Source organism: Argentina anserina, chromosome 4 (assembly GCF_933775445.1).
Source record: "Argentina anserina chromosome 4, drPotAnse1.1, whole genome shotgun sequence".
Classification (NCBI taxonomy): Eukaryota; Viridiplantae; Streptophyta; class Magnoliopsida; order Rosales; family Rosaceae; genus Argentina; species Argentina anserina.
Genome location: NC_065875.1, coordinates 17,533,171 through 17,650,537, shown reverse-complemented (window position 1 = coordinate 17,650,537; position 117,367 = coordinate 17,533,171). Strand labels below are relative to the sequence as shown.

The 117,367-nt window shown below is 39.3% G+C and overlaps 16 protein-coding genes, 3 non-coding genes and 1 pseudogene across 29 annotated transcripts; 6 read left to right on the top strand and 14 right to left on the bottom strand.

Annotated features, from left to right (window-relative positions):
- Positions 1-2,624: 2,624 nt before the first annotated feature.
- Positions 2,625-3,855, bottom strand: LOC126790387 (peroxidase 29). Its single transcript, XM_050516600.1, has 3 exons — positions 3,646-3,855; positions 3,165-3,525; positions 2,625-3,028 (listed from the first exon to the last, which is right to left on the bottom strand). Exons 1-3 carry the CDS (start codon positions 3,853-3,855, stop codon positions 2,625-2,627), a joined length of 975 nt encoding a protein of 324 aa, XP_050372557.1.
- A 5,973-nt stretch (positions 3,856-9,828) lies between these two features.
- On the top strand, positions 9,829-11,445 carry LOC126790381 (probable pectinesterase 67). The gene is made up of 4 exons (XM_050516596.1): positions 9,829-10,251; positions 10,609-10,815; positions 10,915-11,165; positions 11,283-11,445. The coding sequence occupies exons 1-4, from the start codon at positions 9,829-9,831 to the stop codon at positions 11,443-11,445; spliced, it is 1,044 nt and encodes a 347-aa protein (XP_050372553.1).
- A 7,799-nt stretch (positions 11,446-19,244) lies between these two features.
- On the bottom strand, positions 19,245-20,481 carry LOC126792300 (glycine-rich cell wall structural protein-like). The gene is made up of 2 exons (XM_050518757.1): positions 20,403-20,481; positions 19,245-20,134 (listed from the first exon to the last, which is right to left on the bottom strand). The coding sequence occupies exons 1-2, from the start codon at positions 20,479-20,481 to the stop codon at positions 19,245-19,247; spliced, it is 969 nt and encodes a 322-aa protein (XP_050374714.1).
- A 1,286-nt stretch (positions 20,482-21,767) lies between these two features.
- LOC126790413 (uncharacterized) lies at positions 21,768-22,578 on the top strand. Its single transcript, XM_050516632.1, has 2 exons — positions 21,768-22,069; positions 22,330-22,578. The coding sequence occupies exons 1-2, from the start codon at positions 21,882-21,884 to the stop codon at positions 22,475-22,477; spliced, it is 336 nt and encodes a 111-aa protein (XP_050372589.1). The 5' UTR covers positions 21,768-21,881; the 3' UTR covers positions 22,478-22,578.
- An 815-nt stretch (positions 22,579-23,393) lies between these two features.
- Positions 23,394-29,255, bottom strand: LOC126790363 (protein kinase C-like 1). Of its 2 annotated transcripts, none has more exons than XM_050516575.1 (13): positions 28,531-29,237; positions 27,810-28,224; positions 27,078-27,726; positions 26,700-26,740; positions 26,341-26,409; positions 25,998-26,098; positions 25,775-25,853; positions 25,421-25,519; positions 25,234-25,302; positions 25,042-25,091; positions 24,871-24,952; positions 24,445-24,539; positions 23,394-23,971 (listed from the first exon to the last, which is right to left on the bottom strand). In XM_050516575.1, exons 1-13 carry the CDS (start codon positions 28,962-28,964, stop codon positions 23,845-23,847), a joined length of 2,310 nt encoding a protein of 769 aa, XP_050372532.1. In that variant the 5' UTR covers positions 28,965-29,237; the 3' UTR covers positions 23,394-23,844. The 2 variants fall into 2 exon arrangements, 1 of the variants encoding a protein (XP_050372532.1); XR_007671715.1 differs by having other exon boundaries at positions 23,929-23,971; positions 24,445-24,550; positions 28,531-29,255.
- Positions 29,256-35,529: 6,274 nt separating this feature from the next.
- LOC126790390 (uncharacterized) lies at positions 35,530-36,863 on the bottom strand. The gene is made up of 3 exons (XM_050516603.1): positions 36,546-36,863; positions 35,913-36,330; positions 35,530-35,836 (listed from the first exon to the last, which is right to left on the bottom strand). The coding sequence occupies exons 1-3, from the start codon at positions 36,815-36,817 to the stop codon at positions 35,633-35,635; spliced, it is 894 nt and encodes a 297-aa protein (XP_050372560.1). The 5' UTR covers positions 36,818-36,863; the 3' UTR covers positions 35,530-35,632.
- Positions 36,864-46,215: 9,352 nt separating this feature from the next.
- On the bottom strand, positions 46,216-48,802 carry LOC126790398 (uncharacterized). Of its 2 annotated transcripts, XM_050516614.1 has the most exons (4): positions 48,501-48,802; positions 47,123-48,278; positions 46,752-46,813; positions 46,216-46,358 (listed from the first exon to the last, which is right to left on the bottom strand). In XM_050516614.1, the coding sequence occupies exons 1-2, from the start codon at positions 48,746-48,748 to the stop codon at positions 47,834-47,836; spliced, it is 693 nt and encodes a 230-aa protein (XP_050372571.1). In that variant the 5' UTR covers positions 48,749-48,802; the 3' UTR covers positions 46,216-46,358; positions 46,752-46,813; positions 47,123-47,833. The 2 variants fall into 2 exon arrangements, with proteins under 2 accessions (XP_050372571.1, XP_050372569.1); XM_050516612.1 differs by having other exon boundaries at positions 46,752-48,278.
- A 5,522-nt stretch (positions 48,803-54,324) lies between these two features.
- Positions 54,325-60,430, bottom strand: LOC126790365 (serine/threonine-protein kinase EDR1-like). 4 transcript variants are annotated; one of them, XM_050516576.1, is made up of 13 exons: positions 60,161-60,430; positions 59,533-59,947; positions 58,757-59,414; positions 58,351-58,391; positions 57,880-57,948; positions 57,540-57,640; positions 57,301-57,379; positions 56,950-57,048; positions 56,784-56,852; positions 56,613-56,662; positions 56,440-56,521; positions 55,831-55,925; positions 54,325-55,487 (listed from the first exon to the last, which is right to left on the bottom strand). In XM_050516576.1, the coding sequence occupies exons 1-13, from the start codon at positions 60,400-60,402 to the stop codon at positions 55,361-55,363; spliced, it is 2,127 nt and encodes a 708-aa protein (XP_050372533.1). In that variant the 5' UTR covers positions 60,403-60,430; the 3' UTR covers positions 54,325-55,360. The 4 variants fall into 4 exon arrangements, 3 of the variants coding, with proteins under 3 accessions (XP_050372533.1, XP_050372534.1, XP_050372535.1); XM_050516577.1 differs by lacking the exon at positions 57,540-57,640 and having other exon boundaries at positions 58,757-58,866; positions 58,937-59,414; XM_050516578.1 differs by lacking the exon at positions 60,161-60,430 and having other exon boundaries at positions 59,533-59,685; positions 59,771-59,928.
- Positions 60,431-62,498: 2,068 nt separating this feature from the next.
- Positions 62,499-63,161, bottom strand: LOC126792299 (uncharacterized). Its single transcript, XM_050518756.1, has one exon. It carries the CDS (start codon positions 63,159-63,161, stop codon positions 62,499-62,501), a length of 663 nt encoding a protein of 220 aa, XP_050374713.1.
- A 7,750-nt stretch (positions 63,162-70,911) lies between these two features.
- LOC126792298 (uncharacterized) lies at positions 70,912-75,700 on the bottom strand (annotated as a pseudogene).
- LOC126790359 (phytochrome B-like) lies at positions 75,402-81,277 on the bottom strand. 3 transcript variants are annotated; one of them, XM_050516570.1, is made up of 5 exons: positions 79,129-81,277; positions 77,831-78,638; positions 77,295-77,588; positions 76,634-76,853; positions 75,402-75,903 (listed from the first exon to the last, which is right to left on the bottom strand). In XM_050516570.1, the coding sequence occupies exons 1-4, from the start codon at positions 81,224-81,226 to the stop codon at positions 76,634-76,636; spliced, it is 3,420 nt and encodes a 1,139-aa protein (XP_050372527.1). In that variant the 5' UTR covers positions 81,227-81,277; the 3' UTR covers positions 75,402-75,903. The 3 variants fall into 3 exon arrangements, with proteins under 3 accessions (XP_050372527.1, XP_050372526.1, XP_050372525.1); XM_050516569.1 differs by lacking the exon at positions 75,402-75,903 and adding an exon at positions 75,934-76,114; XM_050516568.1 differs by lacking the exon at positions 75,402-75,903 and having other exon boundaries at positions 76,375-76,853.
- A 2,258-nt stretch (positions 81,278-83,535) lies between these two features.
- LOC126790367 (ATP-citrate synthase beta chain protein 2) lies at positions 83,536-88,451 on the bottom strand. Its single transcript, XM_050516580.1, has 17 exons — positions 88,429-88,451; positions 87,855-87,984; positions 87,645-87,747; positions 87,453-87,518; positions 87,242-87,365; positions 87,018-87,152; positions 86,558-86,618; positions 86,365-86,441; positions 85,934-86,089; positions 85,716-85,844; positions 85,441-85,573; positions 85,217-85,344; positions 84,997-85,102; positions 84,798-84,874; positions 84,635-84,705; positions 84,251-84,535; positions 83,536-83,829 (listed from the first exon to the last, which is right to left on the bottom strand). Exons 2-17 carry the CDS (start codon positions 87,952-87,954, stop codon positions 83,754-83,756), a joined length of 1,827 nt encoding a protein of 608 aa, XP_050372537.1. The 5' UTR covers positions 87,955-87,984; positions 88,429-88,451; the 3' UTR covers positions 83,536-83,753.
- Positions 88,452-94,766: 6,315 nt separating this feature from the next.
- Positions 94,767-94,888, top strand: LOC126792999 (U5 spliceosomal RNA). Its single transcript, XR_007671988.1, has one exon. It is a non-coding gene; the product is annotated as a U5 spliceosomal RNA (small nuclear RNA).
- An 826-nt stretch (positions 94,889-95,714) lies between these two features.
- Positions 95,715-97,607, bottom strand: LOC126790411 (uncharacterized). 4 transcript variants are annotated; one of them, XM_050516631.1, is made up of 7 exons: positions 97,511-97,607; positions 97,311-97,423; positions 97,137-97,206; positions 96,697-97,006; positions 96,509-96,595; positions 96,361-96,428; positions 95,715-96,272 (listed from the first exon to the last, which is right to left on the bottom strand). In XM_050516631.1, the coding sequence occupies exons 4-7, from the start codon at positions 96,779-96,781 to the stop codon at positions 96,111-96,113; spliced, it is 402 nt and encodes a 133-aa protein (XP_050372588.1). In that variant the 5' UTR covers positions 96,782-97,006; positions 97,137-97,206; positions 97,311-97,423; positions 97,511-97,607; the 3' UTR covers positions 95,715-96,110. The 4 variants fall into 4 exon arrangements, with proteins under 4 accessions (XP_050372588.1, XP_050372586.1, XP_050372587.1 ...); XM_050516629.1 differs by having other exon boundaries at positions 97,333-97,423; XM_050516630.1 differs by having other exon boundaries at positions 97,137-97,202; positions 97,333-97,423.
- Positions 95,730-95,924, top strand: LOC126792994 (U2 spliceosomal RNA). The gene has a single exon (XR_007671986.1). It is a non-coding gene; the product is annotated as a U2 spliceosomal RNA (small nuclear RNA).
- A 498-nt stretch (positions 97,608-98,105) lies between the features above and the next one.
- LOC126792297 (uncharacterized) lies at positions 98,106-98,832 on the bottom strand. The gene is made up of 4 exons (XM_050518755.1): positions 98,749-98,832; positions 98,498-98,643; positions 98,362-98,410; positions 98,106-98,263 (listed from the first exon to the last, which is right to left on the bottom strand). The coding sequence occupies exons 1-4, from the start codon at positions 98,801-98,803 to the stop codon at positions 98,106-98,108; spliced, it is 408 nt and encodes a 135-aa protein (XP_050374712.1). The 5' UTR covers positions 98,804-98,832.
- A 794-nt stretch (positions 98,833-99,626) lies between these two features.
- Positions 99,627-101,099, top strand: LOC126792296 (receptor-like protein kinase ANXUR1). Its single transcript, XM_050518754.1, has one exon. It carries the CDS (start codon positions 99,627-99,629, stop codon positions 101,097-101,099), a length of 1,473 nt encoding a protein of 490 aa, XP_050374711.1.
- A 2,943-nt stretch (positions 101,100-104,042) lies between these two features.
- On the bottom strand, positions 104,043-105,009 carry LOC126790404 (protein LURP-one-related 15-like). Its single transcript, XM_050516620.1, has one exon. It carries the CDS (start codon positions 104,938-104,940, stop codon positions 104,296-104,298), a length of 645 nt encoding a protein of 214 aa, XP_050372577.1. The 5' UTR covers positions 104,941-105,009; the 3' UTR covers positions 104,043-104,295.
- Positions 105,010-105,485: 476 nt separating this feature from the next.
- LOC126790410 (major strawberry allergen Fra a 1.08-like) lies at positions 105,486-106,080 on the top strand. Its single transcript, XM_050516627.1, has one exon. The coding sequence runs from the start codon at positions 105,538-105,540 to the stop codon at positions 106,018-106,020; it is 483 nt and encodes a 160-aa protein (XP_050372584.1). The 5' UTR covers positions 105,486-105,537; the 3' UTR covers positions 106,021-106,080.
- Positions 106,081-106,451: 371 nt separating this feature from the next.
- Positions 106,452-106,610, bottom strand: LOC126793002 (U1 spliceosomal RNA). Its single transcript, XR_007671990.1, has one exon. It is a non-coding gene; the product is annotated as a U1 spliceosomal RNA (small nuclear RNA).
- Between the last annotated feature and the right edge of the window lie 10,757 nt (positions 106,611-117,367).

Sequence of the window (117,367 nt, the reverse complement as noted above, 5' to 3'; positions counted from 1 at the left end):
AAGGAAGTTTTCACAAACGAGCGACGAAGTAAAGTCGACATTCACGTCGCGGAAACGTAACGTTTTTCTAATTAAACTTTACGAGAACGTTTCCGTTCATATTTCGTAATATCGCAAACAACCAATTTCACAACTTTATAGAATTTAAATCAAACCAAATATCGTTCCAAAAAATAGGGTTGTTACAATACTCATTGTAACATGTACTTTAATACCACGCTCTTCAATAAGCAAATTCACTTGATAGAAAATTTCGAAAAATACTATCGAGTATTGACTGTAATAATTACTGAGATCGTAAAATAATCATCAAATAATCTCAATTTAGCTCGTTAATATTTTTCGGGCCTCACAAAATTTTTCTTTATAGAGAAGTTGCTCAAGGAGTTTAATTCTACCATCTTTTCCTTAGTTCCCAAGATTACTAATCCTTCTTCTTTTGCAGATTTCAGGCCTATCTCTTGCTGCAATTTTTTCTATAAGATAACTACTAAGCTTACTGCCAATCGCATTAAGGTGTTTCTTCCTCACATTGTTACCATCAATCAATCAGCCTTTATTGCCGGACGTAAAATTGGTGACAATATTTTGGTTATTCAAGAGTTGTTCAAGAACTATCATCTTGATTCTGGTTCTCTGAGATGTGCTCTTAAAGTGGATTTATTGAAAGCTTATGATTCTTTGAACTGGAAATTTCTTATGAATACCTCGCTTGCTTTCAACTTTCCTCCTAAAGTTGTCATGTGGATATCGGCTTGTATTTCCTCTGCCAAGTTCTCTATCTCTATTAATGGTTAGTTAAGTGGTTTCTCCTCAAGCAGTAGAGGGCTTCGTCAGGGTGACCCCATGTCCTTTCTTTTTGTTATTGCCATGCAGGATCTAACTAGATTGGTCAATCAAAGAGTTCAACAAAGCCCCCTCTTTAGGTTCCACTGGAAATGTGATAAATTATTCTTCTCCAATTTATGCTTTGCTGATGATCTTATTCTTCTGTGTCATGGAGATGCCCACTCTGCTAGCATCCTAAAAAGTTCTATGGATACCTTTCAAGCAATTTTTGGTCTTCAAGCTAATGCTTCTAAGAGTAGCATATTTCTGTCAAGTGTTGATGAGGAGACTAAGGGAGAGCTTATTCAAATCTTCAATTTTCCTTTAGGGGTCACTCTTACCCGGTACTTGGGAATTCCAATTATTACTACGAATCTGAAAGTTGTTGATTGTTTGCCTATTCTTGAAAGAATTGAATCTCGTATTAAGGCTTGGGAGAATAAGTCGCTTTCTTTCGCTGGTAGAGTTCAACTTATTAAAGTAGTTTTACTTAGTACCCAAAACTACTGGGCTTCTCATTTAGAGGTTGATTGTCTACGAAGGATAAAATTCAAGTTTATAGACCTAATATTGTTCTTCAGTGCATTCTTTGTAGGTCTGATTTGGAATCGCATAATTACTTATTCTTTGAAAGCCCTTATAATCGTGGTATATGGACTAGTCTTAATTATGAACAAATGTGGTGAGAGCTGGCTTTTTCCTCCTTGGCTTGATTTTATCTCCTGGGCTTCTAACCATTGGAGTGGTAAATCCTTGTCTACTGTGATCAGTTGTTTATGCTATTTGGAGAGAGAGAGAAATAACAAAATTTTCAAAAATGAATTCAAGCCTCCAATGGTTACTCTTAATGCTATTATCAATAGTGTTACAAGCAGACTTTTATCCCTGAATATCAAGCAGCTTACTTCTAATCAAGCCCTTGTTCTAGAATGGAGAATCATTAGCTCTCCTTAGTTTCTTTGTTGGGTTTTTCTCGTTGGTTGTGTGTTTTCTTTGTTTGGATTGGTTTGTTTGTTGGCCTAGCTTAAGCTGTGTGTGTATGTTTGTTTCCTTTTCCTAATAAATTTGAATTTACAAAAAAAAAAAAACAAGCTGGACTCTAGAAGATACCGTTGTTCTTGATCAAGTGGTGAGAGTGACTAAATTTTCTGCATATTTTTTAATTTCTTTTGGCTTTAGTTAATTAAATAAATTTAGCATTGTGAATTTTTGATGTTGATCGAGTGATTCTCAATGGCAGTAATCTGATCTGTCCGGTTTACCTTACCATCTTCGCCATCCTCGCCAAACTCTCATTAGCAAAAATAAAAAACGATATTAAATGCCGTTAGTGTTCCGTGATATTATACTTATATGTGTCTTAACCTAAGTATATTTTATTATTAGAGTAGATTATGTTTTAATGTAATATATATTAGTCCATGATTTTTCGGATACTTCGTATATAATGTCTATATAAGTCTCACTATCAATCAATAAAGAGATATGTTATGTTTGATCACGTTGTTATCATTATTCTCGATTTCATACTTCCTCGAACAGTTATAAATTTCTACACTTTTCTGTATGATTTTCCAATTTTAGTTGTTTTTCGAGCCACATACTAATAAAACTGGACTTGAACTCTACAATGAACCGTAAAACATTTTTGAAGTTTCAATGCAGTCCCACCGCCTGATATATAGTAGAAGCACGAGTTGAAAGCAAATTAAAATGCGTGCATGCAGAGGTGATTTGGATTGGAACCATTACTGTTCTAACTATATACTAAGTAGAGAAACTATTATATATACATTCTATATGGTATTGCAAGTCTTTCTAACAACACCTTGGTCCCCAATCAGAACGCGAGAGCTAGAGAGCTTGACAAAGGCAGAAGAAAATGCTTCAAAGAAATAATCTTCGTTATCTGCAAATTTCTGGACCGCTGGAGCTGTGCGCGGGTCCATCACCATTTCAGCATCAACTTGAAGAACCCCGTGGCCTCCGAATGCATTCTTGTAGTAGTGATTATCGAATGTAGTTGCAGTGGGATCATTTAGAACAAAGGTTGATTTTGATGCTATGGACCCTTGAGGACAGTTCAGCCTTAAAAATGCTTCAAACCCAGGTGTGATCGCGCCTTTTATTTGCGCTTTTTCTGGTTCTTGTAAACGGCTCAGGACATTCGAACAGTGTGTTATTCCTAATGTGTGCGCGCCTGAAAATAATACAGTCCCGTTAATTTGTGACATATATGCAAATTAGGGGTGACTTATTCTGGTTTGATATTTACAGAAGGAACAGATAATAGCGTCTAAGTTTGTGCATTCAAGTTCATTCAGACAATTGAGTACCCAAAATGGCGACTGATTCTTCGATTGTCATCCCAAATTTTGAGAATAACTGAAGAGTGCCATCAACACCAATATTCGCTGCAGGAAGCGAAGAATCTGCAAGCTTAGAGCTTGGAGCGGTAATGGAGTCTCTTCTTCCCAGAGGAACCTTGATTTCTGGCCCTCCTGACAAAGCCACCGCCTCCCGTGCTGCTAATACAAGAATGTCAGCACAAGAAACCTGCTGAGGACATTCTGCTTCAATCATTGTTTTAAGAATTCCGATGGTTTCCCTCTTTCTCACACCAAAGTTTCTCCCTGAAGACATCTCGGAAGACGCGTATCCCTCACCGGAATCCACAAGGATCGAAGCATCGCAGCCCTGTACGTACATTAAGTAAGGAAGATGTCAGTATCAAGCATTGTGTTCTTAAAATTAAAAACAACAAAACGTGGACTTGGTAATTAAGCTTGTAGCTCAAGTAATCGATAACAATGAGACCTGAACTTGGCAATCATGGAACATGAGCCTCAACAAAGCTGCTGGAGTAGTCGGATCAGAGAGAAAAGTAGGACCGAGGGCAGCTCTAACAATGCCCTCAGCTTGTGGGCATGAGGCCTCATAGAAATTATAAGAAAGCCCTCCTCCTCGTGCCCCAAGGCTGATAAATAGCAGCAGGGATAAAGATGCCAGTACAGCTTTGGGATCCATTCTATTTCTGCTTGGTCTGAGTTGGTGAGAACAACCAAAGCAGATATATATAATTGAACACTCTCCACTCTTTGCCTTTAGTACTGGCTGGTACTACTGGGAGGGGTAGTCGATTTGCGTATATTGATTCAATGCAATATTACGTACGTCCGACGGCTTCAGCTAACTACTAATGCCTCATCGATCACTAAACAAAACCAGCTGTGAGATTTAGGTTAAATGAATTGGAGAAAAGCTGGGCGCTGTATATAGGAACGAGGACGTGCTATACATGAATGGATGATGGATAATATGATTGATCAATTATTATATATTGTGCTTGCCATGAAAAATAAGTATTGTAATTGCCTCATTTTACTAGTCTATTCCTTCAATGTACTTCAAGTCTTCAATAGCTTATTCCTTTTTGTTTCTCATGTAACAACGAACAAAAATTTCAGAGTTCTATATTTACAGTTTGCAAATTGTAACTGATCTTTCTATGTGCATGTTGAGTAAATTGCTCAATAATCACCATACTGTTGCACCATAATTATATGACTATATCTTGGAGAGTTGGAGGACAGCTCTCAGTCTCTGATAATGTCCTCACTAATATCGTTCTTATCTCCAACCTCCTTTCCGTGTAGCCCACTTAACTTATTAGACGTAATAAATATGAGATATAATATTCAAACTGATCAATAAACTCATATTATTCAAACCAAATAATAAAAAAATTCAATTAAGCCCCACTTACAAATATACGGTTGAATCTTAATCATTCATATGTTAGGCTCACCGTCCATCTATATTAAAAATTTTAAATCACAAAAATGTTAACAATCTACATCGTCTACATGGCCTCATGTATTTGCATGCCATGGCCATGTGATCTTGTACCGAAATCTATTTGCCAATTAACATGCTCATTTGCAAATTAGTAGAGTAGAGCTAATATTGGCGGAAGATGTAATGGCAAAACAAGTTAAGTCAAACAAACTTTTAGTCGTGTAATTTAGGATTCCTCCTTGTGTCCTTCATATACTTGACATTTCCTACTCAAAACTACTGATTTTCTTTTCTTATGCCGGTATATATCATCATATCGATGCAGATCTTGTGAGTTTAGGGGTCGGTCTGAAACATGTGTATAGAAATAACTGAACGGTAAAGCTGGCGGTGGACTACCGGACTTACAGATCCAACCACTAATTAAGTACTGGAATTTTCTCTGCATCAGACAATATAAGTATACATGTGATCTTAATTGGGAGAAAAAGAAGTATCAGAACGTAAACATCTTCGGTATGTTTGGTCGTAAATACCAGAAAATACGACTACCACAAACGCTGTGAAGATCACATGCCACATTTATGAACTTGATTCGTCCAAATCGGCAACTGGTCTGATGGCTCCTACATCATTGATCAAATTTTGATTACTATAGCAGCAATGTCAAAAATCAACAGAGGAAGTTAGGAATGTACTGTTAATGGATCCTACCCTCACACCAGTTTTTTTGGTTCTGTAATTATTTATGGGGGGATTGAGGTTTTATTACTCTCTGACTTTGATGATTTATATGTTTAAATATTTTGATGAAACAGAAAATGACATGGTAGCAACAACCTAAAAGGTGAAATCAAATGCTTGCTACATTTATATGATTTGGTTTCGTGGGGTGAATATGACTTGCAACTACCAAAGTAATGAGAGGTGACATGCATCATTCACATGATGGATCTAAAACCATGCCTAGAAGGCTAGAATTAATCCATGGTAGTCTAAGTTTCATCAGCAAGAATGTCATGAACGTACGTACGATATAACATGTCATTAGTAGATCAGGCGCGGATCCAAGGGCCCAATCGAGAATTTTAGGGAGAAAAAACTAGGTGTATACTTTTTTTCTTTGTAATACTTTCAGTCCAGGGGCAGAGAGAAGTGGAAGGCTATATGGGCTTGAGCCCATACGAGATTTTAGGTACAAAACCATCAGATATATATATATATGTGATTATATGGTGTCCACAAAAAAAATCTATGAGTATCGTTTGAAGCCACAAGATGCCAACTATCTATTGCACCTCGCGCACAGCTATTCCTTCATAGTCCTCTCTGCCTCAATTCCACTATTCCCAATTCTTTAATTAAATTTTTGAGTGTTCCATACAGTTTATTGTTAAAAATATGTCAAAGTGTTGCTTGATTTAAGGCTACAGGATTAGTTTAGTACGTGTGGCTTCACTTGCTTGTTTTGGTGAAGCTTATTTCAGGTTTTAATGCTTTGTTTCAAAGATTTTTGGAATGTTTGTCAGTCTTGTTGTTTGGTTTTCTCTCTTGTCGTCAAGATTGTGTTTGTTGTATATGGTTTTAATAGATATTTTTTTTTCATCTTCCTTGTATGTTATGATCAAACTAATAGATCTGGCATAGGTCTCAATAGTTTCAGATAATATGAAGATATGGATTGCTTGATGCTTTCTTTTTATGTGAGTGTATTATGATGATTCAATACAATTACTTGGTTCCATAGTTGCCCACTGAATGGAATTTTTTTCTTGATAATTTAATGATTCTCTATATTGAACAAATTTGCCGATATCATTGATAATGATTCCATAATTGAAGAGTTTGAAAATTGAGGGAGCCTCGTAGGGTACGTTTAGTTAGCTTGTTATTGCATACTTGAAATGTTGTGATGTTTGTAGTTTTCAATTCACGAGGTTTCGTTTTACGTCTTCTCGGTGTGTATTTTGATTGAAAATTACATAAGCGTGAGAATCATCCATCCATTGAGTTCTAAACTTAAAAAAAAAAAAAAAATTGGTGTGGTATATAAATTAGCCTAGACGGCTTTTGAATCCTGGATCCGCCAGTGTTTCAGTCTCTCTATCAAAACCTTCTTGATGTAATACTCTCAGTCTCTCACTCTCTCTATCAACTACTGTGCCTTCTCCATGAAATTCAAAATCACTCTCAGTCTCTCAGCATCATCAATTGATTCAATTCTACTTCTGTGACTCATTCATCTTCTTCTTATTTCTCTAGTAAACAGATTATAAGTATAATTAATAGACTATTTTCAATTTGGGGAGAACTATTAATTGAGTTTTCTTATTTGATCTAATTTTGTTCTAATTTGTTTCTAATCTTGTTGGGTTTTACCAAGAGTCCTTGGACAAAGGTAGGCATGGAGTGAGACAAATCAAAAAATGGTGTATTGGTTTTTGGGTTGTCGGCATTCAAATACTAAATTGGGAATTTGGTTTACGTTTTTTCTGGTATGAACTCTAAGCTTTGTTAGATGATTATTGCTAAATTTTATACTTCTTATTGATTTATAGTAGCCTAATTTTAGCCTTTTAGGTTCAATCACAATTAATTTGGATTTTTGTATTAGAAAATTACTTGGTAGTACCAGACCATATTTGAATTTACAAAAAACTCACTTTCCATATTTCTTATAAGAATTAAGACATAAGTCCAAACCTAAAAATAAGTTGACAAAAACTGATTAAGTAATTAATACAAAGATGTCTAAAATACAATTATTTTCGTGAAAATTACCAATTGCCACTATAAAATCTAACAAATTTATCTCTCCTCATTTTATAGTTTTTTTTTCAGCAAATTTAACTTTTTCGGCCAACCACCGGCAATTTAAAGGTGAGCCAATATATAAAGTTGTTCCTTATGTCATGGGTTTTAATGTAAGTACTATATTGCATATGTTTTGAGAAATTTTGAAATTTCAAATTTTGCTCACTAAAAACCATAGTAGCAGTTAGTTTCTCATTCGACAGTAGCAGTTAGTTTCTCAATCGACAATAGCAGCTAGATTCATAGTCAACAGTAGCAGGTACCTTCTACCTTCTCATCCGATAGTAGTATCTTTCAAGTCGGTAGTAGTAGCTAGTTTCATACTCGACAATAGCTAGTTGCATAATTAGACAGTAACAGTTAGTTTTATAATCGACAATAGCAGCTACTTTCTCAGTCGACAGTAGCAGGTACACATGTAGATGCGATATGTTGTAGTGAGAATGAATTTTAATTCTCTTAAATGTGATGGGTTAAAGAGGGACAAAATGTAAAATATCATATGACATGTGGTAACTTGTCATCATATTGTTCTTATTTATAACTTTTGATCATAATTTGCTCTATCAAATTAGGAAATGAGTTTTCTCTAAATTAATCAAATTGTTGTCTGGTACTTATTAGTAGTTTGTTATTTTAGTATTGGTATAATTATTGCTACTGTGTTTGCCTACATTTTGTCTAATATTAGCTTTGTTACTTAATCTATAGGTAATCTCTAATAAAATGTCTGATTCATTGTCGAAACGAAAGCGATTAAAAAAAATTACTACATGGTTTTCAAAAACTAATGCCCCAAGTGTAATTTATTTCCCAATTAACATAAGTCTCTCACATCGTTGAGATTTTTTTTCGTTTAATAAAAAATTCAAGCCCACCCGAACTTCAATTCTTAGATCTGCCACTATTAGTGCATGCAGACACACTTCATTGATTTGAGTATTTCAATTTGTCAACACACTGATATAGTATTTCTCCTCAATAAAAACAAACGAAAGGACACTGATATAGTGATATAGCACCTAATTCACCAAATGTAATGTAGTGATTGTGGTCTATACGAGTATGACAAGCCTATCTAACTCTGCCTACGTATACTAATGCATGAACGCAGAAGCTAAGGTCGATCTATAAGAAACAAAAACATTTATTAGACCAAAGATATAGAATGGAAAGGGCCTGCCCACAACTCTACATTCGAGATTGGCCAGAGCTTGAGGAACTTGGTGTTTACTAACTAAGGTCGGTAATTGGGTCTAAAAGCAAAGATGATGGCCCAAAGAATTAGTCCAGCTTACTTCACCTGATTCTTTTTATATTACTGGCATGGTAACACGTACTTCTAGCCAATGTAGCTCCTCTCGTGCCTCGTACTCCATCAAGTGGGATCGTCCCCCTCATGGCTATGTGAAGCTCAATTTTGATGGTCTAAGTGATCCAGCAGATGCTAATGCAACCACCATCATCGCCTTGGCAATGAAGGAAAAGTATCAATTCTTTTGTTTGAGGAAAAATGTAGGAAAAATGTGTTAAACAAGATGGGCTGTCTTCAAGCCATATTTGTTTGAATTATATATGTGGATTCTTTTGAAATGATCACACCACTAACTGCCACAAAAGATATATGTCTTTTTGATCTGACACAAAAGATATGTGTCTATTGTCTATTTTTCTTGTAGTGCTCGAGCTTTCGTGATTCACTAAGTACTTATATACTCGAGCTCTAGGCCAAGCCTAAATTGCAATAGGTGGGTTGATCCCTCATTAGGGGCTAAAGAGTGGTTAATGTATGCATGACATTAGCCATGGGACAAACGAGATTAATATCTAGTGCAGTGGTGAAGGGACGCCAAACGGCCGATGGATACAAAATTAGTCTCACCCGAGATTAATTTTGAGATAGTCATATTTTGAGATAGGCATATGGCGATATCCACATATGACTATTTCACCCAAGATTTGAAATATAAAATCAAAGTCACACTAGCAATTCATGCATAGCTAAAATTATAATTTCTAAATCGCTTTCAATAATTAAGCCTTTATTTGACTTAAATGGATAAATCAAGCGGGAATGAAATTTTCTTTAAAGTTTCAATTATTGTATCACACATTTGAAGTTAAGACCTTGTTAATTATAACCATAAAAAAGAAACACTTTATAACCAAACAAACAACAAATCCAATGGATGCCCATTAAAATAGACAAAATCTTGTTATTAACTTCCAAACAACGACAACCCAAGTTTAGACACCCCTCATTTCAATCAAAGAGAAAACCTCATAAATTTGTAGCCTCCCAATAATTTGCTGTCACTTCAAATTTACAAACCCTCTCTTATTTTCCAAACTTTCCTCTTGTTCTCCTTGGTCCTCAGCTCCTCATCAATGATGTTCAAGTTACAAGGTTCAGTTGCCTTCGCAATCATATTCTTCGTCTCCGCCTCTTTGACTCATGGCGGCAACTCCCCCTTATCAGAGACAAGGGTCGACTCTCCCCTCCTGACTGAAAAGCTCCACAGCAACCAGACCATCATGGTCGATATCAATGGCGATGGCCAATTCAAATCCGTCCAGGCTGCCATCGATTCTGTCCCCTCAGGGAACAATAAGTGGGTTATCATCCATGTTAGGAAAGGGTGTTATAGAGAAAAAGTGCACATACCCAAAGACAAATCCCATATTTTCTTGAGAGGCAATGGGAAAGGAAAGACGCACATTGTATGGTCCCAAAGCTCTGAGGACAACATGGAGTCTGCAACTTTCAAAGTAGAATCTCCATTTTTCATTGCCTTTGGGATCAGTTTCAAGGTTTATCATTCCCCCTTAACCCTTTCTTTTTTCCAATTTTATCACATTATGCAGTTTTCATAATCTGTTTTAGGTCTCCATTTTTCTTTTGTAACACCAAGTTCCATTTCCGATTTAAAAGATTTATTTGGCATAACAGAATGCTGTTTCTGACGGGTAAATTCGCCCTCCAATCCTGGAAAAATACTGGACACACGACACACTATCTGAATTGAAGTACTTATTGAAAAGTTTGTAATCAATATTAGGGTTGATGAAACAAAACAACGAAATTCAGGAAAGGAGCAATAACATGATTAGGGTTAGGATTAGGGATAATGCAGGCTTTGGTCTAAATTTGGGGTTCTGAATATGCAGAATGAGGCACCAACTGGAGTGGCATACACGTCGCAAAATCAGTCGGTGGCAGCATTTGTGGCTGCAGATAGGGCTGCGTTTTACCACTGTGCTTTCTACAGCACCCATAACACCCTCTTCGATTACAAAGGCAGGCATTACTTTGATAATTGCTACATTTCAGGCTCAATCGACTTCATCTTCGGACGTGCTGCATCTATATACCATGTAAGTTCTCTGATCGATCACATTCTTAATGAACATCCCTCTACGATCGCAAATCGTGAAACTGAAAAACTGAACATACATAATAAATAATGTGTGCAGAGCTGTGAGATCTTTGTGATTTCAGACAAGAGGGTTACCATCCATGGGTCTGTAACAGCTAATCACCGAGAGAGCGGGGAGGAGCACAGTGGGTTTGTATTTATCAAAGGCAAGGTGTACGGCGTAGGCGATCATGTCTACCTGGGTAGAGCCAAGGGTCCGTTCTCAAGAGTTGTTTATGCAGAAACCTACCTCTCCAAGACCATTGTGCCGGAGGGCTGGACCAATTGGAGTTATACTGGAGATACAGAGTAAGAACTAATTACCCTTTACCCTAAACTCTAAGCACAACAATATTTGATCACATCGAAATGCATGCATGTCCAAACTCAAGATCATACTTGTTCATTTTTGTTACATCTAAACAGGAACCTGTACCATGCGGAGTACAAGTGCAAGGGGCCAGGAGCCGAGTTTTCCCAACGCGCTCCATGGGCGAAGCAACTCACGGAGCACGAGGTTGCACCATTCTTGATGATCGACTTCATCAGCGGACAGGAATGGCTGCCGGCATGGTTTAACGAACTTTAACTAGCTAGGAGGAGCAGCACATTGATGATGATACATGGACCCCAAGTTTACGTTTGATCAATAATTTGTTCGATCTCGAACCAATGAACGATCAGTCGTGAACGAAAATGATGTATACGATTCTATATAATCTGCGATGCAATCTAACGATTGTAGAGTAACATCGTCTTATGTACTCCCGAATATTTTGTTAATTCAGATTGTTCTAAAGCGAGTTTGTATTTACTTAATTGTAACTTTCCATTTTTTGTATGATACATTGCTTAGAGTCTTCATGTTTCGTGAATCAGGTCTGTTTTAAACCCAAACTTAGAATGTGACTATATGGAGATAGAGCGATAGACACACTGTAATTATAAACAAGGTTCTAGTACTGCTGCAAGCAAAATTAAGAACAAAATGTTACACAGACGAAGCATTAGCTTCCAAGATAATATCTAAATATCCTAATATATCATCAATATATTCCCGATATATTCACCGATATTAAGAAAATGATACAATATTCTAGATATCCTTTCAATTTATCGTTGACTGATAATTTCATAGTTAAAATCCGATATATCGGGTCAATCTGATTTTAACCCGATATATCGGGCCTTTTTTATTTTATTTCAAATAAAAATGTTATTGTTTTATTTTTACAAGGAGAAAAATAATAAAATTTAAAATTGAGATGCGATGCGCTTTAAATTAATGAAAAATTTCATCTTCTTCGAACACAAAAATTTCATATTCATATTCAAAATGAATTTGAACGCCGATATCTTAATTAGGGAAGTTGAAAACATCATCAGGTGAAACCTCTAACTTCATATGTGGAGCAAACCCACTGCCTATTTGTCTGAAATCCAACAATTTCTTATTTAGACACTTGTTTTTATTATTTGAAACTATTTGTGTATTTTTATTTGGTACTTGATTGAAGTAAAATTCATAAATTTAATAATTTTAATTAAAAATAACAAATTGTTCCGGGAGAATTACTATTCTACCCTTGTGTGTGTCTTAGCCTAATAGGTTTCCTGTTAGGAGATAGATTAGCATCTCTGTAATAGATTAGGACTCCGAATCCTACGGGATTGTGGTTTTGTAATGCCTATAGATAGGCCCCCATATCATTCAATAATACACAATTATTTCATCCTGAAACACGTTATCAGCACGTTGCTCTAAAACCCTGAACTTTTAGAGCCCTAGAAATTTTTTCTCTTCTCCACCGCCGGCCGCCGTCGTCTCCGGCCTCCGGCATCTCCTCGTCGGCACAGCCCCTGCTTGCCGTTGTTGCAGCCCCGCATCCCTGCACGCAGCCAGCCTTGCTGCCCTGCAGGCCCTGCTCGCTGCCCCTGCACGCAGCCCCGCACGCAGCCCTGCACGGACGCTCGCGACACCTGCAGCCCCGCTCGCGACCTCTGTAGCCCCGCTCGCGACCCCTGCAGCCTCTGCATCCTGCCCTACAGCCCCTGCGACCCCCCTGCTGCCCCTGCACGCAGCTCCCACAGCCCCGCAGGGTCTCTTCCGCATTCGCTCCGCAAAAATATCATTTTACCCCGCAAGACCCCGCATCAGAGGATTCAAAATTGCTCATCTCGCATATGTACGCAAGAAACGCGAACTGCACAAGCAAACTCTTCGCTAAAGAGAAGCTACTCCCGTCTTCTCTACCCTTTTGGGCCTATGGCCTGCCGAGCACAATAGCTCTATGGGCTTCATACTATATTTTCTTTTCCTTTTCCTTTTTCCTATTTCATTATTTGAATGTTCATTGGCACGTTTTTATTTCTAACGATATTTCACGTGCTCATATAGGTAAAATCATTGCTCGTCCTACTATGGTGATGACATTCATGCCGAGATGGATGATACTTTTGTCATCTACATATGATTTTGATCGTATCCTCCCAAGATTTTATGTCATCGGACGACGATCGAAAAGGATTTCATCAAGCAACTTCATGCATGACGATCGATTTGCAGAGAAATTTAATTATATGCGGTCTATTTGGCAGACCAACAAGTATGTTTTTCTTAAAGTTGCTGCTTTTGAAGATATATATATATATATAAATTATCGGGCGCTATTAGCCTTTTTCATGTTTTTTTTTCCGGCATTTCTTATAACGCCGATGAGACCAAAGAGGGATATGATTCCCCTCTTGGTCGACGTTTTTTGTGTGACGGTCCTGGGGGAGTCACGTTATTATTTAAAAAGGAAGATATCGATTTCGTGTGGTCGCCTGAGTGCACCGCTGTTTTGGGTGCGATCATGAGAATTGCCGATATGCATTGATTATTTTGTGACCATATACATCACAACCCTTCTAATTCCGGTTACATACTTGAATATTTCGCTTATTCGAAACCTATACAACCCTCGTTTCTTATGGATGCGTTGCCATCGCGACTGTTATTTGAATGTTTGAGTTTTCTTAAACTCATGTCTATAAACGATAATCCCAAGGTCTACGTACTTATTTATTTGAGTTGATTCATTACTCTGATGCAGCACTATTTGCTGACAAAAGATCCCAAAAATAACGAATTCTATGGGACACACTTAAAGTGATTTAATGAACGTCTATGACGTTGTATTATCAGAGTTGACCTTGATGCATACTCCACATCAAAGAAACGCATGACATTCTTGGCACCTGTATCTATTTCTTGAGGGAATTTTGGAGATGGAAACGTAACATTCTTCCATTCTCAAGTAAGCACATTTTTGAGCCTCAGGCTAAGGCTCCGCCCAATCCGACATGCAAGATTTTGTTGCTACAGACTTTTGATTAGTCAATCTATTTTGACTATGTCTTCTGCTTACTATTTTTCAAGTATGATGTTGGCACTGCCATGATTATTGCTCGACTTTAGCTTAAGTCGTCTATTGGAATTGGAAGTTTGTTTGTGTTGTATTAAATATTGGCATATCCTATAAAATTTATCGTATTTCTTGTTTACAAGATGGACTCGTGAGAATTTTATTTGCCTTGGCTTAGCATGCATGGTCAACGTTTGCAACTCACGTGGTTTTTAAATTGGCCGTTTTTGGGTTACGTGGGACCCCAATAGCACTACATTGTGATTTTTGACCTTCAAATTTGGAAAACGGACCTCGGAACGTCAAAATTGACGTCGTTTTTCCCGGTTACTGTTCTGGCATTTCCGGAACGTTTTTCGGCATTTTACCGGCGTATTCGCCGCCTTCCGGCCATATTCCGGCGTTTCCGGCACCGCCACCCGGTTCCTACCAGCGTCCCCTGTCGGACCTGAAGTTCCAGCCTTCATACCGATCAGTTTCCGGCCGCCGCCGGCTGTTTTTCCGGCAAACGGTGCCGCCGGTTTCCGGCGAGTTTTTCCGACGATTTTTTCGTCGTTTCTCATCATTTTTCAGGCCTATTTCCAGCAGTTTTTACTGCCACGTTTTCTCAGTCCAAATTTCACCCGGTTTTGAGTTAATTTGACATGGTTTTCCGGTTAATTTTCCGGTTTTCTCCAAGTCGTTTCATAGCTCAAACGATTTTATTATTATTGGTGACCACCCGCACCAAATGGAAGGTTTTCCACCGTAATTGTTTGGTATTCAATTGCTCTAATACCATGTTTTTCCAACTCTTAAGTTGAAGAATGTAGTTCTATTGTCATGTGATACATTCGATGGGATTGTCATTTGTTTCAATCCCCCCTCTTACAATATCCTACGGCGTATTGTGTAGAGAAGTTCACCGCATCGTTGACTCTCTTAATCTTCATTTTGAGAATGTCCCGCCGTGAAATCGAGTGTCTTGCTAATTGCGTAACCACCCACACTGTCCTACGGCGCAGGTAGTTGTTTTACGGATCTCGTGCGGAGATTGTGTTCTATATCTTCGTGCATCGCTAAGTTTTAAAGGCCATACATGCCAATGATGGATTTTCATCTTGATATTTGTGTTAAGAATGGAGAGGAATAAATCTGTCAGATTTCATTGACAGTATCTTTTTCAAGCTTCGACACTAGCTTTGTTAGCCTGCAGACATAGTTTTGCTTGCCTGCAGCAGTAGTTTTATGTAACTCAAGATTCTTTGAATCATGGGTTCGGTTTTACTGTCTTCTCGGATTTGACATGATCGTTTTTTGGTCATTTTGAGCAAGATATGATGATTCGAGTTCTTTGAAATTCACATGATCATCTATTTTCATGTTGAGGAAGCGATTGGAGGACCACCTCACCTATGCTCCACATGGTGAGGCCGAGCCTATCTGTGCCAAGCACGGTGAGGCCGAGCCTGCCCCTTTCGGCGGCTCCATGGCATTCATGCCATTGGTGGCGGCATCCCCTCCTTCTTGTGATGCTTCCCGTGTTTTCTAATGCCTCCATGACAATCTCTGATGTCAATCGCTCATTTTACAAAGCTTGTTCTTTTGCTCGATTTCAAGAAAGTCCTTATTTGCTAAGGCTCCAACCGAGAACATTCCATTCTTACAAAGTATTTAAGGTGACATTAGTGGACCCTATCCAACCGAATACGGACATTTTTCGGTATTTTTATGGTATATGTTAAGAGCATCGACGCGTTGGTCACACGTCGCTTTGCTTTCCACAAGAAATGCTGCATTTGCTAAAGTTTTTAGCTATGATCATCATCCTAAGGGCTCACCACCCTTCATATCCTCTCAAATCTATTCGATTGGATACCGTTGGAGAGTTCACTTCCACGACTTTGATGATTTCGTTTTGCATATCTACTGGGATCGTCATTGAACATATTATTCCTCATATTCATTCACTGCACGATCTAGTAGAGCTCGGACTTGGTTATGGGTACTAACCTGCCGATTTTTGCATAGGGATATGTAATGATGTTGCATGCAGCGACACTTATTCGTTTTAGACCCACAACTTGCCAAGCGTTTAGTGCGTACCAGATGGTCACTGGATACGGTCCCAACGTTCTTTTCACTAACGTCTATTTGGTTAAAGTTGTTTATGTGTCTCTATTGTAGTTATCTCAATGGGTCTACTTGAAACGATTAAGTATTCTAGTTGGTTATGATTTATGAATCACCAACACTTGTCCGCTATTTCCAATCTACAACCGTTGATCTCTATCCTGCGATATTAGCAGACGGTCACTTTGATGAGACATACTTCCCGTCGTTAGGGGGAGATATGGAATGCTCCCATTCCGGTTTTAACGCCAGGAATTGACGTGGTGTGGCACTATGTCTCATTAAGATCCCGCACTACTCAAAGTGAGCAAATGTGCAACGCATTATCTACCTCCAGAAAGTCAAATATTCGATGCTCAATGACTTTATTGATATTGCGAAAGTGACGAGATCGCACATAAATGCTGTGATGTGCCGGTAAGGTTGGAACTCTCAGAATATGAGAGAATTTCATATGACCTGGTCCTAGCACCGTTGGCACCATCCCTGATAGTGGGAAGGAAGCCGGCGATGGCACCATCGTACGCTGTGGTGTTGTCGGCGCCCGTGGTATTGCATCACAAAACAAGGGCGGAAAACGTAAAGATGGACTAGTAAGGGTCATAGCTTCGGTCTTGGCTCCTGCCTAGATGAGGGGGAGACCATTATTCTCTGGAATCAAAACCAGAAAGAAGCGAAGTGCGTAGGCACAAGTATTTCGCTCATCATCAAGAGATATTCTCTAAACATGTGTATCAACTAAGTTTCTGTAGGACGCTACAGACTCATTTTGTTGATGATTAGAGAAGAATAGAAATCTCACAAATTGATCGTATACATCGCGCGCATGTGTTTAATGGATTGATCTCCCATAATTGATGATGTATTCGCTTATGCTCTTATTCCGTTGTAAAGCATCAACGATGAGCAACTTGACCGAAGTGGAAAGACTGAATACAGGCTGAACTAGACTTGTTATGTTGGTCGTTGTTCATAAGTGTAATGAGAAAGATGAAGTCATGCGATATATGCAGAACTTATGGCGCAAAGATTGTCTCATTATCCTAGTATTGACTACGATGAGTTATATTCTCTCGTTATGGACATAATTGCTTTCCGCTACTTGATCAGTAGTAGTGTCCATGAAAACTGATTTGCAGCATATGATAGTGGTCATAGAATATCTGTAAAGGGATTTTGACACAGATATAAGAGTGCCCGAGGGACTTTAAATGCCTCCAGACCACGGAGAGCTTATGTAATTAGATTGCGACGTTCGAGAGAACGTAGTACAATCGGTTGCAAGAACTCATACCCATATGTGTTCATATGAAGCTAATTCTTGATTCTCTATTCCGTCTAAGTATAGATGATGAAGAGATTCAATGAGCTGTACATTCATACATGTTAGTGTTGTTGGGACACTATTGCTTTCATTATGACGTGATTAACTATGCGCTTATGCATTGTCATTGGACTTGCATTGCTTCTTTGACATGGGTTTAGTTCTACACTTAGTGAACCAACACAAATCCTATCCACACCAACGCCGCCAGTAGCTCCAGCAACATCAACGTACGCCTTGGTGTAGCAGTCGACATTGGTAGCGTAGATGATGCGTACGGTTCTGTCTTGGACCAAAATCAGTCCTTCATTGGTCCATTCCCCCATTCTTTTTGTGAAAGACACATTAAATGTGACAAATCAGAATATGTCCAGTTTCTTAGGTCAACTTCAACGAGACCTACATGAAAGCTCGCTCGATGCAATATGGTGAAATTAGTACCGTTGGAAAGGCCTATGTGTCTAATTTCGAGGAACACCAACCATTTGTTCATAGCTATCATATTGAGTGAGTTATGGTTGTTTTAGCAAAGTAGGACAGTTCTGTCCGGAAATTTGCAAGTCAGTCAACTTCGACAGAGCATTGTGAACTGCTCCGTTCGGATTAGGTTGTGAACCTTATGTCACTGGAAAGCCACGGGTGTCTAATTTTCAGAACATTTTACGGTTCACTGATACCTATTTTGACGAAGAAGTTATGGCCATTTAAGTGAGTGAAAGTCATTCTATCTGAGAATCTGATTTTCATTGCAAACTCTTGTTTTTAGTTGTTATGCAATCATGTTTCCTAAGATCTAAGTTTGGCTAAGTATAGCATGAATGATCTAAGGATGTGTGGTTAGATTAATGATTAATCATTGGCCCAAGACTACGTTTGAGAAGCATGTAATGAATGTTGTATACGTTGTTCTTTGTACTCCATGATTATGGCACTAATCAGGGAGAGTTGTTTCGTAGACTTCAGGGGGAGTCTACCTCACATGATGCTATCAAATGTAGACGGTGCGTTGTGCTCTTTTTCCCTTCGATTAAGCTTTTATTTTTACCCCAGAGGTTTTTATATTGCTTGACAAGGTTTTTACCGAGGCAACGATATGTGCACCATGTAACCTAGGCATGCGACACAAGGGGGAGTGTTCCGGGAGAATTACTATTCTACCCTTGTGTGTGTCTTAGCCTAATAGGTTTCTTGTTAGGAGATAGATTAGCATCTCCGTAATAGATTAGGACTCCGAATCTTACGGGATTGTGGTTTTGTAATGCCTATATATAGGCCCACATATCATTCAATAATACACAATTATTTCATCTTGAAACACAAATATAATAAATCCGATATATCTCAATATATCTCTTTCTATCTTTATTTTACAAACCTAATACAATACTGATAACCATTATTTAGACCATTGCGTTTACATCTCTCAATTAGTATAAGAGAATATATACGTGATACGATTTCCCCATGCACAAAGCATACGTATTGTCTGGCACGACTTTTGCATGCTCTAGCTAGCTAGCTAGGTCACCTCAGTGGCTTGGGGATTTAAAACCCACCACCAATCCCACCACCAGCTCCACCGCCTCCTCCGAATCCTCCACCGGCACCACCACCTGCTCCTCCTCCAAAACCGCCCCCAGAGCCTCTGCCAACACCGCCACCGACACCGCCTCCCCCACCAACTCCTCCTCCAGCACCAGCACCACTACCACCCCCAAAGCCACCACCAGCACCGCTTCCTACCCCTGCTCCTCCTCCAACACCACCTCCAGATCCTCCACCAAAACCTCCCCCGCCACCACTTCCTCCACCAACTCCTCCTTCAACACCACCACCTTTACCACCTCCAAAGCCACCACCAGCACCGCTTCCTCCCCCTGCTCCTCCTCCAACACCACCTCCAGATCCTCCACCAAAACCTCCCCCGCCACCACTTCCTCCACCAACTCCTCCTCCAACACCACCACCTTTACCACCTCCAAAGCCTCCACCAGCACCGCTTCCTCCACCAATTCCTCCTCCAACACCACCACCTTTACCGCCTCCAAAGCCTCCACCAGCACCGCTTCCTCCACCAAATCCTCCTCCAGAGCCTCCACCAATACCTCCACCACCACCGCTTCCTCCACCAACACCTCCACCACTTCCTCCTCCAACGCCACCACCTTTACCACCCCCAAAGCCTCCACCTGCTCCACCTCCAGAACCACCCCCTATTCCAATGCCACCACCTTTACCACCGCCAAAGCCTCCACCTGCACCACCTCCTAATCCTCCACCGCCACCGAATCCCCCACCAGCACCTCCACCAGCACCACCTCCTACGCCTTCCGAGAACGTTTCTTTCTCAAGCTTCCTACACTCGGCTATGGCTACAACCACCACGAGCATCACAGCAAACACTGCAACAAACTTAGAAGACTTCCCCATGTTTCCTCAATTTGAAAATGCAAAAGAAAGGAGCCTGTATCGCTAACAGTGACTGTTTTGGTAGCTCTCGATTATCTGAAAGTTAGAACGAGTATCGAATATTTATAGTACTATCCTTCTATAACTTAGAACAGTACTGTAGGAACGAGCTAGCTAGTGAAGACCACGACTACTCGTCTACTCCGTGGAGTAATATTAATGCAGGCAGTTGAGAGATACAAGAAAGAGGACTTCTGCGACACTTTGATTAATGAAATGCTGAGAATTTCAAACTTGAAGGTTGAACCTCATTTTGAAAAAGAAAGATCGAATCATAATTAGCCGGTGCATTTAAAATGCTGTACTCCGGCATGACAACGTAGTCCCAGTTCTACTTCTCAACCACTAAGCAATAAACTCGATCCATTTTCGATAATTTGGAAACCTGAAAGAACGTTCTGCATGCATGAGATCATATCAAATGTATGGAGTAAAGACCTGATCAATTCAGCTGTACTATAATTACTTAATGCCTTGAAGTTAATCCATGTGATTTTGATAATGATTGGAAAACAAATTCATGTGATCGCTCCCATCAGCTAATGTCGAATCAAAATATTCTGGTTCTGAACCATCAACATTTAATTCGGTTACTTATGGGGCTAAACGTATCATGCATGACAAATTGACAAGCACGATCTAATGTCTAATTATAGGATGATAGGATTTCAGACTTTTCAACAAATTATGAGCTTAAATTCTTAAATAATATAATTGAAGTGTTTGACAAATAAAAATTATAGGTGATTGTATGAGAATTTCACACACACCGAGGCAAATTCTAAAAGTTATAAATTGAAGTTTCTGATTCTGAGGAAATATTATAATCTATTTATTACCTTTTACCACACTTTTTTAAACTCACCACATTTTTATACTAATATTCACCAAACATTTCAAGTACTCACAACTGATTATTCTTACAGTTGCAGCTCAGTTGCAGCTGATTATTCAATCAGCTCAACTACAGTTGATTATAAAAAATTCATCTCGAGGCCAAACTCACCATAAGCCTAGCTAGCTATAGTGTGCTCAAATTCCACTTGGTCAAAAGTATATTGTATTTATCGTTATGTATGGTAGTAGTTTTCTTGTATGTGAATTCGAATGAAATGGATATCTTCCATAAATTGATGCTAAATAATACTGACTATATGATGTTTTAGTTTATGTGACTGAAATTCACATCATAAATTTGGGGCCACAGTCTTTACTTGCAAATATCACCGACTCTATATACAGATAAACCCTTTATAGCCAATTATGTGAATAGCGGGTTCAAAGCGACATTTATATTAAATTAACCGAAGTTAACATTCGAACACATGACGTGGGGTTCCGCATCAAACTTTTCCGTAATGAGACCGTAATGTAACTACTGAGCTACTTATCTTTGAAAATTCAATAAACTATTAAAGAAGGTAAGAAAATTGAAATTGAAATGGAAGCTATGGCTACTTGTCAAGGCATTTTCTTTTTTTGGTTATGAAAAAAGATATACTGTAAAGGCATTAGGGTGTAAAATAGATCTCGTGTCATAATAAACCCGTAAAGTTGGGCCTTTGAAATCTTTAGCTTCAAGCCCAGTTTGAACCCGACACAAGTCGTCGTCCTCAAACCAACAGGGGGTAAAATCTAGGGTTTTATCAATTTCACAGAGAAAGAAAGAGGGGTTTTGCAATTGCAGAAGCAGAAGCGATAATCAGTGAAAAAATGGAGGGAGCAGGAGAAGAAGGAATTGATAGGATGGAAGACTCCAAGGACTTGCGGCAACAGAGCAAGGCCTTCGATAAGCTCACTGACCGCGTCGAAGATCGCCAGCTCGACTCCACCCGTGTCCAGGAGGCCATGGCTTCCATCGCCGCCACCTCCGAAGCCGATTTGGAAGCCATGCGTAAAAGGTCTCACCACCATTCTCACCCCCTCTGTTTCTTTTTTAATCTTCGTTGAATTTCAGTCTCATACTAGTTTTACTAATTTTAACTTATCAGTAATTTATGAAGACCATAGATATTATTATGTATGATATTGTTGCTAATATGATCGAGGGGTGTATAAAGATGTCGAATTGCTATGTAATGTGTTGAGTGAGTAATGAGCAGTAGACTGGGGGTTTTGTGCATAATGTAGCTCCAAGTCTAAGCTGGTTAAAATTATGTAGGGAGAAAGAATTGGCGACTGTGAAGATCAATCCACGCGATGTCGAGATAATTGTGAATGAACTAGAGCTGGACAAGTTGGTCGCTGAGAGGACCTTGAGGGAGCACAAAGGTGATGCTGTTGCCGCCATTCGACACTTGCTTCTGTAGAGATACACTGCCCTTTTAGGGCCTATGAATATGTTGCAAGGATTTGAGTTTTCCTGTTTTGATTGCTAATGGGATTGGAAGATACATTAATGCACTGAAATTATATGCAATTCTTGGTCTTCGCTTTTGGCTTCAAAGTAGTTTTTCACTTTGTTGTGTGAATGAGTTTTCGAGTTTTGATCGCTGTTTGCATATGGCAGTGATATATGCCAACCTTGGTCGCATGATTGGCTTCGATTGCTCTTTGGGATCTGTCTATTGTCAAATTTTATTCCAGGTTTTCAGTAGCAAAACATGGTTTGTCCTAACAGCTCCCTTCGCCATAAATTTTTAGGACAGAAGGTAGTCTTTCCTGCCCGATTTCATATGTTGCCCATGGTTGGCCTAACCTTATCTTAGGTTTGAGTCTGGATCCTCAGTTGAAGCTTCTGGTGCTGATCTCAGGTCATGCTTAAAAATGCATTTTAGACAAAAGGCTTTTAGACAAGACATAAAAGAATTTGCTATATGAGTATCGTCGAGTTCTAAAAGAGTAGCAGACATAATTCAATTTAAGCACCGTCTTCGCCATGACATAACAGTTGCACTTAGAAAGAAATCAAACTATTCTTTACGCTTTCGGGTTTGCCTCAAATGGTATGTCGCATCATCATCCAGTAGTGGATACATGTTCATCAAATGAATTTAGATTATTGGATCCAAATGATAGTGGTTTGTAAAGATAATCCAGTCACTTTCAGCAATGCGAAGTGCCAGCTCCCAAAGCATGTCATACACAGGCCTACTAAAGCACTTGATTTGCAGCAACTAGATCCAAAGAGAACAATTACACCAAAGTGGTAAATCCTTCCTTTCAAAAAAAAGAAACCCAAAGTGGTAAATCCTAAAGATGAGTAGAAATAGAACAAAGAGTAACTAAGCAAAAAGAAATTATCCACTATATTTACTCAAATGAATACTAACTGTAAACTATTTACTTTTCTCCCCTTTGTACAACAATTTTGTCCAAGTGGCGCTGAAACTTTCCCATCATATAAGATAACAAAATGGGGAGACATGTAATCCAAACAGACATGACTCCCTGTCCTACACAACACCACACTCTACTTTGAAGATAAATTTATGTCAGTGAATAAACAAGCATCATACAACCAACCCATCACCATCTAAATTTAGGTAGCTCACATCAATCCATCTCACTTTGAATCCTGTGGTTCCAATACAACAAATCCCTCTGTGGCCATCTTTGGTGCAATACCGCTTGCCATTAACAAGTCCAAGTAGCTCAAGTTGTGGCTTGCTTTATCTTCATCCCCAATGTGGCAAATGAAGTAATGAAATCCTATACACAGAGAAAGCTTGGGGTTCTACAATTCTTTTTGGGTGCTATCACCTGCAGCTGAGCGCGCTGCTTGGAATTGAAGAGCGTATTGTTTCTGCAGATCTCGAAGCTTTTCCAGCAGCTCTTGAAATGTTGGCCGCAAAGCAGGATCACTGGTTAGGATGAAGTTGAAATGAGGACATTAGCAATTTTATCAAAGTTGAAAGGATGCTGTCATATGAGCCAAAATGCTAAACCGCAATTGCTATCAAAAGATAGAAAATCATTCTAGATTATGTCCAGAATAACATCTGAAATGCATACGGATATATTATTTACACAAAACTAACAAGTACAACTATTGCACTAAGCAAAACAGAATAATGATTGTTAATACTGGCTAGAAATCAGGGTACTGCAACTAATAATAACTATACGCACTCATCAGCATATGTAACACAGAAAGATGGGTACGAACTTTCCAATTTCAGAAGTCAAGTAGGGCAATTATCGTAGGAATGTGTATTATCACGACTTCACAAAAGTTCATATAAACTTATCAAAATTCAGTAGCATTTCACATAATTCAAAATTAATGTTTGGATCTATCGAAGAAAAAATCATTTAAGTAGGGAAAACATTCCACCTTTGCCAGCAGTTCTCAATTAACGATATCCACTGCGGGTCAATATCTTTTGGGATCTCTAGTCTTTGGTTCATGAACCCTACAGCTCCAATCACCTGCAAGTATCCTAAAAAAACTGTTGTTCATATGTGCACGTGCATAGGCTTTATAAACACGAGAAAACAATACCAGTAAACATGCTTGTTTCATTTTAGGAGAATTGAGATAAAACAAAAAATAGACAGTGTATGGGGCCAAATATGTATCAAATCAGATTCAACAACTGCACTGTTCAAAATCAGATATCAAGAGAAAGCAATAAATATTACAACTTTATTGATTTATCACAGAAACACTCAGACCACAGAGAAAACAAAATCACAGAAATGCTGTTCGAAACAGTTCCTTTCAATAGTGTCTTAGTATAAATTTAAAAGAAAACAATACCTGCATTGAGTTTAGATTATCCCATGGGATCTTCTCGGTAACGAGCTCCCACAATATCACCCCGTAGCTATATATATCCGACCTGTACATAGCAGTTATTATATGTAAATCCAGTTTGGAAAAACCAGAAGGAATAAAGACACTAAATCCCGATGGACAATTAGAACATACTTCTCATCTGACGGTTCATTGCGTAGAACTTCTGGCGCCATCCATTGAGGCTACAAAAAATAATAATAACAGACTTTCAAATTTAGCATCAAATAGTACATCTACCAATCCAGAAAATAAAATAAAGTAAAATAATCGCAACTGTCAAAGTCCTTAAATTAAAAAGAAAATAGTGAATGCCAAATATATTACCGTTCCCCTCCCTGTCTTGGTTGTCAGAAATGTTTCATGCTTCAGACGTGAAAGACCAAAATCACCAACCTGGTCAGATATATTACATGTCAAGCTTTGACTTACGATAAATTCCACAAGTTATTAAAATAAAAAAAGACAGCAAAACATCAAATGGTGAGAGAAAAAAACATGACCAATGGCAGACCTTGACAGTCCAGTTTTTATCAACCAGGAGATTTGAAGACTTCAGATCTCGATGGATGATCGGAGGGTTAAAATGATGAAGATAATTCATGCCTCGTGCCTGAGGAAGAGAAAGAAATAATTTATGAGATCACAATTCCAAAAACAAAAATGATGATGCAGGCATGGATCAATGCAGTGGATATTTATCCGCCCACATGGCAGTGTGGGATAAAATTCTGGAACTTACTTTATGGACAAGAAGAAAATGAAAAATAAGGACTGATTTTGAAACAAACAATCAAAAAAATATTACAATCATCTATGTCCTTTCTTCTTTTTGTTTCGCATGGGAGTTGGGAGTTAAAAAACTTACTATATCCAGAGCCATATGGATACGTCGTCTCCAGTCTAGTTTTGCTGTACTTCTTTGTAGTAACCTAAACAAACTTCCACTGCATTAAGTGAAAAATATAGTAAGCCCAGGAAGTATATTAAAAGGTGGTGACTATTATACAGTTATACAGGTTAAAACTAGAAACAGAGTTTACAAAGACTTGAAATTATACAGCTTTCGGAAAGGGAAATTGAGGACAAACCGTGGGAGGAACTCTGTTACAATGCAAAGACGCTCGGGAGAAGTCACAGCTCCCATGAAAAGCAGAACATTCGGATGTCGAAGCCTTTTCATAAGAGATACCTACATAAACGACAGCACAATGTGACATCAGAATATACTAATCACATAACCAATATAAAAAATCTTATAAGAATATTTTGTAAACGTATGATATGGTGTGGTCAGGATTTCCACGGCAATAAGTTCCTCGTAAGATTTAAAACATTCATGAAGAGAAATCTTCACCATGTATATTTCAGGCTTTCAAATTCTGAGCTACTGCACATAAAGATAGTTTAATATTGAGCAGCTAAGATTCACACCTCTTGTTTGAAGGAAAATATCACATCTTCTGAATATTCTTGCCTGGAGAATACCTTGACAGCAACATCCTGAAATAGCAAAGATGATTAGAACAGAACACAGACCCCACAATGCACCATCACTTTTGACATATGTTCATATACTAAGAAAAAGTTCACTTTGTACAGCAAACACATCTACAGCTGTCGACATAAAAACTCAATGTTTAGCAAGACAGTTTATTAATTTTTGGCTGAAGCAACACTTGGGAGCAGTGTTTTTGCTATGCAGGGTAATTACAATCTACATATAGGGTAATTGTAAGTCAAAACTTCAGCATAAAATTGAACTTAGCTATAGAAAGAGAAAAAGAACATACTGATCCGTACCACAGACCATGGTATACAGTTCCACATGAACCTGCAGATGGGAGACAAATAGAAAATTATATCAGAGACCGAGCAAAACAATAAATAATAAAATCAAAGGGAAAAGGATCTAAATGGTATGTTTAGTCCAGATTACCAATTCTGTGGCTACTGTAAAATGATTATCAGATGGTTATTATTAAATATCAAACCCATCCCAATAAACAGTGTAAATAATGTGAAAACAGTGATTGATTTAGGGAAGATAAAGTACATTTTGGAGAATTCATTTTAACACCTTTGGTCTTTGGTGTTTAGAAATGAAATATCAATACTGCACAAGAATACTATGATCACCGGCATGCACTGGTAACTTAAGACTTCATTACCTTGCCCAATCTGTTCTCCAATTATCAAGTCTTCCCACAAGATTTCGTAATCCAAGCAATCAGTGTCCACATCTACCTTATTCACAGTACTGCTGGTGCTTCCACAGCTGCTGGCACTGCCTGTGCTGTTAACATTGATAGAGGAATTCCAGGATCCTGAAGCCTCATTAGTTGCATGTCGATTACTGTCATTTGCATGATTGTCAGGTTTTAAACCACCACTACTCTTATGTGAAGCAGTATCATTCTCTTGATCATTATGCAACCAAGGCCAAACAAAACGACTGGACTTAGGCTCTGACCCTTCTTGCTCATTTCCTTTCCATGGCCAAGTTAATCCTTTCTTACCAATCCATGCTTCTGCCTTTGAGGATATTACCTTGTGGATTGGCGGTTTTCCTTCACTCTCGTCGCCAGAATCTCTGAAGGGTTTTCCAGGAGACTTCTCATCCATCTGGGAGAACACACCAAAAGGAGACGGAGCTATATCTCCTCTTGGTGTGCTAGCCCCACTAGAATTTGCATCCTCCCGATGGTCAAAATCTGAACCGTGATCAGAATGATGACCATCTACGCTCCCACCTTCTCGATCCACATAGTTTTCACCTGCTCGAATTTTTGACTTAACTTTGCTGCTCATCTTGGATGCCTGTTTCACAAGTATAACAATCAAGACTCAAGGTACACAATGCAATAATAATTTTCAGAAATACAGAAAATGATCACACTGACCAAATTTGTAATTTTTGATGCAATTGCTGTTTGCAGGGGCTTCTGAGGATCAAGACCAAGTTTATTTGTAACAGTAGCTTTAGTACGACTGAAGCTTGAATCTGGTTCAGGGTGCGAAACCCCTGACAAAGGGACCTTCAGTTCTTGAAATGGCCTCGAATCACTTGACACACAAATAACCCCAATGAAAGTGCCATCATCGTCATAGAATGGAGTATTCGTCACAATAGCAGAAAACCTCTCCCCCTTTTTATTCTTGACAGGGAACTGCCCTGTCCAGCTCTCTCCCTTGGTGACCCTTTCGATTATATTATGCCCCACAACATAGTCCTGGGGATCTGCCAAGAATTCCACGGGATTCTGCCCCAGAGCCTCTGCCGCTGGATAACCATATAAAGCTTCAGCAGTTTTGTTCCTACAAATTCCAATCATCCCACATTCACCATTACAAAGAGTCCTAAGATAAAACCAAAACCCCAAACACAGAAGTTTTATACGTAAACAAATCAATGAACCTATAAAACCGATTTGACAACAACAACAACAACAACAACCTATAAACATTTTTTTGGTAATGAACAACCTATAAACATAGTCAAACACCATTCAAAGTTTCAAACCACCACCATTGCACATTTGCATAGACAATAATCCGAAAAGTAACCGAAACTAAAATTTGCAAGATCAAGTTGTTTAACTGAGCTGAGATGAAAGAACTGACCAGTAGATTATTCGACCATGAGGATCACAGATATGCACAGACTGCCCAATAGACTGCAATATATTCAGATACTGCCTATCCGTAAAGTTCACCGCCGACGACCCACTACCACCTCCACCTCTAAATTCATCGCTGCCGCCAGTGGGAGGATCATGGCTGCGGCTTTCCCTCTGCAGCGGCGAAGAATGCCGGAACGAAGTCGACCCTTTCTTCCAAGCCGCCACATCTCCGCCGCCGGCGACTCTCCTCCTGGGCACAGACGAGAATCTGGACCGCTGCGGCGACACCGAGTGAGCCCTGGAATGCTCCGACTTAGCCTCAGACGACGGTGAGGTGTGGCGGAGCTTGCACATCTCCTGCTTCAGACTCTCCTGGCCCTCCTCCAGCACCTGGATCTTCTTCAGCAGCTCCTCCGCTGGCGGCGGAGCTTCCATTGAAGAAAAAAAAATCGAATCTTTGACACAAGAATGATCAAAACTCACAGCTGGGATTCATGGGTGTGTCTTGGTTTGAACTAAATCCTCCTCCAAACCCAACTTGAAGTGAAAGAAAATGATGGGCAGACAGTTATCCAGAGAGACTTAAAACCAAAAGTATGGGGGTTTGAATTTGATAAGACAACAGAGAGTCAATAAACTGATGAACTATAATAAAGACTCCATCCTTCTTTCTTTCCTTCTTTTCTCTCGCTCTGCTCTTGGTAATTAGACAAGTCAAATCACTTCGGCTTTTGATTTTCTGAGTGGGAGGTTTTTCGTTTTTGCTTCTCTCTCTCTCTCTACTCTATTGTTTTGGGCGGTTTGCTGTTTTATTAGTTTCTCTTTTTTTCTTTTTTTTAATCCTCGTCGGTATCATCATCTGAGTTTTGAGACACCAGAAGTTATGAGCCGCAACTCTACAAATGATTGGGTAACGCGCTCAGCAGCGGCCGTGGTTATGTAACAGCCAATCAGTGAAGAGCGTGGAAACCACCCAAACATTTGGGTGAGCCCACTCAAGCAGCCTTTTCTCATTTCCCTGCCTTCACTATTGTTTTCTATTTCCACTCCTCTTTTCCTCCCTTCCACTCCATAATTTGGAGTTTCTCGGATGAAGCCAAGTGTTATATTACTCAATTTGCAATTTCACCTACAAGTCATACAAATTCATGTACCATAAAGTTCTTCCACTAAATTGTGTTTAAAAATATTGAATCAAGTTTACCTTGAGGTTGGGATTACTTAATTTGCAATTGGACCAACTTATAGTTAACCTATGAAGGCAGTGAAATGTATTGAGAAAATTGTTTATTACAAAGGGACAGATAAGGTTAGGTCATGAGCTAATCAGCTTGGGAAGGTTTTGCTTCATAGTTCATACATATCACAAGAAAAGTGTGCATTCTTTTTTGTCCAAAACTGTCTAATCATCATTAAAAAATAAGTATTTGACTGATTAGGAAACTAAATCTAGAGAAGAATTACTCCATAAGTGGACAAGAATTTTTTGTTGAAGTAGTCTCTTCTCTTCCTTTTGAAGCCAAGAAAGTTCATTGAACCTATGAACTAAATTGAGGATGCAGAGGTTAATTGAGTGTTAACTTTGGTTTGCTCAAAATTTGCATTATTAATATATTGTGTTGTGTTTCCTTATATCTTAAATTTATTTGTATTTTTGTGTTTAGGTTGATGATTGATGAAGTCCTTAATTTTAATTTAGATGGTTATACATAATTAATTGTTGATGTAAATAATGAATTATCACACATGTTTTATGTGTATCGTGATAATCGTTACAATCATTAGAAGGACGTGACAATAAACACTAGAACAATAAGTTGGTCATACTTAAAAATCGTGATTGAATCTATTGACAAAGATGATACCGGAAAATATGATGAAAAGTTTATTTTCATTATTAGATAAATAAAAAAGCTAATCCATCCATATAAGATAAAATCTTGACGAAAGATGAGTTAGAAAGAAAACAACCTGAAAACCCCATGCGCCTTTGTACGTGCCAAACCAAAGCCCCAAACAGAGAGAAAACGTGTCCCCCCTTTCGACCGGCTGCTGCTGGCGCCTCTCACCGCTATGTCTCGGTTCAGGTAGGGATGGCAGTGTAGTTGTGGTGGTGTCAAAGCAATTTTCCTTTTGATTTGATCAATTGGGTGTCAGGGCAATGAGCAGTGGTTTCGTTTCTCTAGTGTGGCTTCGTGGCGAAGGAGATTTGCTTCGATTTTGACCTCTTATGGTTAGATCTGACTTGGGTTTGTTCTCTTTGTTGGTGTCGACATCTGTGTGTGGTGATGCTTGCTCCTTTAGTTCTTTGTTGCTCTCTTATTGGATCTAGATCTGGAAGCTTTCTTGGCTTCTAGAGGCTCAAGCATATTTTTTTTCTTGTTGGTTGAATAACGACAGCCTAGACTTGGCGGTTTGCTCGGAGTTCGTCTCCCGTGTCTCGCTTCCGCGCTTCCTTTGTTGGAAGTGGCCGGTGGGCGTTCTAGTTGCTTTGGTGGCTCGGTGACGACCACTCTTTCCCGCCAGAGGTTGCAGCTTCTACCACCATGTGTGGTCTTTCCTTATTCTTCCTTGCACCTTTTTTAACTGAGCTAGTTCCTGTTAATTTGGATCGTCAGAGGTTCTGGTAAAAGGCTCCTAATCGCCGAAAATCTTGTGCTTGGGTTCAAGCTGCAGGGCTAGTTTTAGTCATGTCCTTATCTTATCGTTTCGTGTCATCGTCTACTTTTTTTTTTTGCATATTTCTGTTGTTTTAAGTTGTTTTGTTGTGTCTATACATATTTCCTTACTAAAATCTGGCGGACTGATCCTTTCTGTTGGATTAAGTCTCAAACTCGTTGTACTTCCTCTTCAGTGAATGAAGTAATCTTTGATATAAAAAAAAGATAAAATCTTGACACGAGAAATGATCCAAACTAAAACTATACCGATCCCTCTCCTTAACGACTTATATAAATCGCTCGCTTAAAAGAAAACTTCAAATCACGGAGTCAAAACGATTTTTCTTTTTTTGGATTGGGATTATATATATAGATGTATATTAATCTCCACATGCAAGAAGTGAGTTATTGTTTGGTATTTCCTCATGCGACAGTTTCGGTTGATGAAGCAAGAAGTGAGTTGCTTCAAGCCTCTGTTTTTGGTGCGAATGCTCTTCCAATTAGAACTTGAAAGTTATATTACGCACACAACATGAAATAGACGTGCAATCACACAATTTTTGTAGTGAAAGGGACAATGAGCATAATCACGTTTCCTTCTTTGTTAAAAAATATATATTTTTTAACCAGCATTAGAATTTCATTTCATCCCACAATTACAACAAAGAGAAGTCCAGTAAACAAACCAAAATATTGAACTTTCATTTCATCCAGAAATTTATTACAAAACATAACCAAAATCTATCATCCTATTCTCTGATTTCTCTTTGAACCCTAAGCCTATTCTCTCTAAACATAAACCTAAGACTCTAAAGCCTTTGTCCAATAAGCTGTTGCCGATTTAGTACTCTCACGACCCAAGCAACCCCAGCTCTCATGGCAGCCATTGCGAGGCCATGTGTGCCTTGCGGCACCATGCCATGACCAACAAACTAAGGAGAAAGAGAGTGTTTATTGTGGTGGCAGACAACTCAGCCGCCCCCCCCCCCCCCCCCTCCCCAGAACCCCAGAAAATCGGAAACCCATATGTAGCCAACCGTCTAGTGGTGGGTCCAAAGCACCAGCCGCAGAGAACACAGCCACACATAAGGTACTTATTAGTTATAAGTTTATAACCAACACACCGTCATAGTACTCGGAATATCTAACTGGGATTATCATGACGCAATGGGTACCGGAGCTGTGTGGGTGGCCATAGGATTAGCTTGGAGCCAGAAATAGAAGAATTCCACCACAAGCTGATAGTAGTTGTCTAGATTTCTAACCTCTTCCCAAATACATTTGAGGGCAGCTAGTACCGCTTGAGGTGCCGGATTTTAGGGACAATAATCATAATACTTTACTCATACTAGTGAGTCGTGACACTTCCATTGTTCCCATGAGTGTTAAACTCAATCTCTAATCTAACCTTTTTGTATCTCATACTCTCATAGTCATATATATACGGTCTTGGCTGCGGAGATCTGCACTAATGGTTTTGGTGCAGATTCTATTTTTGCACAATTTTTTGATCAAATTTTCTCATTTTCACCGTATAGTATTTAGATAATATTATGTAGATCAGTTTTGCAAAATTTTAGTCAATTTAGTCATCGTTAAGGCCCTCAAAATTGCGTTTTTCTGTTAAAAACATGAATGATTTATGTTTGACAGAATTTCATCCGTCAATTTGTTTTTTGATTTTAAGGGCCTTAACGATCACTAAATTAGCTGAAATTTTATAGAAATAATCTACACAATATTATCTAGATACTAAACGGTAGAAATGAGAAAATTCGATTGAAATATGGCAAAAAATGAAAATCTGTACTAAAACAATTAATGCGGACCTCCTTATTTGAGAAAAAACTTATAAAAACTTATAAAAACTTATATATATATATATATATATATATATATATATATATATATATATATATATATATATGACACCTAACCCAGCATATAATAACTGATACTGACCCATCAAGTTGACTCGATCATAATAGCTATTTTAACTTATCGTTATTGTGATTTTGGATTTTCCCTATTCTTTTTCTTCATCATACAGTATGTGTCCATATATATGTCCACTGTTATGGTTCGTTGGCTAGCTGGATTCATGGATCAAATTCAAGATTAATAATCATAAAAAAAAGGTATATATCCGACATCACCATCTTAAATCTCGAACCATTCATCAGGTTATACACATCCAACTATATGGGACAAATAGCTTGATTAGGACATGCAGTTGGCTCTGGGTTCCATCCATCCCAAGGATAATTTAAATTCTGATGAAATATTAGCCAGAAAGCTGGAAAATGAACATTTAGTAGTGTACCCTAATTGGCTGAAAATAAAATGGATCTGGATTATACTCTAATCCAACCGTCATTTTTACAAGTTTGTACATTCCATTTTGTTCGTCGTTCAGCTAATCAAGTGGCTCATAGATTGGCTAAATCGGCTATGTTGTCCCCTAACCCTTTTCTCTGTTTACAGGCGGCTTCTCCTTAGTTGCTGCATTGCGCCACTATAGATTGTGTTTCTGAAGTCTGGTAGACTAATCCTTTATTGTTGGATTATTGTCCTAAAGTCGTTGTAATTCATATTAAGTGACTGAATGAATCTTTGATAAAGAAAACCGTCATTTTTATCGGGACTAGTCTACTTCAGGATTCAACAGTGTTTTTCATTACTTTGGCGCAAAACATTTGTGGTTTGCAAGGAAAACACTTACTACATACAAAACATTAAGCTATTCTTTTTGAAAAGAAAAACACTAAGCTATGTTCAGACATGTGACACGATAATATCTTTCAACTTCATATATATGATTAAAAAAAAAGCAAATGAGCAACTATCTAGGGAGTATTGGATTACTTACCTATTCTATTATAAAAATAGAGGAAAGTAAGAATAGATTAGGATGTCCATATCCAGTGACGGATCCAGGAATTTAAGGCCTGAGTGGATTTGAAAATTTTATTTAAGACATTCATCACAATGTTGATACTAAATAAAAAATATATTATGTATAAATTTTTTGCATATGCGAAAATTTAAGAACCATCCTAAACTCCGTCTAAATTTAGATGATTCGATGTAGAAATTAGAAAACATTGAAAAATAAAAAACTAAAAAAATAGATAAAAGAATGTGAGAATGGGATCGAACTTAGGTGGGTTAACAAATAGAAAGAAGACTAAACCAAATTGACCATTTGTTCAACTATCTACCACATACACATGCTAACATATTTTGAATTATAAGCCCAACCAGTGATAGGCTAGCTTCGCCCCTGGACCATACACACTTTGTCCCTTTCACTGAATAACCCAAGGCAGCCAAACCACCACATTAACACAACTACACAAGGCCTGCACTGTATGATTGTTGGCATCTTAAGCAACCGGGTACCTTGAACACATATATTGGTGAGCAGAACGTACTGGTGCAGCATAGGTTTTTTTTTATTTTTGTTGAAAGGAGCATTACCTTGTCAAGGCGTACGTTTGTGCATCTCCAAGGCATAGGTCGAAGCTTGAGAATAACTAAAAAGTAAGAAGCATATATATATTTCCGTGTTATTCACATATATTGGACTTCACGATTCATGAGCTTCCAATCATCCTGCACATGTTCATGATCACTTCCGGCTAGCCCGTCCTGAGTAGCTAGATCGCCTGCCATGGATGCTTGTCTTCGACTAATTGATGAGGAAACACTCGTCAAGCAAGCCAAACTTTACCGTAAACAGCAGTGTTAGACAGGTACACATGCACCCCCGAGAATGATGCCAACTGCAATCTGCCAAGGTTAAGTGATGTTTGCTTGAACAATGGATTGCATTACAGAAAGCAGATTATATGCTTATAACTTGGACAGCTGAGAGGAGGATGAACGTGTCATGAGTAGTCCCACTAGCTAGCATTCTCTAGTAACGTACAGGTGGTAAGCAGTGGATCGAAGTATCAGAAAATGCAACTTCACTTGCTAAGTTGCTAATGTAAACGAAGCAGCAAACCGTTGAAGCTAGACACAACGCAGGCAGCTGGTCTACAAATAAAAATTTTGAAGCCACCACTGGACGCAGAATGCATTTCGTTGAACCGGAGAGCGCGCAATCTCTGCAACACTTTTGGTTCTTCCAGCAATTCCTGAAATGTTGGCCGGAAAGCTGGATCACCATGCCAGTTGAAATCAAGAGAAAAGAAGTTAATAACACACTAAGCTTGAGCTTTCCATGCCATTATGTTTATATGAAACCACCTATTACAATAAAATGAAAAAGAAGTTGGGAATCAGAATCCATGTCTTGTAACACAAAATTACATATTATCGATCTTCCCATAATATCATCCCAATTCGGATAGAATTATCTGAAATCTTTATAAGACATATCCATCTTAATTATGCTCATATATGCTACAGACACAATAGCATCTGGAACTAATATAATTATCTGGAAATCTTATGAAACTTGTCTTTGATCTTGGTAAGAACACTGAAAGGAGATGGAGGCATAACCCCACTAGGTGAGCTAGCCCCACTTGAATTCCCATCCTCACTATGGTAAGACTGATCTGCTCTCCCAGCTTTGTACTTCCAATTGTCTTTTCCTGCACTAAATCTTGACTTCACTCTATTGCGCACCTCGAATGCCTATTTTATGATCATGAGATAGCCAATTAATATGTAAATATAACCAGAGGAACATAAAATAAACTAGAAGACTAACCAAAGTTGAGAATTTTGATGCAATTGCATTTCGCTGAGGTTGCTGAGGATCAAAACCAAGTTGATCAGTTACATCAGTTGTACACTGGCCGACGGTTAAATCTGGTTCTGATTGCTCATCCACATCAAACATTGGAACCCTCTCATTTTGAAAAGGGTAAATATCAGTTGAGACGCAAAGAAACCCAATAAAAGTGCCATCATCATCATGAAATGGTTTATTTGTCGTGAAGGCTGTAAATGTTTCCCCCATTTTGTTCTTGACAGGAAACTGTCCAGTCCAGCTCTCCCCACTGGTTAGACGTTGAACTAAATTACCACCTACAACATAGGCTTGGGGATCGGCTAAGAGCTCAAGGGCATCCTGTCCAAGGGCCTCTGCCGCTGAATAACCAAATAGAATTCCAGCAGCTCTGTTCCTGTAAACTTGAGACAAACTTCAGAGATACAATTACTCTTGGTAGTTGCTACTAATCCAAATTCATAAAAACCACTCATTGAGCTAGAGAACTAGCAGTTGCAATCAGAATTAATATCAAACAAGAACTATAATGCAAATAGAACAAGAAGTAATAGGAAAACTTCATCAAGTTGAAAAGCTAAACTAATACTTTGTTTGAGCTCAGCTACTCACCAGTAAGTTATACGACCGTCAAGATCAAATATATACACAGCTTGTCCAATCGACTGCAATATGTTCAGACACTGCTGATCACTGAAGTTCAGAGCTGGCAGCAGCCGTCTGCCTCTGCTAAATTTCATTTTTTGAGAGAATCTTGAGTACTGTGGCGAAATTGAACGAGCCATTTGGATTTCCAGGGTCGGCAGTTCTTGATTGAGGTGGGAGTCACCCTCTTCCAGTGATCGAACCTTGTTTAGAAGATCCTCCGGTGGAGTACCATCCATTGACACTCTTCTAGATTGAACCGAAATCTCAACGATGATATGAGCAATCTTGGTTTTAAAAGAGCTTCACACTTCCCTCTTACGTACTCATGAAGAAAGCGAGTAGTCTGTTTCATGAAAGTCTTATAATAAGACAGCAACATCTTTCATTTTCCTCGAAATTCTGGCAACCGCTGTCTAGGATATGATATACATGGCCGGTGTATTTTATTTTATCTCTAGTGATAAAATCATCATCGATGTGTTCTTTTTAGAGGTTTGATTGCTTTACATGTTTCAAGATGATATGAAGTAGGAGAAGACACTTTATTTTAATATTCATTAACAAATTCCAAGCCTCAAACTTTCGAAGTTGCACTGCGGAGCGTAGAAAAGCAGAAGATTATGATGAGCTCTCATGGTACGGTCCTTCATACTTCACCCACACAAATGGAACTCTTTACTGCAGAAGGGATAGAAGGTAATCATATCATTGATTTTAGATGCACTCTTAAGAGCATATATTGAAGCAGAAGTGATTGGATTTTCTGTGTCGTAGAAGGTAGAGGTAAGCACTTAGAATTTGAATGAGGAAGTAACAGCTCCAATCAAAGTGATTACAGAGCAAAAGCTTTCCTACCAAGAGACTGCAATCTAAAAAAGTAAAAAACATAGGGGATACAAGAACTTTTACATACTGTGACAATAGCCAACATTGAGGCATATCATCTTTGTACTTAGATTTCCAAAAAAACATGAAGAATAGTAAGTGCCAATACCGCTTTAGAAGCCGGTGCAAGTATCTGTAATGCCTGCTTCATCTGCCCATGTTGTACAGAAAGTTGGCTGATGTTTTACAGTTCCTCTTTGTCTATCTCACTAGAGGCAGAACATGATACTTTGAACTCCAAACTACAACTCTCTAAGCCTTTCTAGCAGCTCTAGATATGTTGGCCGGCAAGATGGATTATTGCTGATTCAAAGGAAAAGAACGTAATGGAAATCATAGATATCACAGCCCGGAAATTGGATGGTACCTTTTGGATGATATGATGCTACAGTACCTTTTGACTTGACTGCTAAGAAAAATAAAGGATCATCAAGTATATATTAACAATACCAATGTTCTTTACCAGTCCGAACTGTGGAAGTATCTGACAGTGGCTGCTCATCTTCCAATGTGGTTCATTCATTTAAGAAAACCGATGAACAGTGGAAGGTCTGCTGATTACGATTCTTTTTGGGTGCTTTCACTAGAGGCGGAATATGCTGCTTTGAACTGGAGATTACACTGTTTATGCAAACCTTTGAGCTTTTCAAGCAGTTCTAGAAATGTTGGCCGGCAAGCTGGATTACTGGTGAGAAAGAAAAACAAATTCTTGGAGTCACACGCCACAGCATAAGAATATTAAAAGATTAAAAATGGGGTGCCACAATGTCCATAGGATCCAATGAACACATAAAACTACCTCATAAGTAAATTGAAAATTAGAAAAATCAAGAGTATATATATATCTATAATTGTTTGACATCAATAAAATAGTCCTTGCATCAAATCATTCTAATTCTTAAGCAATTAAGATCTTCCTCAAAAGAAATAAAAGAAAAGAAAAGAAAAGGCAATTAAGATAACCATTCTGAAACTCACAACTAAAATGAAGCAATGAGAAGTCCTATTATTCGAAAACTGGACAGAGTGGCAACTCAGTGAACAAACAACTAATGATTGCAGGTATGTTTCTAGCATGCATCTTGACCAACTGCCTAGACAGTATTCTACATTTTAAACTAAAACATTGGACCAACTAAAGGAAAATAAACTAAGTGCAGAAAGAACACCTGTGCCAGCAACTCTCAATCATTGAAGCCCACTTCGGTTCTACATCTTTTGGGGTCTCAAGTCTTTGGTTCATGAATCCAACAGCTCCAATTACCTGCATGTAAAGAAAAATTCTTGATCATACCCACACAACGTACCACAATGTAAATGCCTCTAAAAAATGGCATGGTGGAAAGATACTGCTAAGAACTAAATTCTTGACATAAAAGAGAATAATTTTTTTAAAGAAAAATGGACAAACAAAGTCTGCTCTTGGATAATAGAAAGTTGATATTGATAAAACAAGTATATACAGTTCAGTATCAAATCACTCAAGCACCAACATGTAATTTACACTGAAATATTCTATTGGCTTTGTTTCCTAAATGGTGTCTATATATAATATCTATGAATTGAAACAACTGCAGTCTAATATCAAACTTCTCAAGTAATATGACCCCACTAAACAACTGTTTTGTTTTGGTCTTTAGTTAACATTACTCTAGTCCCAAGAATTATGCAAAAATAATCAACTAGCTCATACGGTCATACCTTAGTTTGTAAACTTGAGGTGATAATTTTCTTTCGTGAATCCTGATTGAATGAGTTCAAAGTAAAGATTACCTGCATTGGGTTTAGATTAACCCAAGGAATCTTCTCAGTAGCAAGCTCCCACAATATCACCCCGTAGCTATATATGTCAGACCTATATAGCCAAATATACTTAGAAATTGACGTAAGTAAATCTCGGTGAGAGAAACAGAGGACACTAATATGAGAAAATACAATTAAACGTACTTCTCATCAGAGGGTTCATTACGTAGAAATTCTGGTGCCATCCATTGAGGCTCCAGAGCGAATGACAGACCTTTGAAGTCAGAATATATATCCAAATGCAGGCTTGCTCATATAGTATAAATTGGACTGATTAATTTAGGACAGTTAAAAGAACAAAATAATAGTTTCAGTAAATGTCAGTTATAATACCATTCCCCTGCCACTCTTGTTTATAAGAAAAGTTTCATGCTTAAGACGTGAAAGACCAAAATCGCCAACCTGTTAGATAACATCAAATGGAACACTTTTTAATTTGATACAAATTTAGAACGAAATTTAACAAAAAAAAAAGTGGATAATGACAATCTAAATGGAAGGCTTCAAGAAACAGAAATTTGGCAAGCCTTCAGAGTCCAGTTCTTATCAACTAGGAGATTTGTAGACTTCAGGTTTCGATGAATGATTGGTGGGTTGAAATGGTGAAGATAGTTCATGCCCCATGCATGTGGATTGGTTAAACAACAATCTATTCAGCCTAGAACATAAATCTGAAAGCATGGACTAATAAATTTAATACGCACACAAATTTATTCGGCCAAAAAGGTAGAAAGAAGAGTGTGGCATGTAACAACATTGTATACTTTATGTTTGGGATGTGAGGGAATTACTCACTACATCCATCGCCATATTAACACGTCGTCTCCAGCCTAGTTTTGATGGGTTCCTCTGTAGTATTTGATACAAACTTCCACTATGATGAGAGAATATTGAGATGAGATCAGGCAAAGACGTACTCTAGAATACAATACAAACCAGGATAAAACATCTATAGATTTTTCAGTCATTAAAAATAGGATAGAGAGTTTCAAAATGGGAACTTAAGAACAGACCATGGGAGGAACTCTGTGACAATAGAGAGAGACGCTCAGGTGAAGTCACAGCTCCCATGAAAAGCAAAACATTTGGATGCCGAAGCCTTTTGATACCTAAATAGACAAATCATAATGCAAAATCATATTTAATATATCAAATAAAGTAAGATATGAGAAAACTAAAAAAAGTAAAAACAATTGTAGGAACATTCATTAACAATTTATTATGGGATAATCAAATTTACTACACCCAGAAGATTCCTCCTGTAAAAGAGAAGAAAAGAAATGGCTGAAGTGAATTGTTATTGATGTTGCACTATGAGCTTTATAGCTGTAATTAGAATATTAAGACAACTCATATACAACATATTACTACACATAATAAAGTTTTACAACTCATACACAACCTATTACAATCAATATGACAAATTTTTCTCAACACTCTCCCTCAAGTTGGAGAGTGGATGTCTTGTACTCATAACTTGCGAATCATAGGAATAAAAATGTATTTCCCCAATGGTTTAGTGAGAACATCAGCTAGTTGATAGGCAGAACTTACATATCTTGTGACCACTAGGGCTGGGCAAAAAGCCCGAAAAAGAAAATAAACCCGGACCGGACCGCCGGGCCCGTCCGGGCGGGCCGGGTTTTTTGCCGGGCTCATATGTTGTCATGTGATAAACGGGCCGGGCTTTGTTATGTCCGGGCCGGTCCCGGGCCTTCAAATCTTTAAACAAAAAAAACCCGGAAACCCGGGACATTAGGTGTTATTATGTAATTGGTTTTCGTAAGTGATCCTAAACTTATAGAATAGATACAATGACACTGGAACATAACCAAATAACCTTAAACTTAACTAATTTCAATCCCATAATTCCCATTGTCGTCGCCTCGCACTGCCGATTCGCCGCCAACTAGCCAAAAACAGAGTTAGGCCCGGAAAACCGGGCGGGCTCGGCCCGGATATTACCGGTCCGGGTTTTACCCGGGCCCTGCAATTAATTGACCCGGGCCGGGTTTTACCCGGGCCCTGTTTTTTTTAGAAAAAAACCCGGCCCGTTACACTACAACCGGGCCGGGCCCGGGCCCTGAAAAAAATTGCCCGGGCCGGGCCCGTGCCCAGCCCTAGTGACCACAGAACCATCTAGGATTTTGTCTCGGATATAATGGCAGTTCATCTCAATGTGCCTTCTTCGCTCATGAAAAACAGGGATTGGCTGCAATGTGGAGTGCAACCTTGTTCTCACAAGATAATAAAGCTGGCTCATGAAGCAACATGCCAAAATCCTCGAGTAAGCAACGTAACCAAGTCAACTCACAACATGTGTCTGTCATAGCATGATATTCAGCCTCTGCTGAAGATAAAGACACTGTCTTTTGACGCTTAGACTTCCAAGAGACCAAAGGAGATCCAAGAAAGACAAAGTATCTGGTTGTAGATCTTCTAATGACCGGACATCCTGCCCAATCAGAATCACAATAGGCTCTCAATCTTATTTCACTGATGGAAGAAAAGAATAAACCTTGTCATGTAGAACATTTCAAGTAACGTACCACCTTTAGTGCTGCTTCCCAATGCGTCTTCCTAGGTTGATTCATGAACCTACTAAGGACATGGACGACATAGGTAATATCAGGACGAGATACAGTGAGATATATGAGCCGGCCAATCAACCTCCTGTATTTCTCAGGGTTTTTGAGCAGATCACTATGCTCCGACAATTTCAAGCATTTTTCCATGGGAGTATCTGTCGGAACGGTCCCTAATAATCCTGCGTCTTCAATAATCTCCAAGACATATTTACGTTGACTGATAAAGATACCACGTTTTGAAGTTGAAACCTCGATGCCAAGAAAATACTTTAAGTCTCCAAGATCCTTGAGATGAAATTGACTATGCAAGAAAGTCTTAAGTGCATCAATTGTCTCCAAGTCATTCCCAGTAATCAATATATCATCAACGTAAATCAAAAGTGCAATAAATAAATTCTCTTTCTTCTTAGTGAACAATGAATAATCAGCTTTAGATTGAACATACCTAGCTGACTTTACTGAATCAGAAAACTTCTCAAACCACTGCCTTGAACCCTGTTTCAAACCATATAGAGACTTGTGCAATCGACATACAAGATTCTCCTCCCCCTGTCGCTGAAGACCTGGCGGAGGAGACATATATTTCCTCTGATAATTCACCATGAAGGAAAATTTATTCACATTTAATTTGTGTAATTTCCAACGACGAGCAGCTGCTAAAGCTAAGAGACAACGAACAATATTAATTTTAGCAGTAGGGAAAAAAGTCTCATGATAATCCACACATTCTACCTGAGTGAAACCCTTGGCAACCAATCGGGCTTTATAACGTTCAACATAGCCGTCTGCTTTGTACTTGATCTTATATACCAAACGACAACTAACGAGAACTTTGCCAGCTGGAAGTGTGGTAAGAGTTCATGTGCCATTAGGCTCGAGGGCTTGCAATTCAAAAAACATGGCTTACTGCCATTCCGGATGAACAACTGCCCCAGAATAGGTGCGTGGCTCAATGACATGATTGATCTGAGCTAAGAAACCCTGATGATAGGGCACGCACCGATGGTAAGAGAGATAGCTAGCCAACGGGTAACAAGTTCCTTTAGTCGGACCAGGCAACAAGAAGGACGACAGATCTGAGTGAATGGAGCGAACATTGTAAGTGAGGCGGTTCGGTGGGTGCGACTGGCGGCTGGAGCGACGGAGGGGGATGTGTTCGGTGGTGGGTGGGGCGACTGATGTGGGCGGATCAGGCGGAGGTTGGGCAGAGGGTAGTGGACGGCGAGAGTATGTGCAGAACATAGGTGGTGGAGGCGGAGGTGGTGACGGGGAAGGTGAGGGAGAGGGCGGAGTTGTCGTAGATGGACATGGAGGAGAGGGAGGTGGTGAAGGTTGTGGCTCAAGCATACCCATATCAAAAGTGAAGTCATTGATATTAGATGAAGAAAGGATCGGGTCGGGTTCGTGTATTGGAGCAAAAATTGGGCCGGGTTGATAGCCTAAAGGGTCTAAGGCTGCATAAGGGAAGATATCTTCATGGAATTTAACATCTCGACTGGTAAAACCTTTTTTTGTAGACAAATCATATAGCTTAAAAGTCTTTTGACCGACTAGATACCCGATAAAGAGGGATCGAGTTGCACGTTGATCAAACTTATGGGAATGATGTACATTTGTAGCATAAGCTAGACACCAAAAAACACGAAGATGAGAAAAGGAAGGAGGTTTGGAGTATAGTAGTTTGAAAGGAGTTTTGAAGGAAAAAAGAGGTGTGGGTAACCTATTGATGATGTGAACGGCTGTAAGTGCACAATCACCCCAAAATTGTGAGGGAAGGTGAGTTTGGAATTTTAATGCCCGAGCAACTTGGAGTATATGACGATGCTTACGTTCCACAACCCCATTTTGTTGAGGTGTGTAAACGCAAAAATGGTGGAAAACTCCATTATCAGAAAAGAAAGGACATAGTGAGATAAATTCAGCACCATTGTCACTGCAAAAAATTTGAATGCGAGAGTCGAATTGCGTAAGAACATAGTTAAAAAAACGTTTTATGAGAGATTGTGCTTCACTCTTATGTCGCATTAGAAAAATCCAAGTAAAACGTGAATAGTCATCAACTATTGTGAGCAAATAATGAGCACCAGAAAGAGAAGTATGTTGATAATGACCCCAAATGTCACAATGAATAATTTCAAAAGGTTTATTCGAAGAAATTTTGCTATTATAAAAAGGTAAACGATTATAGTTTGCCATAGGACATATGTGGCAAGCTTTATTTGATTGAATGAGAAAATTCAGAAAATGTTTAACGATGAAACCTAAGCATGGTGAAAACACATGTCCGAGCCTATTGTGCTAGAGATCGGTGGAGGATATAGAGAGGTTGCAGGTAGACTGTTTGGTGGTGGAGGTAGGTTGGTTCATGGACTTCTCCGTCGCTAATGTCACCAAATAGTATAATCTATCACGTTGTTCACCCAAACCAATCATCATCCTCGTAGCCAGATCCTGCAATATGCACTAATAAGGATAAAAAGTCACTGAACAATTCATGCCTCTTGTTAAATGACTAACTGACACCAAATCGACTTTAAATTTTGGCACAGATAACACATCAGAGGTAAAAATTGGAACTTAAGGACAGTGATCCTTTTGCGACAATAGCAACTTTATCCCCACTTGGTAATAAGACAGGCGGCAAAGAACATCGATTATCAGCATGAATTAATTCAGTTGATGATGAAATATGATCGGTTGCCCCGCTATCAATGATCCAATTGCGGGAAGCAACTTTAGACAAACCTGGTTTAGTTTTTGGAGTTGCAGCATTAGCTTTCAGAGTTGCATTGGGATGAGAGTTGGAGCTTGGAGACATACTGCTAACGGCTGCCAGAAATCGATTAAATTGGACTTCAGATAGAGTGACTGAAGGCCCAGCATGAGAACTTACAACGCTAGAAACATTGTTGGCAAATGGAACTTGAAAACCAGTGTTGGAATTCGGCTTAGGAGTGGAAGTCTGTTGAGTTTGCTTCGCCTTTGGGTGACCAGGAGGATAGCCGATCAGTTCAAAACAAGTCTGAACCTAATGTCCAGGGTCTCCACAGTAGACGCATTGAGGGCGGCCTCTCCCTGATTCTTGTCATCGTTCTTGGGAACTGAAGATGCAAGAATGTGGTCGAGGATTTGGCTCAGATCTCCCTCTCTCCTGATTAACATTGGGTCTGCTACCTTGTTCTTGATTTGTGAATCTACCAGAGTTTCGGACCGCCATGGCCGCACTACCATTGGACTCGGCTGGATGTGTAGCATTGAGTAGACGCTGCTTCTCTTCTTGGGCAACAACAGCGTAAGCTTGGCGGACTGTAGACAAATGGTTCATCAAAAGAATCTGACTGCGAATAGCACTGTAAGTATCGTTCAAACCCATCAGAAATTGCATTAGTCTCTGCTGATCTCCTTGAGATTTGTGTGGAACCTCAGAATAGGAAGTCAATTAATCCCAAAACCTTTCCGTTTTGTATAATAAGCTGAGATTGATTGTTGCTCTTGCTTATGACAAGCTATATCTCGTTGAATCTCAAAAATTCGAGAGGCATTACCTTGTGAAAATCGTTCATGTAAGTCCTCCCATACCTCTTGAGCGGAAGAGTAATAGGTGAGACTCTCAGCAATGTCTTGACTGACAGTGTTGGTGATCCACTGCTGCACCAAGTCGTTGGCCCGAGTCCATGTTTTGTAGTCATCTGGATCAGTCTTTTTCTAAAGGAGACTCAATTGTATCATTGATAAAACTAAGCTTGTTCTTAGAATTCAAAGCTCGGAGTATATCCATTTTCCAACCATTGTAGTTGTTCCCATCCAAGACTTTAGTAATTAGGACAATGCATGAGTGATCAGAGGGATGAGTATAAAAGGAATCTGAGAGGGGAGATTTGGATTTTGATGATTCTGTGGAATTGAGGGGAACTGATTTGCCTGGTGAAAGAACATCATCATCACCGGCCATGACGAATGATAGGAGAGGCTGCACGAGAAATTAAGATGCAGCGAGGAAGAACGAGAAATTATGTTGCTGCCTCTGCTGCATGCTGCTGCCTGATGCTGCTGCCTGGAGCTGCCTGCTGCTGCCTGCTGGAGCTGCCTTATATGAATGTAAGGAAAGCAAGAGGAAACATAGAGGAATCTCTGATACCATGTAAAAGAGAAGAAAAGAAATGGCTGAAGTGAATTGTTATTGATGTTGCACTATGAGCTTTATAGCTGCAGTGAGAATATTAAGACAATTCATATACAACATATTACTCCACATAAGAAAATTTTACAACTCATACACAACATATTACTACACATAAATAAACTTTACAACTCATACACAACCTATTACAATCAAATGACAGATTTTTCTCAACACCTCCTATATTCATCGAGTCAAAATCTCATATGATACTGGTTACTTAGTACAAATAGTAAGTATAAAGAAGCTCACCTCTTGTCTGAACGAATTTAACAAATCGTCTGAATAATCAAGCTCGGAGAACACCTTAATTGCAACATCCTGCAATACAAAACATTTAACTCAACCAAAAATTAAAGCTCTATAAAACTTGCATAATATTCATGGTTCTCCCCACTTTCCAAATTAAAAGACTATTAAAACAGATTACAGATTTACCTACAAAAAAAAGATACTATTAGTTTACTATAAACACAGAGAGTGCTACATTTGGCATTATCAATTGTATACCGTATGAAACCAAATGTTCAGCAAGACTATAGGCGCATTTTTTCTGTGTGTGTTACAGCTTAAATTTTGAACTTGATCTTTCGTCATTGGAATAATTGGAAATTATTTCTTCAGCCTATCATGTTTTTTTTCATTGTGAATCCACAAAAATTTGAACCTAGAGACAGAGAGTTGAACTAAAGAAGAGAGAGATGTAGAACATACTGATCCATCCCACTGACCATGGTATACAGTTCCACAAGAAACGGCAAATGGAAGCCGCAAACCTATATCAGAAGGAAACTTAACCAATTCCTACTGCATCACAAGTGAAATCCACAAGTATATGAAAAAAATTTGTTAGGTTGAGATGATCAATTCTAACATACCAAAACAATTAAGGACAGGTAATTTTAAACTGTTGGTCACCATGAATGTTTCTTGATCAGTACCAATATGCTATTCAAACAGCAGTTGTCCAAGAGAATCTCTATCCATTTGAAGACTCATTACAGCTATTGTAGCAGAAATTGAACAGTTGCAGCAATGAACAATATGTATTACCAGCATGCTCCTATCACTAGAAATGCTATTACCTTGCCCAATCTGTGCTCCAATTATCATGTCTTCCGTTTCATAATCCAGGCAGTCAGTGTCCACATCCACCTTAGTCAAAGCACTACTTCCTGTACTTCTAAGGCTGATGGCACGGCTTGTGGTGATAATATCCAACGGAGAGGTCCAGGATCCCTGAGACTTATTATTATTACATGTTGGTCGATTATCTTCACTCACCTGAATTTCTGGATTTGCAACACAATAACTTTTCTGAGGAACGGCAACACTGACTTGATCATTATGCAACCAGGGCCATGCAAAACCACTGGCCCTAGCCACTGACCCATCTTGCTCATTTCCTTTCCGAGGCCATGATATTCTTCGCTTGCTAATCCATGCTTCTGCCTTTGAAGTTATTATCTTGTGAATCAAAGATTTTTCTTCTCTCACAGGCAGATTCTATGGAGGGTTCTCGGAGAGGCTTTCACTCCACATGGTTAAATACACCAAACGGAGTTTCTGGTGTTATAGTTCCTATAATTGTGCTAGTCCCACTTGCAATACCATCCTCCCTAATGGCAGATGGCACAGAATTGGAACCATGAAACGGATTATGACTCTACAGTCTCGCCATTGGGATCCATGTACTTTCCTCTCGCCTGAATCTTTGACTTGACTTTGTTACTCACCTTCAATGCCTGTTTAATGATTATAACAATAAAAAAACACAGCTGCTGCTACATCATGAATCAGATGAACATAACAACAACAAGACTAACCAAGTTTGTTAGTTTTGATGAAACTGCTTTTCCAAAAGGCTGCTGAGGGTCAATACCAAGTTTAGTTGTAACACTAGCCCCATGACTGCTGAAGCTTAAATCTTGCTGTGCTTGCTTCTCAGCTGACATTGGCACCCTCATATCATAAAAGCACGAAGAATCAGTACACGTACAAACAATGCCAATTATACTGCCAGCATCATCATAGAATGGACTATTTGTTGCAATGACTGTAAACCTCTCCCCCGATTTCTTTCTTACAGTGAACTGCCCAGTCCAAATATCCCCCTGGCTAACACCGTGGATTATATTATATGCTAGACCATAGTCCCGGGTATCTACTAAAAGCTTCATGGGAAACTCTCCAAGTGCCTCTTCTGTAGAATATCCAAACAGATCTTCAGCACTTGTGTTCCTGCAAGTTTGAGTTTTCTCAATTGCATCAAACTTCAAACACGAAATTTCTATAACGCAATTCAATACACAATTGTTATCCTAATCTTACAAAATCCCCTACTACCAAACCAATTTCAGAATCACAGACTTTCATAGTCATTTCTATTAAATGGGTTTCCAGAAAACTGCTCAGACTAAACAAAAATCATCAAGCAATTCATATCAAAACCAAGCTACTCACCAGTAGATTATAAGACCACTACGATCCATTACATGCACAGACTGCCCAACTGACTGCAATACGTTGAGATACTGCCGGTCACCCAACTTGAAACTTGGCGGCAGTCGACCGGCACCGCTAGTTTTGGGCAATGATCCGGCGGGAACGGTTGAGCTGGGACATTTCATGCATGAGTTGGGCGTGTCCTCTTCTAGCTTTTGAATCTTCTCGAACAGCTCCACCTCTGCTAGTGGAGTGAAACTGTCCATTATAATGCAGCAAGGTCCCAAGTTTCAGACTTTGAGAGCAACCTTAAAAGTTAAAACAAGTTTCAGACTTTGCGAGGTTGGGGAAGTAACAACGTACAAAACAGTACCAAAGTCTCACGTATTCCTTGAACCAAATTTTACACGCGTCGCTCTTATAAAGGCGGTGCCACAAATTGTGCCAATGATGAGTTAGTACAAGGTGATTCAAAGCCTCGTCATTCTGAAAAGCTGATTTCGAAATCGAAGGTTCGACAAGAATGCAGAGTAAAAAAGAAGGTTTCAAATGATCAAAGTGTAGAGACTTAACCATCAGTTAGTCCAACTGAAATTAATGGTACGGTACCATCACGTACAGAAACATGTACAATGATAGCACAAGTTGATCAATGAATGAATTTTGAGTCGAGAGACATTGATGAAGAGAGAACTATTAAATACAATAGGAGAGTTAGTACTCCAAATGATAGAGCTTCGGTTCCAAGGCCATGTACTCCTACTTCTAGTGAAAATCAGTTTGTCACTTTAGCTCATGAGGCTATTGTGGGGGCTGCTAATGAATTAATTGAGCAATTGGTAGACCAAGTGTTCCAAGGGCCAAATGCTCAGACCCTTGATGTAGATAACTCAATGGTGGTTACCAATGAGGCTTTACATGATGTTGAGGACTCATTCCCCACCCCCTCAACGAGGACAATGAAATTGTGGTTCGTGAGTTGGAGGATGGTATGACTGTTGTTCTTTCTAGATCTGAGCAAAAGAAGCAAAAAAAGAAAATGCGTGAGAATTTACTACAAGAACAAGCATTGGACCATTACCATGTTCGTAGCAGGGTTCCCACCTCACGCCTCAACCTATGAAGATCATTTTTTGGAATGCTCGGGGTATGGGCAACGCCCCCACTCGTCGAGTCTTGAGTAGGATGGTTCGCAGATACAAACCTGCTATTATTGATATTTCTGAACTTTTTATTAATTGAAGTTCACTTAAATCTTCCTTTTGGCATTCTTTAAAGATGTTTCCAGCAGCTGTGAATGACAGGGGGGACCAACCTCCCAATATATGGCTCTTATGTGATCAAGTTATTCAACCTACTGTGTTACTAGCTACAGACCAGCAGCTCACAATTTCTTGCACTTTGGAGAATGTTAATTGTATTTTGACTTGGTTTTATGCAAGAACTATAGTAACAGAGCGTCACCGGCTTTGGAATGATATGCTTCATGTTAAAAATGCATTTGTTCAGGGACCCAGGATAATGTTGGATGACTTTAATTGTGTGCTGGGTGCTCATGAAAAACGAGGTGGAATTCTTCCCAATGCCGTTTGATGTTCAGACTTTCAGGGCATGTCAACTAATTGTGAGTTGGCTCATCTTCCTACTAAAGGATTGCCTTATACCTGGACGAATAGAATGGGTGTTGGTGCAAGTGTTGAAATGAGGCTTGACCGGTGTCTTAGCAATTCTCTTGGATGGATGTTTGGCGCAATTTGGAGTGCACTACTCTTCCTCGTTTTTCCTCAGATCATTGTCCTCTTTTAGTGTACTTTTTTAAACTTATACCTAACCAAAGATCACTATTTCAGTTCCATCGCATGTGGCTAGATCATCCAAGTTTTCTTTCTTTGGTGAAAGAGGTTTGGCAGAGTTCTCATTTCTATGGTAATCCAATGTTTGTTTTGGCTTCTAAGCTGTGGACTCTTAAACAGCGGATTCGGGTTTGGAATAAAGCTGAGTTTGGGGATGTAAACATAATGGTGGAGAAGTCATTTGATGATTTGCATATAATTCAGCGGGAAATTGCTAGCTTGGGTCCTTTTGATGACTTGTTTTCCAGGGAGAGTGTTGCCCGTGCTCAAGTTTATGAGGCTCTTTTGCTTCAAGAGAAATTTTTATATGATAAATCAAAGATAAAATGGTTTACTGATGGTGATCGAAACTCTTCTTTTTTCCATGCAATGGTTAAAGTCCGACATCTTAAACAGTCATTATCAACTATGAGAGATGGAAACAAAGAGATTAGTGATTATGTGGTAAATTATTTCAATGGCCTCTTCACATCAGATTCTTTTGTAAGAGACACTGGTCTAGTTTCTCAAGTGATTCCTAATCTCGTGACTACTGAGGATAATGCTATGTTAACAACCATTCCCACATCTGATGAAATATTTCAGACTATGTGTTCCATGGATCATAATAGTTCTCCTGGTCCAGATGGTTTTGGTGGAATTTTTTTTATGAAGTGTTGGTCAGTTGTTGGTGCAGAAGTAGTCCAAGCTGTTCAAAGTTTTTTCAGTACTAGATACATTCTCTCCCACTTTAATTTTAATTTAATGATCTTGATTCCTAAAGTCCCTGGAGCAGACACCGTAACGCAGCTGCGTCCTATTGCTATGTCGAATTTTATTTTCAAGTTTATCACAAAGATTTTAGCTGACCGTTTGAGAAGTATTGCTACTCGAATTATTTCACCCAACTAAAGTGCTTTTCTTAGAGGCCGCACTATTGCAGACCCCATTATATTGACTTCATAATGCATTAACCTCCTGGATCATAATTGTAAGGGCGGTAACATTGCAATTAAGTTTGATGTGCAAAAGACATTTGACACTCTTGATTGAGGTTTTTTACTTCGGGTTTTGAAGGCTTTTGGTTTTTCAGATCCTTTTTGTGACTGGATTAAAGCAATTTGGAGTCTGCACACTTATCAATTTTAGTTAATGGTGAGATGGAAAGGTTTTTTCCTTGTTCTCGTGGTGTTCGTCAAGGAGATCCTTTGTCATCTATTCTTGTTTGTCTTGCGAAAGAAGTTTTAAGTAGAGGCTCACTAAGCTGGCTGAGAATGGACAAATTGATTTACTGTCCACACTCGCATGTTCTATTTGCAGATGTCATTATGGTTTTTATGTGGGGTACCAAGAGATCTTTGAAGAATCTAATGAAGTTTATGGAGGAATATGGCTTGAATTCAGGGTAAAGAGTCAATAAATCTAAATCGCTTGTGTTCCATGGGAAATATGTTCATTGTAGACGCTTTGTTATCCAGAAAATTTTGGGTGTCAAGCAGGGGTCTCTTCCATTCACATACCTTGGGATTTTGATTTTCCAGGGACGTCCCAAGAGGGTGTATTTTCAGGCCATTGCAGATAGAGTGAGATGCAAGTTGTCCTCTTGGAAAGGTTCTCTGTTGTTGCAAGCGGGTAGGCTACAACTTATTCAATCAGTGATTCAAGGCATTTTGGTTTATAGTTTTCAGATTTATGAGTGGCCCGCTGGTTTACTTCATAACCTTCAATCTTGGATTATGAATTTTTTTTTTGACTGGAGACCCTTTGAAAATAGGCATGCCTCTTGTAGCTTGGCGTCACTATTGTAAACCCAAAGAGGAATGAGGCTTAGGGTTACGTGATCTATTTGAGACTAATCGTGCTCTTCTAATAAAGAGATGTTGGGAGATGCTATCTTCTTCCTCTCCAGCCTCTATTTTGCTTAGGGCTCGTTTTTTGAAAGATGATTTCCAACCTATAAAATCTTACAAGAGATCTTCAGTCTGGTTGGGTCACAAAAAAGTTTGGCAAATGTTTTTAAATTTTTTGTATTGGAGTGTTGGTGATGGTAAGAGGATATTTTTTTGGCAAGATAATTGGTTGGGTGAGCCTCTTGCTACTAGTGTTGGAATAAGTGACTATATTCCACTTCATGCTAAGGTGAATGATGTTATTGTTGATTCTCATTGGGTTCTCCCAACAGATTTTATTTATTCATTGCAGCAGAAAAAATTGAGCGCAATGCTCTGCCTGATGCAAACACATCTGACTCTCTTTTATGGTCACACTCATTCTCAAGAATTCTGACAGCAAAAGAAGGTTTTGTTTTCTTCTCAAATCATGGTGAGTATAAAGACTGGGGTAAAGTGTCTGGAGTAAAGCAATTCAACCCCGCAAAACTCTTATTATTTGGAAGGCTCTTCATGGGCGTTTACTAACTGATGATGTTTTACAACGGTGAGGTTTTTCACTTCCATCTCGCTGCTCCTTTTATGGAAGTCATGCGGAATCGGGCACACATCTTCTTTTGCATTGTTATGAAATTATGGCTTTATGAAAATGAGTTTGCCTTCTATTTTCTCATTCATTCTCGCCTTGGGGTACCTTTGATGAAGTATTTAATGGTGTTGGTGTTTCAGCGTTCCCAAAACCTAAACGTCAACTTTGGTTTCTAGTCTCCTGTAATCTAATTTGTTTTATTTGGATCACTAAGAATCTGGTGCGTTTCGAAAGTAAGATTTTTAATGTGTTGGAAGCCCAACGTCATTTTTTGGAATTGTTCAGAGAGTCTGCTCTGCATTCTTTTCATCATTACAAGAAGCATCACGATATGTCTATTCTCTCTATTCTTGGTATCTCACAACTGTTTGCCAATGGTAACAACTTCATCCCGTCCTTTAATTAAGGGTTTCTTGGGTGAGGATTTACTATTTGCTAGGAGTTTTTTATATATATGGTTTGGCATGGGTGAGTGTACACATGCTGGATTGAGCTTTTGTTTATACTCTTTGTTGGAGTTTATCAGACACATGAGGTTAGGTTATTTTGTCCCCCTCCTTTGTTAGTTTGATTTCAATAAATTAGGGGCAGTTTGCCTTATTTTAAAAAAAAGTTAGTACTACATAGAATCTGAATCAAGGATTCCGCTTTTATCCATGGAAGTTCTAGAATTTGCCGACCGCTTTTTATTTGCCCACCTTTTGCCCACCATTCTAAACTCATGTCATGTGACTTTTCTCAACTCAAAGTTATATAATAATTGAGCAATTGGACACATGACATGAATTTAGAATGGTGGACACAAAGTGAGCAAATAGAGGGTGGTCGGTAAATTTGTTTTCGAAACCCCACACCCTTAATTCAAGTCTCAAGATATCAAATTCCTTGCTACAACAAAGAGCTTGCACTTTATATAAGCAGAATAACCAAAGTCACAACTCACAAACACATCATCTGAGGAGCTCATCTTAGTCTGGAACTCACACTACATTTATTAAGAATTAGAGCAATTGAAACAACACTAAAGCAAATTGAACGGAAAAACGAAAAAAAATAATGAGAATAGGAATTTTTTGAAGCAAAGGATCTTAAAGTAAGCTTTTCCCAATAATGTCACAATAGCTGATAAGTATTGAGAGGCAGATGCTAGATTTGCCAGGATCAAAGGATGAGCTTTGAATAAAGAATTAGTGGAGGCTTGGTGTTCCGTGAGGAAGGACACAAGGGATCCAGGATATATGGAATCCGACCAAGTGAGAACCAGTAATTTAAATCAGACATTTATATATCTTGCATCAAACTCAGCAACTGCCTTTTGTTTTATTTTTAACAGCAGAAACTCAGCAACTGGACAACTGTATTACAGGAAAAAGAAAAAGATTTTTACACAGGTAATTTGTCACATATATCAAGTATATCTACACTTGAACTGAATTGGGGGACAGAAAGATGTGATTCAATCCAAACCACAAATCACATAACTCACATTGTCACCATACCATATTTGTCAGATGCACCGGCACGGAGATGAGATAGGGTAGGTAGTCGACTGAAGTTGTCGACTTGAGTGCTTGTTTTCCAAAGCACCTCTAGAAGTTATAGGAACAAGACGTAAAAGAAGAGTGTGTTGGTTTCCTGTTCGACAATTGCAACGACAAGTTATGGTGTGGTGCATTAGTGTGAGGGCCCTTAGGAGATCATAATATGGAGGGATAAAGTTTTCAATCTTTTCAGTGGCTGCTGAATAGAAAGTTAGAAACATTAAACTAAAAGCCCATACAAAATGAGCGCCTAGGAAAAAAAGGTAATTAACCCACAGCAGCAAACCAATTCGATAACTTCTGAGATCTGAAGTATATTGGTGACTTGAACTGTTGTTGGCAGCCGCAAGCACTACTGAGGGTTTCCTAATATGTACATCAAAATATCCTGCCTGCTATAAGTTAGCATTTTCCAGTAAAATTACCTGTCTTCAATGCTAGTCGGATCAACGGACTCTTAAATCTTCAAAATTTGCTACTTGCAGACAGCACTCACTAGTCTCCAGGAACAGCTTTCAATCTTCAGCCAGCTGAGCCTTCAAAAGTGAGTTGGTAAAGTGTATACAACTTAAATCACAAAGGCTTTTTTTTGTTTCCTGACCTACGTACACAATTTTGTCAACCTAGCCAAACATCGTCTCTCCTACTGTCTCTGGACTTTAAGAGCTTGCTGCAGTTCTGGACTGGGAAGTTGCTTTTTTTTGTTTTTGTTTTGTTTCCTGACCTATGTACACAATAGAGCTTGTACATTTTTCTCGCTCCGGTCAAAGAATGAAAAGGGAAAGTTCTTCATTTCTGAGCCTTCAATGTTGTTGTGCAAGACAATCATGTAGCATCTGAACCCTGTGAATTTTTCCATGGCAGTGTTGTACTTGGAGCAACATGTGTTATCTTATGGCTTAGACTGCCATGAAAATAAATTTAAGTAACACTAATAATACCGGCCATCTTCCGACATGAGGTGGCCCTCTGCCCAAGTGGTGAATGATAATAATGAAAACCAATGAACAAAAACATGGCCCCCCGGTTACAATTCCTTTCTGGTGCTCTCAATAGAAGCGGAACGCACTGATTTGAACCGGAGATTATATTGTTTATGCAATACTCTAAGCTTTTCAAGCAGTTCAAGAAATGTTGGCCGGCAAGCTGGATCACTGGTGAGAAGGAAAAATAAGTACTTGTAATCACAGATACCACAACATAAAAATATGAAAGATGAAAATTGGGTGCCATCGTGTCCATAGAACCCAATTAACAAGAAAATAGTCCTAACATCAAGCCATTCTAATTCTTAAGCAATTAATATGACCTTCTGAAATTAATACCATGCAAATCAGCAGTGACGAAAAGCCCTGATAAATTGCTGTCAGTGAACAAGACAACTAATAATTATAGGAATGTTTGTCGCATCTTTGACCAACTACCTAGACAGTATTCTACATCTTAAACTAAAAAAACCAACCAAAGAAATACAACTGAGAAACACAAAAAGAACACCTGTGCCAGCAACTCTCAATTATAGAAGCCCACTTTGGGTCTACATCTTTTGGGATCTCCAGTCTTTGGTTCATGAATCCAACAGCTCCAATCACCTGTAAGTCGTAGAACAATTGTTGCTTTTATGCACATGGCATGCCATCGATAAAATGCCCCTAAGATAAGGAATGTTTGAAGATAATGCTAAGAACTAAATTCTTGCAATAGAAAAGAATTAGATCTAATTATATACAGCAATTTTTTTTTAAAGGACAAACAAAGTCTACTCTTGGAGAACAGAAGGTTGATTTTAAGCAAAAACAAACCTATTCAGTTGATACCGGAATCCCTTAAAGGGTAATACAGGTAAAAATTCATAATTCACACCGTCTGCTGCCTTTCTTTCCTAAATGGTGCCCAAGTATAGAACATATGAACCAGAATAACTTCATTCTAGTATCAAATCTCTCTAGATATTAGAGCCCATTCGCCAACTGTTCTGTTTTGGTATTTAGTTAATCACACAAATTCTTTAAAAGATTCAACTACTCATATCTTGGTTTATAGAAATGTTGTGATATCTTTCTGCCTTGAATTCTGAGTGGATATAAGTTAATAATAAGAAACTACCTGCATCGGGTTCAGATTATCCCAAGGAATCTTCAGAGTGGCAAGCTCCCATAATATCACCCCGTAGCTATATATGTCAGACCTATATAGTAAAATATACTTAGAAATTTAAATAAGTAATCAGGTTGAGAGAAACAGAAGACGTTGATTCCAGAATAAAAATTACTACATACTTCTCATCCGAGGGTTCATTACGTAGAAATTCTGGTGACATCCATTGAGGCTACAGTGAGATGACAGATCTTGACATCAGAATATCCGATTGCAGTATCATTTAGTAAATTGTTTGGACTGATCAACTTAGTACGATTAAGAAGAAGAAAACAAGGGTGCAGTTATAATACCGTTCCCCTACCACTCTTGTTTGTTAGAAAAGTTTTATGCTTAAGACGTGAAAGACCAAAATCGCCAACCTGTTAGAAATATCAGAACCAAAAGGAAATATTTAAAAAAAAAAATTGAAAACAACAAACCAAATCGAAGGCTTCACGAAACAGAAATATGGCAGACCTTGACGGTCCAGTTTTTATCAACTAGGAGATTTGAAGACTTCAAGTCTCGGTGTATGATTGGTGGGTTGAAATGGTGAAGATAGTTCATACCCCATGCCTGTGGATTGATTGAAGAACAATATATAAATTAAGCACAAAAACTATAATTAAAGCATATCGTAATAGATTTCATACAGAGGACCATATGCACACAAGGTTATTTGGCCGAAAAGGTCATGTATATAATGTAGCATAACAGCCCAAAGAACTAGCAAAAAAACATTATAAAACAAGACCAATGTTATAAAACAAAAATCTAATCAATTTTCATCTTTCTTTTTGTTTGGATGGGAGGGAGGTCAATACTCACTATATCCATAGCCATATTAACACGTCGTCTCCAGTCTAGTTTTGATGAGTTCCTCTGTAATATTTGGTACAAACTTCCACTGCATTAAGAAAATTGGGATGAGATCATGGAAAGAAGTAGTTTAGAATACAGCACAAACCAGTATTAAACATTCCTTGGTCGATATAAATAGGTATCATATTACAGTCGATGTAGAATAAACTCAATAAAGACTTTCAAGATAGGAGTTGAGCAAAGACCGCGGGAGGAACTCTGTGACAATGCAGAGACGCTCAGGTGAGGTCACAGCTCCCATGAAAAGCAAAACATTTGGGTGTCGAAGCCTTTTCATAAGTGATACCTGCATAAGTGCATATACAAAATTATAATGTCAAAGTATACTAAGCACGGCAAACTAAAAATAAATGTAAAAAGAATCATACAGGAGGAACATTCTAACTATGTAATCTTGGATAGTCAAGATTACTACGCCAGAAGTACCTCACTTGTAACAAGAAATGCCCATATATATCAAAAAAATTAGTTAAAACATCATCTGCTTCCAGAGTAGATACTACAGAAACTATCAAAGAAGCTCACCTCTTGTCTGAAGGAAAGTAACAAATCATCTGAATATTCCAACTTGGAGAAAACCTTAATAGCAACATCCTGAAAGGACACAGATTCAACTCAATATAGCATTAAAGGTACATAAGCTCACAAAAACTTTCATTATTCTCCCCACTTCCCTAAGTTAAAGACTATTGAAACAGATTGCTAATTCACCAACATTGTTACAAACTCGCATGTTAACATATATTATTACACTTTACTCCAAACAAACACAAATAGACATTGAGTTCGGCGTTTGGCCCCTCTATGCCGCATGAAACCAAACGTCAAAAAAGAGAGTTTAAGGGTGTTCTTTTCTGAGTAAACTTTACTGCTTGATTTCTGAACCTAATGTTTCTTGGCAGCAATTGAAAATCTATCCTTTATATCACATTTCGTTGCATTGTAAATTTGAATAGTGAACTTGCAGTAAACCAAAGAAACAGATAAAGAACATACCGATCCTTCCCACTGACCATGGTATACAGTTCCACATGAACCTGCAGAGGACGAGAGCAGCGATCAGATAACAGAAGGAGATTCAACCAAGCAAAAGCAGAAGCTTACAAGTGAAACGAACACAAGTACAAAAAAGAAGAATTTTTGGTCGAGATGATCAAGTCAAAGCTAGAATAATATTGACCAATTCAAAAAATAAAGAAACAATATTGACAGTCAGATCAACATTTGTGTCTCATGAATGTCTATTGACCAGTGTGCATGCGGTTATTCAAACAGAAGTGGTCCATGAGATGTCTATCCATATGATGACTCATTACAGCTTTCATAGCAGTAACTAAACAGTTGTAGACATGAACAATATCAGTACTTCAACAGCATGCTCGTATCACTAGAATACTATTACCTTGCCCAATCTGTGCTCCAATTTTAATGTCTTCCCATAAGATTTCATAATCCAAGAAGTCAGTATCCAAATCCACCATAGCCAATGGACTACTGCTGGTGCTTCTAAGGCTGATGGCATTGGTTATGGTGTTAATATTCAATGGAGAGGTCCATGTGTCTGAAGACTCACCAATATTACCTGTTGGCCGATTACTTTTGCCTTCCTGAATTTCTGGATTTGAAACACAATAACTCTTCTGTAGAACGGCAACATTGACTTGATCGTTATGAACCCAGGGCCAAACAAAACCACTAGCCGTAGCCACTGATCCATCTCGCTCAATTCCTTTCCAAGGCCATGATATCCCTTGCTTACTACTAATCCATGCTTCTTCCTTTGAAGCTGCTATCTTGTGAATCAAAGATTTTCCTTCACTCTCATTGCCAGAATCTATAGAAGGTTCTCGGAGAGGCTTGCTCGCAACATGGTCAAGCACTGGGGATATAGTTGCTAAACTTGTGCTAGTCACACTTGCAATACCATCCTCCATATAAGCAGATGGAACAGAATCTGAACCATGAAACAGATGATGACTAGCATCCATCTCACATGTGTGACCCATATTGCTTTCCCTTGCCTTAAATTTTGACTTGACTTTGGTACTCAGCTTCGATGCCTGTTTCACGATTATAACAATCACGCCACACAGGTACATTTTCATTCTCATAAAAATAAAAATAAAAGATACACACGTACATTACCAAAAAGAGGAACAAGAAAACAAAAGGACTGACCAAGTTTGCTAGTTTTGACGAAACTGTTCTTTGCATAGTATGCTGGGGAACAACACCAAATGTAGTTGCATCTATGGCACCATGACTACTGAAGCTTGAATCTTGTTGTGGTTGCTTCTCAGCTGACATTGGAACCCTCATGTCCCGAAAGGTCTGAACATCAACACACGTAGAAACAAGCCCAATTATACAGCCAGCATCATCATAAAATGGAGAGTTTGTTACAATGATTCTAGACCTCTTCCCCGATTTGTTCTTTATAGGGAACATTCCAGTCCATCTCTCCCCTAGGTTGACGCGGTGGACTATATTATATGCTGCACCACGGTCCCGGATATCTACTACCAGGTTAATGGAACACTGTCCAATGGCCTCTTCGGCCGAAAATCCAAACAGAGTTTCTGCACCTTTATTCCTGCAAATTTGAGTTCCCTCAATTGCACCAAACTTCAGAGTCAAAATTTCTATAACAGACACACATTTGTCATACTTAAGGTTCCCATCATTACTCTTACTTAAGTTATTAGTCCCTGCTACCAACCCATATCAGAAATTTCTATAATCCACAAATTTCCTCAGACAAAGAAAAAAGAAAAGGACTTGGATTGAGGTGTGGTGAGGTACTCACCAGTAGAGTATACGATCATGAGAATCCATGACATGCACAGACTGCCCAAGTGACTCCAATATGTTGAGATACTGCCGGTCACTGAAGCTGGGCGGAAGCTGATCGGCACCGCCGCCTGTATTGGTGATCCGGCGGGGGTGGAGGAGCGGGGACATTTCTAGCCGGAGGTGGGCGTGATCCTCTTCGAGCATTTGGATCTTCTTCAACAGCTCCACCTCTGTTAGGGAAGTATACGTGTCCATTGATCGAAGAGATAGGTTGGGCCGGGGAGTAGAGTACAAACACTTCCAAGTCTCTGGTGTGCTTCTTAAAATGTCGCCGCCCTATATAGGCGGTGCAACAAGTTGCACTTGCACGGATGGATGAGGTAAGAAACAGATAAGTACCTTTTTGGTCTGAGTCAAAGCATGGGGATGATGCATGCTTCCAATGGAATTTCAAATACTAGAACAAAATTGAAGTTTACCCTAATCGGAGTACCCAACATGGGACCGGAGGTGTACTACTCAATGAACCCCCAAAACCTACTTTCTTTTCTGACAGAATCAACCAAGCGTCACGCCATGTTGTTGATCTTGATTGGGGTTGGGGAACTTCATCCTCGTTAGCTTGCCCTACTTGTCTTTTGACTCGGAAAGTTCCTTATTAAGACTGTCGCGAGTAAGAAAACCCCCCATCACATAGGTTTTAGTATTGCAGTTCGTTACTAAGGGCTAATGAGTCATATTCCTTGAGCTAGCATGTCAGCGACTTGGGCCTCAAGCTCTGTTTTCTGGGAATGGGCATAACGGTAAGGCCTAACATTGATTGGCCCTGTGTTGGGTTTAAGAGGAATTTTGTGGTCAACAGAGCGGGAAGGGGGTAAGCCAATAGGTGGGTCAAAGATTGGGCCAAAACGGGTCAGAATTTGGGCTATTTGGGAGTGGTGGGGTAAATCATCACTCGCACCGGTAATAGAACAGAGGGTTGGGAGGGACTCAAGTTGTTCAGAGGGAACCAACGCAAGAATCTCCGCTGCATCAATCTCACGATTGGGGTCGGCATTGGTACCCCGAAGCACATGTCTCCTCCCATTTGCCATAAACACCATAAACTTATCTCGAAAGTGCCAGCCCAAGAAACCCAGCGTATCAAACCACTGAGCGCCCAACACTAGATCACACCCAGTCACAGGTAGGAGAAGGAACGAATCCGTGAATGTGTAGCCCTGCGCGGCCACGGTGATGTCGCGCGCCAGCCCATAAGGGGTGAGAGCATGGCCGGATGCAGAGGTGAACTTCATACCATCTGGGGGAGTAATGGGTAGGCCAAGCTCGCGTACCACTCGTGGATTCAAAAAATTCATTGCGGCTCCGCAGTCAATGAAGATTTCAATGGGGAGGCCACCAATCGAACCCTTGAGCCGCATCATATCACTGAGCTTTGTAGGGGTAATAGCATGAAGTGGGTAAATCTCATCCTCTGGTGGTTCTGTGTCTGGCTCGGTTGGAGGAGGGTTTTGTGGGGTTTCTTGTACACATGCCGCCGTGCAGGTGTGGTCGTAATCGAGGAGTGCTAACATGGGGTCCCGGCATATATGATTAGCTGAGAATTTCCCATCACAATTGAAACACAACCCCTTGGCACGGCGTTCTCGCTGCTCCGCGAGAGAGAGATGGCGAAAGGGTGGTGGGCGTTGGGGTTGTGGCGGTAGAGTTATTGGGGTGTTGCGGTTGGTTGTGTGTGGGTTCGGTGTTGCGGGCACAATGGCCGTGGAAGAGGATAGGTTATTGTGGTGGCGGTTGTAGCCAAGTGATTGGGTAGTGCGGCGAAATGAGGAGGTTTGGTGTAGCTCACGATTTCTGTTTTCAAAGAGGCGAGCAAGACGCTGAGCTTCCTCCAGCGTATTGGGGTTGAATGCTCGAACATCGTGGCGCAAGTCGGCGCGCAAGCCAACAAGGAACATGTGTAAGAGCTCCTGGTCAGGCCAATCTGGGGCTCTACACGATAATTTGGTGAAGGTGGAGATGAATTCATCCACGTTGCTGGTCTGCTGGAGGTGGGATAAGGTGCCTTTGATGTCGGAGACGGAGCCGGCACCGAACCGAGATGTCAGGGCTGAGACAAACTCTCCCCAATTGGCGTGGGGATGACGCACCTCGAACGCATTCATCCACATCGAGGTGTCTGGACCGAAATGCAGTGCAGCTACTTGCACACGGTCATGTTCCGGCACGCGGGTCACGCGCATGAATCTCTCCGCCATGGCTAACCAACTAAGAACATCATCGCCTTGAAACCGTGGCAATTCTACTTTTGGAGGCCGGTAAGTCATGTCTTGGTGGGTATTGTGTGGTGGTCAGTGTTGTGGTGGTTCAAGATCATAGAAAGGTGGAAAATTTGGAGGTGGAGATGGTGGTGTTGGTTGGAAATCATGTGGAAATGATGTGAAGGTGGGGCGGCTGCTCATGTGGGGGTGGGGTGTGTAGTGGCTGTCTCTCTGCGGAGGGATGAATGTTGTGGCTATAGGACGAGTAGTGGACATCGTTGGAGTGCTGGGCGTGTGTTGGAAAGAGCCAAAGGTGAGGTTGGTGTGGGATGCAGAGCCAGGGGAGTGAGGGCGACCCAAGGCAGGGGAGCAGGCTCCAATAGAAGTAGATGGTAGTGGTGAAGAGCTGAGGGGTGGTGGTGGAGGGTTATCCCAATGTGACATGACATGGTTGCGGAATGCTGCAAATTGTTGTGTCTGGAAGGATAGTGTGCGGGCTATCTCGGCCATGGTATGCTGCGTCTCTTCACTCTGCTGCTGGAGGCTATCAATGGCTGATTGGAAGCTATAAAGATGGTCAGAGGAGATAGTGTAAGAATTACGGGTCGTGGCAGGAGGAGTGGTAGTAGCAGGCAGGGGGGTGGAAGCGGTGCGAGGTGGTGTGAGAGCCACCAGTGGACGGGTGGAAGGGATTGTGGGAACATGGCTGTTGGATGGAGGGTGGGAAGGGTAGGGATTCTGGTTCCCTCGCATCGGAAAAAAAAATTGGCTCTGAGTACCAGATAGTAGGAGCAAATACTAAGGGAAAGCTAAGCTAAGGGAATTGAAATACTTCATTCATTCATTGGTGCCTCAAATGAGGTATGAGGTATGAGGTTACAATATATATGGCTGCTGCCACAACATAGTTATCTCATACTTGGGACCGCCATAACAGAAGAAGACACTACAACAGTAACTAAGTAAATAAAACAAGGTGCAACCGATTGGAATAAAGACAACTGCAGATGCAGTGGTGTCCTTAGCAAAATATACTTCTTAGGCATAGGATGTCGATCACATGTGATGGTGATTAGGGGGTTGGGCCTTTAGGTAATTGGGTTGCTCTCAACAACTTCATAACAAGGTTGGTAAGGCTTGAAATGACTACCCCTGCAAAATGAGGTTCCGCAAGGAAGGCACGAAAGCATCCTAGATGGGAAAGAGAAAAAAAAAAGTATTTCCCACGTAGTTCGTCGGTCAAACCAACGATTCTCTTCTCAAAGTAATAGAGAGATCTTTTTCTAGTTAGACTATTTTCAATGCAATGAAAGAAGGAAAATTCTATGGTCCGCCCTTAATTCACCGTCCATACAATCCACATACCTCACGTGCATTTCAAGACACCTTCTATCCACCGTCTAATTCGGTATGTATGGTATGCAGCGCTGCACCATAGACGAATCCATGAAAGAACCATCCCTTCCTATTTGTTTGTCCTGTCAGATAGAAAAAAAGAATAAGAAGCCCTTATTTACCATGGGGTGGGGGTGAAGGTGGGGGTTTATATACAACTGAGTGCGCTCGAGGGAAATGCACTTTGTCAATAAAGTAGGAGGGGCAGAGTGAAAGCACTTTTTCACTTATACCATACCTCGTTATGCTTGGCCTGGACTCATGATTTTCTTTTGCTCGAGTTCATCAACTACAAAACAAGGAACTCACGATTGACTAGCGGCGGGAGTGTACAAAAGTTGATGGATACCTATCTCCTCATTCGTTTAATAAATTCTAACTAATATAACACGAATAAATAAATATAATACGAAGAAATCAAGTTATTTTAAATCTGTATAACATAATAGTGATTGAATAAATTCAACAATTTCACACTTTTTCAAGTACCAAGAACTCATAGCGGTTCGTTACAAAGATTAAATTGATTGAAAAATCTCCTATCCGATATAATTATTTGCATTTTGCAAAAAATAAAGTTTTACAACAAGGACTCTCAAATCATTGGTCCGGTATTGAATGTAGCTTTTCCACCCGTCAAGATGCCTAATATTTACAACACTCTAGTAGTTAAGAGTCGAGATACTGACATGGATGCTTTCCTAGAGTACCTAGTCATGGTATATATATATATATATCCTGCGAGAATCACCTTGACAACTTGGTTGTTGAAATTTACATTTCGGTAATTCGAAAAGGTGGAAAGGATAAAGATAGTTCAAGGTAGGGCGGATCAAAAGTTTTTAAGAAATAACATAATTTGTACATTTAGTGGAAGTATCTCCATCATCCTAATGAAGAAGGAGAGGCACAAAGAAGCGGGAAGCAGCTTAGGTTGGTTATCTGGGAGCACTGAAAAAAATTTCGCTAAAATATGTCTTTTTTTTAAAGGAAAAAGACGTATTTTTTAAATGAGGTCTAGTGAGTGAGAGGTGTAATGACTAATTACTAAAGTATACCTGAATGATATAACGATGTGATCTTAGTAACGTGATAGGAGATTTTGTGAGCAAATGTTTGTTTTGAAAAGAAAAAGGGAGATAGAAAAGAATGAAAAGTCTATTGAGTGAATTTGGAGATCTCAATCGTAACTCTCATTCTAACACTTTGCTTTAAGAAATTGCGAGTCTCAATATGCTCTTTTCTCACCCATGTTACCCTACTCATGGTAGAGATGTACAAATATTTTTGTGTTTAAATTTGTAAGTAAGACAGAGAAGATCGTGTTATTAATAATTTTGAACTAAAATTTCAGATTTAGAGTTTAGAATTTAAGGTATATGGTTTAGAGTTTAGGGTATTAGAATGTAGAGTGCAGGGTTTTAGAAACAAACTCAAAATAGTCTTTGATAAAATAGCTTAAATATGATTTTTAAAAAAAATTAAATCATAAGTGTCAAATAGTGATTGAAATTGAGTACCACTAAACATTGTCACGTGATTCTCCGGGAAGACTTAAAAATTTCATCTTTTAACAAGCAAAACATTGTTATTTTGCCATATTTCATGTGAACCTTCCATTTTTGTATGCATACAATATCACGAGACCACCATTATTTGATCAAATTATAAGAAATCCTTTTGTGTATATATATGTTATCATTGATTGAACAGAGAGCGAGGTCAAGTGAACAACTGCCTCACAAATATAACCAATTGACAATATATTAGGCGGTCTAACTCTTGTAGATCGACAGGAACTAACTCTCATTTTCCGATGTGGATTCATATCACAACAGAAAGAAACAAGCTTATCCCGATACTGTCACAATAGTTGACAACTACGGAAGGGCAAATGCTGGATTTTTCCTCGAGGAAGAGACGATGAGGTTTGAATAAAAGATTGGTGTGAGGCTTGGTGTTCCGTGATGCAACATAGCAGGGATCCAGGACACATTCGTATCCTCACCAAGTGAGAACCATATCCTATTGAGATATTTTATATTTCTTACATCAAATTCAGCAGCTACATTATTTTTTCAACTGCAAGAAATTACACTCAAAAAAGACATTTACACGGTCAGAATAAAGAAGTATGTAAGCTTGTAAGGTAGAAGTGAATTGGAGAGCAGAAAGATGTGATTCAATCCTTGCTTGCTCTTTTACAATGAACAATACAATCAGCAAAACCAGTTCAATAATGGGTCACCGTGTTAGTGACTAGTGAGTTCTTGAGTGTAATGGTGACTTATTACCAAAAAAAAGTGTAATGGTGACTTGAACTATTTGTTGGCATCCGCAGGAACCAATAACTCAACGATATCGTCAGGGTTTCCTGATATGTTCACCAATATTCTGCCTAGTAAGTTGTCTAATTTACCAAAAACTTACCCAACTTCAATGGTAGCCAGGCGACCAGATCAACGTCCGTTATAATCTTCAAAATATGCCTCTCACAAAAAGCACTAGCTAGTCTTCTCCAGGAACAGCTCTGAAAATTAAGCTCTGCAGCCTCCAAAAGTGAGTTGCTAAGCATATACAGCTTTAAAAGTATTTTTGTTTCCAGACATACGTACGCTGAGTTGTTCTTCCTAGCACAACAAATTGTATTTCCTCCTGTCTCTGTACTCTGAGAGCTGCTGTTATGTAGTAGTATTATGCAGTTCTACTTTCAACCTATTATTTGCTCTCAAGAAAACTTGTACATATTTCCCATCCCCTTCTGAAGAATGAAATGGGTAACCCGTCCGTGTCTGAGCCTCCACTGGTGTTGTGCAAGACAATCTTATCTTTGGTATAGCATCTGAACCCTCGAGTCGACAGCAACATCCAAAGACCTCCCCACCAACATTTTTCCAATCATGTCACCACTGCTCCACCCAGTGAATTTTTACATTGCAGTGTTGTACCCTAAGCAACATATTATCTTTTGATTTAGAATACTAAGAAAGATATGGAATCATTGACCATACCACTTTTCGATACCAGGTTGAAGTATCTGCAAGTGGCCGGTTCATCTGCCAATGTGGTACATGAAACAATGAATATTCATGAACTAAGACCCGGTGATTACAATTCCTTTAGGCTGCTCTCACTAGAGGCGAAACACACAGCTTTCAACTGGAGATTATATTGTTTATGCAACACTATAAGCTTCTCAAGCAGCTCTAGAAATGTTGGCCGGCAGGCTGTGTAATAACCCGATTTTTTAGAACGCTTTTTGGTTTGATTTAATTTTATAAAGTTGTGGAATTCATTAAAAAGAAATTTGGTTATTTGCGACATTACGAAACAAGAACGGAATCGTTCTCGGAACGTTTTAGGGTGGGCATAAAAAATGGAAATCTCAATCCCGTCCCGATCCCGTCCCGAAATTCATAGGGACGGGATGAGACGGAATTCTAAAAACGTTCGTCCCGTCCCGATCTCGTCCCGCTTCATAATAGTGGGATGGGACGTGGGACGAATAATGTATATCCCGCTTCGTCCCGTCTCGTCCCACCTTTAATGAAAACTTAAAAATTCTTATATATTTGTATCAAAATGAAACTAATTTATGTTCTTAATAACTCCAAAATTATATCAACTCAAATAATTAGGCGTGGGCACGGGACGGGACGGGGCTCATCCCACGTCCCGTCCCACTCTTTTGAATCGGGACGGGACAAGGGTTTTTAAGAATGCATCCCACTCGGGATTAATCCCGGTTGGGACGGGACGGGACAAATCCCAACTTCCTATGAAGTTAAATAAAAACCTATATTTTTACTTTTTCATTAACAAAGTAATATTTAATAATGAAATTTTAACAAAAAAAATGCATATTATGTTCAAAATATTATAATTTAGCATTATTATTTGAGTTGAAATAATTTTAGAGTTATTAAGAATATAAATTAGTTTCATTTTAATACAAATATATAAGAATTTTGAAGTTTTTATTAAAAGTGGGACGGGACGGGACGAAACGGGATAGAAATTATTCGTCCCACGTCCCGTCCCACTATTATGAAACGGGACGGGATCGGGACGGGACGAACGTTTTTAGACCTCCGTCCCGTCCCGTCCCTATGAATTTCAGAACGGAATTGGGATTTCCGTTTTTTATGCCCACCCCTACAAATAATAATGGTAAATTATAATATTTTGAACATAATATGCATTTTTTATTAAAATTTCATCATTAAATGTTATTTTATTATGAAAAAAATAAAAATATAGGTTTTTATTTAACTTCATAGGAAGGTGGGATTTGTCCCGTTCCGTCCCAACCGGGATTAATCCCGAGTGTGATGCATTCTTAAAAATCCTTGTCCCGTCCTGATCCCGTCTCGATTCAAAAGAGTGGGACGGGACGTGGAATGAGCCCCGTCCCATCCCATCCCGTCCCGTGCTCACCCCTAGAACGTTTATTTAGAAAAACGTTACGTTTCCGCGACGTGAGTATCGACTTTTATTCCGTCGCACGTTTGCAAAAACTTCCTTCATAAAAATTGTAGAACTCGTCGATATGAATTTGTGGACACGTCATGCGTTCAAATCGGACGTCGGATGTAAACGTTATTAACGTCGGAAGTTAGTTTCCAATTTTGGAAACTAGTATAAAAAAGACTTTTTTTATTAGGGTTTCCATTTCTGGAAACCCCTCACTCTCTCCCTTTCTCTTCACCCCGCGCCCCCCTCTCTCCTTTTCTCTCTCTCTCCCCCGAGTTCCCTCTCTCTCCGGCCGACCGTGCCTCTCACCGACGGGCTCTAAAGCATCGTGAGGACCTCCGCAGCAACCCACGAGCTCACCACCCCGTGCCTCGCCGCCGTGAAGCCGCATCAACGTCGCCAAGATTCTGCAATTCTCCGCCGGCATCTCAAGCTCTCCGGCGACGATCCGACGGTCCAAAAGCTCAATTGAGGTGAGGGTTAGCTTAATTAGGTTGTTGTGATGCTTGGTTGTTAATTTGTGGTTGTTTGGTTTGGATTTGGAAGAGATCGGAGGAGGAGGAGGAGGGAGGATACCGCCGCCTAGAGGCGGCGCGTATGGGTGCGTGTGATAGCTTAGGGGTGGTCTGAGACTGTAGGAGGGTGGAGGAAGAGGAGAGGAAGGGTTTTGGGGTGGTGGTGGCGTGCTACGCGCCGGCCTTAGGCTAGGCGCGTGGGCCCCACGCGCGGTTGCCGGAAAGTGGCGCATGTACCCCACGCACCGCCACGTTCGGTGGCGCGTAAACAGTGTTCCGAAACAGTAAAATTGCAAATTTATTTTTATGTGCGGTAAAAGTAAAAATTGATTTATGTACGGTAAATATAAATTTATTTTACTTATAGTAAATGTAAATATAAATGTAAATTACATTCAGTAAATATAAAAGTAATTTCAGAATGATAAATCGGTAATTATTATTTACTGAAACAGTATTTACGTTTGAATAGTATTCATACGTACATAAATACGTAATTAATATGTATCTGTACATAAATACATAATTAATATGTATTTGTACAGTAATATATGAATAGTAAATACGTGAATAGTAACATATTATTACTGTTTCGTCATTTAAGGTTTACTTAACGATTCTAAATTCTTTTCTTTTCTTTTCAAGGTGATCGATAATTCAAGAAAAGGAATTACATTCGGAATTGTGGAATTACGCTCGAGATTATAAGGTGAGTAAAATCTGACATTACGAATCTACCCTTGAGGTAATTCGGGATTTATGCAGAATTTTAAAGAATGAAATATGACATGTATATGATATAGTGGAATATATATTTTTATAAATGGTAAATATGTACATATATATAGTTTGCTATATTATATACTATTAGGATTTCATTGTGAATAAGATCATTTTGATGATGAGTTATATATATTGAGCATTTTGATTTGATTGTACAATATAACGTGATGCTTATTGTACGTGGTTTTAAAATTGAGTTTGTTAAAACATGTTTATGTTTTTCGGACGAGTTTTATGTCTTCGAACGTGTTTATGTCTTCGGACGAGTTTTATGTCTTCGGACGAGTTTATGTCTTCGGACGAGTTTATGTCTTCGGACGAGTTTTATGTCTTCGGACGTGTTTTTGTCTTCGGGCGAGTTTATGTCTTCGGACGTGTTTGGCATGTCGGAACCTAGCCTTGGCCGGGCGAAAGTTACGATACAGTTAGAGCTCTAGTCTGTCTGCCGGGGTACTGCTGATGAGGTAACATATGAGTTATCGGCTTATGAGTACCCATATATATTTTTGATATTGGATGACAGATGGTTGTCCAATGTCGGCGGTGTACTAAATGAGGGGTAACAGAGGTGTACCAGTGCCCATGAGTACCCGTATTATAAATGCATTTGGATAAACAGAGGGGTTGCCCAATTCTCATGAGTTCATATATTTTCACATTATTAGACAACCAGATGGGCCGTCTAATTTGACATGAGTGCATTTATATTTGTTGATTTGTGGATTTTCGTATATATTGATATGCGAGTGGTATTTGTTATTTTACTCATACGAGCTGTAAAGCTTACCGGGTTTGTGTTTACAATCCCGGTGCACCTATTCGATGGTGTAGGGGATAATTCCACAGGTGTCGATTAGTGGAAATCGAAGGACAACTATGAAGATTCAAAGTCGTTCATCTTCCATCTTGTTGTGAGGAATTGTGTGGATTTGTGTGAGAATTTGTGAGGATTATTACATTTCCATTTGATGAAATGTTGATTTATAAATTTGATTTGTAATAATTGGTTGTCTGAGTTGTATTGTGAACTCAGTAATGATCCACTGAAACATTTAAACGATTTCGATTTATTGAGATTGTTTGAGAGTTTTTCATGACGTCGAATTTCGAGTTTCATACTTGAAATTTTGGGGTCGTTACAGGCTGGATCACTGGTGTGAAGGAAAAATAAATACTTGTAATCAGACACCACAGCATCAAAATATGAAAATTGAAAATAGGGTACCATCGTGTCCAAGGATCCAATGAACACAGAAACTACCTTATAAGGAAAATGAAATAGAAAATTTAATAGTATGAATTGTTTGACAACAATACAATAGTCCTAACATCATAGCATTATAATTCTTAAGCAATCAAAATGAACTTCTGATTTAGTAGTATGCTAAATCTGATTAGACGTCAGTAATGATTTGACAACGTACTAATGTTCGCAGGAATGTTTTTGGCATCTTTGACCAACTACCTACACAGTAGTCTACATCTTAAACCAAAAAACTGACAGAAGGAAATCAACTACGAAGGACAGGAAGAACACCTGTGCCAGCAACTCTCAATTATAGAAGCCCACTTTGGGTCTAAATCTTTTGGGATCTCCAGTCTTTGGTTCATGAATCCAACAGCTCCCAATCACCTACAAGTTGTACAACAATTTTTGTTCATATGCATGCAACATGCCACCAAGAAAATGCCTCTAAGAAAAGAAATTCTTGAAAGATAATGCTAAGAACTAAATTCTTGCTATAGAAAAAAAATAAAATATTTTTTATACATTTCTGTATAATTAAAAAAAAAGGTTAAAGAAGTTTACTCTTGGATAATAGAAGATTGATATTAAGCAAACAAACCCACTTCACAGTTTAACGTCAAATCCATCCAGAGAATGCATGCAAATATTCATAATTTACACATAATCGTGTGCTGCCTTTCTTTCCTAAATGGTATTTAAGTATAGTACATATTAGTTGGAACGACTGCAGTTGAATATCAAATTTCTCAAGTTATAAGAGCCCATTTGACAACTGTTCTGTTTCGGTGTTAAGTTGGTTCATTAATTTTGCAAACTGTAACACTAACTCGTAACTTAGTTTGTAGAAATAAAATAAGGACATTGTTTTTTTTAGCAAACGTTTGTCTTGACTACTAACTAAATATAAGTTGAAAAAAAGATATTACCTGCATTGGGTTTAGATTATCCCACGGAATTTTCAGAGTGGCAAGCTCCCATAATATCACCCCGTAGCTATATATGTCATACCTATATATAGTCTAATTGAGTAAGTAAAGAGGGAACTAAATTCCGAAAAACATTTACAACATACTTCTCATCCGAAGAAGGTTCATTACGTAGAAATTCTGGTGCCATCCATTGAGGCTAGATAGGGACATAACAGCTCTTGAAGTCAGAATATCCAAATGCAGCCTCATACCATAAATTTTGGACTGATTAATTTAGTACAATAAAAACAAAAACAAAAAGGTTGCAGTGAATGCCAGTTATGTATAATACCGTTCCCCTGCTACTCTTGTTTATAAGAAAGGTCTGATACTTCGGACGTGAAAGACCGAAATCGCCAACCTGTTAGATAACACCACATGGATCACTTCTTAACTTATACAGAACCAGAAGGGAAATAAAAAAAAAGTGGACAACAACAAATACCTTATGACAGTCCAGTTCTTATCAACTAGGAGATTTGAAGACTTCAAGTCGCGATGAACGATTGGTGGGTTGAAATGGTGAAGGTAATTCATACCATGTGCCTGTTGATTGTTTAAACAACAATATATTTGGAAAGCACAATAACTTGAAATTAAATTATGTCCTAATAAGTTTCATAAGGGACCTATATGCAGTCACGTTTATTCAGCTGAAAAGGTAATGTATATAATGTAGCATAATAGCCCAAGAACCAACAACAATACATTACTAAACACGATCAACATACAAAACAAAAATTTGATGAGAAAAAATCTCATATATTTCCGTTATTTGAAAGGGAGGGAGGTCAATACTCACTATATCCATAGCCATATTAATGCGTCGTCTCCAATCTAGTTTTGATGATTTCCTGTGTAGTATTTGATACAAACTTCCACTGCATCGAGAGAATATTCGGATGAGATCAGAGAAACTAGTTTAGAATACAGTACAAAATATATATAAAACGTTCCTTGCTAGGTCATTATAAACAGGTATCAAACGTTCCTTGCTATAGAATAATAAATTTCAAAATATGAGTTGAGAACAGACCATGGGAGGAACTCTGTGACAATGCAGAGACGCTCTGGTGAAGTCACAGCTCCCATGAAAAGCAAAACATTTGGATGTCGGAGCCTTTTCATAAGTGACACCTACATAGACAAAATCAACATGTCAAATTATATTAAACATAACAAATAAAAGTAAGGAAAAAACTAAAAATACATGCAAAAAGGAATCATATAGGAACATTCTGACAATGTAATATTGGACAGTCAAGACTAGAGAAAATCAAACAAAGAAGCTCACCTCTTGTCGGAAGGAAAGTAACAAATTATCTGAATAGTCTACCTTGGAGAAAACCTTTATTGCAACATCCTGTAAGAGCAAAGATTTAACTCAGAAGCATATAACTAATATTAGCTCAGAAAAACACTCACTGTTCTCTCCACTTCCCTAAGTTGAAGACTACTAGAACAGATTGCAGATTCACCAACATTGTTACACTTTTTCACATGATAACAAATGTCATTATAGTTTACAAAAAACACACATAAATAAACTCTGAGCTCTTTCTGTGCTATATGAAACCAAATGTCCAGCAGAAGTCTTTAAGATCATTCATATCTGAGTAAGTTTTACAGACTGATTTCTGAACCTGATGTTTTTTACAACAAAAAATCATTCCTCAATATCAGTTTAGTTGCCTTGTAGAGGTGAATCACTTAAACTTGCAGTAAACTAAAGAAAGGGGGAAAGAACATACTGATCCTTCTCACTGACCATGGTATACAGTTCCACAAGAACCTGCAGGGGACAGGAGCAGAAAACAGATATCAGAAGGATATTCGACCAGGCAAAAGCAGAAGCTCACAAGTGAACAATACACAAGTACAAAAATTAAAAACTGTTCAGTCGGGATGATCAAGTCAAAGCTACAAATTATAATGACAGTAGATCAACATTTCATTAATGTCTGTTGACAAGCAATCATAGGCTATTCAAACAGTTGTCCAAGAAATGTCTATCCATTTGAAGACTCATCACAGCTTTCGTAGCAGTAACTAAACAGTTCCTAGAAAATAAGAAATGAACGAAATCAAAACTTCACCAGCATGCTGCTCTCACTAGAAATACTATTACCTTGCCCAATATGTGCTCCTATTATCACGTCTTGCCATACGATTTCATAATCCAAGCAGTCAGTGTCCACATCCACCATAGTCGAAGGACCACTGCTGGTACTTCTAAGGCTGATGGCATGGCTTATGGTGTTAATATCTAATGGAGAGGTCCAGGATCCTGGAGACTCGCAATTACTACATGTTTGCCGATAATTTCTGCTCACCCGAATTTTTGGATATGAAACACAATAACTAGTCTGTGGAACGGCAACATTGACTTGATTATTTTGAAACCAGAGCAGAACAAAACCACTGGCCTTAGCCACTGAACCATCTTCCTCATTTCCTTTCCAAGGCCATAATATCCCTTGCTTACTAATCCATGCTTCTGCCTTTGAAGGTATTATCTTGTGAATTGAAGATTTTTCTTCAGTCTCACTGCCAGAATCTATAGAGGGTGCTCAAAGAGGTGTGCTCTCAACATGATTGAATACTGGGGATATAGTCCCTATGTTTGTGATAGTCCCACTTGCAATACCATCCTCCCTATTAGCAGATGGAACAGAATCTGATCCATGTAACAGATGATGACTGTTGATCTCACCTTTGAGATCCATGTTGTTTTCTCTTGCCTGAAGTTTTGACTTGACTTTGTTACAAATCTTCAATGCCTGTTCACAATTATAACAATCACGACACATTACAAATAAGAGGAACAAGAAAACAATAAGACTCCTTTCAGAAAAAAATACTAAGACTAATCAAGTTTGTTAGCTTTGATGAAACTGCTTTTCGCAGAGGCTGCTGAGGATCAGCACCAAGTTTAGTTGTAACATTGGTCCCACGACTGCTGAAGCTTAAATCTTGTTGTGGTTGCTTCTTAGCTGACATTGGAGCCCTCATGTCGCGAAAGGCCTGAGTATCGATCAACACAGGTAGAAACAAGCCCAATTATACCGCCAGCATCATCATAGAAGGGACTGCTTGTTACAATGATGGTATATCTCTGCCCCAATGTGTTATTTAAAGGGAACATCCCAGTCCATCTCTCCCCAAGGTTGATACGGTGGACTATATTATATGCTATACCACGGTCCCGGATATCTACTATCAGTTTAATGGAACACTGTCCCAAGGCCTCTTCGGCAGAATATCCAAACAGATTTTCAGCTCCCCTGTTCCTGCAGATTTGAGTTTTCTCAATTGTACTGAACTCCAAAGAAATTTCTATAACACATTACAATACTCATGTCATCCCTACTTTTCTATTACGAAATTTCTTACTTAGTTCCTGCTACCTACCCAATCTCAGAATCACAGCCCACAGTCATAAACTCATAATCAAAGTCAGAAATTTCTACAAACCACAAAACTTCTCACACAAAAAAAAAATTCATAATTAGAGAAAACCAAGACATGGATTGAGGTACTCACCAGTAGAGTATACGATCATGAGAATCCATGACATGCAAAGACTGCCCAAGTGACTCCAATATGTTGAGATACTGCTGGTCACTGAACTTAAAGCTCAGCGGCAGCCGACCGGCACCGCCGTTTGTAATGGTGATCCGGCGGGGCGGGTGAGCTGCTGAGCCATTTCTTGCCTGAGGTGGGCGTGACCCTCTTCCAGCATTTGGATATCTTCTTCAACAGCTCCACCTCTGTTAGTGAAGTATGCGTGGTTATTTAACCTCTCTGGTTGCTTCTTTGTAAAGTAATCTTCAACTCTTCCAAGTCGGTAACAAGACAGATGAGCACTTTTTTGGTCTGAGTCAAGGTATGGGGATGATAGTTCTCCATCCTCGAATAAAATAACAGACACTGGTCTGTAGAGATCACGGTTTATATGTCACCGGCGGTAAAAAATACGCCACCACCGGTAGGAGTTGCTCATTCTTTTTACAGAATTCACTCTCTTTACAAGTTTTGCATTTTGATAACAAGTGTTTGCTGGTTATTATTGTATACAAAACCGTACTGATCCAGACAGCAGCAAAGCAAATCTAACGAGAAAAATAGAAGAAAAAAAACAGGGAATGAGAATCATGTTTTGAGGCAAAGGAGTAAGCTTTTCTTAATAATTTCACAATAGCTGATGACTAGTTGGGGGAAAATGCTAGACTTTTTCCAGGATTAAAATAAAGAACTGGTGCGAGGCTTGGTGTTCTGTGATCCAACACAGCAGGGATCCAGGAGACATTCGTATCCGAGTTCCTGACCAAGTGAGATCCATATTATAATGAGATATCTTGCATTAAATTCAGCAACTGATTTTTATATTTCAAGAGCAAAAAATCTTGGCCCCTAGCTAGTTTTATTATACAGAACTAGAAATTTACACTGGCAAACTGTTACAAACCGAAATATTTGAGGTAAGAATGAATTGGGAAGTAGAAAGAAGTGATTCAATCCAAACCACAACACTGTAACAATACCAAAGAGCTTTCTATAGTGTATGTGGAAGCTCAGTAATCTCAGATGAACCCACTTGCTCTTTTTCAATGAATGAGACAGCAGCAAAACCAACTTAACAATATGTTCACCATGTTAGAAAGATTTTAGCATATTGGTGACTTTAACTGTTAAGCGCCAATAACTCGATAGACTGGTAGAATCAGGGTTTTCTGATGGGTTCAATACCGTCAAAATGAATCAGGAGGCTAGTATGAGGATCAGTCTGTTCTGGTATAAGGAGATTTCCTAGTTGAGGCTATAAAGTCGGCAAGTACTTACCTAGTCAACACTCTTTGCATGTACCCGAGGCATAGGAAGCTCAAGAATAACTAAGAAATAGCATCTCTCTGATTCTCTGATATATTGGACTTCTCCACCCATGAGCTTTAAAATCTTCCTGCACATGCTCAGACCTAGACCCTCCTGAGTCAACCATCGACTACTATGGAACATGTCTTGAACTATTTGAGGGGGAAGACCTTCACCAGGGCATACCAACCTTCATCATAAACACCGAATTGGTACAAGTCAATACATATATGCATTGTCATTATATAAGTGCATTAAAAAAAAAGAGCCAAACAATGTTTGTATAACACAATAGACATGATAAACATATTTACCCAAAAAAAAAACATATTTAGACTATGTTAAGAAAGAAAACTAGGAGTGATACGTGACCTTGAACTACCAACCTAAATCCACCGAAACAAGCTATTTAAAAATAAATCAAGGAGGTTACTGGCGGTGATCATTAAAGCAGCGACTTATTAAACCGTATGGGATAAAACATGTTCACAGCACAACCTAGACAAGCTCCCTAGTTGAGGTTCAATTCGAACCCCCAAGAGACCAGGCAAAGGCAAGCTGGCTACATAACTTCACGTTGATTTCAACAACATACAATTATAGTATCTAAACAAGACAGAAGCCAAAATACCTGAACTCAGCATGAACCATAGAGTGTCCACCAGGAACTGTAGTCAAGATTGGACGAACATGAACCTCCACCCAGCCTTCATCAGATGGTGCATAACGTACCATGTTCAATAAGAAATCCGCCAAAACTTGCTGAATTCTCACTTGATCACCATAAACAGCTAGTGTTTTGACTTCTTCAGGAATATCCCGAATCAATTGTAAATTTCTTTCCCTCAGCAATAACATAACTTGGCTAACAACAGCATTTATAACACTTCCAAGTAGAAAATCTTCCTTCTCAAGCTCCAAAGAACTAATTCAAAAAACAAAAGAAGATGAAAGAAAATTAGTCATGTTCTTTATATGTAAGAAATTAAAGGTCATAATGATATTGTTAAACCCTACAATGTGATAGAATCCATGCACACATATATCAATATAAATTGAATAGTGGGTCTTCACAGGCAAGTAAACTTTTTTAGTCATCGGCCCCAACCACATGCACGCACCAAAACTATCCTGTCTAGTAAATTAGCTTTCTACCAAAAAACTTACCCATCTTCAATGTTAGCCAAATCAACATCCTTTACAATCTTCAAAATTTGCTTCTCACAAGCAGCACTAGTCTCCAGGAACTGCTTTTGATCTTCACTCAGCTCTGTAGCCTCCAAAAGTGAGTTAGTAAAGCGTATACCACTCAAGGGATTTTTTATTTCCTGACATATGTACGCCAGTTCTTTCATCCTAGCAAAACATTGCTTCTCCTGTTGTCTCTGGACTCTAAGAGCTTGCTGCAGTTCTTGACTGGGAATTTGCAAAAAGCAAAAAGCTCCAATAACCTGGCCATCTACATTCACCCTCTTATTTGCTGTCAAGAGAGCTTGTACATATTTCCCATTCCGGTCAAAGAATGAAAAAGGAAACTTGTCCGTGTCTGAGCCTCCAATAGCATTGTGCAAGACAATCATGAATTTGGTTATAGCATCTGGACCCTTGAGTCGACAGCAACTGCCAAAGACCTCGCCAACCAACATTTTTCCAATCACCTCCCCACGGCTCCACCCAGTGAGTTTTTCCATGGCAGTGTTCCATTCTGAGCAATATGTATTATCATCCGAAGCAAATATGGGCGGGATCAAAGGATTGGGACTGTGAACAATGGCCTTGTAATCACCTTGTATGTTTATGAATTTGTCCATAACCACTTTTTGACCAGTTACATCCTGACCAACAAAGCAAACTCCCACGATATTATTAATGTAATCCTTGCTAGAGCAAGCATTAACAACCACAAAAACAGGCTTGTTGTCATGCTCCGGACCAAATGTCCTCAGTTTTATCTCTACATTTTTATCTTCTTCTCCTGCATTTTGTTCAATACAAATTGATTACTCACCCAAACTCTGTTCAAGATAGAAGTTGAACATTCAATAGCAAACTAAGAAAATTGCATTGATAATTCAAGAAAGTCTAAAATATATACATGTGCACAGAAAATCAACTCAATTAGAAGGTACATATGCACCAGACTGAAGCCCCCCAACTTGAAGTGAGCCAAACTTATGGTTCGTCTTTGTTCTGTGTCTTAGATTTTTAGAGAAAACTTCGAGTAGTAACCTTCCTCAGTATTTTCATGCATCACTTTTATCTCAGACAAATTTTATAACCAAACTTAAATTTTGTCTAGAAACTATTCTGCTCCCAAGATTTTATTTATCTTTGAATAATGGTTTTACTCCCTAAATTTGTGCTTTTATTGGAATAGAAATCAATGTGGGAAAGAATATCAACAACAGCACACTATAAAAGAATTTTGAATTGAACGGCGACAAATTCAATAGATAAAAAGATACCTCTCAAAGCGTGAAGGAGAAGTTTGTCAACAGTTTCTTCAGATTCTTTGTAAACGAGATCCTGAACCAAGGACTTCCCTGTAGCCTCCTCAACTGAGAGTCCTGTCAGCTCTGCAACCTTTGCATTCCACCCATTTATGCACCCATTAACATCTACAGCAAATATGGGAGCAGTGGCAGTCTCTATCAATCTAACCATTTCTCTTGCTACCGAGCTGAGCTCGTCCATGCCTTGAACCTCCATATCCCCATGCTGGTCCTGTGTAACAGCATTCAAATTGTTTGTATCAGCATCCTTGAATGAGTCTCGCAAAATAATTTGCAAGGAATGTATGGCATCCATTTCTGCATTGTCCCACGGCAAACTACGGCTTTTAACCACTTCCAAAAAGGCCTGAAAGGAAGAACGTGGATGCATCCTCTGTCCATCATCCTTGTCCTCAGGATGATGCTTTGCTCCACCCCACTTCACCTCTTTTGCGGTGTGGGATCGAAACCAGAACAGAAAGTCCCTCTTTGTAATATAAGCAGCAGCCATCCCACAGACGGCATCACCAAGTGAGGCAGCTCCAGGGTACCCTGCATCAGCCAAACTGTCAGTGCTTAAACCTGTTGAAGTTCCGTGTGAAGACAACAACCACTCAACAATGTCCTTGATCTGCGCTTCCGTAGGGGTGACACCAATCGGATAATACTTGTCCTGGTAGTATAGCGCCGCACCATCACACTTTACAAGATTCATGATACTAGGACTTTGAGTGACAATCCCAGTCGGAGCATCACGGAGAAGCATGTCACACAACAGAGTCTGAGTCCTCAAAACATGCTTCTCCGACATCTGCGAAGCCAACTGCAATTCCATATTCAACTGCAGACCAAACGCCTGCATCAGAAATTCACAAGCATAACGAAGAGGAAACGGAATGCACCTCGCACAAGTGTGGTGACAAACAACCAGCCCCCACAGCCTCATCGAGCTCCTTCCCCCAATACCCTCATCATCATTCCCATTGATAATAACCGCCAACGCCAACGACGCAATGGACCCCATATTTGCCATGTACTGCGAATGACACCCATGAGGCGCACGCAGCGTCGACCCAACCAAGCACAAAGGCTGCATAAGACCTTCATCTTGAACAACCTGAACCGGCGTGGCATGACAATCCACTATCATTCTCACTCTATTCTGCTTAAACAAAAACCTCGACGCTTGAGGAATATCAGTCGCCGGATAATGCAGGCCAATATAAGGCTCCAAATCAGCCCTCTTACTCTCCGCCAAAACCTCACCGTGCTCATCTTCATGAAACTTATACACCATAACTCTATCATACCCCGTCAGCTCCCTAACACTCTCTACTACAGTGTCACACAGCAGCTTAATATCCCCGCCCGGCAATGCCTGAAGCTGCGAAATCGCCCGCACGGCGAGCTTCTGCGACTGGACGGCGCCGGCTATCGACAGCGCCGGGTCCTCAGTCCTCGCCGGCTCCAAGTCAATAACGACTCCAACGTCAATCCTATGCAAAATAGCATAAAACGGCTTCCCGGAAACACGGGAGTGAATCCAAATCGGATTCAGGAGCGTAATCTCACGCGCGCCGAAGGCCTTCTCGAGCAGCGCCGAGCTGGAAGGAGTGAAGAGAGTCCTGACGTCGGTGCCGATGGTGAGAATTTCCCTCCGGTCCATCACCGGGACCGACTGCGGCGTCAGGTCGAGAAGCTCCCGGGCGTTCTCGCTGTAAGCAATGACGGCGAAGGTGGACTCGTCGACGGCGAGGGTGCAGCCGAAAGGCTGGATGCGGCCGCCGCGTTGGATTTTGGAGAGGTAGGCGGTGATTTGCTGCTCCTGCGGGACGGAGTCTCTGGTGGTGGTTTTCATGCTCTGTGAGTAGTCGAAGGACTTACCGCCGGAGCCGGACCGCTCGAACACGGCGTGCAGCCGCGCGTCGACGGTGTACTGCGCAACCGCTTTGCTCACCGACTCGGCTGCTGCTGCTGGTGTGCTGGTGTGATTCTGGTGACGTCCCGTCGCCGAACGGAAATTGCTGGTGCCGGAGGACTGGGCGGCGGCCTTCCCTGTTTCCGAAGCCATTTCTCTTTTTTTGTATAACAAGATTCAGCGGAAGAAGAAGAAGTAGTAGTGGTACTGGGATTTGGGAAATGAGTTACATGACTATTTTTGTATTTTAGTCTGATTTTATGGCTGCTGTTACATGACTATTTTTTTCATTTTTCTTTACTTGTGGCTGTGGAGACTGGAGAGTGGACGCGGATGCAACTGGTCACCACGATTAGGTTAATAATTTCTCATTTAACATGTTTTTTTTTATCAAATACACTATGTACTGGTAGGTATAATAATTTTTACATATATGATTCTCTTAAAGTTTTTATGAAATTAACTTCAGGGTCGACACTTAGTAATAGCCTTCAGAGTGCAAAACACTACCTAGAGCCGGCCCTAGGCCAAGAGTCGATAAGATAAAACTAGAGCTCACAAAAAAAATTCATTTTTAGAAATTTGCATATAAAATTTCTATAAAAATTGATATGTAAATAATTATTAATTCAAAATTAACTCTTTCTTCACATAAGCATCAATTATTTATTGAAAGAATTTAATATCTACTTCGGTTACCCAATTTTATGAACCCAAAATATCATTAAATATATTATATTTTTATTTTCGTAACTCTAATATGGTAATCGGCTCTTAAAATCACAAATTTAGTATAAAAATGATAAATTATATTTCATTATAAATTTAAGAATCTTAAATTTTTTTATAATTATTTATTAATATTTTTTAATTAATAATTTTTTAATTTTTCGCCGGGCTTGGTAACCACAGAGCCGGCCCTGACACTACTGACACTACTGGAAATAGAGTTTGGACTTTGAATCCCGCAGACGCTGATTGTAGATACCAATCAATCTTTTTATTTTTTACCAAAAGTGGAAACTTGGCACTCTCTCTTCCTGTGAATAAAAATGTCGAAACCAGCTAATACTAAATTACTAATCCAATGATTACGGCACTGTTATCTCCGTACATTAGGCTTAGATTATTAAATCCCTCCCTGGATTAGAGACTCGATGTCAGGTACAAAATTAAGAACAGGAAGTGAAGAAGGTGAAAAGAGGCATATACATGTGGTGATGCTAATCCAAGAAATGGCATCAAATATATTATTCGATGGCGTACAATTGTCCGGTCACATCAGACTGTGTGAAAATTGTGCAATTGGAAGAAAAAGTTTCGTACTATTCCCAACATTTAGCTTCATTGTCACCTGCTTCCCACGTGAAGATTTAGACCCCGTTCCCACATCTTAAATAATGGAGGGAGTCTTCATCTCCATTAAAAGCAAAAGTTGTAATTTTTTGTTGTGTTCCGTAATGTAACGTCGAAAAGATCGTAATGTTTTGTGATATTCCCTAAGTTTGAAGTTCTTGATCGAAACTAATGTCTTGTAGTTTATTTGCCGACTACCTCACACGATGAGCCAGTTTCTAATACTCTTGATTTCTTAAAATTGACTAAGCACTTGCACAAATAGACTAATGCAATTTGCGGATTTTGGATCAGCTGCTCGTTGATTTAGATCTGTTATACTTGGAGCATATCTATAGAATCAATGACTAAAACAATTTGTATCCCATCTAATCCATTGGCATACTTGATTTATTCATCTCCATTAAAACAATTGCCCTTTCCTTTTTACAACTGCTCGATCATGAATGTTGCGTCACGCACAGTAAATCGCAATATGCACCATGAGGAAGTTGTGCATACTTCTCATATCAATTGCATTGGTTGTTGCTATAGAAGACTAGAAGTCATGCATGGAGCTCTAGTACGCCATTAGAAATACGCAATGCAGTTGCAAGTGTAGTTAAGAACTTGGTGCATTAGTAATTGATGTAAGTGAGATCCAGACAATAATTTTCACAGTACAATTCAGTATATAGGTCAAAGTTATGAGATATTGGAGAAATTTAAATTTTTTAGATATTCAATATTTGTGTTAGAATGATAGTGTATCATGTAATTCACATACCCAACCAATAGTTTTGATGTCTTCAATTTCATTTTGCATGCGTAGTGATGCTCATAGCGGTAGCCGTGTATATCATGAAAAACAGTATACTCGGTGAGTGAAGGCGCTTGAGACTACCCATAAGTGTGGAAAACCACACAGAATAAATTTGTTTTAAATTTTGTAAATCACAGTTGAAGGTCAATACAATTGCTTCATAAAATGATTTTTTAACTTACAAATAATCCCCAATGAGAAGTAAAAAGGGAATTACGAGCTTATTGACAATTATTTGATTATTCGTTGGTCACATTTTTTGTTGAACACATTTGTTGAGAACACATAATACAAAGGCAGAAAGTGGAACCAAAGAAATTGACAGAGATCATGGGTTTCTTTTTATGAACTTTTCGATACACAGCTTACAAATGAACATACTCGTGCATTAGCAGTACAAACACTATTCTAAAGTAAAGAACAATCATATTCCAGCAAATTGCAGACTCAAGAAACTCGAAGAAGGCACCTATGCTCATAGAGAGCAAGGACAGCTTTGCACAAGCTATATTAGACGTCTTTTCACTTGGTGTAAAGAACATCCTCCCATGGGTGGCGGTATAGGGGCTGCTTCAACCTCTTCTGGTCAAATGTGTGCCTGAGATTTAAGGGAAGGGAACAATCAGTCACACGAAAGCATTCTACAGAAAAATTTAAGGAATATGATCTACAAAAGCAGAAAATGATGCCATCCCTCCCCCTACTTTATCTGACCCACCAGTTTATGTAGGAAAACCTCTTCCTTATACTGCCCAAAATGTCAAATCCAAGCATCTAAACCTTAACTATGCCCAACGAAGAGTGACTACCTAAGTTATCAATCGCTTTAGGAACATAGGGCCACCTAATCTGTTTAGCGACACTGTGACACATTAAGTCCAGATACATGGATGAAGGGTTCGTAGAATCTGAATTGTCTGTTCATATATCGGCATCTAGAATTAATTCTATCTTAATAGGCAAGATGAAACTACTGCAAAAAAAATTTTTACAGCAAATCCTACTGTGTATGTACTTACCCAATCAAACCGATGGAACGTGCCAACACAAATAGCCCATTCAGATAGCCAATCTCAACAATCTCATCAATCTCTTGCTTGTTGAACATTCCACTGCCAGCAAGGAGATCCAAGAACAAGGTTCCAATAGCACCATCAACATTCAGGACCAGGTTGTTTGCCTTTGAGAGTGTGTAAGTCTCAACTTCAACGGCGTATTCCATGTACTTGACAGAAGGGAAATGTGTGCGTGCAAAAAGTTGTAGGAGCTCTACCCTCTTATCTCTGTTGTCCCCTCTCTTGATCCTTTTTCACCAGAAAGAAAAGTAAACGAATAAGTTATGCTGCTATTAAAAGCCTTAAAATTGAAAGTCCCGGTTGCATGATTATGAAAAATAAAATTACCTGTGACCAATCCCTGGCACACGGATGCCTCTCTTTTTCATGCTTTCGACAAACTCATATGGTGTAAGATTCTGATGAAACAAAGAAGGATAGCTCGTTAGAGTTGAAACATAACTTTTATTCAGTGTTCAGTATTCCACACTTAATGTCCAACAAAGCTTACCTTGTCATATGCATCCTTGAAGTATCGAGCAGCATCATCAACGGCACCACCAAATCGTGGACCAATTGTGAGCAAACCTGTTTCAGAAAGTCATCTTTAATTATTCTAGGAAAACCGAAAACCCAGCTCTGGTAACCCCAGTCACAAAGCAGAAAGGATAATCGTTGAATATAAAAGGCTTTCAGTGGGAATATAGTACCTGAGACAAGACTGGAAACAAGATCCTTGCCAGCCCTTGCAGTTACTATTGTGTTGTGAGCACCAGAAACGCAAGGACCATGGTCAGCACACAACATGACGCATATCTGATATCAATGTCACATGTCTTAGTGAAAGAGCTAAAGGTTTATAACTTTATATAAACAAATATCAAATGGGAGGATAAAAAAAAAACGGCTCCAAAGTAACAAGCAACATACCTCAATAAATTTGGTACAGTAACTGGGAAGGCTGCGCTTGAACCACAATAGAGAGATAACATCACCCACACCATAACCCTGCTCAACAATGGAAGACATAGGCACACCAGCATAGCATGGTTCCTCACCTGCAGCGTACATGAAAAGAAGCAGTCAATGAAACTCATATCTAAAAATATCTAGCATATTAATTATATATCAAAAAACATCGACTGAGTACATACCTCTATCATCAGAGATTGTGGATATAATATGAGTTGGAGCCCTAACTTTTCCACTCTTAATTGCGATGTTAAGATCTTCGGGTATCTGTGGAGGCTTAAACTCCTTCACTGGTGCAATTTTCCCCTCTTCAACCTGTGGAAATTTAATAAATACTTAATTTTAGACACAGCTGCGGATACAAGTGAATTACAGAACTCAGTCATAAAAACATTTTGGTGTATATCTTGATGAGGGTGTTGGATTTAGGATAGACTTGAGGATTGCTGTAAATTACCAGTTTCTCAAAGGTCTCCTTGATGGCAATCTCTAAAGCTTCATACGAAGTGGGAACAACAGCTCCAGCATCCCTCAGGGCTTGGTTCTTTGCTTGTGCAGACTCCATCTCACCACCACTTTTGGCGCCCTGATATCAAAAAAGTCGAGATTCAGAACTTATAGCCCTTTCACTGTCTTGAGAAAAGATGGATTGAGAAAACAGAGTTGATGACTTACAGCATGTCCAAATTGTACTTCGGATTTAAAAAGTGTTGCACAAGTTCCACTAACCCAAGCAACCACTGGTTTGTTAACTTTTCCCTGCTTCAAAGCCTCGACAAGAGAATACTCATCCCTCCCACCAAGTTCTCCAAGTACAACAATAATTTTAACCTGCATTGCATCACAAAATCAGATTGCAAAAAGAGCAAGGATACGAAATCCATTGGGAAGACCCAATGGCGGTATCTAATTTAAATCCGTAAAAATGCAATATCCTTCAATGTTGGCTGCTAATTTGGATGACTGTAGCATAAGAAACATATTTTTCTGGGACATGGATGGAACTTATCTGACCAATCATCTTGTGGAATGTATAACAGAACTTCTACTTGATGCAGATAATAGGAATGTATGTCTGATCAGCTTGCTTTTTCTAGCATGCTTACCTGAGGGATATTGTTAAATCGCAGAACATGGTCTGAGAGAGTAGAACCTGGGAACACATCACCTCCAATAGCAATACCTGAAGTATGCACACCATATACCCAAATTGTATTACAATTTCTGAACAATATCTGAGTGCACATATTGTGGCAGCTACAACGATTAAATTAAACAGAGAAGCAAGAACGTGATTACCTTCATAAAGTCCATCTGTAACACGAGCTACAGTATTGTACATTTCATTGGACATCCCACCCTGAAATTTCAACAAACTATTATCTGTCAGAATTTTAAAAACGCGTTTTATGACTTTTCTCAAAAAAAAAAAACAAATCACATTGTAGTTTGAACAAATCTGTGGAAAGCTAATAGCAATTTGCATGACCATATGCGCTCTCAGTAGTGTCTCTTAAGCCTCAGGGTATAATACAGATATCAATGAATTCAATCCCACTGTAAATCCATTATATTTCTAACTACACACATGTTGATGACAAAAAAACAAATTAGTCAACATACATTCTTATTTACATTACCATAGATTTTGGATACCTAATTTTCAAAATTGTCTAGAGATCTAAGATTTGACACTAAAGTACCATAAAGTTTGGTTCAAATATGGAACAGAAGTGCATGCACTGGGACAGCTACTTACGGATTTGGAGACAAAACCAACAGATCCAGGCCTGTATAGCTTGCAATGAATAATGTTATCAATAGTTCCGGCAGTGTCACCAATCTTAAAAGCTCCAGCTTGAATTCCTCCAACGGTAGCTGGGCCAATGACAACCTGCAACACAATATTACTATTACACTTTGTACTCCCCAGTCAATGGCCTAGTTAGTGCTATCCAGATAACTTTGCAACAATTGTCTAACCTTGTTGTTTGCCCGTGCATATGCGATCAATTGCTTGGCGTCTGACTCAGGCACACCCTCAGCAATAATAGCCACAACTCTGATGGTTGGCTGCTTGAGAGCAGTCAACGAAGATGCAGCAGCACTGCAGACAGATCAACATAAACTCATCATCAAGTACAGCAATAGCAATGCTACCCTAAAAAACGACCACAAACAGAAAAGCACCGACCTTCTGTAGGAAGCAAAGTTGATAAACACATCGGCAGTGGGATGTGCAGCGCATGATGCCTCAATGCTGCAAAAACACATCATCATTAAGGTCAGACAAATCTCAAAACATAATCTAATCAACATAACCACAGATCAACGGACGATACATTCATAGAAATGAAATACATGACAAATTAAATAACAATCACACCTCGAGTGCACTGGGATGGCGATTTCCTCCTGACCGAAAAAGAGCTTCTGGAATCCCTCAGCACCGGGGTTAATGATTCCGGCAACCGAGGGTGTTTCCCTCCCTGCATCAAAACCTCAGTCACTACATTTACATCCATTTCTAACTACTTACAACTAAGATCAACCCTTAAAAAAACTGCAGAACAAAGAATCCGAAACCGAAACGCACCGCAGAGGAAGTCAAAATCAAGCATGCGCTGGATAGGGAGCTGCTTGTAGTTGTAGAACAAGGCTTGAGTGGTCCGGGAAAACAGTTGACCGGTGGCCATGGTCTCCGACTCAACTTAAACCTCCGATATCTGATCACACCACACCAAAAATTAAACAATCAAACTACAAAATCAGACCTCCAACTCCGAAAACAAGTAGATCATGATAAAATGAGAGAACGAGGTAGATCTAGTGTGAAATTCACGGTAGCTAAAACCATAACCACCTAATGCCAACTAGTTACCTAACAGATCTCTACGCAATGCACCTAACAGAAAAGCGTCCTCTACCAAACCAATACAGCTATTCAATATGAACCGAAGCAGATCTTTACACTTGTCTCCTATTACTCATTTGAATCTCTAAACTAAACGCCTTTATATTTATATAAGCAAAAGACTAAAAAAACAAAACAGAGAATCAAGCTCGGCATCGGGGATATCGGAACTCCGGGGTGTAGACTAGTGACAAGAAACGGAATCCGGAGCCGGATCGCTTTGAGAAGAAGAGAGGAGAGAGGAGATGGAGTTTACCTGAGAGAGAGAAGCCGGCGATGAGAAAATGGGGAGGAATGGGAGTTTGCTGGGATTTAGGAATGGATTTGGTTTAAATAGGGACAAGGATAGTAACGCAGGAAAGGGGGGAAGGTAGGAGAGAGAGAGGAGGAGGGAATTGGGGTGAGCTGGTCACGTGGCGGAAGGTAGTTAGCTCTCAGTGAGTGATTGTTTTTTTTTGTTGGGGGGCGCTGTACATTATTTACTGGTATGCTGCTGCTGCTGAGAGAGTGTGTGTGTGGCGGGCTGGTTGGAGAGTAGGTAGGTGGATCAAACGGGACAAAAGGGGTTGGCTTGACCGGAAAAATATCATGTAGATTCACACGAGGAGGTTTCGCCTGAGTTGTCGATTGCCCTCCCATTTTGGTGATTATTACGCATCTGCCATTAACGTTTTTCTTGTTCCTCCCCGAATAATAAATGATAATTTCTTTTTCTTTTTCTTTTTTCTTTATTCGGTTTAGGGAATTACATGCATATATTGTGAGGTGTGATCATAGGGTAAGTAAGTGTGTTATCAAGTACTTAATTTAATGATGAAATGTAGGTACTCTTATTTCAAATGTGGCTCGAAATAAGTAGATGATTTATTAAAAGGTGTTGCTTATATTGTTCCATTATGGAGTATTTAAGTTATATTTACTAAAAACTGCATGAGAGTTGGAAAGTACATGGATTAGTTATAATTTCTTTTCATTTTATATTTTTACCATCATATCCCTTATTAAAGGGTGTCACTTATGTTGTTCCATTAGAGAATGTTTAAGTTATTTTACTAAAAACTGCACTGTAGTAAAAAGTATGTGGGTAGTTATAATTTATTTATTTTTTTATATTTTTTTTACCATCATATCCTTATTTTTTTTGTGAGAGTCTATGAAGAGCAAATCCGGAAATTTATAATTTGGTAAAACTCTGCCGGTGTAGTAGAAATTTATTGTGGCTGGTTTTCCTGCCTACTTTCTACGTGCTTATATGTCAGTATGGATCAAGAGAATTGTTGGAGCTTCAGCGACCCAAAGAGACTTATAGAAGGAGCAAATGGGGCACTGCTGCACTAGCGTGAGGGAAAAGATACCGCCAATAAGAAGTTGATTTCCTCGTATTCGATGGATCAACGCACCATTATAAGCTCGGTAAAAAAAAATATCTCATAAATATGAGCACATATTTGGCAAGCTATGATACTACGTCTACAGTCTACCCCAACTTCATTCTCCTTCTCAGCAATTGAGCATCATGTGGCGCTCAATTATTATTATATTTTTCTATTTCATCTCAGTAACTTGAAATTAGCCATGTTCAAAACTGGCCATGGGATTTCAAAGCTTTGACAAATTATCTCTAATTTTTAATTAAGTACATTTCTTGTTACTCTAGTACACTTTGCATAGCTATTTACGTCACAGCCAACCATGGTCTTTCACTCATTATGTGACTAAACAAGTAAGAATGATAATTTTGACTCCCACTCATTGCACGTATGTGGTTGACATATTCCTCCACTTGTTTTTCATGGTTGAATTCCCAATTGGTGTTCCCTAAATTTAGTCGATCGTCACTTGAATTTTATATATTCCAACGTAACAAGTAGTTCACATCTGTGTTTGTTTTATTTCCTTGTTTATACAAGTATGAGTCTAGTGTGATATTAAACTATTTGCAGCCCCTCATGATTGACCAGATCACTTATATACACATGGAGTTTGGACTCAAGTTTCATTACAGATAGTGTGTAAAGCATTTTGATTCAATAATCAACAATAAACCAATATATGAAAACAAAAGCTTTACATATCTTTGCTAATGTACAAAAATCACCTAATTGACAACCAGCAGAATATGGTAAACGTTATTTGCCAATTTTCTAATGCATCCATTATAAGCCAGACAGTCAATAACAGTGTTGCGCACTAATTGTTTTTGGCTAGCATGGTTGTAGGTACGATGGATTTAGTTTATGTTGTTATTTTTTCTATTCTTAATTCATGCATTGGGATCTTTAACATTTGTTTCCTCACTGCACAAATTGAGCATATTATCCGAGAGAAATATTATATATCTCATATTAAAAAAATAAGATATAGAAAATCGAAAATAGCTCACTTTGATCAGTATAGCACCGAAGCATGGTAGCTAGCTAGAGCGCAGGTTCATTTAGGCCTCATCATTTAGTCCGCGGACCCGAAAAGCCCGCGGATGCCTGCAAGCCCGACGGGCTTTTACCCGGCCCGGCCCGCGAGAAAGCCCGTCAAAACCCGCTTCCGTGGGTAGAGGGCCAGGCTTAAATTAAAGGTGTGAAACCCGGTCCGGCCCGGACCGGCAAAAGCCCGCAAGGCCCGTGAGGCCCGGCCCGCCAAAAGCCCGCAAGACCCGGCCCGTAAAAGCCCGCCAAATAATAAAATATTATACATACATATTTTATTAGGTTTAGAATAAAACTATTGCATTATGAAGCAACTATATTAAGGAAACTTCTCGGGATCGATGGACACCAGTCGATATGATCGGTATATATATTTAGTGACCCTGTAAAAATTTCATCCAATTCGGAACTCGTTTGACTATCGGAATTTCCGGTAAACCGAAAACAACACTAATATGTCATAAGAAAAGACCCATTACCAAAATATAAACACCAAAAGTCGTTTGCATATCTGAAATCACCTAATTTTTTTCACCGATTATGTGCGGTCGCACCAAGGAAACCCATTTGGAAAAGCCCCGGTCAATGAGGATTTTAATATGTCAAAACGCATTTTTCTTTGTTGACCGTAGGTACGGACGGTCAAACAATATCCAAAACGGACGAACTTTTTACGAGTTATCTAAATATATATACCGATCACATCTACTGGTGTCGATCGACCATATTTTGAACTAGAGTTATTGATCGCCGAAGCGTCTACTAATGTATTATAACCTTTATATTAGGTTTTTATATTAAAACTATCACATTATGAAGCGACTATATGAAAGAAACTTGTCGGGATCGATCGACCCCAGGCGATGTGATTGGTATATATATTTAGTGACCCTGTAAAAATTTCATCCAATTCGGACTTCGTTTGACCGTCGGAATTTTTTTTGGTAAATCGAAAACACCACTAATATGTCATAAGGGAAAACCTATTACAAATATGTGAATGCTGAAAGCCGTTTGCATATATGAAATCACCTAATTTTTGTTACCTATCGTGCGCGGTCGAAGTGAAGAAATATATTTGGCAAAACTCCGGTCAATGGGGTTTAAATATGTCAAAATGCCTATTTTTTAGTTGACCGTTGGTACGAACGGTCAAATCATGTCCAAAACGGACTAAATTTTTACGGGTTTCCTAAATATATATACCAATCACATCTACTGTCTCGATCGACCATATTTTTAATTGGAGTTGTCGATCACCGAAGTGTTCACTAATGTATTATAACATTTATATTAGGTTTATAATAAAACTATCACATTATTAAGCGACTATATAAAGGAAACTTCTCGGAATCGATCGACACCATCCGATATGATCAATATATATATTTAATGATCATTTTAAAATTTCATCCAATTTGGACCTCGTTTAACCGTCGGAATTTCCGGTAAACTAAAAACAACACTAATATGCCCTAAGGGGGGACCAATTACCAAGATGCGAATGTGGAAATTTATTTACATATTTGAAATCATCTAATTTTTGTCACCGATCGTGCGTGGTCGCAACGAGAAAACCATTGGGCAAAACCCCGGTCAATGAAGTTTTATTATGTGAAAACACCTTTTTGTTTGTTGACCGAAAATTCCGACGGTTAAACGAGGTCCGAATTGAATGAAATTTTTACACGGTCCCTAAATATATATATCGATCACATCTATTGGTGTCGATTGACAATATTTCAAAACTAGAATTTATTTGTGACTTTTGTTTTAGAATGTTTTCTAATAATTTCTTTTATTGTTTCGAACCCTTAAATTAGAGTATTATATTATTTTTCTAATACAAGCCCGTAAGGCCCGGCCCGGAAAAGCCCGCAAGCACGCCTTAGGTGGGCGGGCTTGGATCTCCGTATTTTTGAAAATACCCGGCCCGGCCCGCCACTTATTTAAATGTATTAAAGCCCGACCTGTTGACGAGCCCTAGGTTCATTCATTTGCTAAATTGGTTAACGTAGTGGGCACTAGGCAGTTCATAAATTTTCTTGCTACCAAAATTATAAATCGATCAAATTACAATAGTGACACTAATAACTGTGGAGCTTTCAAGGCCCCCATTATGTGTTGATATCTTACACTTTACGATCTGATCATTTTCAATGCGCAAAATAGCAGATATTGACATATATCATACAAAGATGGCGTGCTCCATTGATATGACTAATGCAATAGACCCTACACTATGGTATAAATATCACCAAAGTCGATCGTAACAACATTACAATATTCTCAGCACCATTAGCTATACATAGTGGAGACCAAAACATACCCCGATCACTTCCTTTTGTTTTGTTTTCCGAAAGCAACGCGCATTGGTTTCTCTCTTATGCCTTTTCATTTCACTTCATTTGTGATTAGGAAACCTAAACATGCTAGTTAGGGAGAACAAAGGAACAAGAAGTGAAGAAACCAGATCTAATTCCAACACGTTCTTGAACCGAGAACGCTAGAACCCTGTCCTACTACAACTAGGACTCTTTCTCTTCATAATTCAAACCAAGCTTTAGAATAGAGAACTGGCTGAACTGCCAAAACCCGAGATTCAGTGACAAAGGTCTAGCTGTCAATATTTGCTCATTTGATGTTATGCTTGTGTTGGTGGCGTTGAGGTTGTGGAGAGGCTTCACATTAAGCATAAAGAGGGGGAACAAAAAGAATTCGAAAGATATATAAGCTGGTGAAGGTATTAAAGTTTGGCTCTTCATACAACATGAGTTACTGTCTCCTAGTCGGTCTAGGAAATCTCGGAAGAGATGATGCTGATATGGTAACTGTGTTTTAAATCTTTATCGGTTTAAGTCAATTGGCAACTGTTGATATGATAACTATGGTAGTTTAATCCTTATCGGTCTAAACTAATTATGCTGATTGATTTATTCGATTTACTTCTATTCTTATCTTTGTTTTCTGCAGTAAATTGGCAACGAGAAAGGGGAAGTCTTTCTCTTATAAATACTCAGCCCTTTCTTAGTTGTGTGTGTAGTTTTTCAGTATTAGCGACTGATTTTGTGCTGTTGTTTTTGTTCAACAGGTTAAGGCAAGTTCTCGGAGTTCATATTGGCAACACTTGTGTGTTGGTCTAGTTACTCCTGAGAAGTTTATTTTTATAGAGAGATTTGATCCCTGCTGTTCAACTGTATTTGAATCAAGCATTTTGACGATTTCAATTGATTCATTACTGTATTTGTTTAGAATAGTTCAAGTAAGCAGTGTTTGCTTAGTAAAGAGATTCAATTTAATCTCTACTTGTTCTTGTAACAATTTCAATATCATAGTGGATTGATTTGTGTGGACTACAATAAAGTTTCGCAATGGTTTTTACCTTGAGAGTTTCCACTATAGTTAGCAATCGTTCACAAGATACGCCGTGTTCCTTGTTCTCGTTCCTGTCACAAGTAACATGAATCGTCAAAGTGGAGACCACAACGGCGTGGTCTTCAACTCTCCGATACTTAAGTCAAGTTGATAATAATTTATGCAAAGTAATAGTGAGTAGTTTTGTTTGTAGCTGAGTTGAGGTAGATCACTCCCTCATATTTCGATGTGGGATTAAGTCAAGTTAAGGTGTTCTCTGGAGCTCCCTTTGAGATGCTGTGAGGGGCGCGTCCATAGTCGGCTTGGACCGCGGGGCAGCTCGTTACACAGCTAGTGCGGTTGGCTTTCTGCTGGTACTGCGGGACTAGGCTATTTATGAGCCTTAATGTGCTGATAGTTGCGCTGATTATGGCTGGGCATAAGCATATGCCAACAAATGTTATGTGGCTGATATCAATGAGCAAAGGTCATCGGGGATTTTGCATGAAGGATTATCTATGGTTGTGTCATGATTTTTCGATATGTTCCAGTTCCTCTTTTCTTCTTTGAATGTCTGCGGCAAACCGTAATCCAAAAAAAATCCGTTAGGTCACCTGGAGTTGTTCATGTCGATCGATGTAGTTAGAGGATGAATCAGATGATCATTTTCATGCAGCCTGAAACAGTAGATATTATGGTTTAATGTTGTTGAGGTGATTGGCGCAATAATCTCACATTAATGCTGAGAGCAAGTGCTGTTAAGTCACTTAAGTGTGGTGATACAAAATAATCTAATAAGACCTTATTCTAATTACGGAGCCATGTGTTGAGTACTTGAGTACATAGCTAGCGAACTATTCTTTCGCCTTTTTACTGAAAACTACCGCGAGCACAACACTCTAAGTGGCATACGCCATTTTTTGAAAATGGTGCACCTCTTTGGGTGTCAAATTTTAGTTTCAAATTTGCGTTTGTTAACTCTTCATAATACACAATAAGTTGCCCATTTATAACTTGGAACAAGGTGAAATACTTTCTGACCTCTTTGAATTCCAATTTAACGGGTTGCAGAATCAAAAACTAGTCAAATTTGTATAATGCAAACTATCAAAGGCTCCTGGCCAGAATCAAAACAGTGAAGTTTGTATCATGCAAACTATGCGTATAGCTTGTAGTGTAGTTGAAGTATCGGAAGTTTGTTGTGGTATGTTCCAAGTGCAAACGCTTGAATATTAATTGGAAACAAATAGGATTCTTCTGTTTATACACTTTGTTTTGCTAATCAAAGGCCTTCTTCTCAACGCAGCTTCTAAGTTGTAAATGACTAGTCAAGTTCTAAATGGTATGGCTGGATCTCAACTCTTACAACTGCGCGGTCTGCACCAAACCATTAATACCATGAGATTTGCTAATGTTCTTTTTAACTATGACATGTTCAGGCTCTTCCATATGCTATATCCTCGCATTTGTTCTAGTATACATAACCTCATGAGATCTGCCCTAAATTTGTGAAATTAGTGGGCTTTTCATGTTTTTTTTCTTCAAAATCATCTCCTTTACAAATCCAACATGGCTAAGGGGAATGATACGGGTTAATTCAATGATTTCATTCCTTCGGCTTGGGGTTAGTGTGGGTGTTAATTCGATATCACAAATACAATCCAGTTCGAGTCCCAATAGGCAAAGAAAACTTCTCCTTTTGAACAGTCCCACATCGGTTATTGGCAGAAGCAGGGTTTGATTGGTACTATAAAAGGAGATAAGCTTGATCAAATTAATCATACCTTTCTCGGCCTTTTGGCTAAGATCAAGTGTAGTATCTGTTCTTATCAGTTTAATATCTGATATGTGGGCCAAGTGTCCACACGATATTAAATTAATTTTTTAAAGGGGTGAGTCCACCACAATAGCTTGCTATTGGGTCTCGCAAGTGTCATCCTTGTGTTGCACTACTGCAAGGTTTGGCGCACCCTACCAAATATATACAATGTTTATGGTTGCGCAGAAACCTCTGTGCTTGCCATGCCTCCAAATTTGGTGATAGTTCTACTGCATCGACTGGTAAGATTTAACACATCCAACTAAACCTAGGGCGTCAAAGTTCTCCTGTAAGCTACTCTGGATGATCCTCAAGTAATGCCATGTTGCGATTGCATAGAACTCAGGTTTGGTGATAGTTCGTTCTACTGCATCGACTGGTGAGATTGTGTTTTCCAACTAAAGCCAGGGCCTCATTAAGTGCTTGAAGGAGGTCCTCTGGATAATCCTCAATCCCAGTAATGCCATTTTGCGATTGCATAAAACTCAGGATTCTTCCAACAATCTGAATAAACATATGAAAACCAAGCCTTCAAAACAGAAGTTAAACAGAAAATGTACGATGCTAAGGAAGTCAATATTTGGAGAATGACCTTTCGTGCGTAGCCACCATAAGCAACACCTCCAATCATAGCGGTTGAGTTCTCATCCCTCGAGGTATCTACCAGAAGCTAGGAAGAATGAGGAATAAAACAACTGGGGAAAAGAAGTACTTGAACCTAATAAGTGGGAGAATTTTACTTGTAAAGGATGTTGCTTGAAAGAGTCCGACTTTCCTCAACCCATCAACTGTGTGAGCATTGGTGCCACTGGCTAATTGAAGAAAACCTGCCATGTTAAGCACCAGTGGATTTAAAAAAAAAGCATTGATATTCACTGGGGAAAGCAATAATGATACTTAAAAAGCACGAAGAATTGTCTAAACAAACCATGAGGCCTTTCTTTTATAGCAGCCAAACGAAGAGGAAAAGCAATTGATTCTCTTGTGGCACCTCGACCAATATCTCCGCTCATGGGGCGAACATCCAACTTCAGATTAGTGGTAGTTCATAAAGGTAAAATGACACAAAACAAAATTACTTTTGTTTGATTATATCGTGTGATAATACTTAGACCATACATATTAGTAAATAGGAAGCACACCTGCCATAAATTGAAGCAGCCCAAATCCGGTTCCATAATTGAGTACATTGCCTTCATTGTTGATACACTTGACTCTCCAAGATCAGGTAAACTAACCTGACAATGATCACAAATACATCAAACCTCCAAAGGAGAGCTGTTACACTGGCTGTCGTGTTCAACTTTTCACTTGTACACCTATAAAATTCTGGTGAGTTAAAAAACAGCAGAGAGTTGAGACACATACTGCTGCCAGTCTGAGATGTTTGATTGAATCTCCCAAACCGTCCCAAAGTTCTTTAAATGGAGCAATCTGCCTACAGAAACTGAGGCTTAGTATAGAGTGGTAACCAAACAGCTGTATGGTACCATGAAAACTGTACGAGTTCTTCACTTAATTACAAATAATTACTGAACTTACTTTAATGATCAAGGAACTGTACCTTCCACTTGTATGAATCTCTATAGCATCAACATCATTTCTTTTGAGAAGTTCAGAGGTTGCAATTGCATCTCTTATATATGTACTCACACCTAAATCAATTTCATAGTTTGGTAAAAAGGACAAATCTAGATATGATAAAGGAAGCTACATTGTATACATTAGACATATGTATATACTTATTTTATCGAATGGGCAAACTGGAATGCAGTGGCCACAGCCATAGCAGCGTTCAGTTAGAACTCCAGCCTGCATATATAATTAGCAGTTTCAGTAGTTTCAGTAAGGGATCGATGAATAGATGGACACTACACAAACAAGTTCCACATCAAATTATGCTCCAAAGAAAAAAAAAAAACAACTCAAAACCTTACTGTGGCAGGTGTTTTGTTGTCATACGAGAACTGTGTTATTGATTTTTTAGAATCAAAAGATATTGCATCAGCAGGACATACTCTCTCACAAGGTCTTGAACAATCAAGCGGACACTCCTCTGGATCAAGTTCTGTAACACTTGAGATGTCACTTGATGCAATTTTAGTTAGCCTTAAGAAACTTGCTGGTTACATACAGGATTCCGAGAATGCATTTTGTTCAAATAGAATTACTGATAGCTGAGGACTGAGGCACCTAATCTTGAGATTTTAAATCACAAATTTATGTTCAGAATATTGCTAAACATGAACCAGATAATTAAAGCTACCAGAAATGGAATGAGCACATTTCGATTCTTATCTAGCATCATGTAAACAAAGTAAACAAGGTGGCAGTAAATCACCGGCTTTCGAAAGTGAAGATGAGAAGATCCTCATCATCATTTACACTGATCATCACCCGAGGCCTTGTTAGAGGGAAAATCTCCAATGCTGCATCAATCCCGTCATTCACCGCGCTCACCACCGAAGCTTCTGCTGCACAGTCTATGCAATCCACTGCAACAACACCAGTTAATAATCTCACTCCCTCAACGAAAATTGAGTAGTGTTCAAAATTAACAAACTATCTAAATTAAGAGTTCTTAATTGATTACCTCCAGCAAGAGTGTAAACCAAAGAAAGATTCCTTATATCAACCACATCCTAAAGAAGGAGATAAAGCAGAGATTGTCAGCATGAGTCAGTTACCATATAAGTTTAAGGATCATCATTGTTCCTGCTACCAATTACCTCGAAGCTTGCGCCGCATATGAGTTTGACCCAGTTGCCATTTTGGAGAGACTTCACTGGAGACGACGCAACTGAAGGAACCCCAACAGTTTTAATGAGGCTCTTCACGTCTTCAAGGCCTCTGTTGCCTCTAAGGTTCAGTTTTGCTGAGAGTGAAGAGACAAGAAGATGAAGAATGGGAACTTTGAAGCAGTTAAAGGTAGAGCTTTTTTGAGAAGGCAGAGAGACAAGAAAGGAGAAAAAGAAGATACCTTGATGTTGTTGATGAGCAATTGAAGCACAACAGGAGAAGAAGCTCAGTGCCATCTGAAACTGAGCTTCCCAGTGAACTAGGCTCAGAGATATATTCCATTTACAGCACAAGTTGGCGGTTTTGGATATGTTACTGGTATTAACTGGGCTTTTCCTATAATCAAATTGTAAACAAATGCAAAGGGTCCAACACCTGCTGCCTGGCCCAAAATTCAGTTACATTTTTTAAATTTATTGTTTGGATTGAAAGCTATTATTATTTTTTTAAACGCATTCTTTGCCGACGCCAAGCACCGTGCTGGAAATCACACAATGAGGATGGCGCCGTGGTCGTTCGATTTAGAGTTATTAGACGGTGAATGCGTGATCGTCATTGTACATATGATGACTCACACTCTTTCATTCTACTTTTTAATTTACAAATTTGAAAGCTACAAGTACATTCATGAAAACTACATGTACGCTCGTATATCACTAAGAGAGCTACACTAATTTGTTAATACTACAAAGACTGGTTCTTCACTATGTAGCGTCAATGGATTACCTGAAGAAACGCCTAGCCAAAAAATACCTACCTCTTTCTCTCTCCTTTTCCGTTGTTCTCTAACTAACCAATAACTACCTTCTGTCCTAACGGTCTCTCTGAACGAAGAAAAACACTCCATGAAAACATAGAACGGTTTGGTTTTCTGATTCCTTTCCTCTCTCCAAAAAAAGAATCCAGGTGAGAATTTGTAATCAACCACCTTCACTATCTTTTCAGAAAACAACAACACTGAATCACTGATTCAGATTCATTCCTTCCCTTAAGTTGAACACAGGAAGCCTCATTATTTTCTTCCTCCTCTGCTGCTAGCTAGGGTTTCTCTCTTCAGCTATGATCTGCAATACAAAGATCTTATGTATTCTGATTCTGTTATTCTTATCACTATACACCATTCATGTTCTTGCCAGAGACTCAGACAACAAAGATTCAGACAATAAGGACTCGAACTCTAAGAATGACTCAGACTCAGGCTCAGAATCGGGCAAAAAAGAAAACGACTCGGGCTCGGACTCAAATAAGGACTCCGACGAGCATGAATCCTATTTAATATCTTGTGGCTCCCAAAATGAGGCAGAAGATTCCTTAGGCCGGAAATGGGTCTCTGACTCCAAGTTCTTAACCTCTTCCGATTGCTCATTGACGGAAGAGCTCAACAAAACTGACCCTACTCTCCCCTCCGAAGTGCCCTACAAATCGGTACGAATCTTCAACGCCACATCCTCTTACATGCTCTCAGTTACGACCAAAACCCGCCTCTGGATCAGACTCCATTTTTATCCATTTGATTTCGGCAAGGTCGAACCAGCCAAGGCCTATTTCTCTGTAATCGCAAACGAGTTCACTCTCCTCAAAAACTTCAGCGCTTTCAATACGGCTGCATCTCTCACAGAGGCCTACATTGTCAAAGAGTTCTCACTCACTCCTGTCACATGCGGGAAACTCAACATTACGATCATACCGTCTACGCAGCCAGAGAGCTCAATCGGTTTTCTCAACGGCATCGAGGTGATTCCGATGCCGGATATTTTTAAAATAACGCCCTTGGTCGGATTCCATGACCAAACCATCGAGGTCCAGAACTCCTCTGTCCAAACCATGTATAGACTCAACATCGGCGGAGATTTAATTCCGCCCACAGAGGACGCCGAGGGAGGGGGCAACCGAACGTGGCACGAAGACGGCGGCTACCTAATCGGTGCCCCCGCTACGAAATTCGGCGTCGTTGGCGAGGCGGATAGCAACAATGTCACCATTCAGTACCAAGGAGATGTGTCCGAATACATTGCACCAGAAGCTGTTTACAAAACCGCGAGGTCAATGGGGCCGAGTCCGAACGTGAACCTCAACACCAATCTGACCTGGCAGTTCGAGGTCGACGCAAACTTCACATACGTCGTGAGATTGCATTTCTGCGACTTTGAGCTGGAAATGACAAACCAGAGAGTGTTTGATATATTTCTTAACAACCACACGGCGCAGCAAAGCGCCGATGTGATAGGGTGGGCCGGCCGGGGCTCCTCTGGGAGAGGGACTACTGTTTACAAGGACTACGCCATTTATTTGAATGATCGCAATAATGGAGCTGAGCAGATCTGGGTGGCGTTGCACCCTAGTGATAAAACGCAACCTGAATACTATGATTCATTGCTTAATGGATTAGAGGTCTTCAAGCTCAATGATACATGTGGGAATTTCGGAAGCGAAAAGCAGGTGCCCATAAAACGTTATTGCTATAGCGACGAGTTTCTACAGAAGGCAAAAGTTGACGATGCAGATTGCAAGCCAAGAGATCAAGATGACTGAAGTAAGAAAATTAAGGCCTAATGCATGTATTTCATGAATGTTTGTTTTGACAGACCAAGTGTATTTGACTTATTACGTGAAAAATACATGTGTTTTTCTTGCACACTAGTTAATTTTCTCACTTAGCTAGTTAGGAAGATATATATGCAGGATTCATGCAAATTATGCAATGGTGGTGATTGGATAGTTCGCTATATATATTACTCAACGCACGACTTTTTTTGTTTGTTTTTATTGAAAATCAATTTTATTGAGTCCAAAAAAATATATCAAAAGACTACATTATAAATAATGGGTGCCATGACTTCGTATATTATAACATTTTTAAAATCCAGCTGCATACATTACTATACTGTATATACATCAAAACCTTATTCACCTACACGGCTAGACCTACTGTACACAGCATTTGCGCAATTTTGATGTGGAGCACATAGCCTCGTCCAGTCGTCCCCCACATTAATTTCTTACGTAAAACCATGCATACAAATACCAGCTAGTGTTAGAGAAGATCAGCACGTACAATTAAATATGGGAGGCTATAATAGATAAAGATCATCCATAAGCGATTTTTGCAAGTTTATAATTTCTATAGATTTCCTTTCAGAATATATGTTACAAACTACAGTAATCACCAAATAATAACGGCCAATGATCGCCTAGCTAAATAATATCTCGTCCTTGTAAATACAGTTGGGAACAACTAAAAATCTATAAGGAGAATTCTATTTGCACCTCCGAAACAGCTAAATGCACCTCAATTTTTTTTCTTGATTGATTTTTCAACTCACAATGTAAATATTAATAAGCATTGGAGGAACACTCAGTAAGTTTGGTAAGTTTGGAGGTGTAATAAACAATGAAAGTACACTTAGTTATTTTGGAAGTGCAAATAGAACCATCCAATCTACAAAGCAAACATACGTATGTGTGCATAAAAAAAGTAATTGGAGTTTATGTGGGTTTGATTCAAGTTTGAAAAGAGTCTAAATGAATGACACAATACTCGTTTAATTTATTTCCGTAAATTAGTAGTTAGAAATAATACTAGTGTTTCATTTGTTTCCAAATAATTTGACAAAGTTTCATTTGTTCAAATAATTTGACCCTCAACTCTAGAGCAATTATGACATCTTCTATTTTAGATGCACGGTAACATTTTCTATTTTAGATGCATCATTAATTTTATGTCTAAAACCTGAACAAACTAAAATGATCAAATGTTTGGTACAATAAGGGTAGGTCTCATCATCTCACCTAAGGCTGCGGCTCGTCCTAAAGCCCGCCCTACCCTAAAGGGCCAAATCAGGACATTAGAACGGGCTCAAGCATTTTTCGATTAGAGCAGGATAATGGTCGTGCAAATAAAATCCGACCCGGCCCTAAAAGCTTGTCCTTTTTTGCCTTAATAATAACATATTTTTTCTATTTTTCAAATATGTTTCTTCTATTACATATGGAATAGAACTTATCTTTTTTATTTATTGATTTTCTAAGTTTTATTTTGTTTATGATTTGTTAAATAACCCTTGATTTTGAGTGAAAGTTCATTAAATATATGAATATAAGCACTTCGGCTTATATTTATAATTTTCTTAAGCTAAATCTATCATATATATGCATGTAAAATATGATTATAAGTTAAAAAAGAGTCTTATATTACGTGTATAATTATATAATTAAATATTGAGGAAAAAATAACTTCATTATATTTATTTAGAGTTTTTTAATAAACATAATGTGATGTCTGGCCCGTTTTGGCCCTATTTAGTCCTAATTGAAGGGCCGGCCCAACCCGACCCGTCCCTTTTAGCCCTAAAAGAATTGGCCGGTAGGGCAGGCCATTGGGCTTACAAATTGAAGACTTAGCCCGGCCCTAAATTTTATTGACTCGGTCAAAGCCCGACCCGACCCTACCCTAAGTCCTAAAATTAGGGTAGGACTAGTCCTAGCCCGGCCCATAATGACCCCTAACTAAGGGAGGCAATTGAGGTGTCCTCTTAACTATAATGGTCACTAATCTATCACCCACCTTGTCTCTTAGTTGGTCTTTCCTAAGCATTTGACTATTGATTTCAAGTATGTAACAATTATTCGCGTCAAGGGCAGAGAAGACGAGTCTCTCTGGGCTGGGTCTGGTCTTGGGCTTTGGGCTCGGGTCTGGGCTTGGGCTTGGTGGGATTGAGCTTGCCTTAGTGTCAAGGACAATTTAGATTAGGTATCTAGCATATTGTTATGTTTCTATAAGTCGTAGGATATGTTTTTATTTTTATTTTTTTTCTATGTTTCAATTCGGGGATAATTCTTAAAAAAATAGTCATATACTATGTACTAAGTTTGAGTTTCGGCTCAATACCTTTTGTATGATGCACGACAACATCGGAGGAGTATGTAATGGCTATTCATGCCTTCGTTTTATTTAAAATCCTAGTGGATTCCATAAAAAAATATATCTAACAATTATCCTATGCATAGATAAAAACAACTTTAAATAACAATGAGTTTTTTAGTCTCTGCAAAATATTTTGTATGAAACGTAATTGATAATGTGCTTTTAATAAGGAACAAACAACTATTTTTAAGTAAAATAAGAGTGTTATATCAGGTATTACATGACACAATGCAACCAGAAAATCATGAATAACAGTTTCCTAAGTTAGGCTTAATAGTTGTGATTTCCAAGACAACACAAATGCTATATTTATTACATCCGATTAATATGAAGTTTAGTGTGTTGTATAACCAATTCTACATCCCACATCGCAGTTACCAATATTTGTTACATCGCAGCCCAAAAGTCAATAGTCTCGCGGATTTTTTTTCATCGGTGGATAATTTTGTCGCAGCCCAAGGATTCGAAAGAAAATGTTTTTTGAGGGGAAATTGGAAAGAGGTTTTGATTCTCTAGTAGTTATCGAAATCAAAGAAACTAGGTTCGCAAGCTAACAACAATTAATTGAGTAACTGAAGATACTCATTATCTTAGGTGAAGATACAACAATCGATTTGTAAATATTCCAAGTTGAATAAGAATTAAGACACGGGAAGATCGTGAAAAACTGAAAACTGAACAAATTAATAAACTTCTGACATGCAATTAAGTTTAACAGTATTCATTAGGATTGGCCAGGACAGCTTGAAGAGGTGGGCTGCCTTCTCTTTGCCAGCCTTAACATGCTCTTCTTTGATCTCCACATCAGTCTAGCCCACTTCTGTCCATGTTGATCTCATGAAGGACAACCACAATGGCAACTACAAAGGCGTAATCAACATGAGGATACACCGTCACCGAAAACGCATCTCTCCCAAAGAACATACTTTTCAGATCATGTTTCTTGTGCATTTGTGCAATGATAGTGTTGTTTCTATCGTAGATGGTACATGATCTTTCCCCCCAGCTTCCTTTGATCTTGAAATCGAACGCTTTTTCATTAGAAGTATTACCTGCCAAGAACACATCTAATTCTGTTTTCATTTGGAAAAGGGACGACTTTTTTACAGTAAAGAGTAGATTTTTGGCGTCTGAACTGTCTCCTCTAAATACGTTCCATCTCCTATGTGTCGTCATTATCTTTTGACGGAAGGAGACAATAGGAGTGCCGGCGCCGTCGAGCAAAGTTCGACGATCGTGCAAGCTGAACAAGGAGCCTTTGATCTGGAACATGAGATTTCCATTAACGTCTGACACAGTGAAAGCACCTTCCTTGATCGTCATCATCTTCTCTGTGATGATCAGATCCACAGGGTAGGTTGCTAGGAACTGCGGGCTGATCACCGTCAACGGAGTTTGCCGCGGCAGAACGCTCGGCCCAGCCCCAGGCATCGGCACAACATACGCCATCGTATCACTAGCTCGCCCAAGGGAGTCAAATTTAACGCTTTCTGTTCGTTTTGATGAGCAATAAGAGAGTTGTAATTGCGAGTTGTGAGAGAAGAGAATGGTATGGAATGATATTTATAGAGTACATGAGATGAGAATGAGATGACATTTGAGCTGCTTCCTGGTGAGTGTCCCTATACATGCAATGAGTAATATTCTCTTGGATGGTCAAAGAAAGCTCCCCAATGGCCAGATTAGTGTAGAGCAGTCAATTAACATCGGCTATCCCATATTATTATTTTTCTTTGGTACAAGACTTGACTCCACATTCAAAGTAAATCTACTTGTTGTGTCTCTCATTTTTAGAACCATTTGAGGCCGCCCTTCAGGCTTGACACCAGGGCATTGAAAAGTCTATTATCTTGTTCTTTGAAAAATTCCCTTGCCTAAAGCTAAAACTAGCTTTGATCTACTGTGCAAGCTACTTCAACCCTTAACCTATATATAGTTATATACCACCTTCAAGGCTTGCACTTCCTCACATCAATATCCCATACTCTCCTAGCCTCCTCCCATTTCAATCTTCTCATCTTAAGCTTAAGCTTGCAAACCATTATCATGGGTGTGTTCACTTATGAAACCGAGTTCACCTCTGTCATCCTACCCCCAAGACTGTACAAGGCATTTGTCCTTGATGCTGATAACCTCATCCCCAAGATTGCCCCACAGGCTGTGAAGGGTGTCGAAATCGTTCAAGGTGATGGAGGTGTTGGAACCATCAAGAAGATTCACCTCGGTGAAGGAAGTGAATACAGTTACGTGAAGCATCAGATTGATGGACTTGACAAAGACAACCTTGGCTACAACTACAGCATTATCGAAGGGGATGCTATCGGAGACAAGGTTGAGAAAATCTCTTATGAGATTAAGTTGGTGGCATCTCCAAGTGGAGGCTCCATCATCAAGAGCACCAGCCACTACCACTGCAAAGGAGAGGTTGAGATCAAGGAAGAGCATGTCAAGGCCGGAAAAGAAAGAGCTGCTGGTTTGTTCAAGATCATTGAGAACCACCTTTTGGCCAACCCTGAGGCCTACAACTAAATTGAACTATGACGATGCAACTGCATTGCTCTGTTCTATTGTCTTGTACACTTGTTAATGTCATTGATGTCCTTTTTTTTTGCCCATCCATTTTCTTTCACACCAAGCTAGTGATAGTTCGGCTTGCACTTTTGAGTGATGGCGGATTGTAATGGTTCATTGGGTTCGGTTTGATGATATGAGGAATAAAATGCATGTTCCATTCTATACGAATTAACTAAATTCACCTTCTATTTACCAGTTCTATGTGCGCTTCACAATGCAGTAACAGTGATAATAAACACATACCAGCATGAACGAAAATATGCTCATCTGGTTTGTGGCAAATTGTGAAAATAGGTGCCGGAGTTCAGGACTGAGTTCAAAAACGTTAGCTTATGATGACAAATTGAAGAGGGACTTGTTTCTGAAAACTTTAGACATGAAATTGGTAGGGGCTGCGCGAACGCAAACCCCCTGGCAACAAATTATGACGTAGGTTCTCCCTCTTGGGGAGACCTTAAGCAAACACCCTTCCTATGTGCAATGGAAGTCACTTGCCTAGGCCATGAATCTTCTTGATCGCCTATTGACCCCGTCCAGGTAAGTATTTTTCGCCGTTGCTAATCCCTTTTACTTTATACCTCTCACCCTCGCCTTTTTGTCTTCGTACTCAATGTGGAACGCATGTCAACATTAGATCACTACACTTTCTCTAATCACTAGTCCCTCTCTAATGCAAATAAGAATCTCACATTGACACATTGATAATGATTCAATCTCAAGTCCCTATCCATAGTAAACTAGCGAAGACTTTGATTTTACATTACAGACTTAACTCGTTGCTGCTCCAAAATATCAATACTCTAGTCTTTTACATATTGCCTCGGTTTTGCAGATTCACTGAAACCATATATGATGATAGATCGACTCAACCAAAATACTTACATGCTTGATTCAAACCATGATGATCAACTTAGAGATTGAATACCTTTTCCAAGAGTACTGGTTGGGAATGTTCCTGTTTATTTATTGTATCTCAATCAGGGGGACGTTCATAGGACTTTAGCTCATCGGTCCAGACAGATATTGATTGTGAGTCCTCTCAAACAGTGGTCACAGAATGCAAGAGAATTGATAGTAGTTTTTTGTGGTTCAAACTTGAAAGGGTCTAACTTAAAATTAATGTCAGGAAGCTGTAGTTTCTGTTGAGCCGCAGAGCCGCACAAACATGTCAAATCAGGTCTGCAATTGTTGAAATAAACTTGAAATAATAAGCTTTTACTGAGCTTATGAACGATCTTGGTAATATTATATCATGGCTTAGTTTTGTCACAGCCCCGAAATTTCAAATGATAAAAATTTGAATTCGAAGCCATGAAAACTCTAAAACAATCTCAAATATATTGAAATCATCTTATAATAACAGTGTATCGAAACTAAGTCCACAACACGACTCAGTTGACTTGAATAATACATAACCAGTTTATACCTCAGTATTATAACCAATAGAAATGTAAAATTCACTCAATCCTCACCACAAACAGAAGAAATAAATTTTCAGAGTAAGCCCACCTGCAGAACTATCCCCTACACCATCGAATTGGTGCATCAGGATTGTAAACACAAACCCGGTAAGCTTTTCAGCTCGTATGAGTAAACTAACAATATAACATACATCGCATACAAATGAAATATGACAGGTAACATTTAAATACAAACGTACTCATGTGACACTGGACAACCCATCTGTTTCCCAATATCATTTAAAAATATGTGTAATCATGAGATACTGGGCAACTCATATGTTACCCAAAATCATTTAAAACATGGGTACTCATGAGACCTAGACAACCCATCTGTTACCCCTCATGCAGTACACCGACACACACTAGGCAACCAATCTGGTTACTCAAAATCATTTTAAACATGGGTACTCATAAGACCCAGGTACCCATTTATTACCCTTCGTGCAGTACACTGACAGACACTGGGAAACTCATCTGGTATCCAATATCACTCAAAAACATGGGTAATCATGACACCCAGGTAACCTATTTGTTACCCCTCATGTAGTACACCGACAGATATACTAGAGCTCTAACTAAATCGTAACCGACACCGAGCCAATGCTTGGTTCTGATTATTGCCAACAACGTTTGAAGAATAGAAAACGTTTTAACAAGACTAAATGTTAAAACCACGTACAATATAACAATCCACAAATGTAATTGTACTACAACCAAGCGACTCTTGCACAACAATATTTATATAGTCACCCCAATAATCAATTATACCGAAAGGTACGTTATCTCCCTTCTGGTCTCATTTACCATAATTAATCAAGAACATAACCATCTCATAATTTAAATAGAAACCGTGACATTATATAATACAACAACTCATATATATGTATCGTATTTACCATTTTTGTACACATACACAACCCACTATATTATATAAATGTCACAGTTCACTCTTTTTAATAATTCAACCATATAAGTCACCGCCAAGGGTAATCTTGTCATAGTGAGATTTACTCACATTCACCATAGTCTATAATCACTAAAACTTTTAAAATCATTTATTAAAATAGTGTTTCACTTACCCATGAACCGTAGATGATCAAGTTCACGTAATTTAAACCAAAACATATTTTTAGAACAATTTTTATATGCTAATGATGCAAAGACTATGTTAATAACTCAAACTAAATTCAATAATTATAACACTACTTCGATCATAATGATCATTGTGAGGTTTACTCACTTTATTTCCTACGTGCAACTTCCACGACACCGAAAATGATTCCCTCACTCGTTTCGTCGATCACCTAATATCATGATAAATTGCTTAGAAAACGATATGTAAAATCTCAGGTGACGATTCATTACAGGTGAAAAATGTAAACAAAACATTGTTGATGAAACAATATTCATGAATCACTGTTCATGCACCGCCACCGTTCCGATGACCACCGATGATCACCAAAATTTATCACCACAATCTAAACAACATTTCCAACAACTTTCTAGTTGATACTAAAGTCTAAATCGAAGCCTAAATAGTCCAATCGACGAAGAACATAAAATCGGCACTATTCACATACCCTAGAAAATAAAATCGTTAATTCTCCTTGTGTGTTTCGAAATAGATAAAACTATATTAGAGGGTTGATATACATCCTACAAGCTTCAAAACATAAGAAGAATCGCCTTGATTGGTTGTCAGAGGAAGGAGTTATCCTCACTTCTTCAAACGGAACAACCGTATTATTTCTTCATTTCTGGGCTTCAAACAACTCTAATATCTCCTAAACACTAACCCAGATCGGTAGAGAACGAAGAGACGGTTCTAACGACACCGGTCTAACACTCTCACTCAATTCCGTCGTCGGATGATGACGATATGGCCAGAGAAAGATTCGGCAACAAAGAGAGAAAAGTGGCGTGAACAGTACCCGAGCTCAGGTAAATAGTAACCGAGCTAATTTTGAGAAAACAAAAACTGATTTTCTGATTTTTAATCTCATATCTTTCCTTTTATACTCTTTCTAAAATCAGAAATCAAAATTCCGTTGCTAACAACTTTCACATACGACATCTGATTAAAGTGTGTCACGCGTCTATGAACTCGTATTGACGATCTCTATGACTTTCATGAATGAAATTTTCTGAGATTTTTAATGGATAAAAAGTTAACTCTTGACCCCTCACGGTAACGTTTCTGAGTATAAATCGCTCGAACACTTTCGTTTTCTCCCTCGTACTATAATCAGATCACCACTCATTTAAATATTTCCGAATAATAATAGAAAATAATTATAAATTTTCGGAATATTACCGGTTTGAACATAAAGACTCCTAGTAGGTCATAGATTACTCTATTACAAGGATATTCAAAAGGCACATAAAAGTAATCATCTATGGTGCTCTCCAAAAACTAACTTAAACAAATATGATTGATCGGCTAACGGTGCTGCATTAGTCTGCTTACCGCACACATCAACTGTTTCATCTTCCTCTAGGTGGTGCAATGTAATAACCCTAAATTTCAAACAATTTTAAGTTTGATTTGAATTCTATAAAATTTGGAATTTTAATATGAATGAATGTGATTGGTTGCGATGTTATAAAACGAGCGACGGATACGTTCTCGGAACGTTTAATTTGAAAAACGTTACGTTTCCGCAACGTATATATCGACTTTTATTCCGTCGATCGGTTGCGAAAACTTCCTTCACGAAAGTTGTAGAGCTCGTCGATACGAGTTCGAGAGTATGTGACGCGTTCTAATCGGACGACGTACGTAAAAATTATTAATGACGGAAGTTAGTTTCCGATTTTGAGAGGGGGTATAAAAGGAAATATTTTCAGTTAGGGTTTCCATAATTGGAAACCCTTTCGTTCCTCTCTCCCCCGCCTCCCTCGGTTCTCTCTCTCTCCCCGAAACCTTCTCTCTCTCTCAAGTCACTCTCCCTCCCCGATCTCCGACCTCAGCCCTTCGTGGCTAGCACCGCCGCTCCCTACGGCCTCACAAGATCCCCTGCACGCGACACCGAGCTTGCGGCGCCCTGCCTCGCCGCCAAGAGCTTCACTCGTTCCCCGAGTCTCCCTCTGCCTCACGCCTCACTCTCTGCCTCCAAGCCGCCGTGACCTCCACCGCCATTCCCAGGGACATCGAGAGACCTTCAGCCGCCACCCACAAGCACCCCGTGCATCGTTTCGCCGCCACGGAGCCGGATCGACGATTGAAGATCCTGCGAGAAGCTTGTCGACAACTCTATCGTTTCCAACGCGATTTGGACTCCGATCTAGGTAAGGTTGCGTTTAAATCATGTTGAGATGTTGTGTGACGATTGTGTGATGATTTTGGGTTGAATCGGATGGTTTTTGGGAGGAAGATCGGAGGGGTAGGTGAGGGTGAGCACCGCTGCCTTAGGCGGCGCGTGCGAGGCGTGGGGTGGTGTAGGGGCTGCCTAGGGGCGGAGGAAGGAAGAGGGGAGAAAGGAGGAGAGTTTAGGCACGGTGGTGACGTCACACGCACCGGTTTTGGGCTCGGCGCGTGGGCCCCACGCGCTGCCGGCCGGAGGTGGCGCGTGTGCCACACGCGCCGCCGTGTGAGGCGGTGTAATTAGTTTTGACTGAAGGGGTATTTTGGTAATTTACTGTGTACGGTAAATGTAAATGTAATTTTTATTTACTACGGTAAATGTAATTAAATTTTACCTTCGGTAAATGTAAATATAAATTACTTTCAGTAAATGTAAAAAAGTAATTTTGTAAAAGGGTAATTTAGTAAATTTTATTTACTGAATTTGTATTTACATTAAATCGTACGTATACGTACAGAAATACGTATTAATATTTATACGTACAGAAATACGTATTAATATTTATACGTACGGAAATACGTATTAACATTTATACGTACAGAAATACGTATTATTATTTATACGTACAGAAATACGTATGATGTGAGATTATTGTACATGTGAGGCAAGTCGGAACCTAGCCTTTGGCCGGGCGAAAGTTACGATACAGTTAGAGCTCTAGTATGTCTGCCATAGTACTGCATGGAGGTAACGGGTGGTTATCTGCTCATGGGTACTCAGCTTGTTTTGGATGTTGGGTGGCGGGTGGTTACCCAACATCAGCGGTATACTAAGTGAGGGGTAACGGATGTGTACCAGCGCTCATTAGTTACCATTTTGTGAAAGTATTAGAGTAACCAGATGGGTTGCTCGTTTTCTCATGATTTTCGTTATACTGTGTTGATGTGGAGTTGTGTCTTTTATGAGACGAGAGTTATTTTAATATTTTACTCATACGAGCTGCAAAGCTTACCGGGTTTGTGTTGCAATCCCGGTGCACCAATTTCAATGGTGTAGGGGATACTTCCGCAGGTGCTGAGTAGTGGTGATTGAGTGACGACTCCGAAGACTCGAAGTCGATCGCATCCAGTCGTGGTGAGGTTCCAGCGTGGATTGTGTGTGTGATTTGGTGTGATTTTATTTGTGAGGTTGTTGTGAGGATTATACAATTCCATTTGTTATATGTTGAATTATCATTTGGGTTTGTAATAATCGGCTTGACTGAGTTATATTTTAAACTCAGATGTGATCCGCTGTTACGCTTAAATGATTTCGATTATTTGAGATTATTTGGTGTTTAACGACTTTAAAATTTTGAGTTTCTAAGCTCGAAATTTCGGGGTCGTTACAGTTGGTATCAGAGCCTAAGTGTGTATTTGGCGATTATCAATATCATCCGGGAGCGATGATCCGACTGCAGGCGGGCTCCCATCACATGCTCCTCGGTATTGATATGTCGTCGGGTACGCGAGAGTGTTAGGAGCCACACCTTATGGTTTGGTCCTGTAGAGAGTATTGTGACGATACTCCGATGATTCACCTCCTTCTGAAATTTCATGATTGATATCAGTCGGATCTATTTTGTCGAATTCGAGACTTCACATATATGACCGAGTGTTAATTGTTGAATGGTGATGAAATTGGAAAATGGCCGTGGACAGGGCCGAGGACGGACGAGAGGTCGAGGCCGAGTTAGGGCTGCAGGCCGAGTCCGCAATGTGGAGAACCTTTTTGAGGAGGCTGCTCCACTGGAAAGACAAGTTGATCTTGTTGCTATCGTTAGAGACGATAGTCGTGTGTTGAGGTTGATCAAGGACATGAGTGAGCTGCTAGTGCTGTCATTTCATGACGCTTGGATCATATGGTAGCGGACCACTGGATCGGAGTATTGGGACCTACTTGGTGATGATTGAGTACTCTGAGTTAGAAAAGAGGATGATAGCCATATTCATTTATTGATAGTTGGCAGTGGAGGGGTTAGGATTGATTCCTACGCCTATGGGAAACTCTTTATGTGTCACTTCGCTTTTGGAGTGTTCCTCGAAATTGGAGACAATGAAAGGCTTGTCCTATTGTGATTGGAAGTAGAGAGTTCTCTGCTTATTTGATAGTGATTCCGGACCACACTATGATGTGATCTGAGGAATTGATTGGTTGAGGCCGCAGTACGCGGTGATTGATTGTGTGGACATGATGAGTTCTTTCATAGACCCAGGAAACCAGAGTTTCGTATCTGTGCCTCGAGTCGGATAATGCCATGATAGCTAGAGTCTTGGAAAATGTGGAGTTTGTGGATCTAGAAGTGGCTATCACAGACATTGTTCTACTATTCGAGTATAGTGAGGTGTTTCAGGAGATGCTGAGTTACCTTCTTCGAGAGTTGGTGATTTCCTTATTGATGATGTGCTTGGTATATCATCTGTATCAAAGGCGCCTTATGGGATTGGGAAAGAACGAGTTTAAGGAATTGAAAGAGCAGATAGATGACATATTAGACCTAGGGTGCATCAAACCTAGTGTCTCAGCTTGAGTGGTGCCGGTGTTATTCGTGAATAAAAAGAAGTCTCATGCGGTTGAGTGTGAATTATAGGGGAATGATTAAGGTGACCATCAAGACTATGTATCATTTACCTAGGATTGATGATGTGTGTGATACGTCCTTAAGGTGGTGATACAATTATTAAACTGAGATTCACATACGTCGTGGTTGCGTTTCAACTCGTTTTGTTTCGGACATTGACAATTGAAGTTACACATTGTTCTTGGCTGAGCAAGAAATCTAATGTGTTAGAGAAATTTCATTTTGACGTCACGAATTAATTATTTTGCTAGATGAGCATTTAATTGAGAACGCTGATCTTTCAGGATTTAATTATTTTGGTGTTGGGGATTTGAACTTCACAATGCTACAGGTCCAAATGAGACGCAATGGCGGTGAAGTAACTCTATTGAAGGTAAGGTATGAGATGACCTTAGCTTAATGGTGTTTTGACGAATTTTCGTGACAAGCACCTTCCAACCGATAAAGAAATGGTTGAAAAATCAATTTTCTTTTCAAGTGCAAGTGGTGTTAGTATGGGAAGACTTAGATGCACTTCTTCCCTCCATGCATCAGATTATTATTGTTGGATAAGGCGAAGTTGACTGAGGTGTTCAATAAGGGATAATTCTACGATAAAGAGTAATCAATTATATTGCTGTTTGCGGAGAAGTTATGTTGGCCGAATGTGTCGACCATGAGAGTTCTTAATGAAAGTAAAGAAACAACTGTTTATAGTGGTGGTGTAGCAACCATTTTTGGGTTGATTTTGAGGAGACAATAGACCCAATAACCAGCTTCTGTTGTTGAATTAATTGCAGAACTTATTAGTACTACGACGGTGGGGGAAATCAATATGTTAGATGATGCCACTGGGGCGTTTGTGTGGGACCGTATGTCATGAATTTGAGGCATGTATGAACCAGGGGGTAAAGTATATCTCGGTCGCGGTCTTGTAGGCTTTTGCGCTGTAAATTCGCTTAATTTTCATGTTTCACCGTTGTGGGATAAATACCACCTTGGTCTAACTTGTAAATTGTGGCACACCACTCAGGGAAGCAAGAAGCAGAAATTAATTTTCGATGGTAAGTTTTGATGAGAGGGGTAGGATGCGTGATGCATCTCTCTTGTGGTGGTGGTAGAATTTTCTACAGCCTTTTGCGTATATTAGTCGATTCTCTGGTGAACTGTTTGAGAGTAATTCATAGTCCAAGATGGTGTTTTGTGATGGTTGTGAACTCGATGAGTTAAGATTTCCTTATAGTGATACCGATACAAATAGGGTACTTGGGTGGGTATCATGCACGACAACTTTTATGGTTATAATAAGATGATCTTGAAATGAGATTATTTTGTTGATTGGAAGGATTGGGATATTCGTTATTCTAGCGATGCATTGTGGTGAAGTCATGAAGTTATTGTCGTGATAAAGCATGTTTATTTGAAAATCACTATGTGTAATGTAAGTAGGAGGCATGTGTTAACCATTGATTTGACTCATGTTAGATGTTGAGAGTTTTGACCCTGCTCAGTGGTAGGAGCTACCTCTTGACGTGAGGATAGTCTGTCAAATCGCAAGAGAGGGGTGAACTAGACAAAATAGGGCGTCAACGCCTCCATGCTGAAAACATCATTATGTTTCGAGAGGATGATTATATTTTGAGTAGCTCACTTGCAACTATTATTGTTAGGACATGTGACAAATTGTCTAATGGAGGAAGTTTGAGGTAACAGCAGATAGGTTGAGAACTCGTATGCTGGATTGTAAGGTAGCTGTGAAATCATTTGAGATTGATTGAGTTCGCCTACAACGACAGTTACCATTCCAGCATCGGCATGGTACCCTATGAGGCACTTAAGGTGGTCCATGTCGATCACCTATCTGTTGGGCCAAATTTGGGTGTAGTGAGATTTGACAAGAAAGAAAAGTTGGCCGAGGTATGTTGGGCCTTTGAGATTCTCGAGAAGGTGGGAAAACTAGCCTTGCCTACTAGCATGTCGGACGTTCACAACGTCTTCTACATTTCCATGTTGAGGAAGTATGATCCTGATGTGTCGCATATGTGATCGATCATAACACCATTGAGGTGAAGGAAGATACCACTTTTGTTTTGAGCCGGTTTGTATTTTGAATAGATCCACAAAGAAGCTTTGGAGGAAGGAAGTGGAGCTAGTCAAGGTATTGTAGAACCATCATGATGAAGGTGATGCATCATGGAAGCTAGAGTCGGACATGATGATCAGATATCCACAGTTGTTCGCTGAGTGGGTTTGAATTTCGGGACGAAATTCCTTTAAGGGGGGTAGATTGTAATAACCCTAAATTTCAAACAATTTTAAGTTTGATTTGAATTCTATAAAATTTGGAATTTTAATATGAATGAATGTGATTGGTTGCGATGTTATAAAACGAGCGACGGATACGTTCTCGGAACGTTTAATTTGAAAAACGTTACGTTTCCGCAACGTATATATCGACTTTTATTCCGTCGATCGGTTGCGAAAACTTCCTTCACGAAAGTTGTAGAGCTCGTCGATACGAGTTCGAGAGTATGTGACGCGTTCTAATCGGACGATGTACGTAAAAATTATTAATGACGGAAGTTAGTTTCCGATTTTGAGAGGGGGTATAAAAGGAAATATTTTCAGTTAGGGTTTCCATAATTGGAAACCCTTTCGTTCCTCTCTCCCCCGCCTCCCTCGGTTCTCTCTCTCTCCCCGAAACCTTCTCTCTCTCTCAAGTCACTCTCCCTCCCCGATCTCCGACCTCAGCCCTTCGTGGCTAGCACCGCCGCTCCCTACGGCCTCACAAGATCCCCTGCACGCGACACCGAGCTTGCGGCGCCCTGCCTCGCCGCCAAGAGCTTCACTTGTTCCCCGAGTCTCCCTCTGCCTCACGCCTCACTCTCTGCCTCCAAGCCGCCGTGACCTCCACCGCCATTCCCAGGGACATCGAGAGACCTTCAGCCGCCACCCACAAGCACCCCGTGCATCGTTTCGCCGCCACGGAGCCGGATCGACGATTGAAGATCCTGCGAGAAGCTTGTCGACAACTCTATCGTTTCCAACGCGATTTGGACTCCGATCTAGGTAAGGTTGCGTTTAAATCATGTTGAGATGTTGTGTGACGATTGTGTGATGATTTTGGGTTGAATCGGATGGTTTTTGGGAGGAAGATCGGAGGGGTAGGTGAGGGTGAGCACCGCTGCCTTAGGCGGCGCGTGCGAGGCGTGGGGTGGTGTAGGGGCTGCCTAGGGGCGGAGGAAGGAAGAGGGGAGAAAGGAGGAGAGTTTAGGCACGGTGGTGACGTCACACGCACCGGTTTTGGGCTCGGCGCGTGGGCCCCACGCGCTGCCGGCCGGAGGTGGCGCGTGTGCCACACGCGCCGCCGTGTGAGGCGGTGTAATTAGTTTTGACTGAAGGGGTATTTTGGTAATTTACTGTGTACGGTAAATGTAAATGTAATTTTTATTTACTACGGTAAATGTAATTAAATTTTACCTTCGGTAAATGTAAATATAAATTACTTTCAGTAAATGTAAAAAAGTAATTTTGTAAAAGGGTAATTTAGTAAATTTTATTTACTGAATTTGTATTTACATTAAATCGTACGTATACGTACAGAAATACGTATTAATATTTATACGTACAGAAATACGTATTAATATTTATACGTACGGAAATACGTATTAACATTTATACGTACAGAAATACGTATTATTATTTATACGTACAGAAATACGTATGATGTGAGATTATTGTACATGTGAGGCAAGTCGGAACCTAGCCTTTGGCCGGGCGAAAGTTACGATACAGTTAGAGCTCTAGTCTGTCTGCCATAGTACTGCATGGAGGTAACGGGTGGTTATCTGCTCATGGGTACTCAGCTTGTTTTGGATGTTGGGTGGCGGGTGGTTACCCAACATCAGCGGTATACTAAGTGAGGGGTAACGGAT

Coding starts and splice junctions, on each gene's coding strand:
- LOC126790387 (XM_050516600.1), bottom strand. CDS start 3,855: ATGGATCCCAAAGCTGTACTGGCATCTTTATCCCTGCTGCTATTTATC. Junction 3,526..3,645: donor TCCATGATTGCCAAGTTCAG/GTCTCATTGTTA, acceptor ATGTACGTACAG/GGCTGCGATGCTTCGATCCT. Junction 3,029..3,164: donor AGAATCAGTCGCCATTTTGG/GTACTCAATTGT, acceptor TATTATTTTCAG/GCGCGCACACATTAGGAATA.
- LOC126790381 (XM_050516596.1), top strand. CDS start 9,829: ATGATGTTCAAGTTACAAGGTTCAGTTGCCTTCGCAATCATATTCTTC. Junction 10,252..10,608: donor CCTTTGGGATCAGTTTCAAG/GTTTATCATTCC, acceptor CTGAATATGCAG/AATGAGGCACCAACTGGAGT. Junction 11,166..11,282: donor AGTTATACTGGAGATACAGA/GTAAGAACTAAT, acceptor ACATCTAAACAG/GAACCTGTACCATGCGGAGT.
- LOC126792300 (XM_050518757.1), bottom strand. CDS start 20,481: ATGCCGGAGTACAGCATTTTAAATGCACCGGCTAATTATGATTCGATC. Junction 20,135..20,402: donor AAATGAGGTTCAACCTTCAA/GTTTGAAATTCT, acceptor TTTCAAATTGAG/GAAACATGGGGAAGTCTTCT.
- LOC126790413 (XM_050516632.1), top strand. CDS start 21,882: ATGGAGGGAGCAGGAGAAGAAGGAATTGATAGGATGGAAGACTCCAAG. Junction 22,070..22,329: donor TTGGAAGCCATGCGTAAAAG/GTCTCACCACCA, acceptor AAAATTATGTAG/GGAGAAAGAATTGGCGACTG.
- LOC126790363 (XM_050516575.1), bottom strand. CDS start 28,964: ATGGAAGCTCCGCCGCCAGCGGAGGAGCTGCTGAAGAAGATCCAGGTG. Junction 26,741..27,077: donor TGGAGAACAGATTGGGCAAG/GTAATGAAGTCT, acceptor TCCCATCTGCAG/GTTCATGTGGAACTGTATAC. Junction 25,303..25,420: donor ATAAAAACTGGACTGTCAAG/GTCTGCCATTGG, acceptor ATATCTGACCAG/GTTGGTGATTTTGGTCTTTC.
- LOC126790390 (XM_050516603.1), bottom strand. CDS start 36,817: ATGGATGGTACTCCACCGGAGGATCTTCTAAACAAGGTTCGATCACTG. Junction 36,331..36,545: donor GACGGTCGTATAACTTACTG/GTGAGTAGCTGA, acceptor TCAAGTTTACAG/GAACAGAGCTGCTGGAATTC. Junction 35,837..35,912: donor CATCAAAATTCTCAACTTTG/GTTAGTCTTCTA, acceptor ATCATAAAATAG/GCATTCGAGGTGCGCAATAG.
- LOC126790398 (XM_050516612.1), bottom strand. CDS start 48,748: ATGGACAGTTTCACTCCACTAGCAGAGGTGGAGCTGTTCGAGAAGATT. Junction 48,279..48,500: donor AGTGGTCTTATAATCTACTG/GTGAGTAGCTTG, acceptor TCAAACTTGCAG/GAACACAAGTGCTGAAGATC.
- LOC126790365 (XM_050516576.1), bottom strand. CDS start 60,402: ATGGACACGTATACTTCCCTAACAGAGGTGGAGCTGTTGAAGAAGATC. Junction 56,663..56,783: donor ACAAGAGTGGTAGGGGAACG/GTATTATAACTG, acceptor ATCTCACTGTAG/CCTCAATGGATGTCACCAGA. Junction 55,926..56,439: donor ATAATCTGAACCCGATGCAG/GTAGTTTCTTAT, acceptor TACGACTTACAG/GTGATTGGAGCTGTTGGATT.
- LOC126792299 (XM_050518756.1), bottom strand. CDS start 63,161: ATGCGAGGGAACCAGAATCCCTACCCTTCCCACCCTCCATCCAACAGC.
- LOC126790359 (XM_050516570.1), bottom strand. CDS start 81,226: ATGGCTTCGGAAACAGGGAAGGCCGCCGCCCAGTCCTCCGGCACCAGC. Junction 77,589..77,830: donor TTGGCTAACATTGAAGATGG/GTAAGTTTTTTG, acceptor TTTTTGAATTAG/TTCTTTGGAGCTTGAGAAGG. Junction 76,854..77,294: donor ATGGTTCATGCTGAGTTCAG/GTATTTTGGCTT, acceptor TTTATGATGAAG/GTTGGTATGCCCTGGTGAAG.
- LOC126790367 (XM_050516580.1), bottom strand. CDS start 87,954: ATGGCCACCGGTCAACTGTTTTCCCGGACCACTCAAGCCTTGTTCTAC. Junction 87,748..87,854: donor TGATTTTGACTTCCTCTGCG/GTGCGTTTCGGT, acceptor GTTTTGATGCAG/GGAGGGAAACACCCTCGGTT. Junction 86,619..87,017: donor TTGGTTTTGTCTCCAAATCC/GTAAGTAGCTGT, acceptor TTGAAATTTCAG/GGTGGGATGTCCAATGAAAT.
- LOC126790411 (XM_050516628.1), bottom strand. CDS start 97,586: ATGCAGGCTGGAGTTCTAACTGAACGCTGCTATGGCTGTGGCCACTGC. Junction 97,207..97,332: donor GAGATTCATACAAGTGGAAG/GTACAGTTCCTT, acceptor CAGTTTCTGTAG/GCAGATTGCTCCATTTAAAG. Junction 97,007..97,136: donor AACATCTCAGACTGGCAGCA/GTATGTGTCTCA, acceptor GATCATTGTCAG/GTTAGTTTACCTGATCTTGG.
- LOC126792297 (XM_050518755.1), bottom strand. CDS start 98,803: ATGGCACTGAGCTTCTTCTCCTGTTGTGCTTCAATTGCTCATCAACAA. Junction 98,644..98,748: donor TGCTCATCAACAACATCAAG/GTATCTTCTTTT, acceptor CTTCACTCTCAG/CAAAACTGAACCTTAGAGGC. Junction 98,411..98,497: donor TATGCGGCGCAAGCTTCGAG/GTAATTGGTAGC, acceptor CTCCTTCTTTAG/GATGTGGTTGATATAAGGAA.
- LOC126792296 (XM_050518754.1), top strand. CDS start 99,627: ATGATCTGCAATACAAAGATCTTATGTATTCTGATTCTGTTATTCTTA.
- LOC126790404 (XM_050516620.1), bottom strand. CDS start 104,940: ATGGCGTATGTTGTGCCGATGCCTGGGGCTGGGCCGAGCGTTCTGCCG.
- LOC126790410 (XM_050516627.1), top strand. CDS start 105,538: ATGGGTGTGTTCACTTATGAAACCGAGTTCACCTCTGTCATCCTACCC.